Consider the following 144,179-nt stretch of genomic DNA (forward strand, 5'->3'; position numbering starts at 1 on the left):
ACAAGAAATAAGATCAGATAGGCTTGTTTAGGTAGCAAAGTTAGATTGTTAGCAGAGTAGTAGTAATAGTAGCCTACTCTGTGTCATTTTTCAAGTGTTCACACAAAATGATGAATACTATGTATGTGTATGGACAATGAAAAGGTGAAAATGTTGTGTAACATTTTCTATAGACCATAACGTAATTATGTGTCGTGATTTCACTGGGAGACAACTCGCATCATGCAGTTGACTGGCAACAGCTAGAAATTGCTACAAACAATTGAGATACAAACAGGCAGGGAAGCTACACCAAGCGCGTGACTGAAGCGTTCCGTTCACAACGCGTAAAATCAATTTTAGATGAATGGTCTATTTTTTTTCTGCAGCAGACGCAACGCAAACGAACGTGCCTGGTGCAGCTTCCGAGCTAATTTCGGTGTCATTGACATTGGTACTGTTCAGAGAAATATATTAAAAACACAAACCTCCGTTGCTTCTCTCCTTTGTCTTTGAAGTTCTTCCAGTCTCTCCTCGTCATCTTTTGGAGTCTTACTTTTTCTTTGCATAGGAGGTCTCATCGATCCTCTGCCACCGGCTCTTGGCTTTTCTTTACCTTTCCCTCTTCCTTTACCTTTCCCTTGCACCTCCGTTGCATCGACTGATCTCTGACTCTGCTCACTGAGAAAAATAGTAGGCTACGCTGTAAACATTGCCTTTACACTATTAATCTCGCACATACAGAATAACGATAGCACTGAATCTACTGTACTATAACATTAGCATGCATTCGTTTGGGAACCTGATAGCTGATGCTAGCAATGAAATAGTAGCCTACCAAAATAATGAAAACGTAAAACTAGGCTATTCACTTTACATAGAGGTCATACCCAACATGTTTACTGGCTATATAACTAAATGCAATGTGTAATTGTTTTCTAAAGTAACCTTATAACTGGAAGGAACACCGGACGAAGTCGTAGTACTGGAAGCAATGTTAACTTTGGCATGAAACGGCCACCGTAGGAGTTAAAATGCGCTCGGAATGGGAGGGGCTAGAAAGTAATATTCAGTTGGTTGTCATATAGAATTTCACCGCTAGATGGGAGAAGTTCTTACACAAGGTAGCTTTAAATAATAAAAATACAAATAGTGTATTATAAAAATTCTTATATTTTGATGTATCTCACCATTGCAAGCTGGCACATGTGTGCATAGGGCAGACTGTTCTGAATCTGGCAATATCATTGCCATGGTGGAGGGATTCTCTGGGGCTGAGCAAATGTGAAAAATATGTGGTGTGTGCCTTTAAATAAATGCCTTTAAATAAATGCCTTTAAATAAATGCCTTTTTTTATTTTATTTAGCCCTATGGCTACTCTATTTTTGGCCATTCTCACTACCTTTAGTTATAAGCAGTTATCCTGGTCATTGTAAGTGCCATTGACTAATGAAAAATGCCCTTTCTGCGCTCCATATCTGATCTGACCTGACTGAACCCGAGTTTGCATGTTCTTTGTGTACACTCATGATGATTCTAAAACAACTTTTTACTGCATTGTCATGAACAAAGTGAAGGCAAAAAGGTGTTTCTTTGTCGAATAAATTGGGATGCAATGTAAGTCTCGAATTGGATGCCATGCAGGAATTTGCTAGGATCTCAAAACCGGATTATGAACATGCTTTGCCATAGAGAAACACATGATAGCGTTGGATTATGAACATGCTTTGCCACCACAACACACAAAAACGTGGGGTAAGTCGAGCTATATGAAGTTATTATTTTGATGTCATTTCGTCTGTTTTATAACCCAGACGGATGCACTTGGTATCAAATGATAGCTCTGTGTCTCCTCTTTCACCTAACATGCGTGCCATATCTATGCGATCACGGGTTCGCGAGTAATTCAAACGAGAGTAGCCTATAATGGGTGCGCAGGTGAACTGTAAATATGAATCAATTTTATTTAATTACATGATATTTATTTTCCGGAGTTCCGGAGCAATGTAACAAAGAATTCAGGCAAAGCAGCCTGCCTGTGCCTGACCAGCTATGGCAAGAACCACACGCAGTCAGCAAATTATGTATTTATAAAGTAGCCTAGGCTAGGCCCTATTAGCCTACCTGGAGCCATCTGGAGATATGTTCCTAATATGCTTGCATTTAACCCGAATTTTATCGAAATATTCTTGTAACAGCGTTCCCGCAGGCATCCGATTATTTTTGATCAGCCCCACACATCAATGTCAGAGCCTAGGCTACCTAACAAGGACAGCCTAACGCAGCTCACTTGGCTATGATTCGTGACACATTCTAACATCTTATTAGCATTAATGTTCCAACTCATCAACTTACCTGTTACTGAGGTAGTAGGTTAGCCTAGTCTACTGTCACCTGTTACTGAGGTTAAGTAGTAGGCTAGCCTAGTCTACTGTCACCTGTTACTGAGGTTAAGTAGTAGTCTAGGCTAGTCTACTGTCACCTGTTACTGAGGTTAAGTAGTAGTCTAGCCTAGTCTACTGTCACCTGTTACTGAGGTTAAGTAGTAGGCTAGCCTAGTCTACTGTCACCTGGTACTGAGGTTAAGTAGTAGGCTAGCCTAGTCTACTGTCACCTGTTACTGAGGTTAAGTAGTAGGCTAGGCTAGTCTACTGTCACCTGTTACTGAGGTTAAGTAGTAGGCTAGTCTAGTCTACTGTCACCTGTTACTGAGGTTAAGTAGTAGGCTAGCCTAGTCTACTGTCACCTGTTACTGAGGTTAAGTAGTAGGCTAGCCTAGTCTACTGTCACCTGGTACTGAGGTTAAGTAGTAGTCTAGCCTAGTCTACTGTCACCTGTTACTGAGGTTAAGTAGTAGGCTAGCCTAGTCTACTGTCACCTGGTACTGAGGTTAAGTAGTAGGCTAGCCTAGTCTACTGTCACCTGTTACTGAGGTTAAGTAGTAGGCTAGGCTAGTCTACTGTCACCTGTTACTGAGGTTAAGTAGTAGTCTAGGCTAGTCTACTGTCACCTGTTACTGAGGTTAAGTAGTAGGCTAGCCTAGTCTACTGTCACCTGTTACTGAGGTTAAGTAGTAGTCTAGGCTAGTCTACTGTCACCTGTTACTGAGGTTAAGTAGTAGGCTAGCCTAGTCTACTGTCACCTGGTACTGAGGTTAAGTAGTAGGCTAGCCTAGTCTACTGTCAGTGTTGTTATCAGATGACTTGAATTGTCCCGCTGCTGCTGCTGCTGCACTAGCCTACTCACGATGTGATCACAACCGTGGGCTACACTTCCTGACTGGCCAATGGTCGTAGATAGAGTGCAGTAATTGGTTCAGTCCCTGCTTTGCAAAGTGTTGTCGAAAACGGCAGCAATTCTTTTTTTTTTACTTTTCACTGAACGGAGCTGGGGGGGGTAGCAGGGTGGCCAAGCTTTGACCAGTGGTGGCTGTGGCCCCCCCTGGCCACCACGTAGCTCCGCCCCTGTGTGTGTGTGTGTGTGTGTGTGTTTGTGTGTGCATGTGTGTGTGTGTGTGCGTGTGATGAAGTGTAACAATGTTTGTAATGTTTGTACATGTTTATATCATTTTGTATTTGTATTTTCTTTAATTATTATTATTCCTGTGAACGCTTTGGCAATGCATCATATGGTTTGTCGTGCAAATAAAGCATATTTGAATTTGAATTTGAATTTGAGAGAGAGAGCAATACAGAACAGGTTGTCAGTCTGAACTGAAGTTAGTGCTGCATGTAAACACACACTTGTCACGCTACATTTATATGTGTATGTATGTAATGTGTGTGTGTGCATATATATATATATATATATATATATATATTATATATATATACATATACATACATATATACAGAGAGAGAGAGAGAGAGAGAGTATTTTCTGTTTTTGTTTTTTGTCCTATGGTCTTATGTTCTTGTTTGTTATGTTGTATGTAACAACAGCTTTGGCAACACTGTTCCCATGCAGTCATGCTAATAAAGCAACTTTGAATTGAATTTGAATTTGAGAGAGAGAGAGAGAGAGAGAGAGAGCAACTGTCGGTCTGAACTGAAGTTAGTGCTGCATGTAAACACACACTTGTCACGCTACATTTATATGTGTATGTATGTAATGTGTGTGTGTGTGTGTGTGTGCATATATATATATATATATATATATATAGAGAGAGAGAGAGAGAGCAATACAGAACAGGTCGTCGGTTTTACTGAACTGAAGTTATTGCTTGTAAACAGTTAGTGCTGCATGTAAACACACTTGTCACGCTACATTTATATGTGTATGTATGTAATGTGTGTGTGTGTGCATATATATATATATATATATATCTATATATATATATATATATATACAGAGAGAGAGAGAGAGAGAGAGAGTAATACAGAACAGGTCATCAGTTTTACTGAACTGAAGTTATTGCTTGTAAACAGTTAGTGCTGCATGTAAACACACTTGTCACGCTACATTTATATGTGTATGTATGTAATGTGTGTGTGTGTGTGTATGTATATATATGTACATATATATATAGGTAACACTTTATTTTAATGTGTCACAGTGTACCTACCTAATTAGGTACGGTGGTATAACCTGTGTAACAACATATACTATCAGGTACTATCATTGTACTTGCATTATGTATTTGTGGGTACCTACATATAAGCTTAGTTGTTACATTGTAATACTCAGTGCTTTTACAAAACTTTGCCAATTGGCCTACATTTTCATCAGAGGCAAAGAGGTGACCTGAGACCTGCTGGATGGGGTAAATCTGGTCATGATAGATTTGATATACAAGCCATTCTTAGCTCCAGTCAAGGCCTCATTGTCTTCAGTGTACATGTTTTTTTGCTCTTGGGTGCTCCTTGTTGGTGCCCCCCCCCCCCAATCCCAATCCTCCCCCACCTTTCTTATGCAGCCCTTGCCACTTAATCTACTAACCCCTCTTCTACTGCACTCCCCCCCCCCCCCTTCCAGTAACTATATGCATGTGACAATAAACTTGTATCCTTGTATCCTTGTAACAGCTGTGCTGCTACAACCTTGTTACTCTTTGATACAGTGGAATAAACCTATTAAGTGTACCAGTTAATTACTTACATGTACATATGACATGTATGTTGTGTCTTCGATGTCTTGGAACAGGTCTACTAATTCACTACATCAACTGTGTTGGTACACACTTATTGCTCTTTGATACAGTGGCATAAGTACTAAGTACTTGGGCAATTCCATGGAAAATTACGTTTCTTCTAACATCCATAACGCCAATAAAATGTGATGGTATGGTATGATGTGAATGATTACATGAAATTTGAGCATTTGCTATTTCTGGCTGAAGAATGTACATGAGAAAAATGCACAAAAAATGAATAGTAACATTCACATCATACAAATGCCAAGGCATTTCACTGGCCTTATGGATGTGACAAAAAGTCCATTTTCCGTGGAATTGCCCACTTACAATTACATATTACATTACATGTTGTGTCATTGGTGTCTTGGAACATGTCTGCCATTACCCTACATACTGTAGTACATGTATCAACTGTGTTATTTATTACTCTTTTGATACAGTGGAATGAACCCATTCAAATAAAGTGTACCAGTTAAGTACTTGTACATATACATGTACATATTATATACATCCTGTCAATGATGTCATGCATCCTGTAATTGATGTGTTGAAACGTGTCTGCTGTTACACCACACAGTACATGTGAATTAGTAGACCTGTTCCAAGACATCAAAGACACAACATACATGTCATATGTGCATGTAAGTAATTAACTGGTACACTTAATAGGTTTATTCCACTGTATCAAAGAGTAACAAGGTTGTAGCAGCACAGCTGTTACATGTACACTGAAGACAATGAGGCCTTGACTGGAGCTAAGAATGGTTTGTATATCAAATCTATCATGACCAGATTTACCCCATCCAGCAGGTCTCAGGTCAGCTCTTTGCCTCTGATGAAAATGTAGGCAAATTGGCAAAGTTTGGTAAAAGCACTCAGTATTACAATGTAACAACTATAGCCTATGTAGGTACCCACAAATACATAATGCAAGTACAATGATAGTACAGTACCTGATAGTACATGTTATTACACAGGTTGTACCACTGTACCCAATTAGGTACATGTAGGTACACTGTAACAGCGACACATTAAAATAAAGTGTTGCCGAAGAATTTCCCCAGTAGTGGACAATAAAGACTTCTATTCTAGCCTACACGTCACATGTAGCCTACTAGAAGTGATGTTTCAGCTAGAAGTGATGGTTCATAAATTAACCCTCCAACTTTGCTGATGCACAAAACAGGAGTGCTGAGCTTTGGCTCTTCAAAGTGTTGTAAGTAAGGTGGTGTAAGTAGCCTACAGTATAGGCAGGTGGTGAGACAGGTCAAGAAATATGGTGCAGTGAAACAGTACTATACAGTTGATTTTCAGAAGGTGGAGTATAAATGAAATATAAATATGTGCACTGTATTACCTTATAAGAGCAGAATAAATATGGCTATGAATAACAATGACAGTTGATATTATTTTAAATGTTGGTGACACTACATTAATAAGGAGAATAGCAATAATAAACAATAATGTGAATGCAATATCAATGGGCAATAAATGGAAATCAACAAATACTATAACATACAAACAATGACTCAGAACAGCCTAAGTGCATGGTGAACAAATATGTCTTTACACCCCTGTAGACAGGTGCATGCAAAAACACAGAAAGCAGACAAGGATTTTGTTTTTATAACACATGTAATAAGCAATTATTGTAATAAACATTTGAAGATGTATTGTTTTGTTCTTCTAACATCAATAGTAGTTGTGCAGAGGTTGTAACATAATGATAAATGCATGCTGCCTGTCACATTATGAATATATACCCTGAAGAAGCAGCAGCACTATGCTATTACATCGTTCACCGTAGGGACTAATATGAGGGAGACTGAGCTGCCAATCTCTCTTAACAGGTCCTGCATCATATCTAAAAATATCTGTTCTGCTCTGCACAAACATAAGCAGGGTCTAATTTAGCGTGGCAGAGTGCTGATTGACAATAACATGGTTCCCTGCAGTGTTTGGTTGATTCCCATTGATGTTTGTGGGTTCTGTTTGACTGTACATTTTATGTGTGGCATCTCATTCCTCAGTTGTCTAACATGTTTTCTGACGGCCACTGATTGCATTAGCAGCTGAAAGACCAACTTGTAACAAGGTCCCAATTGTGGATACACCCATTAACAGTCCTTGCGACCAATGACATCCGGATCAACTACAAACTTTTTATTAATTTTCAACAATGAACAGTTAGTTCAGTGTAATATGTCCATTTTTACATTATAGCCTACATATGTTATAGCCTAACCCTAATCTATAGGTGACTGATGAGATTCATGTTAGCATATATTTATTGGCGAGTGGCGACACAATTAATATTGGAGCTATTTCACTGTCGCAGACACAGACGTGCTTGGTAGCCTAGGCTACGTAGTCATAGGCCAACATGAGACTTAAGCCCTCGTGTCGTCATGACTTAGGTTAGCCTGTGTTTTTACTGTTGTTATTATCTGTAGGACACAATTGTAGGCTAGGCCTATATTTGATTTTCAGTAAGCTTATACATCAATGATAAAGCTTCTTTACTTTTTTGGTGTAATTATTTAGTTTTTTTTTATCTATGTAGGCTATTTCTTTAATGTTACATTATTATTTTGTTAATACATGGAATAAATCACCACAAACACACGCGACTGTAGCCTATGGGCTTCTCCTGTAGCCTACCAGGCTTGCGCAGCGTGGCTAACAACGCCCCTAAAACAAGTGTAACCGTCGGCTTCTCGTGGCTTATTACTTAAACGAAGTTACAGCAGCTATTAGGCCCGAGGTGCAGTGAAATGGCGTCATCTGGTGGTCATACAATTCACCCGCTATTAGACCCGAAGTGCAGGAGAAGTGGATATTCAACCACGCCATCCTTCAGGTCGCAGCGACACGTAGGTGTACTTTATGTGCTGTGTCATGCTGCCATCTAGTGGTTGTGGAATATTTAACACCCATTATAGTTCTGGGAATAGATGTGCCCTCGAATAAATGTACTTTGTTACAAATTATTTGGGTAATCCATCTGATAAATTGTGTTTTTCTTTTTCTACTTCGTACCTTTATAAATGAAAGTGTATCATTAAGGTACCTTTTTCAATGTCATTACTCTGACATTCGACATTAGTCGACCATACATTTGGGCAATGGGCACATTGTTAGGGGTTGACACTTTGCATAAGATTTCTCCACATTACTTGATCCATGATTTTTGTTGTATAAATGTTGGATAATTATGTAGTTTCGTATCAAAGTGGAATGGTGGTTTTCATAAGTCAGCGGCGTTAGTTTGAGCACATAATTGACGTCTTGTTTACATGTGTTCAATGTAAGTCAATGGGAGCCGGAAATCCATAAATAGCGGTGTCCAAAGAATCTTTTGCCGGATAGCATGACGGCGGTGTCTATGAATGGTTGAATCGGAATGAGGGTTCATAAAAGCCACATTTGATCTCTTTTGAATAGCCCTAGCCTACCTACTCTTGCGAATGTGTTACTGTGAATATTTATTGTAATTATTTCATTGAAAATATGTCACATTCTCACATTTTAAATCACATATCAAGTTTGGTGCGTACGGAGAAGTTTACAGAACTTTAAGCGCCCTTAGGCTCGGTTTGATCTTGACCTAAGATTTGAAGCTTGATTTGACCACCAATCACAAGATAAAAGGTGTGTGGTCATTAATGGACAAAGATGAAGACGAAGAATATGAAGTATAGGCTATGACCATGAGAGAGGTAGTCTAAAAATATGGCAGTTTCCTCGTTTGCCAAAAATTCGTTCTTCTTCTTCTTTTTTCCTTTGGCGGTTGGCAAACAGCTTGTAGGTGCATTACCGCCACCTTCTGAATAGGAGTGTGAGTCTGAATACTACATCCCTCTAAATTCTATGGAATAAACCTGTTGTTTTCAAATATTGAAAAACACATCTAAAGCATTGTTCCCCAGAATTTCTTTGCAGTATATCTGTTATGTCCAGACTTATTTTTTCTTGTGCTAGCTGCTCTATAAGTGTCTGTCGTTCCTGTTGGAATTTAGGACACTGTACTATGACATGTTCTACGGTTTCTTGAATGCCACACTCACAGTAACCATCAGCATGCTTTCTCATTAGAACTAGTGTGCTGTTCAACCCTGTATGCCCATACCTCATTCTTGACACAATATCCTCCTCCTGTTTGTTTCTGCTGGTACTCCTACTCCATCCTACATTCTTTTGAATTGAATACAGATGCCTGCCTGTAACTTCATTATCCCATAAATATTGCCATATTTCCTTATTCTTAGCTTTAATCATGTTTTTAATTTCAGCTTTGCTATATAGTACCTGAACACCTATACTGTCTTGTTTTGTTGCCTGTTTAGCATACTTGTCTGCCACTTCATTCCCCACTACTCCTACATGGGCTGGAACCCACCCCAGAAGGACGTTGACTCCTGAATTGGTTAACCTATTTACCAAATGCACTATCTCATATATAATATCCTGCCTGGATTCAGAATGTACATTCCTTATACTTAATAACGCTGAACTTGAGTCAGACCATATTGCTACACTTTTAGATCTATACTCCTCCACCCATAATAACGCCAACCATATTGCAATTAATTCAGCTGTATATACAGCAAGATCATCACTAACTCTCTTAGCCTTTACCAACTGTAATTCAGGAATTGCATATGCAACTCCTACTCTCTTGTTTATTTTTGATGCATCTGTGTACACATGAATATTATTTCCATACTTTCCTCTGACATACATTTCAAATGCACAATTATCAATAGTAACTCCACTCTCCCTTTCTTCCAATAATGCTAAATCTATTGCTACTTCTTTAAACATCCATGGAGGAACATTTGAATATGCTACTGTTGGACTTACACTTAGCGTTGTAATTTCCATTTCTCTTGCAACATTTCCTATTATCCAACCAAAACATGAGCTTTGTTTTTTTTCCTTCTCTTGGCAGGGCATTAGAACCCTCTGACAAGGATGGTCATCTTTGTGGCCCTTAAGGTTTGCCCAGTAAACAAGGGCCAACTGCTCTCTTCTTAGCTTAAGAGGCATCTCTCCCATCTCTACCTGGATAGCAGCCACAGGAGTAGTTTTATATGCCCCACTACATAATCTCAGAGCCTGATATTGTATTGCATCCAGCTTACTTAACTGAGTTGCAGAAGCAGACCCATATCTAAAACATCCATAATCCAACACTGACCTTATTAATCCTATATAAATAGTTTTCATAGCTGGTCTGCTTGCACCCCACTCTACTCCCCTCAAACAACGCATAACATTTAAGACCTTCTTACACTTTTCCACTACTTTTTGGACAAGCGTCTTGTCATACCATAGACCTAAATACCTAAAGAAGTCTACTCTTTCTAATTCTGATCCATATATCCTAAGTTTTAAATCTGGACTTATTTTCTTTCTTGTAAAAAACATGGTCTTTGTTTTATCCACTGAGAATCTAAATCCCCATTCAAATGCCCATCTTTCAATATGACTAATTGCTTGTTGCATTTTATTAACAACATATTCAACATTTCTACTCTTCTTCCACATTGCACCATCATCTGCAAACAGAGCTACATCGACTGAGCCTCCTACATCTTTAAACACATCATTAATCATTATAGAAAAAAACAAAGGACTAATGATGCTCCCTTGAGGAGTGCCATTCTCTACTTCATAATAACTACTTAATACTTCATTAATTTTAACTGCTATTTTCCTTTCTGTTAAGAAATCCTTACACCAGCTAAAAACTCTTCCTTTTATTCCCATTAGTTTTAACTTGATAAGCAGTCCCTTCTTCCACAGCATATCATAAGCCTTTTCAATATCAAAGAACACCACTAATACTGTCTCTTTATTTGTCTGAGCTCTCCTTACGTCATACTCCAAACACACCATAGGATCCATTGTTCCTCTTCCTCTTCTAAACCCACTCTGATAATTTTTGATCAGACCTCTAGTCTCCAGGTAGTATACCATTCTATCATTGACCATCCTTTCCATAGTTTTCCCCATTTGAGAGGTCAAAGCAATCGGTCTATAACTTTCTGGAACTGTTGGATCTTTCCCTGGCTTCCTTATAGGTATAATTATAGACTCCTTCCAACTTCTTGGAATAGTGCCTTCCATCCATACCTTATTGTACAAATTTAGCAACATCTCTTTCCCTTTATCACTTAACTGTTCTAGCATGACATAACAGATACTGTCCCTTCCTGGAGTTGACTTACCCAGCTTCCTTAAGGCATTATTAAGTTCAGCTATTGTAAATACCCTATTTAACGCACTACCATCTTCACCATCACCTTCCTGACTGATACTCCCATATCTTGCAATAGTATCCTCCCTTCCTCTTCTTTCCTCTTGACTTAAATTTTCAGAACTATGTACTTTTACTAGTGTCTTTGCTATTAGCTCCGCTTTAGCTTCACTACTAGTAACACTATTTTGGCCATCCTTCATTACTGGGTAACCAAACTCTTTCCCACAGCCTCTCATTCTCTTTATAGTTCCCCATACTTTCTCCACTGGTGTTGACCTTCCAATTGAGTCACAAAACCTTTTCCAATACTCTTTTTTATATCTCCTAATTGTTTGCCTCACTATTGCCTGTAGTCTCTTATATTCAACTAGATTTTGAAAATTATGTGTCTTCTTCAACTCTTTAAAAGCTCTATTTCTTTTCCGTATTACCTCACCACATTCATTTGACCACCATGGCACAATTTTACACAACTTTGTGGGTTTAGACTTTGGAATAGCCTCTATTGCTACCTGAATTATAGTGTTACTTATCTCTGTATTTAACTCCTCAACTTTTTGATCATCTCTGACCCACATCAAAGAACACACTGATTTCTCTAAACTTCTCCCAGTCAGCCTCTTCCAACCTCCATCTCCCCTCCCTCACTACCTTTTCCACAGTCAATTCCATTTCTGTTTGAATTCGTATAGGATAATGATCACTTCCCATTGTACTTTCTCTCATTACCTCCCACCTACACTTAGCTATTGTTACTGTAGCTAGTGTAATGTCTACTGTAGACTCTGTCCCCCTTGCTACATCTATCCTTGTCCCAGTTCCATCATTTAAACACACTAGCTCTTTCTCTTCCATAAATTCCTCAACAATGCTCCCATTACTGTCATCCTTTACTCCCCATAATATGCTATGTGCATTAAAATATCCACACCAAATGTCTTGCAAGTGGCCAATTTCCAGTTGCTTACATGGATTATAAAAGTTAATTATTTTAACACTTCCCTCACTTGTCCATACCTCCACTGCAATAAACTCCCACTCATTTCCCTTCCTTAACTCTCTATATTGTAAACCTTGTCTTAGAAAAATAGCACACCCTCCACCATTTCCCTCTAATCTATCCCTTCTTAAACTTATATACCCCTTTATCACAAAGTCTAAAATAGACTTAAGCCAAGTCTCCTGGATGCATACAATATCTGGCTTATCATTTAAGTCTTTAATAAAACCTTTAAGTTCTTGGCCATTTGCAATAAGACTCCTAGCATTCCATTGCAAAATTAACATGGTGGATCTAGAGCTCCATGCAATGTTCCCTCACTTACCTCACTTTGAACAAGACCTGCTTGAATTTTTTCAAAAGACAAATCTTTCATATTCAAAAATTTACATGCTGCTTTCATTATTATCTTTATTTTTTCAGTTTTTGTTTTTGCTTGTTCAGAACAATTGATCACATATGCTACAAACAGAACCAACTTTTCTGTATTGATTTCTACCACATCCTTATCCCTTTCCTGCATGTAACTCACTACAGGGCTTTCTTTCTTCTGCTCGTTGACCACTTTGGTTGCCTCTGCATACGTCAGATTTCGATCTGCACGTATCTGCTGCACCTCTACTGCCTTTTTCCTTACTGGGCACCCCCCATAAGCTGCTGTGTGATCCCCACCACAATTGCAACACTTCCTCTCAGCACTATCTCCACACTTTCCATACTCATGATCTCCACCACACTTTCCACATCTTTGCTTTCCTTTACACACTCTTGCAATATGTCCATATCTCTGACACTTGTAGCATCTTACGGGTGGAGGAATATACTCCCTCACACTAAAACTCATAAACCCTATCATCACTTTAGATGGCAGCACCCCTTCCTGAAATTCCAGGAGTACTGAGGTACTGTCAACTTTCTCACCATTCTTCGTCATTTTAAGACGATTAATCTCAACTACAGTTCCTCCCTTAATAATCATTTTAAGTTCCTCTAACTTCTCACCTAAAGGGATTCCTGATATTACCCCCCTCGCTCTCCGGTGTTCGCCAAACATTCTCACTTCACTTACTTCCTTTTTACAGATTGTTTGTACTCGCATAGCCTTATCTCGTTGTCCTATGTCCTTACACTTAATCAACAACCTGCCATCGCGTAGCACTTTTGCCAATTCTACTTCACCCACTGATTTTTTTTACTCCACTCGTTAAGGCAGAGAGACTTACGTCCTGTATATCACTACCCTCTTTAAATTTAATCACAACCTTATACCCGTCCTCTTCTGTCACTTTCCTTCTTACAACTCTTGTATCGTTTTCCTCCACTTCAAGTGCCCTCTTAGTTGTTCTCCCTTTGCCTCCTCCACCATGTCCCTGACTCTGAGTATATACCAGTGTTGTAGTCAAGTCACTATGCCTCGAGTCCGAGTCCAGGTTCGAGTCTCCAGTGTTCAAGTCCGAGTCAAGTCCAAGTCATTAAAAAAAAAATCCGAGTCGAGTCCGAGTCGAGTCCACTACTTATCCGAGTCAAGTCCGAGTCGAGTCCACTACTTATCCGAGTCAAGTCCGAGTCGAGTCACTATTGATCCAAGTCGAGTCCTTATTGATCAAATCGAGTCCGAGTTCCGCACTAAAGTAAGCATAGCCTACATGTTTTTAGCTGTGGTGTCGCAGCTCATAGGTACATCCTAATGGCGCCCGCTATGGACTTTTATATATAATTTACCTTCTGAACTCACTCTAGCGGTGCTCATCATGACTACACTCCTGTCCTCTTAACTCACAGAAATGCAAAACGTTAATGTGCTTTATTTGAACTGCACATAGCCTACACCATCTGTCATAAATAGCCTATGTACAAAAAGACTGGCAGCACCAATGTTAAGCATATATGTCGTTCAACAATGTTAAACACTCACAGAAATGCAAAACTATAGGGCCTACACTGCAAATTATGGTCGACTGTTGTTTATATTATAATAATAATAAATAATAATAATAATAATAATATAAACCTTGGTGCTGGGCCAAGGAACAGGCCTAACAATATATGTCAAAGAAGTCTGCCACACCAGTATTTGCTTCCAATTATCTTTTACTTATTTTGTTAACTTCAAAAAACATAACATACAAAAATATTCTCTATAACTCTATAACTCTCTAACTCACAAGCATAATCATGTTACACAGACATGTTGCATTTCAAGTACATTAGGTCCGACACCATGCTACTACCCAACCTTGCCCGATGAGGCCTCATTAAAATGCCGCCTTGACTGAATACTCTTTCAATGGGTGCACTGGAGGCAGGGATGGAGAACACCTTTGTTGCAATCTGAAAGAGGGCAGGGAATTTGGATTTGTTTTGTTGCCAAAACTTGAGGCATGAGATTGAGGTAATGTTCTCCTCTGCAATCAATTGGAGGTATGCAGTCAGTTGAGCCTGCACAGAAGGCTTCTCGGCAGAAGGGAGAGTCTTCCTGTAGTGGGAGAACAGTCTTGGCTGCTTTTCAGGAGGAGACTCTGTCACTGTTGCATCACTTTCCTCTGGTCCAGTGTCTGCATCTGTTGGTGGCACTTGGTCGTCCCCCTCTGCCTTTATGTGTTCTGAAATGAAAAGGGCAGAACACTTTTTACAAGTATGTTACTGAATAGACCTAAAAAAAATGTATAATAAGAAATCATTACACATGGCTGTTGTGAACTGCTAAAAAAAAAAAATCTCACCTTTGATCTCATTCTTCAAACGTTCTTTGCTGAGACAGTCCAGTTGCACATCATGTTCCAGCCACTGGAAACCAAAAGCAGGGTCTAGCACAGATGCTACAAAGAAAGCATTTGTGAAAGGAAACTTTGTAGGGCATCTTCCCTCGGAGGGCTCACATCCTGGCATCTCAACTGCTTGGAATATCTCGACAAATCTAGTTTTCAAGGACTTCTCTAGAGCTCTCACTAGGAAATCTAGCTTTCAAGGACTTCTCTAGAGCTCTCACTAGGAAATCTAGCTTTCAAGGACTTCTCTAGAGCTCTCACTAGGAAATCTAGCTTTCAAGGACTTCTCTAGAGCTCTCACTAGGAAATCTAGTTTTCAAGGACTTCTCTAGAGCTCTCACTAGGAAATCTAGTTTTCAAGGACTTCTCTAGAGCTCTCACTAGGAAATCTAGTTTTCAAGGACTTCTCTAGAGCTCTCACTAGGAAATCTAGTTTTCAAGGACTTCTCTAGAGCTCTCACTAGGAAATCTAGTTTTCAAGGACTTCTCTAGAGCTCTCACTAGGAAATCTAGTTTTCAAGGACTTCTCTAGAGCTCTCACTAGGAAATCTAGTTTTCAAGGACTTCTCTAGAGCTCTCACTAGGAAATCTAGTTTTCAAGGACTTCTCTAGAGCTCTCACTAGGAAATCTAGTTTTCAAGGACTTCTCTAGAGCTCTCACTAGGAAATCTAGTTTTCAAGGACTTCTCTAGAGCTCTCACTAGGGGTCCACAGAACTTGACGTTTCCTTTTTTCTCTTGCAGGTGAGTGCAGACTGAGAACACAGGGCACAATTACACTGACAGTCACCATTTTCTCACCCTGAGTGAGGTTGGTGGCCTCTAAAAATGGATCAAGAATTTCTGTCAGCTCTTTAAGCTGACCATACTCCCGTGGCGACAAGAGGAGGTTTTGGCGGCCCTCTGAATGCAACACATTAGACAGCATTTGGCTATCTAATTGCACATAACCCTTGACCTGTTTCAGAGTAGAGTTCCAACGTGTTGCATTTGCTGAGGGGATGGTGATGACATCTCCAAACCACGCTTCGAAGCAGTCTTTGAACGTGGTGCTTGTGTGGAGGAGGGTGGCTGTGCGGGACACCTTTCCCAGGGTGCTTGAGAGCCCACACGCCTCTTTCAGGCCGTCCTTTATCACAAGCTGCAGTGAATGAGTGAAGCAAGACAGTCTTTGCATCTTACAGTTGTCATCTAATGTATCATTCACTAGCTGCTGATCTTCTGGGGTCAGGTCTTCCCAGATGTCATCCTCCTCCTCACATGTGATGGGATCTTCAACTTCAGCATCACAGGGATCCTCTCGGGGAAAGCTGGTCTGGAAGGCTTTCCTCATGTTTGATGCATTATCTGTTATTACAAACATTATCTTGCCTTTAATCGGGTACTCCTCAACACAGGATTCAAACAGCATGGCAATGTTTTCGCCTGAGTGTTTCCCATGCACTCGCTCACAGGCGAGAAGATAGGATTGAAGGCAAATTTCATGTGTTGTTTCATCTGTTGTCACTGTGTGAGCGGTCACCCCAAGAAATGACCTCATCTTCCTGTCACTCCATATGTCTGTAGTTACAGAGACACTGGAAACTTCTGCCAGCCGGCTCTTAATTAGCGCCTTTTTGGCTTTCACCATGCCTGGAATGGTCACAGAGGTAATAGTGGACCTTGCTACTGGCACATACAGAGGGTCAATGACATGAAGAAAGTGCCTGAAGTCCTGATTGTCAACGATGGAGAGGGGCAAGCCACAGTTAATTATTAGGTCTTTGACAAGGGCATCACTTATAGCCTTTTGACGTGGATGTTTCAGGTCGTAGGTCTTCTGCTGTCCAAAGAATGATTTAATGGTGGTTGAGGTAGCAGGTTGTGACACAGTGGGGGAAGTCTGGTATTCTTGGAACCTATATGGGGAGATAGGATAAACATTTAGCTCCTGATGCCAAACAGCTTTAAACTTTCATATCAACAAGAATATGATAGGCCTATTATTAATGTATTTATTTGCCCACATTAGTAATATGTAGCTCAGCTGGACAATGGGGAAAATGTGACAAGACAGCCCAATTTAGGATTTAGGCTTTGACCAACAGGCACAACCATAGCCAGAGTTGGTTCATTTAATCTCAAAATTCAAACCTAAAGTTCAGTTCATACAGATTAAATTGAATAAATTCACAATCATAGTTCCTAATGTCGAATTTAAACTAGTTAATGTACAGTTCATTTAATATTTCAACAACAACAATAACATCTTCAAGTAACTGTTAGCCACGAATTAAAATTATGTCCCCAGTAAAATGATGTGGCGCAGTTTTTCCTACCGCGCTGGCAGATATGGGTAAAGGAACACTTGTAGCGATTAGATCTACTGTGAAAGGTAGCGAATGTTATTTCCTTCTAAGCAGGCATCAATGTAATGTAGCTTCTACATCGCCTCAACAAACCGCTCTGGCCTCAACCCTTGTCTTTTGAATTAGAACTACGTCTCTGCTGGCCGTCTGCTTCCTTTTCCCACTAACTTGTAGCAGCTATGACGGTAAAAGCATAGAGCGCTACGCTCCAAGATCTTTGGTAACGTTAGAAGATCTGCTAATGTTAACTTAACGTAACGTGCCACTTTTAATGAAGTTAGAATACAGTCACAATAAGCATTTTCTCGTTTTTTTCTGTTCATTTAATGTATTTGTAAGTGTTATATCTACAAAATACAGAAACATAAAGAAAAAATAAAATAGAAACCATCTAATGAAGGACTGTTAGCATTACATTAACCTACTGGACTCCTTGCTAAGCACACTGTTGAAAAAAAACAGACGCTAACGTTAACGTTATCCCACCTTAACGTGAACTTCTATGCTCCTTGAATGCACCCTCAAAATAGCCAATACAAATAACGGAATAATATGCTATAAGGCTATAACACTGTAATATTATGAATCTACCATACTATGCACACACTGTAGACATCAGCAGGCACTAGTAAAATCCTATTGATGGGCAAACTCTCTAGGTGGCGGCATTAGAACTAGCTAGCCAACCATCATTGCAGTTAACGTTAACTTAACGTAGCATGTCACTTACTTTTCTGGATGCAGTCTTGACAGATGTCGATTGAAATTTGAGGTAGTCCCCAATGTCTCCTCAATTGTTCTGTTACATATGGAGCATTTTGCACTCCATTTTCTGCCAATGCAGGTGAAATCCTTAAACGCGAAACGGACAATCTTCGGGGCACTCATCTCTTCTTCAGGCATTTTTAACGTTCGTTGTAGGAACATGCCGTAACGTGTGATGTAGCCTATGACATGAAGCAGTAACATTCCATTGCACTAATAGGCCTATTATAAAAATAATTTAGATATTAAAATCATACACCAAATAATATTCTAATGACATTAAAATTATAGCCTAATTACATTAAAAACAAAGTCGAGTCTTTTTCTCAATTTCCGAGTCAGAATGATCTGAATGTAGGAGTCCGAGTCCAAGTTCGAGTCATCAGTGCTCAAGTCCAAGTCAAGTCACGAGTCTCTAAATTTAGCTAATGACTCGGACTCGAGTTCGAGTCTCGGACTCGAGTACTACAACACTGGTATATACACTCCATGACTCGCTCCCACTCATCCCTTCATCCTCTCCACCACCCTCCTACCAATTTAATTAAATATCGCATTAAACAAACCGCCTTGTCTTCTTCGGAGCAAAACTCGAAACACGGAAGTCCAAACGCATGCGCCTTCACCGGAAGCAAGTCCTCTTTTTTTTCAAGAACCCAAAAATTCGTTCGTTTCCTTATCCTAGCTAAATGTGTGTATTCTTTGACAAACATACGGGCATTTGTGGGCAGCAACAGGTTGGCTACGCCATGGTGTTGGAGCAGGTGCAAACAAAAGGTGCATCGCCTTTGAGATCACATTGATTGTGTTGCCAACCGCCACAACCCTAAAGATCACATAAATAATCTGGCTCAAGAGTTATAAAAGTATTTTGGTCGTGCGTATTTGTATAATGAAAGGACAGTTTTATAACTCGATGTGTTCACTTCTGGCACCTTGATGGCACTATAGCCTATTTGACTTTAGAACACAGGCTATCGGATCGGAGGTGCGTAATGAGACTCCTCTGACATAATTACCATTGTCTATCCAAAATAGCCTAAGATGGCTGTTTCGAAGTTGCAGCCTACTGGTCAAGTCAAATCAACCACAACTCGTCAGTCAATCTAATAACTTATTTCAGTCCACAAAGCTTCAACTTACGTTTATAGCCCGCTATAGAACGTGGCTGGAGGGCAGAATGTAATCGGATGACCTTAAACCTAGCGATAAAGCAGTGCATATCAACTATCCATGGTGAATTTTATGCGTGTATTTCTACAAGTGTAACCTACTGAAGTGAAGTGAGTTGCATCAGTGAACCAGAGACTACTGAAGTGAGTTGCATCAGTGAACCTACCTCATCACTAGACTTGCCGCCCGGTCGTTAGGTGGCAGTAGTCGCCTTTAGCAATACATCGGCAAAGTACAAACCACAGAAGAGAAGGTCAAAGATGTCCTCGCAGCTGTAGTTTACAGACAGAAAACTCGCTGTTATCTAAGGCGTTGTGTAATTTGGAATTTTCACTGTTATTAAACTGACTTTAAGGGACTGTATAAGGCAAGCTACAGTCCACTCAAAGCTAAGGTGTAGCCTGCGTGTGCGTGTCGACATGATTTGAATTTCCTTGACGTTTGAAAGGGGAGACCACAGTTTGCATATCCATACAAACAAACATGTTCGCAAAAGCTGTAATACTGCCCGTCAGAAGTTATCTCAGGACAGCAAATATCGCCTCCGTGAGGCATTTGTATTGCACTCACCTGAAATCCTCAAGCGTAAGGGTAAGCAAGCAACTCTCATATTTTCTATTGCACCTCTAAATGCGTCATTGTTTTTATTTTTAATTGTTCAATCATTGGATAGTTTCAATTAGAGGCTTTCAGGCTAAATTATGTGAACTATCCTAGGTATTGTATGATGGGGAGTGCCCGGTATGCGTGAAAGAGATAAATTTTCTGCAGTTCCTGCAGAAGAATCGACCAAACAAAGTCGACTTTGTGGATATATCTCTTCAAGATTACGATGGAGCCCACTATGGTGGGATCAGCTACGACAAGGCAATGGAGGAAATGCATGTGATCGATGAAAATGATCAGGTATGAGGCGTCTGCTACCTAACCTGTCTGTCTAAACTAGGCTACTACACACATACTGACTGCACTAACACGTTAGCTACAATCACGTGCCAACTTAGGAAGTTTAGTTTAGAATTGCGCCAAACTGTATATTGGTGGTAATTGTGAAGAGAGGGATTTGTGAGGAACATATTGTAACAAACTGCAAAGTTGTCTCAGAATGGTTTTTATTGAACCAACACACTTAATCACAGGAACACCATTACACAGGTAACACAAGGGAGGTCAAACAAGTCAAGTCAAGTTTATTTATATAGCGCATTTCATACAGGTCATTCAATGTGCTTTACATAAACAAAACCAAACAATAATAACAAATAAAAGCATAGAAGGGCAATATAGTCAAAGAATAGTTAAAAGGTAAAGTTCATAAAAAAAAGAAAACATAAAACACAAGGTAAAATCATTTAAAAATAAAGAATAATTAGTAAGCAAAAACAAAGGCAAAAGTAGTAAAAAAAGTAATAAAAGACAAGGTAGAATAATTATCAAGGCAGATTCAGAATTTGTAACACGGCACAGTTAGCAGAAAGCATCTGAGAACAGTTTGGTCTTAAGTCTAGATTTAAAACTGGCTACAGTTGGGGCCTTTTTGATGTCATCCGAAAGTTGGTTCCACAGCTAAAAGCTGCTTCACCATGTTTAGTTCTAACTGTAGGTTTTACTAGCAGGTTTTTCACCTGGGACCTGGGAGGACGAGAAGGTGTGTACTGCTGAAGCATGTCTGACAAGTATTTAGGTCCTGCTCCATTTACTGATTTATAAACAAGCAATAGTGCTTTAAAGTCAATTCTGTGACTTACTGGAAGCCAGTGCAAGGACTTAAGAATTGGAGTAATGTGGTCAGTTCTTTTAGTTTTTGTTAGAATCCTAGCTGCTGCATTTTGTATCACCTGAAGCTGTTTAATAGTCTTTTTAGGAAGGCCTGTGAACAGTCCATTGCAGTAATCAACCCTGCTGGAGATAAATGCATGAATGAGTGAAGTCATGCTTTGACATCAGCCCTCTGAGTTTGGCAATATTTTTGAGGTGGTAAAAAGCTGATTTAGTTATCTCTTTCATGTGGCTGTTGAAATTTAGATCACTGTCAATTAATACACCAATATTTTTAACAGTATCCTTTGCCTTCAACCCTTTTGTGTCAAGGAGAGTGGCAACCCTAAGTCTTTCCTCCTTTTTATTAAATATAATTACTTCAGTTTTCAGCTGAGTTCTTTGTTCAGCTGAAGAAGACAGCAGTGATACATTTACAATTTGAAGGACATCCGCCGCTATGAGGTGAAAAACAGTTTTGAAGAAATTGGTAGGCAGAGTGTCTAAGACACATGTGGAAGAGCTGAGATTCTGTACCGTTTTTTCAAGTGTTTCGTAGTCTTATCAAGCTGAACTCTGACATCAAGTTTAGTTTCCCTCTGTTTGTTGCTGGAAGTTCAGGTTGTTGAATTTGTAATTGAGCAGATATGTTGAGTCTGATTTTGTCAATTTTACCTTTAAAAAAAAGATGAAAACTCATTGCATTTATTAGTTGAGAGAAGTTCAGGCGCTAATTGTGAGGGGGGATTTGTTAACTTGTCAACAGTTGAAAATAGAATACGAGTGTTATTTGAACTTCTATTGATAATGTTAGAAAAGAAAGACTGTCTTGCTTTGCATATTTCAGAGTTATATTTGCGGAGCATCTCTTTATGGATTTCATAGTGGATCTGAAGTTTGTAGCACGATACACAAACAGGGTAGTCACATACAATACACAGGGTAAACACATGAGGTACAACATAAAGAAAGACTACACAAGCTAACACATACATGACAAGGTAAACGCAATTACTCGCACTAAAACCAACATCAACATTACACACAAATACACTGCACAGCACTATGGGAGCTCACATTCATAACCAGATTGGCTCAGTTCACTACAATATTTAGTCATTTTCTTTTTGAAGAAATGATTCCCCTGGACTGTACGCTAGAATATTGTGATGCGCCGGCACGCCCCTGTTGTGTTTTGAAGATTTACGTGTCCATCCAAGCGTGCAGTTGTGACATCACTTGGTTGTGAAACATGGCATCTGTTAACGTGACTTCTTCTGTTCAGATACTGTATGTTCACAGAAATATTCTCTTTATATATTGTAGCCTACAGTTGTAAGCTATAGTAGGGTAGCCTACTAATAGTATGTCATAAAATACTATGATTCCTATAATGTCTGTTGAATTCCTATAAAAAACAGGACTACTTTAATATTTTCTTCCAAAATACAATACGATTCCTTTAGTTCTTTTGTTGTTGTTTTGGTCTGGCCTGATGTCTGTGTTGGCACACTGCACCACACGAGTGTCCGTGGCAAACAAACCACCTTGCCATCTCTGGGCTTAGAAGGGGAGGGCATCTCCCTGGTGGGTTGGGTTTGTGGAGTGTCCATTAAGACATTGAAAACAAATGCAACTGAGTGGACGTGAAGGAGGAAACTTATCAAACATGTTTGCCTTTCACATTCACCGTTCTAAAATGCCGCTTTTGAAATTGTATACAAAAATACGGTAATATTTCTGGTGAAGTCTCATATTAGATAGATAGATACTTTATTGATCCCCAAGGGGAAATTCAAGATTAAATTGAATAAAGATTCAATATTAAATTGAACTTATGCACGGAAGGCTCTAAGCCAGCTCATTAATATCCGCTATTGTTAATGTAATTAGTGTCTACTCTACACGGACCTGGTTGGGTGTTGCACCTAGTGAATCAGCACGTTACAATGTAGAAGGATTTATGTGTTAAAATTAAGGCTGTCAAAATAACTGATTCATTTCGATTAATTAATTTGAGAAAAAATAACTGATTAAAAAAATAGTGCAGATTAATCGATTCCGTATGACCTTTGACCCCGAGCTGTTCTAGTCAGTAACCATTAGACTGTAAAAGGAAGGAGAGAGAACAAAATGTGCTGCCTAGATCATTGATTGGAACATTTACTTTTAAAAAACAGCCTGATGGTGTTGATAAAAATAAAGTGTTGATTAAAATAAAGTTCTCTGCAATATCTGCAGCCAGGAATTTGCATATCACCGGAGTTTGTCAACTCTAAAGTCGCACATCAATGCAAAGAAATAGTGTTGACATTGAGGGGAGTGTTCATTTATTTTCATTGTGTCCCCTTAGGTTATATGGCCTGAAATAACTTGTATGTGAAAAAAAAAACTTCTTTCCAAAGCACTTTTGAATTTATTTCCTCAGCATATTAGGTCATATCATAGATTATTATGGCCATTATTTGAACAGTGAAAATAATAATAAAATAGTTTTTGAACTTTGTCACTAATGCTGATTATTCAATGATTCATTTGAATTTAAATATTTAAAATATTTTCACAGCAAAAATTATATATGCGATTAATCTAGATTAATTAATCACAGAGTATGTAATTAATTTGATTACATTTTTTAATCGATTGACCGCCCTAGTTAAAATCTTTATTATTGGGCAAACAAGATATTCAGTGTCGGAGTGAAGATGTACAGTATGGAGCAGATTAGAGATAGATAGATTCAGAAGATTTATAGAAGAAGATTATAACAGAAGATGCCGTTGTGGTTGGTTATATAGCATTCCGTGCACAATAATAATCAGTAATCTCACTGCTGGCCTGAGTGTGTGTGTGGTTGGTTATATAGCATTCCGTGCACAATAACAATCAGTAATCTCACTGCTGGCCTGAGTGTGTGTGTGGTTGGTTATATAGCATTCCGTGCACAATAATAATCAGTAATCTCACTGCTGGCCTGAGTGTGTGTGTGGTTGGTTATATAGCATTCCGTGCACAATAACAATCAGTAATCTCACTGCTGGCCTGAGTGTGTGTGTGGTTGGTTATATAGCATTCCGTGCACAATAACAATCAGTAATCTCACTGCTGGCCTGAGTGTGTGTGTGGTTGGTTATATAGCATTCCGTGCACAATAACAATCAGTAATCTCACTGCTGGCCTGAGTGTGTGTGTGGTTGGTTATATAGCATTCCGTGCACAATAACAATCAGTAATCTCACTGCTGGCCTGAGTGTGTGTGTGGTTGGTTATATAGCATTCCGTGCACAATAACAATCAGTAATCTCACTGCTGGCCTGAGTGTGTGTGTGGTTGGTTATATAGCATTCCGTGCACAATAGTTGGTTGGTTATTTGTGTAGCCTACGTGAAATTTCCCCTAATGCTCATCCCAGTAAAGTGCCATTGCCTCTGCTATCTGAAAATATCTACTCTAAAATGTTATCTTTTGTATGTCTTTGTCCAACGCCACTTGACATCAATAAACATTACATTGACATTAAATTCAACATTCTATAGTAAAGTCATATGGCTGTAATAAAAACAAGTAGAATTAACAGAATAACAATAATAACCATAAGCATATAAACCCTGACTCTGTAAACATATAAACCACGACTCTGTAAACATATAAACCACAACTCTTTAAAGTAAAAGAATTAGTTAGAAACATAAACATATAAAACACGACTCTGTAAAGTAAAATAATTATTTAGAAGCATAAACATATAAACCACTACTCTGTAAAGTAAAATAATTAGTTAGAAGCATAAACATATAAACCACAACTCTGTAAAGTAAAATAATTAGTTAGAAGCATAAACATATAAACAATATAAACCACGACTCTGTATTGACTCTGTATTGACTATACTGCAGACTAGTCTACTATTGACTATGCTATAGACTAGTCTACTATTGCAATGCATGGTCTCAGACTAGTCTACTATTGACTATGCTATAGACTAGTCTACTATTGCAATGCATGGTCTCAGACTAGCCTACTATTGACTATGCTATAGACTAGTCTACTATTTCAATGCATGGTCTCAGACTAGTCTACTATTGCAATGCATAGTCTCAGACTAGTCTACTATTGACTATGCTATAGACTAGTCTACTATTGCAATGCATGGTCTCAGACTAGTCTACTATTGACTATACTATAGACTAGTCTACTATTGAAATGCATGTTCTCATGTTCTCAGACTAGTCTACTACTGAAAAGCATGTTCTCAGACTAGTCTACTACTGCAATGTATGTTCTCAGACTAGTCTACTATTGACTATACTATAGACTAGTCTACTATTGCAATGCATGTTCTCAGACTAGTCTACTATTGACTATACTATAGACTAGTCTACTATTGCAATGCATGTTCTCAGACTAGTCTACTATTGACTATACTATAGACTAGTCTACTATTGCAATGCATGTTCTCAGACTAGTCTACTGTTGAAAAGCATGGTCTCACGTGATGAGGTGTCCAGTTGGGTCCTGAATGATGCTCTGTGTGTCCAGGTCCACGTGGGCGTGCCGGCCTTTAGTGTGATGTACACCGCTGTGGGGCTGGGCTGGGTGGGGCGCCTCATATCGTGGCCTTACATCCGGCCCCTGATGGACAAAGCCTACGCCGTCTTCGCCAAAAACCGCCTCCGCTGGACCGGCCGGGAGGAGTGCACTACGGGACGCTGCGTGAAGAAGAACGATTGAGGGAGAAAAAGAATGCGATGCAGAGGAAGAGGAAGTCAAATCGGTTATTTTGGGGTGTGAAGCGAGGCTTCCGTCTGAACTGGGCTTTGCCACATGTGCCAGAGCCTAAACAGCTCAAGACCAATTTGTTTTGCGGCTTGAGTTCTGGACCATTTTGCACTACATTTACTAAGCTGAACAGTGAAAACAGAGGCTGCCATCGTCATGTTTGGATCATGAGAGTGGATACCGTGTGCCCATTGGTTGTTGAGGGCACACCTAGAGATACCTAGAAAAGCAAAGGACAAAAATAATCTTTCAGTGACATCCAGAGAGGAAGCAGCATGTGATAAGAATGTGCACATGGGGTACCCAGCAGCCTAGCATACTCATACTCATAGCAATGGCCCTGGTGTTTACTAAACAGCAGCCAGCAGTGCCCAGTAAATCTCCCGCTCACTGGCATGAACCGCTCAACCTCATGCTGCTGCTGGAGTGGCTGCCAAGTTATTTATTTTATTCAGTACATAAGTATAAGTATATATAAGTATACTTACAAGAGTATAAGTATAATATAAGTAAGTATACCTATACTATACTTATATATGCTTATTTATTTTATTCAGTACATCACTGTCAGGTTTCCTCCGTGACTCTCAGAAGCAAAATGTGTACATATTTCTGTAGCACTGGTTATTTATTTGATCCAGTCTCTGGTAAATAAACTTGACGTCAGTACTGTCCTGCTCAACGTGTGAGAATTCAGAGTGGTGTTTCTCCTATTTTAGAACACATGACCTTCCATGTTGGCCAGAGAAAGTGACCTACAGGAAGGAATGTGGGGGTGGAGCGCCTGATTGGGTCATTAGAGTGGGTGGGACTGTGGGTGGGACTGCTCTGGGGCTAGCCAATCAGACGGCTGTGTTGGAAGAGGGAGGAGGGAGATTAAGTATCACAACACAAGCTTGTGTGTGTCCATACAGCAGAAAACTCTCACGGCAATAACACAGACATGTTCTGTTAGCATCTGAGCCACAAACGTGTCTCTGTCTGCAGAAAGAAGGAGATAGAAGAGTGAGCTTCAGGTAAATGCCTGCATGATCCATCTGTTTGGTTATTACTGTTTTAAAGGCTGTGGCCTTCTCAAGGTGAAGCTGGGTTTTGCCAGGCTTTGACCTTCCCTTCCTTCATAATGTAGCAAGTAAGAAAAGCAATGGGACTGATCATTCTTTATCTGCTAGAGGGTTAAGTGTAAAGAGTCCATTTATAGAAGCACCTGATTATCTATTAAGCTTTTTAACATGGCAGGGAGACCAGTGGAAAGGTTAGGCATGGTATGGAATGCCATTGTTATGGGGCATACATCGGAGCAGCACGGCTATATTTGACAGTTATTTCAATGGTGATATAATTTGTATATAAAGCCGAAAGTATAAGTATGTTTTATATATAAAGTAATATAAATTAATAATTATCATAATAGATTGTTGTGTGCAATGTGAACAGTATAGCATTACCATTTATTATTGCTTGTATTACAGCATATAGCGGTTTATTAAGATTAAGTGTAGTGTTGTCCAGTACCTGATCTGAACAAAGGTAGGGCAAGAGAAAAGGTCTTCAGCCTGCCTCTCAAACAATAACAAAACACTGTGTTGAGGTCTTCAGCCTGCCTCTCAAAGGTGAACTGCACTGACAGGTGAAACTCAGGCAGGAGTTATCTATGGAGGCACCGACAGGTGAAACTCAGGCAGGAGTTATCTATGGAGGCTCTGACAGGTGAACGGGCGTCATGCCTTTGCCTGCCATGTGTTGTGTGTTTATAAATACATTGTGTAGATAGTAAAACTCAATTGAGACTGACTGAGCCTGCTGTGCCTGTAAGTGTTAAACAAAACAGTACTATACTGTAGCCACTAGGGGTGTTAAACAAAACACTACTATACTGTAACCACTAGGGGTGTTGAACAAAACACTACTATACTGTAGCCACTGACGTGTAGATCTATGGTGTAGGGGTGACAAAGGATACACCTTCACAAAATAAAATTTTATGTTGCAGCTGGTGACAAGTTAGATTTTTTTAAACTGCTCCTAAAAGTTTGCAAACTTTCTAGATAACCAAGTACACTTATGTTTTTATGAAGAATATTTACACTCCAATGCTTTATACTCCAATAGACACTGTGTTTATTGATGACTGGAAGGCGTAGCCCTCTATGGTGTTTATTGATGACTGGAAGGCATAGCCCTCTATGGTGTGTTTCATGAATCTGCCATCAGAGGGTAAAATGCTGTATTATTGTTGTGCAGCCCATCTGCTTAAACCATTTACAAAACGTCTTAAGTTGATATCGTACTCTGAGCAAATGATCAGACAAATGCACACAAAATTATTTATGAGACAAATATTTCAACATTCCAAAATGTTACCATATTTGTGTTTTGAAGGGAACCGGTGATACTGACACCTAAGCCAATCCAGACACAGATCAGAGGTCCGGTGAGGTCGTGGCCGGCCGCTTCCGTTCCCCAATGGGTCGCTACCTCAGTGCAAACTTTGTGACTTATCTAGGAGAGAAGAGGCTAAGATGTTACACTAAGATAAGGTACTGTTCGCCTAGAACATTTCCTGATCCAAGTTTGATGTGAGGTTAAATTGTCCATCATTTTGAATCAAACATTTATAAAATACTGAAACTGTGGCCTCTAAAAGAGCCTCACTGGGCCACGTTAATAACTGTGACCTCTTAAAGAGCCTCACTGGGCCACGTTAATAACTGTGGCCTCTTAAAGAGCCTCACTGGGCCACGTTAATAACTGTGGCCTCTTAAAGAGCCTCACTGGGCCACGTTAATAACTGTGACCTCTTAAAGAGCCTCACTGGGCCATGTTAATATTCCACTTCCCACCTTTCAGCACTCTGAGAAGAACCTGTCTGAGAAGTGTGAGAGCTAAACAGAGGCACTTGAACTCAGGATCCAGTGGTCAGTTTGCAGATATAGGAAGGAAGGTGACCCATGAGACCACCTTGTGCTCACAGGCTGTGCGACTGTACTCCACCTCCAACAGGAATGTGTTCAAATCAGAGCCCCCCATTGGCATCCACCAGGAAGAGAAGCCCTCCTCTCTCCAGCTAAGTGTGCTGGGTTTGCGTCTCGGAGAGTCCTTTCAGCGTCTGTCCAAACATATCAATTTATATTTCAAGAGCAAAGACCTGTCCGTAGCATCAAGTCTTGGGAATAGTGGTTTGGTTTACACCTTCCACAAACCTCAGCGAAGACAACAGAGGCATTCCCATAGTCCGAGGGCAGGCAAGGACAGAAGACCACTGGAGGGAACGACAAGTAGTCTGAGACCAGTGGCAGCTCTACACAGCACAGCTGAGCGTCATGACGACCAGACACCCTCCAGACTGGCCACAGCAGAGCGTCATGACGACCAGACACCCTCCAGACTGCCCACTGGGCTGCAGCTATTTCATATCAGTTCGCTCGCTACCAGGTTTGGGGAGAGTTACAACTACGTTGCGAATCACATTAACTCTGTTTTCTCTGCAAGTCCAGCACGAGATCTTCATGCCAAGACAGCGGTGGATGGATCGCAGTATAGCACAGTGAGACATGGTAGACGGAGAAAAACCCTTAAAGTCACCACCGATGTCAGCCAGCCATCAGTGAATGACGTTGTTTCAATCAGTGCCCATAAGGACAATGCCAAGACTACTGAAGTGCCCAGCTCTAGTGCCCATAAGGATGATGCCAAGACTAATGAAGTGCCCGGCTCTTGGGAGGAGGGGTACCTCCACTTTGCTCACCACATTAACCGTTACTTTGGAGCCAAAGTTACAGACTCTGGATCCGTTAGCACGACACAGCAGAACAGCAGGTACGACACGGAACCCAAGCAGAACAGCAGGTCTTACACGGAACCCAAGCAGACTGGTCCGTCAGCCCAGCCCACATCGCCTGGCCTCTTCCACCTCAGCAACATAACAACAAGCTTTGGTGCAAACCATGCACACATGGCCAGTCACATAAACCACTATTTCAAAGGCCAGCCGGGCTTCGAAGATGACCTAGACGGAGATTACGTGGACCAAACAGTGTTGACCGTAAGCAGTGGTCAACATGAGAAGCCATCTTCCTTCATGCACTACCTGCTGCACTCCACTGCAGCTATCCCAGATCTGATAGGCAGCTATTTGGGAGGGGGCTCCAAGAACCAGGGCGCTCAGGCACCCTCCAGAGACGTGCCGACAGCAACCAGGTCGGAAAGACTGGTGAGTCGTCATCAACCACAGCAGAGGGCGGCAGTGACTAAATCACAAATCAATCTAACAACGCCTTTTGCTCAATATCTTTGATTCTAATGACTTATTTCCCAATGCATGCTGGGTCTGGTGATGGTCATAGTGAATGACTGGAGATGTAAGGAAGAGTGAAAAGAAAACATTAAAGTAGTTGGAGTAGGACTCCGATGAGAGATTTTAAGTTTTGAAGAACACAGTCTGCTAAAGTAAAAGTTATTTCTATTTTGCATGTTTGATACAGGGACAGATCAGGACAGATCTTCCAGCAAAAGGGCAGAATAAACCCATTAAGACCTGCAGAGACAAAGTCCACCCTTTTCCTGTCAAAGAAAGGCAGATGTGGTATTATGGAATAAAAGTGTAAGGAATGCTTTTATTTTGTAGTAACTGGAGGTGATGTCAGTTCCGGGGTTAGCGGGAGTTCTGTTCATGCACCCTGGCCAGCTGATGCTGTACCGAGTTGATCAATAAAGACAGACTCCGAATACAGTAGGATACGTCGTTTTACGAACCTCTTTATAAGAATAATGACAAGATTAAGGTGGGCTATAGCCTAAGCCAGCTGTTAAAAACTCTGTTAAAAATAAATAAAATGTAACCGCCACAGACAGGTAATCGTTATAAGGCCAACCACAAACTGTCAAATGAATATATAAGATCATGAATCGCTTGCTGGATCATGTGATCAGTGAGCGTGTGAAAATGTTACACTCAACGAGGGGAAGTTATTAACATGCACGCTTGCCTATCGGCAATGTATATGAAAACAACTTGCAACTTATAGGACCCAACAGCAGTCACTTTGTGGGAGAAAGAGAATGATCGCTGAAATATAGCCTACGCCAGTAATTTTCCGTCACAATCAAAGATAGCAACATTATGGACAACATAACGACTCCGTGGCATCTGTCTTAACAGCATGGGCAGCGATGCGAGCTTGTGTAGCAGTAGCCTGGTGTGATGGATGCAGCGTTGACTTGTCCGTTTGTAACATTTCACTCATAACTCTGATATTGGTCATGTAGGTTTTAGGCCAGGATCAAGCAGAGGAGATGACAAAGGTCCTCTTAGCGAACCTGAGGAGCGCCACTGCATCAGCTTCCGTCATTGCTTGCGCAGAGGAGCTGAACAGACATCTTATAGCACACCCAGCATGCAAGGCAATGGTGTGGCAGGTAATTCATCTGAATGCACCGTTTTAGTCATGTGACCTACACATGCTGCAATATCTTCTGTGTTTGTGTGCTGATAAAGCTTAATGGGTTTTGAAGGAAAAGCTGCCGTTGCAGCTGTTGAAATATCGACGGAACTACACTGGAGATGTAAAGCTTCAGAGAGCCCTTAGGGAAACCATGGCTCTGATTGGTTACCTGGACCCAGTCAGAGGGCGGGGCGTGAGGATGCTCTCCATTGATGGAGGCGGCACCAGGTACAGCTGACTTTATTTCATGCATGTAAAGGTTAACAAACAAAAAGTGAGAGCATGATTCACAAACTAGTTATGATACATTTGAGTTACTTGTATCAGTCAATCTTATACACTTCAGCCTAGAGCAGGGGTGTCAAACATACGGCCCGCGGGCCGGATGCGGCCCGCTAGATGGTTTAATACGGCCCAGACTTGTAGAGAAATTTCTGACTATGTCAAAAATAAAAAAAAATCTCTAGCCCATTCCTGTGAGGAGTTATGAATTTTCAAAGAAATAACCGAAATGCTCAATTCAGCCGCTAGGCGCAGCCAAAAAACAAAAAAAAAGTTCGGAGTTGACTGGTCCTGTGCTGTCAGTTTGGCTACATTGTCGGGAGAAAAGCAGGCGTTGCGACAAAATTCAGAGACAAAGTGCAGCCTGCAAACGGAGGACAAGATGTTTGGGCATTTTATTGTATTTTGCACCAGGAAGTGTTGTGTTGTAAAACACAAAACTTGGATCATGTTAAAGTGTGGTTGTGCAAACTGTAAATTTAATCAGGTCGCGAGGTCTGACTCACCGTCAGTTTGACTGTTTTCTTAGTGATAATGGCATTCGGTCTGGCTTACCATACCACGCTGTAGTACGGTGGTTAAGCCGAGGTGCCGTACTCAAGCGTTTCTTTGAACTACGAGAGGAAATTGGACAGTTGAGAAAAAAGGCAGACCAGTAGCAATTTAAATGCCCGGAATGGGTGCAGGATCTGGCCTTTATGGTGGATAGCCTATTTCACAGCACCGCCACCTAGCCTACAAAATTATTTGATCTGATGTAACCTAATCGTATCAGTTGATCGTATTGCTCATGCACTGCTAACTTATGTTTGTTTAATTCATTTTATTTTTCATACATTTGCACATTTACATTTTTAAGGCAGGATGTTAACTTTCTTCATAGCTCCCACTTGAGTTTAGTGTGGTGAGTTGGTTCAGGTGGTCAGATGTAAAAATGTAGGCCTATCCACTCAACTATAAAAATAAACCAGTTGTTTATGAGAGTGAAATGCATTTTATTTCAATTTCATTGGCCTCTCTGAATAAATGTGTAATAATCTAATATATCCCTTGTGATTATGTAGGCTACAAATGTAGGCTGAAGGGTAAAGCATAGCCTACTGAAAAAAACTAAGCTGGAGATTTGGAGTTGTCAAAGGATGTTTTGCAATTATTTCACTGGTCCGGCCCACTTGATCAGATGGGCTGTATGTGGCCCCTGAACCAAAATGAGTTTGACACCCCTGGCCTAGAGAGTTCTGACTGTTAGACTCTTCTGTGGGTAAACGTCTTCATTGTCATTTCTAGGGGAGTTGTTCCGCTCGAAGTGCTGAAGATGATAGAGTCCCAGACAGGCAGGCGAATACACGAGCTCTTTGACTACATCTGTGGAGTAAGCACAGGTAGGTGATACAGTCTGTTATCTAAGACATTAAGGAATATTAAAGAATAAAGAGAATGATAATTAAAGTTGTGATATTGTAGCCTAGAGTTGCAAAGTTATGTATGAGCTCTAGTTTAGCTAGTGTCCCATGATGGCCACCGTCTGTGTTAATTATGAGCTCTAGTTTAGCTAGTGTCCCATGATGGCCACCGTCTGTGTTAATTATGGGTTTTAGTTTAGCTAGTGTCCCATGATGGCCACCGTCTGTGTTAATTATGAGCTCTAGTTTAGCTAGTGTCCCATGCTGGCCACCGTCTGTGTTAATTATGGGTTCTAGTTTAGCTAGTGTCCCATGATGGCCACCTGTCCTCCTGCCAGGCGCTGTGCTGGCCTTTATGATCGGTCTGGGGCGCTTCTCTCTGGACGACTGTGAGGAGATGTACAGGCGCTTTGGATCGGACGTTTTCAAACAGAACCCCCTGGTTGGAACAGTGAAGATGGGCTGGAGTCACTCGTACTACAGCACTGAGACCTGGGAGACTTTACTAAAGTGAGTCAAAGCACAACAGACATGTAGCCTACGAGTCCTGGGAGTCATTACTGAAGTGAGTCATTACTGAAGTGAGACAAAACACACAACAGACATGCAGTCTAATGGGCTGTACTTTACGTGCTGTGATGTTATTTCACCAGGAGGTTAGTCTGACCGTGCTGTTGTTCCACAGGGAGAAGATGGGTGAGAGGGTTCTGATTAAAACTGCTAGGAGTGAGATCTGTCCCAAAGTAAGTATTTTGTATCTGTGCCACTTGAGTAGACTAACATGATATCTACTGCATGGTCAATTCTCCTGATTAAATAAAGCAACCCCTTTTTTAGTCCCACTTTCCCCTTACTTCACAGTTCAAACCTTTTGAACTGGCCACTGAATTGATCCCTGAATTAGATTTATACATAGAATACTTCACAGTGTACTCTCAATTATCTCCTTACTTCAAAGTAGTGCCAAAAGGATGCACTAGAGGGCGCTCTACCTCCGTGAATTGTTATTGTTTTTCTTGCTCTTTCTTCCATCAGTGAAGTCTATCAGAGAGCATGCTGGGAGCTGGTATCTTGTGTGTCATTTTTCTGCTCTTGGGTCAACAGGTGTCTGCCGTGAGTGCAGTGGTGAACTGGGGGACCAGCCCCAAGGCCTTCATCTTCAGGAATTATAACCACGCTCCAGGGCGCCTCAGCCGATATCCAGGGGGCTCGGCGTACAAGCTGTGGGAGGCTGTGCGGGCCTCTTCTGCGGCCCCCGGCTACTTCCGGGAGTTCCCCCTACACAGCGATATCCATCAGGTGAGGACCGATACAACTGGCCTACTTCAGTGTAACAGCATTACAGTACAATGTGGTTGGAGGTTATTATTTGTGCTGTTTGAGGTGTAGTTTCTTAGGGGAAAAGACCCTTTTCAATTTGTTGCACATCTAAGGAGAATACTATTGTCGGAACTTTATCTATCTATCTATCTACCTCTCTCTCTATCTCTCTCTCTCTCTTGAATTTCGAACAGGATGGAGGTCTGATCCAGAACAACCCGTGTGCGCTGGCAGTGCATGAGTGCAGACTGCTCTGGCCTACTCAGCCCTTCCAGTGCGTGCTGTCGCTGGGGACCGGACGCTACGACAACACCCAGAGAGGGCCAGCAACGTCCACCAGCCTCCGCGCCAAGCTCAGCCACCTGATCTACAGCGCCACAGACACAGAGGGTGAGTCCACCAGAAGCACATGCTACGCTAGGCTAGTACGGGAGCGCACGCTACGCTAGGCTAGTATGGGAGCGCACGCTACGCTAGGTGGAGGTATGGGAGCGCACGATACGCTAGGCTAGTACGGGAGCGCACGCTATGCTAGGTGGAGGTATGGGAGCGGAGCACATGCTACGCTAGGCTAGTACGGGAGCGGAGCACATGCTACGCTAGGCTAGTACGGGAGCGCACGCTACGCTAGGCTAGTAGGGGAGTGCACGCTACGCTAGGCTAGTATGGGAGCGCACGCTACGCTAGGCTAGTATGGGAGCGCACGCTACGCTAGGTGGAGGTATGGGAGCGCACACTACGCTAGGCAAGTACGGGAGCGCACGCTATGCTAGGTGGAGGTATGGGAGCGGAGCACATGCTACGCTAGGCTAGTACGGGAGCGCACGCTACGCTAGGCTAGTATGGGAGCGCACGCTACGCTAGGTAGAGGTATGGGAGCGCACGCTACGCTAGGCTAGTACGGGAGCGCACGCTATGCTAGGTGGAGGTATGGGAGCGGAGCACATGCTACGCTAGGCTAGTATGGGAGCGCACGCTACGCTAGGTAGAGGTATGGGAGCGCACGCTACGCTAGGCTAGTATGGGAGCGCACGCTACGCTAGGTAGAGGTATGGGAGCGCACGCTACGCTAGGCTAGTACGGGAGCGCACGCTATGCTAGGTGGAGGTATGGGAGCGGAGCACATGCTACGCTAGGCTAGTATGGGAGAGCACGCTACGCTAGGTAGAGGTATGGGAGCGCACGCTACGCTAGGCTAGTACGGGAGCGCACGCTATGCTAGGTGGAGGTATGGGAGCGGAGCACATGCTACGCTAGGCTAGTATGGGAGCGCACGCTACGCTAGGTGGAGTTATTGGAGCTCACGCTACGCTAGGCTAGTACAGGAGTGCCCGCTACGCTAGGTGGAGGTATGGGAGCGCACGCTACGCTAGGCTAGTACGGGAGCGCACGCTATGCTAGGTGGAGGTATGGGAGCGGAGCACATGCTACGCTAGGCTAGTACGGGAGCGCACGCTATGCTAGGTGGAGGTATTGGAGCGCATGCTATGCTAGGTGGAGGTATGGGAGGTGCATTCATTTATTGATTTACTCTCTACCTCAAGCTGGTGCGTGGTGAGCATTCTGGTGCATAATGGCTGCCATGCTACACATTGGTTGTGGTTAGTGAGGTTCCCCCTTCACTACAAAGCACTTGAATAGCGCTTTATAAATGCAATGTGTTGTTGCTCTTCAGTCTATTTAATGTTTTATGAAACTGTAGTAATTCACATCCTGTTTGTCTGGATGTAAACAGTTTATGTTTTGGATGCAGTAAAATTTGTCAAATAACAAATAAACAATGATAAACAAACAAATTCCTGTTTTGTGTCAGGTGTTCATACTCTTCTGGATGACCTGCTGGAGGAGAATGTTTACTTCCGGTTCAACCCCATGCTGAGCGCAGAGGTGTCCCTGGACGAGAGCCGTGTGGAGGTGCTGGACCAGCTGAAGTCGGACACGCTGCTGTATCTGGAGCGGAACAAGCTGAAGCTGGAGCTGCTGTGCCTGGTGCTGCGGGCAGAGCGCAGTGTGCTGTCCAGGAGCAAAGACTGGCTCAGTGAGAGGGCGTGGGAGCTGCGCCACCGCTGGGTCTGAACTGACCCCCCCCACCACACACACACACACACACACACACACACACACACACACACACACACACACACACACACACACATCCCCACCCCCACCACACACACACACACACACACACACATCCCGACCCCCCCCACACACAGACATCCCGACCCCCCCCCACCACACACACATCCCGACCCCCCCCCCCCCACACACACACACACACACATCCCGACCCCCCCCACACACACACACACACACACATCCCGACCCCCCCCCCCACACACACACACACACACACACATCCCGACGCCCCCCACCACACACACACACACACACCCCAACGCCCCCCCGCCCCCCGCTCTGGAATGAAAGGTCAAATGATCTAGTTCTGGAAGACACAAGATTTCATGACTGAAATGGTGTGATGGCCACGGAGTTGGCTAACAGAGGTGATTATTAAAGAATGGAGGACTTTGTCCTTGATGTATTTTACATTCAAGCAATGAATGAAAGCAATGCAAATGAGTCTTCATTCGAGTTGGAATGACAGTCTTGAAGGGTAAGATGCATAGCAGTAAAGAATCATTTGAAGCACTTTAACAGACTTGGAGACCAGGCACAAAGCTGTGGGCACAAACAAAATATATCAGTTTTATAATATTTGCACTGAAAGATACATAGATAGACAGATAGAAAAATAGAAACTTTTGTCTCATTAGAGTAATCCCTGTTTGTGTGTAGCCCTTGTTTATTGGCTTCTTTCTATCATTTTAAAGGAAACTGGCAGCAGACACACACACACACACACACTAAAGGGCTTACATAAGAGATTTTATGAAACAGGTGCTGTATTCTGGTAAAGTCCAAAACAATGCTAGTGTAATATATTGTGGAAAAAATGCACAACGCCAAAGCTATCTACCCACTGTCACTTATCAGGGGTGTAATCTGAGTACTTGAAGCAATACAATGCAGTCATAATGTTGTGCCAACTACTTGCATATATATGTATTATATTTACAGGTATATTTATGTATTTAACACTTATGTATAAAACACTTATTTATACCTTACATTTTCTTATATGCAATAAAGATATTTTCTCAGGACACTACATTGTCAGTCAATGTTTTGACATGGTATGATTATTATGGTATGGACCTCAATACAAAAGCAGAAGTGATTTGTGCTGACTGAGGCTGCTGCTCAGTTGCTGGTGAATAATATCTCACCATTATTATGCAGGGCACCGCCGTTGGACAGATGTAAAGTAACAATAATGAACGCATGGCAAAGTAGCTTAAGGTTTCTGGACGTCCCATCATTGGATTCTGCCCTCGGGCCCCCCACCTCTGCGTCCATTCAGAGTGGCCGTGCTAAGAAAGGATGACTTGTGTGGGACAGAGAGGGCCTTTGGAACACTGAGCGTGATCGTGCCAGCCGCAGAGCCAGCAGCAGCATGGCCGCTCTCTAGTCCTCCTGTCTCAACTACTACAGTAGGACTCTCACAAGATGGAGGAAGGTAGAATCTAATACTTCAGTCTTTCAGCCATGTATTCAACAGGACACTTTTAAGAGTTTGTTGTGAAGTGTTTGTTAGAACGTGTTATGTATTTGAGGGTTAACGGATAAGGGAAGTGCTCAATGCAGCTTAGGTGATGACATCATTTGTAAATTGTGTGTTGAACAAAGACCATATTATCAAGGCTCTCCTCAGTCATGTGACCATTGGCCATTCAGATGAGGAACTCAGATGAACAACATACAGGTCTTCCTCAGAGCTTAGCCCATTAGTGCTCTCAAATAAACAGCATAGGAATAAGGCAATGATGACCAACGAGCTGGTGTGATTGGGGGATTCCTATTGACTTCATGGATGATTAAATCATGGATTATGTCAAGAAAATGATGAACTAAACAGCAGTTTAATATAACTAACACTGGTGAGGAGACCATCACAGAACCTTCCATCTTCTTATGAATGGAAATCATAAGACTATAACTTCAGGTAAAGCATCTTATGATCTTTTCCCATAGCATAGCATCTTATGATCTTTTCCCATAGCATAGCATCTTATGATCTTGTCTTATAGCATAGTGTTTTTATTATGTAATTGCAATCAGCAGTATGTATGTATGTATGTATGTTGGAATGAAACCTACATTGAAAATAGTAAATAAGTAAACTTGATGAGGATATTTATTTTTCTCTTTGTCTCTGAAAGACTGGACACTGGTCATGATTTATAAACATATTGTCTATCAGTAAGTTGTGCTGTTTTTGTTAGTAGGGCCTTTATTTGTTGATTTGAGGCTGTGCTGTGCGGGGTAGTGGCCACTGTTTAGTCCATGTGAGCTCTGTCTCATGTTTAGCAGTGATGTCATATTGGGTTCTGGCAGGAGAAGATGGTCAAACGTCCTGACTCAGCACTTCCATGTAGAGAGAGCTTTGCGTCTGTAAAAGTAAAAGTAGGTTACGAGTAAGGTGAAAGTAGGTTACGAGTAAGGTTTCCTTTTAGGGGAATGGACCAGAAGAGTTCTGCATCATGTATTAATTAATACAAATGTAATTATGTAAAACAGGCCCAATATAAAAGTGGAAAAGGTTATGAGAAATACATTACAATAAAGAACAGAATAGATACAGTACTCTCCAGAATGATTGGCACCTCTGCTAGTTGACTAAAAACCGGTATAAAAAATAATCTGTTGGTGATTTATTGTAATCTCACAATGAAGAAATAGGGGAAATCCAACCTTTAAGGGAAGCAAACGTTGCTCACCATTATTGGCACCCCTGCTTGTAATACCTTCTTAAACCTTCCTTTGCCAATAAAACAGCTTGTAATATTCACCTATGACACCCTATAAAGTTGGAGAATACAAAGCAAGGGATTTAAGTCCGTTCGCAAAATCTCCCCAGGTCGTCCAGATTCCTAGGTCCACACTTCTCCTCTTTGACTCAACCCACTGTTTTTCTATGGAGTTTAGATCTTGAATTTCCCCTTGGAGATCAATAAAGTATCTATCTATCTATCTAGATCAGGGGACTGAGATTGCAATGGCTGAAGCTTGATTTTGTGTTCAGCAAACCATATTTGTTTAGATCTGGACGTTTGTTTTGGTTCATTGACCTGATGAATGATCCAATCATGACCAACTTTTAGTGTCTTGGCAGAGATTGACAGATTTCCTTTGAAAATGTTCAGGTTTTTCTTGGTGTTCATGATACCATACACCTTAATTAGGTTCTCAAGGCCTTTGGGAATAAAAACAGCCCCATAGCACAGCCCCTCCACCATAATTCTCATTAGGCATGGGGTTCTTTTCTTTATATGCCGAACACACCTAAAGTGTTTCTATATCCAAATTTTCATTTCATCTGACAATAGACCACACTTCCAGACAAAGTCACTGTACCATTCAGTATCTTCCTTTACATTGATAATTAAATGACTGCACAGGCTTTTACCTGGCATGCCCTCTAAATAATCTATTAGCAGTGAGGTCACTTTTGAAGATTTTTGGGGGGGGACTTGGTGACCCAAGATGATACCTTTGTCTGTAACTCTCTAACAGTGGTTCTTATGGATTTTTTTCCCTATCTTACCATCCTCCATGCTGTACGTGGGGGCGAGATAACCATGGGTCTTTGTCCAAGCATGTGTCACATTTCCATATTCTCTTCTCTTTCTGATGTTGAAAAATGAAGGATTTAGCCTCTGTGCGACTTTTTTCATACCATAGTGAAAAAGAAAGTCATGAAATACTTCTGAAAGTTCACAGACACTCTGATTAACTTAAATAAATTGAAATTAGATATAAAAATGCTAGGTTTAGATATAAAAATTTTAGGTTTTGTATATAACCTTTTTCAGGGGTGCCAATAATTGTGAGCAACGTGTTTTCGTTAAAAATATTTATTTTCTCATTTTTTTCATCGTGAGATTACAATAAATCACAAACAGATTATTTTTTATACCGGTTTTTAGTCATCTTTAGCAGAGGTGCCAATAATTCTGGAGGGTGCTGTATTATGGATCCTACAGCATTTATGAACGAATAATATCAACATCCTTCCTTAAAAGCAAACTTCAGATACTGCATCACACATACACAAGATGTTGAATAATGAAAGTGAGTGAGCGGGGACAGTACACCTGGGTTGGACCAGGCCATTGAGCGGTGACACCTGGGCTCTGTGCTGGAGATCTGGGCTCTGTGCTGGAGATCTGGGACACCTGGGCTCTGTGCTGGAGATCTGGGCTCTGTGCTGGAGATCTGGGACACCTGGGCTCTGTGCTGGAGATCTGGGCTCTGTGCTGGAGATCTGGGACTGGACTGGACACCTGGGCTCTGTGCTGGAGAGCGGGGACACCTGGGCTGGACCGGGCCATTGAGCGGGGACACCTGGGCTCTGTGCTGGACACCTGGGCTCTGTGCTGGAGATCTTGGACTGGACTGGACTGGACTGGACTGGACTGGACTGGACTCAGCATGGTGTCCGTCTCTCGACTGGGCATGACCGCTGCTGTGTCTCTGGTCCTGTGGGCATGGGGGGGGGGTCAGCATGGGGGGGGGGGGGGTCAGCATGGGGGGGGTCAGCATGGGGGGGGGGGTCAGCATGGGGGGGGGGGGTCAGCATGGGGGGGGGGGGTCAGCATGGGGGGGGTCAGCATGGGGGGGGTCAGCATGGGCCGCTGCTGTGTCTCTGGTCCTGTGGGGTTTGAATGACCCGTCTGCAGCGCTCCTCTCAGAGTGGGCCAAGACAGCCTCACATCCCCACATCCCCATCCGCTCTTAACCCCATCACAGGACACATGTACCAAGGGACACTTAGCGAAATAGAGACGCCATTGTTGTCCTCTTTGGGGGAGCTGAGAGGCCGTGTGTGTGTGTGTGTGTGTGTGTGTGTGCGCGTGTGTATGTGTGTATGTGTGTGTCCAGAGAGGGGGGACTGTTTGCATTCTTCACTCTTGCTGTGGTGCAATCTGAACCATGGTACCATTTTACCCATTGGGCTGATGTCATGGACAGTAAACGCAGGACATGGGAGCCAGCAGAAGAGTCTGTGCATATGTCTTCTCGTCTAGAGCTCCAACAGACTCAAGATCTTTGTCATGAGCTCGTCTAGAGCTGACGTGATGCCAGGCTGAATACAGTGGTGAATCAGCCGTTCTATCAGAGGTTCCAGTGTAATAGGAAAATAATGCCTGAGAGAGCACGGAGCTGTCCAACCTTCAAAAGAACATATAGATGCTGTATGTTTACAGTGTTACTTGGTAACCTGTCAGAGTCAGAAAAAGATAGACAAAATATAATTATTCTACTTGGAAAAATATTTATTTTTAGATCAACATCTAAAAATATTATTAATATTAATAGATTTAAAAATTATATTAAACTGTATTGTAAAACTGAATGTCAAATGGCATATGAATCAAAAAAGTTTTTTTTTAAAAAAAAAGACAAACAATCTGAATGTGAATCAGCGCAGCGAGCCCATGAGCTGTGCATTCCTTATTGCCCCCTCAGGTCAGTAGTGTACGGCTAGCTGTGATGGCCATTGTCTCCCACGACAACATCCTCTCCTGAGTCCTCTCAAGGCCTGAGAACGCGTCCGTCTGAAAAAAAGAGCCAGTGTAGTGTCCTTATAGACCTCCTGCCAGTGTAGTGTCCTTATAGACCTCCTGACAGTGTAGTGTCCTTATAGACCTGCCAGTGTAGTGTCCTTATAGACCTCCTGCCAGTGTAGTGTCCTTATAGACCTCCTGACAGTGTAGTGTCACTATAGACCAGTGTCCTTATAGACCTCCTGCCAGTGTAGTGTCCTTATAGACCTGCCAGTGTAGTGTCCTTATAGACCTCCTGACAGTGTAGTGTCCTTATAGACCTGCCAGTGTAGTGTCCTTATAGACCTCCTGCCAGTGTAGTGTCCTTATAGACCTCCTGCCAGTGTAGTGTCCTTATAGACCTCCTGCCAGTGTAGTGTCCTTATAGACCTCCTGACAGTGTAGTGTCCTTATAGACCTCCTGCCAGTGTAGTGTCCTTATAGACCTCCTGCCAGTGTAGTGTCCTTATAGACCTCCTGCCAGTGTAGTGTCCTTATAGACCTGCCAGTGTAGTGTCCTTATAGACCTCCTGCCAGTGTAGTGTCCTTATAGACCTCCTGCCAGTGTAGTGTCCTTATAGACCTCCTGCCAGTGTAGTGTCCTTATAGACCTCCTGCCAGTGTAGTGTCCTTATAGACCTCCTGCCAGTGTAGTGTCCTTATAGACCTCCTGCCAGTGTAGTGTCCTTATAGACCTCCTGCCAGTGTAGTGTCCTTATAGACCTGCCAGTGTAGTGTCCTTATAGACCTCCTGCCAGTGTAGTGTCCTTATAGACCTCCTGACAGTGTAGTGTCCTTATAGACCTCCTGACAGAGCGCATTACTTTTTTGACACTTTAGTGTGTGTGTGTTAGTGAGTGAGTGAGTGAGTGAGTGAGTGAGTGTGTGAGTGTGTGTGTGTGAGTGATTGAGTGAGTGTGTGTGTGTGTGTGTGTGTTTGTGTCTTCCAGAATAGAGAAAAATAAACATATCATCGAATGTGTTTCATTTCTGAACTTGTGCTTTTGACATCATCTCAATGCAAGCCTATGTGAGAGATTAACCCAGATCTTTATCAGACTGAATTCTGTAGCTGTAGCTCATGTGCATGCACACACACAGTTGATTTAATGTCTAGTCATGGGGTTTAATGGCCTCTGTGATCATCCACAGAAACACTTCTCTCTTTCATCCCTGGAGGGCTATTTTTTCAAATCTACCCAATGCAGCCCACACATTGATGTCACAATCAAAAAGAATGCAGAATATGTTGCCAAGTATGTGTGGGCCCGTTTGCCTGCGGCAGTTTTACTGAATGAACACAGTGGACAACATTCAAATACTGAAGAAGAAAGAAACAAGTTTTCACTCTTTTGATCTTTTGATGAGTTTTGGCAGAAGAATAAATCCACATTAAGGTGTAGTTTGCTTACATTCATAAAGTGGTAGTGTTGTGTTGGGGGGGCGGGCATGTTATTCACAATTCACCGGTTGAGTGGAAGGCTGGCAGTCGACAGGCACATACAGGAAGTTTCTAGTGTTGAGGGAGACTAGTGAATTACACTCCTGGATAGCCTGCTAGTGTTCAGGGGGACTAGTGAATTACACTCCTGGATAGCCTGCTAGTGTTCAGGGGGACTAGTGAATTACACTCCTGGATACTGGATAGCATGCTAGTGTTCAGGGGGACTAGTGAATTACACTCCTGGATAGCATGCTAGTGTTCAGGGGGACTAGTGAATTACACTCCTGGATACTGGGTTGCCTGTTCTGGAAGATCTGCTCCCCACTTCTTCATTTTTTAATTTCTCATTGGGGACGACAAATCTTTTCAAAGATACTGTCATACAAGAATATTAAAACTGGTTTATTGGATTTCCTTGATGGCCAATTAAAGATCAATCATGTACCAGGGCCATCCTTCAAGGTACTGTAAACTCACTTAATGTCAACAAGGTACTGTAAACTTACTTAATGTCAACAAGGTACTGTAAACTCACTTAATGTCAACAAGGTACTGTAAACTTACTTAATGTCAACAAGGTACTGTAAACTCACTTAATGTCAACAAGGTACTGTAAACTCACTTAATGTCAATAGCCACAAATATTTGTGCTTCATTTCTGCATTCTCAGGTAGCTGTAGTGGAAATGTGACCTAATTGTGGTTCAGGATATTTGAAAGTGTTTCCATTGTTAAAACCTTATTGATCCTGACTTTCTTCTACAATATTGTTATATAGGAGATGTTAGTCCATAAAAAGAGATTTTGTTGATCTCAGCAATAACCAGTTTATATTCTTTGTTTCAAGTTGGGATTGGATGTAGTCTTTTGATCTTAACGTCGACCATGTCCCAATGCTGGATGCGTCAGTGAATACAGGTAGGCTTTGTCATTCTACATTTCATCAAAGATTATTCTGCTCTAAAATCCTTGAGAACAGCAAAGAAAGGTCATTTTATGATCCACTACATGGAGTTTTTTTGCTCAAAATATTAAAGCATTCTCTGCAGCAGTGACAAAAAAGAGCATTAGTGCTAGCAGGAGTAGTGTTAGCAGGAGCCCCAGACAAGAGCTCTTCAGTTCTGGGGCTCAGTGGAGCAAGTCCAGCTGGCTGAGTCTGTCCCTGGATGGTGCAGGCGTGAGCAGAGGTGAGCGTCCAGCTTGCGGCTGCTGGCCTCATTGTGTGGGCGCCGTGCAGCATTGCCATAACAAAGGAGCTAAGAAAGAGGCTGCCCCATTATAGCTCCGGGCTGATGCTAGCTGTGAATCACTATTCACAAAGCACTTCTACTTGTTGGCTTGTCCATGGCTTAGAGAGTGACTGGGTCTCTGCTCTGCTCCCTCATGTCTGTGTTTCTCCACTAACTCTGCTGGTAGAGCTGTTGATCAGTTCAGGATCGCTGGAAGTCAATCTGAGCAGAGATGGGGAATCAGGACTGGGATGTGGCTTTAGTCATCAGATTTGCCATCTTACTGCTCACCAGGCCAGGCCTCTTTGCCATGGAAATACCACAGGATGGTGAGTTATGTTAACTATTGCTTGAACAGACAGTGAGAATGGACAATCCAGGCAACTATAGTTTTCTCCAAATGTCTTCTTATCAACCTAAGTATGACATAACCTCTTTTTCCAGTCAAGCAGCCTCCTACCATCATCAAACAGTCAGTGAAGGATCACATTGTGGAGCCCAGAGATCCCATCGTCATTGAGTGTGAAGCAACAGGAAACCCTCAGCCTGTGTAAGACTTCCCTTCCACTGTTTGCTTCTCTCTTGTATGTATGTATGCATTCATTTTACTGTCATTGTAATTGAGGAAGTTTTGGTCTAAAACTAGCAAGCTAACTAACAAGCCAGCAGACGTGCCCTGCAAAAGTCATACCAACAATAACAAGCCTATAGCTAACCAATAGCAAGCCTACAGTTAACCAATTACAAGCCTATATAGCTAACCAAAAACAAGCCTAAACCAACCAATAACAAGCCTAAAGCTAACCAATAACAAGCCTACAGCCAACCAATAACAAGCCTAAAGCTAACCAATAACAAGCCTAAAGCTAACCAATAACAACGGGAGTGTACCGTTCCCCGGGTCCTATAGACCTCTCCAGAATAAGTCCCGCCTCCTAACTTCCGTATCCAGCCAACCTTCGGTCGTCAAATGTCTATGGGAAATAACATGGCGTTTTGAAAGATCGTACCTGTCAAACTCTGTAGGTGACAAAGTAGAAAAAGCTGCTGGGCAGATTGGCCTACACACTTCTGCCATCTAGTTTCCACTGGATTTTTTGATTTTCGTTGCCGTTTAAGTAGTATAGTCTATAGTATACTACTTAAACGGCACCGACAATCAAAAAATCCAGTGGAAACTATATGGCAGAAGTGTGTAGGCCAATCTGCCCACCAGCTTTTTCTACTTCGCTACCTACAGATGTTTTACCGGTATGATATTTCGAAACGCCATGTTATTTCCCATAAGTTAGTGGATACGGTTGGATGGATACGGAAGTTACGGAGGCGGGACTTATTCTGGAGAGGTCTATGTTCCCCGCTTTGTAAGGGACCGGGGAACATAGGACTCGGGGAACATGACTAACCAATAACCAGCCTATATAGCTAACCAATAACAAGCCTGCAGCTAACCAATAACAAGTCTACAGCTAACCTATACCTGGTCTAACCTGCTTCCAATTAATTACACTAGGCTATGCTAATGGTGTCAGACTGGGTTATTAAAGGGTAGCTAGGCTAATGGTGTCAGGCTGGGTTATTAAAGGGTATGATATGCATCCTCCTAACTAACTCTGGGGTAGCTAGGCTAATGGTGTCAGGCTGGGTTATTAAAGGGTAGGGTATGCATCTTCTTAACTAAATCTGGGGTGGATGGCGGTTCCCAAAAAGCTGCCTTGTGCCTTTAGATGTTCTCAATTGTTTTTGTTCCAAGGACCCTTTTTTGGGGTTTTCTGAGGAGCCCCACATAACCGTAACAATTAAGCGATTTCTTTAAGGATTCTTTGTTTCTTGTAGTAGGATTCTTTGATTTGTTGTATTGCGTTTAGGGAAAACCATTCTTGCCATTCTAGATCAGCTTCCAGCCCCCTCCCTCGGCCATAAGGGGCCACAATCCTAGTGCTTTTAGCAGACCTGAACCTGTGTTTAAAATGCAATAGTCAATTAAAAAACTATCACTCAATACATTGCACTAGAAAAGCTTGAATTTGGGCAAAACGCTTGAAGATGATACCAAACATACAATAACATGCTTATCTCACCTAACCCTAACCCTTATCTCAATATGTGGTAAAGAAAACACCTTAAGAACCACCAGTGTGAACATGACAAACAGGACTGTGGGATGCCCAGTTCATGTGGTGCCCGCTGCTCTGCCCGCATGTAGTGCCCCCAAACAAGAGTGCCCGCTAGATCACGTCTCTGGCATGTAGTGCCCCCAAACAAGAGTGCCCACTAGATCAGTGTTTCCCAAACTTTTTTTCTGGGGACCCACTTTTTAAAAATGACAGACCATCGCGACCCATTTCACTTCAAATCTACCCTGCAACCACCAATATTGTTTTAGGCCACAGGTTCTCCAACTTTTTCTATGCCTTCCCCAACCATACATTGCTATAGGATCTAGATAGATAGACATAGCATTTTGAGCACCATCAGCATGAAAAGTTGGAAATGACTACTGAAAAGATATGTTTTACATGTAATGTGCATCCGAGAGTTTGGGGAAATTCTCGCATGTTACGCAGTCTTCATTCGTCAGCATAGTAAGCCCGTCCTGTATTTCTAAAAAAAAATGTTGTAGGCTACGTTGTGTTGCAGACAAATGGGTCCATAACACTGTGGACGTCAATTCCGATGTAAACAGCAAATAACTCAAGTCGTTGTATTGTATTGTTGTATTATATTATATATATATATTTGCGCAATAGCCGGAAGAATGCGCCTTTACTTTGGAGTTAGCGAGGTAGAAAATGAGAGGAATAGTGTTTAAAATGTCCATTTAAATTGTAGACTAATATAATGCACTGTTGTGCATTTTAAATCAGAAATAAGAATGTGAGGAGGTTGCTATTAACTTTAAAGATTGCATCTAGAATCGAAATAATCTACATGCAAATTGAACGGCCTTATGTCCGGTCTATGGATGTCTGTTTTTGTTGACAGCACGGTCACTAGATTTTAATCGGTAAAGTTGAGGAGCTGGTATCTGTTAATGTTCGTGCAAATAGGCGGATTCGTCCCTTGTAGTTTGCAACTGCGAGGTACATGGCAGGCGCCCCACAGAACGGTTTCATTTTGAGAGGTAGATATCCATGCTGGCACCCCCTCTGCGATGCGTTCGTCCCCCAGTTTCATGAGCTTTTATGACAAAACCGTGACATCCTAATCGAAAACTGTTAACTTTGGTATTAAATGACAAATGGTATCAGTTAGGCCTATAACACAACATAAATTGTGCCAACCCACAACCGTGCTGGCGACCCAAATAAAATCTCCTGCGACCCACCCGTGGGTCGCGACCCAGACTTTGGGAAACACTGCACTAGATCACGTCTCTGGCATGTAGTGCCCCCAAACAAGAGTGCCCGCTAGATCACGTCTCTGGCATGTAGTGCCCCCAAACAAGAGTGCCCGCTAGATCATGTCTCTGACATATGGTGCCCCCAAACAAGAGTGGCCGCTAGATCACGTCTCTGGCATGTGGTGCCCCCAAACAAAAGTGGCCGCTAGATCACGTCTCTGGCATGTGGTGCCCCCAAACAAGAGTGCCGGCTAGATCACGTCTCTGGCATGTGGTGCCCCCAAACAAGAGTGGCTGCTAGATCACGTCTCTGTCTGCTCCCCCGGGCAGGTTCACCTGGACGCGGAATGGGAAATACCTGAACGTCGCTAGAGACTCCCAAGTGTCCATGCGGAGGTGGTCAGGAACATTGGAGATCTTCTTCTATGGCCGACCCAACGACTACGAAGGAGAATATCAGTGCACCGCCACCAATGAGTTTGGATCGGCAATCTCCAACAAGATCAACTTAAGGGTCTCCAGTAAGCAACACTGCTTTTACCTATCAACTTTTTCAATGTGGCCAGCTTTAGAAACTCTAGTTAATGAAGGCATTTTCAATGTGGCCAGCTTTAGAAACTCTATGAAGGCATTTTCAATGTGGCCAGCTTTAGAAACTCTAGTTAATGAAGGCATTTTCAATGTGGCCAGCTTTAGAAACTCTAGGCATGAAGGCATTTTCTATTTTTCTGATGCCCCTGTTGCATTTTTTTTTTTTTTGCGGCAGTATTAATGTACTTGCGCAGACGTACATTCTAACCATGATATGAGTAATGTAACATATAACGGTGTTAATGTACCTGCGCAGACGTACATTCTAACCATAATATGAGTGATGTAACATATAACGGTGTTAATGTACCTGCGCAGACGTACATTCTAACCATGATATGAGTGATGTAACATATAACGGTGTTAATGTACCTGCGCAGACGTACATTCTAACCATGATATGAGTGATGTAACATATAACGGACAAAATGGAGATCATAACTACACGCTTCCCTCTGCCTGCCCTGTAAGTCACAGCTGATCTCTGTTTCCATGGCAGAGGCTCGCTCGTGGCCGAAGGAACACCTGGAGCCCATGACGGTGTTTGTGGGCGAGTCGCTCGTGCTGCCGTGCAACCCTCCTCCAGGCCCCCCGGAGCCGGCCACGTACTGGGTCAACAGCTGTAAGAGCCCTCCCTGCCACCACCACGTGGCCACACCAGAACACCACCATGTCACCTAGCCCTCCCTGCCACCACCCGACCCTCCCTGCCACTACATTATTTGTTGCTGTGGCACAGACCCAACACATCTTTATTTGTTGCTGTGGCACGTACCTAACACATCTTTATTTGTTGCTGTGGCACGTACCCAACACATCTTTATTTGTTGCTGTGGCACAGACCCAACACATCTTTATTTGTTGCTGTGGCAGACCCAACACATATTTATTTGTTGCTGTGGCACGTACCTAACACATCTTTATTTGTTGCTGTGGCACGTACCCAACACATCTTTATTTGTTGCTGTGGCACAGACCCAACACATCTTTATTTGTTGCTGTGGCACGTACCTAACACATCTTTATTTGTTGCTGTGGCACGTACCCAACACATCTTTATTTGTTGCTGTGGCACAGACCCAACACATATTTATTTGTTGCTGTGGCACGTACCTAACACATCTTTATTTGTTGCTGTGGCACGTACCTAACACATCTTTATTTGTTGCTGTGGCACGTACCCAACACATCTTTATTTGTTGCTGTGGCACAGACCCAACACATCTTTATTTGTTGCTGTGGCATAGACCCAACACATCTTTATTTGTTGCTGTGGCACGTACCCAACACATCTTTATTTGTTGCTGTGGCAGACCCAACACATCTTTATTTGTTGCTGTGGCACGTACCCAACACATCTTTATTTGTTGCTGTGGCACGTACCCAACACATCTTTATTTGTTGCGGCACTTCTTTTGTGTCTCCCATCCCAGCAATGGTGCCGATCCGTCAGAGCCGCAGGGTTTCCAAGGCTGAGAACGGGGACCTCTACTTTGCGTATATTTTACCTGAGGACGCGTCCACAGATTACTGCTGCACGGCACGGTTCCCCCACACATACACCATCCACCAGAAGAGCGCTGTCATTCTCCAGGTTCTAACAGGTACGCTCCGTCGTTCTCCAGGTTCTAATAGGTGAGCTCTGGTTGTTATTCTCCAGGTTCTAATAGGTGAGCTCTGGTTGTGTCTGAGAGGACGTAGACCTACATCGTCCTGTTTGCCATATTCACTCTTGCTGGAGAGGAAGTGTTTGGAGTACAGACCCTTTTTTACTCTTACTGGACAGGAGGTATTTGGGGTACAGAATGGACGCTATAGTATTGAGGTGCAATACATTAGCAAATGGTAACAGTGTAATTAAACAGAGGGAAATTGAGAGAGTCTTTTGTAGACTACTCGTACCCTACATTTAAAGTGATTTGATGAATCATGTGTAATTCAAAGCTTTGCTTACCATTAAAACTTTTTTCTTTTTCCTAAGTCTACTTGACTGAAATGTGTCTACCAAATAGTTTAATCGCTGATTTAGTTGGCAGGTATTATACTTGGTCAGTGTTGACACTGGAGTATATCTCATTTTGGTTACTTTTGCTCACTACCCTTGTAATCCTAAAGTGGACTAACATATTTTCATCTGAATATGTCATTAGCAATACTAGTTATTACCAAACTAATTATTAAACAAAGTTGGCATCCCTCTGTTTGGTTTAACTAATTTATGTTATTGTTTTGATTGGCAACTTGTTGTTTTGTTTCAGAATATAAACTCCTAAAATGACCCACTAAGGTTCCACTTAAACCATACTGATAGAGTGGTGAGTCTCAACCACAGTTTCCTCACCACCACCTTTAACAACCTCACACTGTTTCCTCACCACCACCATTAACAACCTCACACTGTTTCCTCACCACCATTAACAACCTCACACTGTTTCCTCACCACCACCATTAACAACCTTACACAGTTTCCTCACCACCATTAACAACCTCACACAGTTTCCTCACCACCACCATTAACAACCTCACACCGTTTCCTCACCACCACCATTAATAACCTCACACCGTTTCCTCACCACCACCAGTTCTTTCTCTTCTTTTAACAACTTCACACAGTTTCCTCACCACCACCATTAACAACCTCACACTGTTTCCTCACCACCACCATTAACAACCTCACACTGTTTCCTCACCACCACCTTGTGTCTTTCTCTTCGTTTAACAACATCACACTGTTTCCTCTGTTTCTTTCTCTTCTTTTAACAACATCACAGGATTTCCTCACCAAGTTTGTTTCTTTCTCTTGTTTTAACAATATTTCACGTTCATATGACACATCTGTTCTTATCCTTACTTTCCCTAACCTGTTGTTCACTATAAGGCTAGTTCTTATCCTTACATTCCTTAACCCACCGGTCACTAAGGCTAGTTCTTATCCTTACTTTCCTTAACCCACCGGTCACTAAGGCTAGTTCTTATCCTTACATTCCTTAACCCACCGGTCACTAAGGCTAGTTCTTATCCTTACTTTCCTTAACCCACCGGTCACTAAGGCTAGTTCTTTCCCTGACCTGTTGTTCACTACGGCTAGTTCTTTGTAAGTTCTGCTCTGAGGCGCTTGATAAATTGATTGGAGACAGTGTCCAAGAGCGGGATGCTGTTTTTGGGCTGTAATCACCTGTACCCTGATTTCTCTGTAGTGCGCAGGCCAGCTGAAAGAGCTCCCGCATTTATGTATCCCCCGAAGAAGGCAACGTCTAGAACCGCGCTAGTGGGGGACGAGCTGGTACTAGAGTGCTTTGCGACAGGAGTGTAAGTCACCAATTAAAATTAAATAACATTTCCATCACCTGTCCAAAAGTGGGAGAAAACATTTTTCCTACTTATAAACAACAGGACAAATGAATAAAAAAAACAATACAGCTATTCAGTAAAATTATTTTTGTCTGCATATTTTCTCAACATGTGAGGGGTGTTTAACGAACCCAAACCTTTTAGTCCTCCACCGGTCATTAAGTGGACCAAAGACTGGGACCAGATGCCCCTGGAGGGTAAGAGGCTGGAGAGCTTCAACAAGAGACTTCGCATCCTGTCAGTGTCCATGGACGATGGGGGAGAGTACACCTGCACAGCCTCCAACAAGATGGGATACGTGGAGCGCACCATCTCCGTCAGTGTCAAAGGTCAGACTCAGGAGGAGCCTTCAGAAGTTGACCATCAATGAAAGCTGACTCAAGCTGGTTGCCAGGACGTAGTCGAGTAACTTCTCACATGTGAAACTCCCGCAGCGGCTCCATACTGGGTGGAGAAGCCCAAGAACCTTATTCTGTCCCGTGACGTCAGTGGCAAGATGGTGTGCCAGGCAGACGGGGTGCCAAGGCCCACTATTCAGTGGCTGGTCAACGGAGTGCCAATCGAAGGTAAACTACTATGAAATGAGGTGGTTTTTAGGCATCAAGCCAACATTCATTGAGTGAGGCATTGCTTGCAGCCATACTACAACCATAGACTGTATATATATAGTGCTATACGTATATATATATATATATATATAGAACAGTCTATGACTACAGGAACACGCATGTATCTCTAGTTGTGGGGTTGTGAAGATGAGCCTCACAGCAGTTGGTCTATTGTAGACCCCACACTATACACTTAAATTTTTCAGCTTTTCAGTATCACAGCTTAACATGCGTCTGTCCGCCAAATGAATACATGTAACGTGTCACTTATTTGTCTGTGGGGTTTATGACTAACTGGCCTCTGCGTTGCGCTTTAGAGGTCGATAGGATCCCAAGCAGACAAGTGTCTGGAGAAACTCTGAACTTCCGCAGTGTGACCGAAGAGACCACAGCTGTGTATCAGTGCAACATGTCCAACCCGTATGGGTATCTGCTGGCCAACGCCTTCGTCAGCGTCATGGGTAAGACTAGTCTGGGTCAACCCAGACCAACTCTGCAGCGTCATGGTTAAGACTAGCCTGGGTCAACCCAGACCAACCTGTTTAGACATTTTAATTGGTCTCTGTTTTCCTCGCCCCTGTTACCCATGGGCCTTCTCTTCTTTTCTTTTCTCTGATTGCCTACATTCTGTAAAGCGCCATGAGACATGTGTAATGGTTTGGCGCTCTATAAGGGAAATTAAATTGAAATTGAAATTGAAATTTGCTCTACTGGTCAGGTCTACGGATCTCCTTTTATGGGCAAAGATGGCAGCTCAAGCAGTCACAACTGCTTATGTGGCATGGAGTGGGCATGGGGTGGGCCTAATATGACAACTGCTTATGTGGCATGGGCATAATATGACAACTGCTTATGTGGGGTGGGCCTAATATGACAACTGCTTATGTGGCGTGGTATGATGACTGAAAGAGGAGTACAGTTAGCCGCACTGTTCAACACAACCATTGGCTGATGGCTTCAGTGTTAGATGACATGCATTTGTTTTTTCTTTGGAATTGAGTAAACAAAAAAACCTTCATTTACAAGAAGGATGTTTTTGATGTACTTCTGTAAAAGTGTGGTAAGAGTTTAATGTGCCAATTTAAGTTTAATTTCACTGCTGGTTATACCCCCTTGGAAACCGATAGTGAATGACAGGTCCCCAAACCCATTCTCAAATCTCTGGTGTTAGCCAGGCTAGGACAAGACAGAGGAAGACGCACACACACACACACACACACACACACACACACACACACACACACACAGACAGACACACACAGACACAGTGTTAGCCAGGCTAGGACAAGACAGAGGAAGACGCACACACACACACACACACACACACACACAGTGTTAGCCAGGCTAGGACAAGACAGAGGAAGACACGCACACACACACACACACACACACACACACACACACACACACACACACACACACAGAGACACAGTGTTAGCCAGGCTAGGACAAGACAGAGGAAGACGCGCACACACACACACACACACACACACACACACACACACACAGTGTTAGCCAGGCTAGGACAAGACAGAGGAAGACGCGCACACACACACACACACACACACACACACACAGTGTTAGCCAGGCTAGGACAAGACAGAGGAAGACACGCACACACACACACACACACACACACACACACACACACAGAGACACAGTGTTAGCCAGGCTAGGACAAGACAGAGGAAGACGCGCACACACACACACACACACACACACACACACACACACACACACAGACAGTGTTAGCCAGGCTAGGGCAACACAGAGGGAGACTGGTGTGGTTCATCGCCATGGTGACCTGGTAGTGAGTGTCAACAGTGCGGTGAGCCTAGCCAGCCATTTGCATGAACAGTCAGTGTGGTCCGCAGGTGCCAAGCAGGCTGCTCTGAATACAAACACAAGTTTCGCATAAAGGCACTCATCTAGCATAGCAGCAGAGCAGGAGAGATTAATTCATGAAACACACACGCATGCACACACCCATATATACACAGACACACACACACACATACACATACACACATATACACAGACGTGCGCACTCACACAAATTTATATTTAAATAAGTAAAACGTTGAAATATAAGATCCAAGCACATGCTCATGTCTGTTTCCTCTCCAGACCAGCGGGCTCGTATCCTGGGTCCACGAGATCAGCTGGTGAAGGTCATCGAGGGCAGGAAGACGCTTCTGGACTGCCCTTACTTTGGGGCACCAGCACCTGAGCTGCGCTGGTAACCCTGCCTTTGGCTTTGCCACGCCCCTCGCCCACTTGACCACGCCCCTCATCCACACCCCTCATCCACTCGCCCACACTCCTCATCCACTCGACCACACCTCTCATCCACTCTACCACACCCCTCATCCACTCTACCACACCCCTCATCCACTCGACCACACCCCTCATCCACTCGACCACACCCCTTGCCTATTCAGTTTCAACACTCTTTGGTTTGAAGTTCTTGGAGTGGGCCCTCCGCATGTTCCCTCTCTCTCTCTCTCTATCGCTCTCTCGCTTGCTCTTGCTCTCTCTCTCTCTCTCTCTTCACCTGTTACTGTGTTTTTACCAAAAGGTCAAAGGGCACGGTTGGCACGTTGGAAGGTGGCCGCTACAAGGTGTACAGAAACGGAACCCTGGAGATCCGTAAGACGAGAATGGATGACCAGGGCATGTACATGTGCACCGTCAGCAACGCCATAGGCAGAGATGAGAATCAGATTCAACTGGAGGTCAAAGGTCGGTCAGCTCAACGCTTCACCAGAGAATGTCTAATAATAGTCTGTGAGCCAGAGGGGTTGGTCGTTACCGAAAAAGTGGCAAAGGCTACCACACCTTTTCTGAACGCCTGGAATCTCAGCTTTTCAATGATGTATGATGGCCATCTGACAAGAGTAGCTGTTTTGAGTTATCACACATAGGGCTGTATTTTGGGCCACCAGCGCATGGCGTAATACTCGTTATTCACCCGCGGAAAGTTGAATTCGGTATTTTGCACGTTTATTTTTTAAGCATTGCGCCCAGGGGTGTGGCAATTAACAACCTAGGGAGGGACCTAGCGCGTTGTCTAAAAATCGCTATCATACACCACCTAAACCTGGTCAGAAGTCAATGGCGAGTTGTTCATATGCTATTTTAAGAGCGCATGTCAACAGTCATATTGGCAGGTGCACGCACCATCCTTCTATCATTCATGAACGCACACCAGCACGTCCATGCAAAGCATTACAAATTGCACGATTACAATGGGAAACATAATTAGAATAAAGATATTACGAAATACTGTACATCTCATAATGAGTAGTTATTCACCATCATTTGCAAATTGGTAATGACGGTTAAAAGTGATTAGGGGAGAGGCGAGAGACACGTATGGAGCACAGCTGAAGACGCACTGTCACGAGATATAAGCAACTCCTCTGCAGGATAAATGTTGTTTTATTCAGTCATTTGAGCAATATTAGGGTAAGTGTTGCTTTTTCCAGCCTATGTTTTCGGTGGTAACCCATTGTCAGTCAATAGTGAAAGTAACTGCATATAACTGTCTTGTCGTTGACTGACTCCTTGGTGAAGTTAGTTTCACTTTGCCAATGAGTTCAAATAGACGAGTGCAAATGCGTGAAGGCTATGCTAGGTTTTAGTAAAGCATGGTTTAAGAATGACTATTCCATACGGTCTTGCAAGCAGCCTCTTTCAAATGCGCCATTGAATGCCAAAATACAGATGCATTTAGTTGACATATCGCGCGTTGCGCCGTTAAAGGGAATGACAGATGTCATTGTCATTGGTTTAAAATGATGTTACGCCCCAAACACACCCATATGACTGAACACCTTGTTGCGCCATGCGCTCCACGTTTGATAACGAAACCCCTCCCAATGTGAACTGGACATCCTACTAAATTTTAATAGACTTTTGACGAGTGACGATGCACTTTAGAATGTCATGATAGGGCCCATAATGTAAACTAAGGTTGAGAAAATAATGCGCATAAATCAAGCAGAACACTGACATAGCTGAAAATCTATATTGGACATATTGGAATATTTTATTTTGTTATGTTTGGTATCATTTTAAAGGGGAGACTCTGAGCTTTCATTTAAATCCTTTTTGTATAAGTACAGCCAACCCTGGAGCTCTTCAAACTTTTAATCACACACATTTTCCTGCCATTTCCGCCTAAGTCATCTTTTGTCTTTTAATCCTGTGGCACCAGGGAGCAGAAACTAAATCCAAACACTGAAATACTGGCATGACCCTAATGATTCAGAAAATGTATCATTCACCCATATTATCTGATTTGGAGGGGGTGATTTTCAGTCTTCTATCAGACATGGCGTTTGAGAAAATAATGCGTATAAATTAAGCAGAACACTGACATAGCTGAAAATCTAAAAACGGTATAACAAATAACAAATGAGACATGGATTCCTATGTTTTAAGGTGTGGTAAGCCCAATTATGACATTGCCATCACCACAGGTTTTAAGGCCAAAGGTGAGGCAGCTTTGTAGAAATCTGCTTTCACTTGGACATTAAAGAGGGTTTTTTTGTAAATTATAGTAAAAAAGGCTAAATTAAATTAATCAATATTCTATTTATAAAAGCAGTAAAAGTGGAAATATCCAATGCCAGGGGGTGAATACTTTTTATAGGCACTGTATATGTCACCTGTCAGATAGGAAGGTCAGGATGTTTAGAAAGATGTCCAGTACAGTGGTGCAGTCAGGTACTCAGTAATGGATTGAAGTGTGTGTGTGTGTGTGGCTGTAGACAGGTTATGTATGACTGCTGCAGTAATTACTTATTTATTTGTCTATTTATTATTCTTAACATTGCATACATTTTATACACCGTATGCTAATGCACTTTTTAACTTTTAACCCCTTCATGGATGGGTTGGCTGTAAACCGAATTGCCCCTCGAGGACTAATAAAGTTATCCGGTGGAGGGCCAGAGTGAATCATGACCGAGATTAATTAATTTCAGAGCCCAGCCAAGTCATCCGCAAGCCACACAACGTGGTCATCCTGCGTGGAGAAGACGCCAAGTTTGAGTGTGCAGTCCGCCATGACGAGACCATGCTACCCTCCGTCAACTGGGAGAAGGACAACAAGACCCTCTTCATCGGACGGAGGTGGGTGCTGGAGTTAGTATATAGTGCCAGAGGTGTGAAAGTCCCGCCTCATATGTACTCCAACCATTCCCTAAGCCAGCTGATTCTAATTGGCTCCTCAGCCAGGATGAGCTAATTAGTGACACCCACTCAGCCAGGATGAGCAGCTAATTAGTGACACCCACTCAGCAGGTAGATGAGCAGCTAATTAGTGACACCCACTCAGCAGGTAGATGAGCAGCTAATTAGTGACACCCACTCAGCAGGTAGATGAGCAGCTAATTAGTAACACCCACTCAGCAGGTAGATGAGCAGCTAATTAGTGACACCCACTCAGCAGGTAGATGAGCAGCTAATTAGTGAAGACACCCACTCAGCAGGTAGATGAGCAGCTAATTAGTGACACCCACTCAGCAGGTAGAGCAGCTAGGTAGAGCAGTTAATTAGTGACACCCACTCAGCAGGTAGAGCAGCTAATTAGTGACACCCACTCAGCAGGTAGATGAGCAGCTAATTAGTGACACCCATGCTAAGTGCACAGATAGAACCAATACATGGTAGGACTTTTACTTTGTGGAGCCGGATTTTGACACCTTTGGTTGATGCTCAGGTCTCTGCTGCAGTACATATGATGCTCAGGTCTCTGCTGCAGTACGTTCTGATGCTCAGGTCTCTGCTGCAGTACGTTCTGATGCTCAGGTCTCTGCTGCAGTACGTTCTGATTCTTTGCTCTTTGCATTCTGCGGTTCTGTAGAATGCTGAAGGAGGAGGATGCCCTGACCATCGTCAGCGTTACCAAGGGAGATGAGGGAGTGTACAGCTGCGTGGTCAAAACTGAACTGGATGAGGTCATAGTCTCTGCTCGACTCAAAGTAATGGGTAAGTACATACTTCACACACACACACACACACACACATTTACGTTCATGTAAGGACATAATGACCTGAGATTCATCTTACCAGACCGTCCAGAGCCACCGACAAACCTGGTGTTATCAGACCCCTCAGAGCGCAGTGTGCGACTCACCTGGACACCTGGAGACAGCAACCACAGCCCCATTAAAGGTAACCACGGTAACCACAGCCCCATCAAAGGTAACCACAGACCCAACAAAGGTACCTACAGACCCATCAAAGGTACCTACAGACCCATCAAAGGTACCTATAGCCCCATCAAAGGTACCTACAGACCCATCAAAGGTACCTACAGACCCATCAAAGGTACCTATAGCCCCATCAAAGGTACCTACAGACCCATCAAAGGTAACCACAGACCCATCAAAAATCCATGTCAGCAAGGTCCCACAGAGCACAATAATTCAATAAAAACCCAATAATTCTTAAAAATACAAATTCCAATTCCCATTGCACACGTATGCAAAGCCAAACAGACAAGCAGAAGTGCAGACACATGCAAACATGTGACCAAACAGGACTGAATGTACACAGTGTCCTGCCCCAAAGCCAGGGTCAAGTTGCTATGCTGCTCTGTGCTCTAGACTCAGACTGACATGCGCATGATGTTGATTTTATTCTACTTTCGAAGCCCCAAAAATATACTTAGTTTCAAACTATACTGTACATATTTGAAAAGTGAACAGTTTCTGGGGGTGTTATTTTTGATGTTTCTAGGACAAAAACATGCAGAGCTTTAAATGTGTCTTGACAAGATTTCTGTAATATTCCACAATCCCATGTTGACGCCCCACTGTTTCCTGCCATAGAGTACCTGGTGCAGGCCAGAGAAGAGTGGTGGTTCCACTCATCATGGAAGAACCTGACCACCTACCCGGGGAACCTCAACTCTGTGGTGCTGCAGCTCTCCCCATACCTGAGCTACCGGTTCCGCATCATCGCTGTGAACGCGCTCGGCCTGAGTGACCCCAGCCGTGCTACGGAGTACTACCAAACCGGTGGAGCCGGTACGCTGGACCGTCTCAAACTACATCTTACATCTACATTCACTCATCTAGCACACGCAACTCACATCTAGCACACGCAACTCACATCTAGCACACGCAACTCACATCTACATTCACTCATCACACGCAACTCACATCTACATTCACTCATCTAGCACACGCAACTCACATCTACATTCACTCATCTAGCAACTCACATCTACATTCACTCATCACATGCAACTCACATCTACATTCACTCATCTAGCAACTCACATCTACATTCACGCATCTAGCAACTCACATCTACATTCACTCATCTAGCACACGCAACTCACATCTACATTCACTCATCTAGCAACTCACATCTACATTCACTCATCACACGCAACTCACATCTACATTCACTCATCTAGCAACTCACATCTACATTCACTCATCACACGCAACTCACATCTACATTCACTCATCTAGCAACTCACATCTACATTCACTCATCACACGCAACTCACATCTACATTCACTCATCACACGCAACTCACATCTACATTCACTCATCTAGCAACTCACATCTACATTCACTCATCACACGCAACTCACATCTACATTCACTCATCTAGCAACTCACATCTACATTCACTCATCACACGCAACTCACATCTACATTCACTCATCACACGCAACTCACATCTACATTCACTCATCTAGCAACTCACATCTACATTCACTCATCACACGCAACTCACATCTACATTCACTCATCTAGCAACTCACATCTACATTCACTCATCTAGCACACGCAACTCACAGAAATGAGGAAAAAACACTCAAGCTACAATGCAGTGGAGACAATAGGTGCCAATTAACTCTACATCAATCAATACTATTAGCAGTGGAGATATTAGGTGCCAATTAACTCATCAGCAACATATCAATCAATACTATTAGCAGAGGATGAGAGTGTAGACGTTACACCAATCAACACTATTAGCAGTGGAGTGCAGACACTTAAGCACTAATCAACACTATTAGCAGTGGAGTGCAGACACTTAAGCACTAATCAACACTATTAGCAGTGGAGTGCAGACACTTAAGCACTAATCAACACTATTAGCAGTGGAGTGCAGACAGACAGCACTAATCAACACTATTAGCTAACATATAACTAATCAAAGTGTAGTGGAAGGTCAGTAGTGGTCAAAGTGTAGTGGAAGGTCAGTAGTGGTCAAAGTGTAGTGGAAGGTCAGTAGTGGTCAAAGTGTAGTGGAAGAAGAAAGTGGTCAAAGTGTAGTGGAAGGTCAGTAGTGGTCAAAGTGTAGTGGAAGGTCAGTAGTGGTCAAAGTGTAGTGGAAGGTCAGTAGTGGTCAAAGTGTAGTGGAAGAAGAAAGTGGTAGGAGAAGGACGTAGAAGAGAGAAGAGGGTATTGCATGTTGGGTGTGTTGGGTTGTTGGTAGACATGTTGGGTGTGTTGGGTTGTTGGTAGACATGTTGGGTGTGTTGGGTTGTTGGTAGACATGTTGGGTGTGTTGGGTTGTTGGTAGACATGTTGGGTGTGTTGGGTTGTTGGCAGACATGTTGGGTGTGTTGGGTTGTTGGCAGACATGTTGGGTGTGTTGGGTTGTTGGCAGACATGTTGGGTGTGTTGGGTTGTTAGACATGTTAGGTGTGTTGGGTTGGTAGACATGTTAGGTGTGTTGGGTTGTTGGGTTGTTAGACATGTTAGGTGTGTTGGGTGTGTTGGGTTGTTAGACATGTTAGGTGTGTTGGGTTGTTAGACATGTTAGGTGTGTTGGGTTGTTAGACATGTTAGGTGTGTTGGGTTAGTAGACATGTTAGGTGTGTTGGGTTGTTAGACATGTTGGGTGTGTTGGGTTGTTAGACATGTTAAGTGTGTTGGGTTGTTAGACATGTTAGGTGTGTTGGGTTGTTGTTAGACATGTTGGGTTGTTGGGTTGTTAGACATGTGCTAGCTGCTATGCTATATTGTGCTAGCTGCTATGCTATATTGTGCTAGCTGCTATGCTATATTGTGCTAGACTCCTACCCCAATGTCGAATGTAATGCTGCTATGCTATTGTCCTAGACTGCTACCCCAATGTCTAATTGTATGCTGCTATGCTATATTGTGTTTCAGTGCCAGACTCCTACCCCAAGAACATCAAAGGTGTGGGAAGTGGCCTGTGGAGGAATAACATGGAAATAACCTGGGAGGTAAAATACACAACGAGACTCCCCTGTTTACACAACAAGAGCATTTCATTGTGGCCTGAAAAGTAGTCGGCCAATGTCCACTTTAAACAGTACGGTCAGTATTCCGCAATAGACAGCTTGTGTGATAATGTCCACTTTAAACAGTACGGTCGGTATTGCGCAATAGACAGCTTGTGTGTTTGGTGTCCAGCCGCTGCCCGAGCGGGACTGGAACGGTCCGTACCTGCAGTACATGGTGTGGTGGCGGCGGCAGGACTCCAGGGAGGAGTGGAAGAACGTCACCACACGCTGGTGGTGGCACACCATCTACGACACAGACACCTTCACAGCCTACGAGATCAAGGTGCAGGCCATCAACAAGTTTGGCTACGGCCCCGAGTCCCCCGTCGTCATCGGCTACTCTGGAGAAGATCGTGAGTACAGGGGAATTGAGACACCCAGCCTGTACACCAGGGGGCGATAGAGACACACAGCCTGTACACCAGGGGGCGATAGAGACACACAGCCTGTACACCAGGGGGTCTGTACACCAGGGGGCGATAGACACACAGCCTGTACACCAGGGGGCGATAGAGACACACAGCCTGTACACCAGGGGGTCTGTACACCAGGGGGCGATAGAGACACACAGCCTGTACACCAGGGGGTCTGTACACCAGGGGGCGATAGACACACAGCCTGTACACCAGGGGGCGATAGACACACAGCCTGTACACCAGGGGGCGATAGACACACAGCCTGTACACCAGGGGGTCTGTACACCAGGGGGCGATAGAGACACACAGCCTGTACACCAGGGGGTCTGTACACCAGGGGGCGATAGAGACACACAGCCTGTACACCAGGGGGTCTGTACACCAGGGGGCGATAGAGACACACAGCCTGTACACCAGGGGGCGATAGACACACAGCCTGTACACCAGGGGGTCTGTACACCAGGGGGCGATAGACACACAGCCTGTACACCAGGGGGTCTGTACACCAGGGGGCGATAGAGACACACAGCCTGCACACCAGGGGGCGATAGACACACAGCCTGTACACCAGGGGGTCTGTACACCAGGGGGCGATAGAGACACACAGCCTGTACACCAGGGGGTCTGTACACCAGGGGGCGATAGAGACACACAGCCTGTACACCAGGGGGCGATAGACACAGCCTGTACACCAGGGGGTCTGTACACCAGGGGGCGATAGACACACAGCCTGTACACCAGGGGGTCTGTACACCAGGGGGCGATAGAGACACACAGCCTGTACACCAGGGGGCGATAGACACACAGCCTGTACACCAGGGGGCGATAGACACACAGCCTGTACACCAGGGGGTCTGTACACCAGGGGGCGATAGACACACAGCCTGTACACCAGGGGGTCTGTACACCAGGGGGCGATAGAGACACACAGCCTGTACACCAGGGGGTCTGTACACCAGGGGGCGATAGAGACACACAGCCTGTACACCAGGGGGTCTGTACACCAGGGGGCGATAGAGACACACAGCCTGTACACCAGGGGGGGGATACTAGGACTGAAAGACGGGGGCGGGGCTTAGTCCTCTGGGTTGTAGGTCATTTGTGTGCATAGAGCTCCTGCCGTAACATTTTCATCACACCTTAAAGGCATCAATGAATTTATATTAGCAGGGACACCATGTCATTAGTTTTCACTCTCGCAATATTGCTAATTATAACAACAGTCTGCGGGGACTGATATTGTAGGCCCAGCTTGCCAGTGGCGGGGAGGGGGGGGGGGGGGGTGGCTGTCATATCACATCAGTCCTTTGAGGCCCAGGCTATTTTCAGTGTAATTTTAAGGTCTTTGGTCATTGTAAGGGCCATCTATTATGCTAGGCTATATAGTTTTCAAGACAGTATAGGCTACCCATATCTGGGAAAGTATGATGTGATCATGCTTGCATATATATTATGTCAGTCTTTATGTCAAGAAAAATTTATTTGTGTCTCATGATTGTTGCATTCATGTCATTCATTGTTGCATGATGGTAGGATTTAGATCAGTGTTTCTCAAACTTTTTTCAGACCAAGGACCACTTAACCAATAAAAAAAATCATGAGAGATTATAGATATGTAGATACCAGAGAGACTATAGATATGTAGATACCAGAGAGACTATAGATATGTAGATACCAGAGAGACTAGAGCGACTATAGATATGTAGATACCAGAGAGACTATAGATATGTAGATACCAGAGAGACTAGAGAGACTATAGATATGTAGATACCAGAGAGACTATAGATATGTAGGTACAGTACCAGAGAGATTATAGATATATAGATACCAGAGAGACTGTAGATATATAGATACAGTACCAGCGAGATTATAGATATATAGATACCAGAGAGACTGTAGATATGTAGATACTAGAGAGATTATAGATATGTAGATACCAGAGAGATTATAGATATGTAGATACCAGAGAGATTATAGATATATAGATATCAGAGAGATTATAGATATGTAGATGTAGATACCAGAGAGACTATACTGTAGATTGACTGACTGATTGATTGATTAATTAATTGATTCATTGACTGATTGATTCATTGACTGATTTATTGATTAATTGATTGATATATTGATCATGTATGTTTCACTTTTACTAGTGCTATAAGATGATTCTTTTATTATATTTTTATTCTTTATTTTATTGTACTCTATTTATTTAATAATTGTATATGCAATGGACCCTACTGAAATAGACTGATTTGAATTGATGGCTGTGTTGTGCCTGGCTTGTGCAGGGCCTCTAGAAGCTCCGTCGGAGCTGAGCGTGTCTGAAATGGAGAGCACGTCAGTGACGGTCAACTGGCTGCCCGTCCCCCACAGCAGCATCATGGGAGCGCTGAAGGAGTACAAGGTAACAAGGACCAACCTGGACGTGCTGGAACCTGTACTATACGTGCTGGAACCTGTACTATACGTGCTGGTGCATGTTTACTGCTGGACGTGCTGGTGCATGTTTACTGTATGTTTGCGTATGTATGCTTTGCGTCCTGCAGGTTCTGTTTGCTTTGCGTCCTGCAGGTTCTGTTTGCTTTGCGTCCTGCAGCTTCTGTTTGCTTTGCGTCCTGCAGGTTCTGCCTGACGTGTGCTGTGTGTCCTGCAGGTTCTGCCTGACGTGTGCTGTGTCCCCTTGTGTCCTGCAGGTTCTGCCTGAAGTGTGCTGTGTCCCCTTGTGTCCTGCAGGTTCTGCCTGACGTGTGCTGTGTCCCCTTGTGTCCTGCAGGTGTACTACTGGAGAGAGAGCAGCCAGCTGCCGTGGCTAAGTGTCAGCAGGCGGAGCAAGTCCAAAGGTTTCGCAGCATCGGGCCCTCGGCTGTCTGGGGACCTGACGGGATTAACCCCTTACAGCAACTACAGGATGTACATAGTGGTGGCCAACAGCCGCTACGAGGGGCCGCCAAGCAGCACTATTGAGTTCCAGACACTAGAGGGCGGTATGGCATGTTAACCTCATGTGGTTTCAACTGCATTTCTTCATGAAGTTTCTTAGTTCTTAGTGTCCTTATTTTGACAGTGTGCATAAATAAAATAATAATGAATGAATGACTCCTAACCAGAGTGATTATGGATTTTAAATGTTCATTATTTTTTTATTTAGTCTTTCAGTTTGGTTTCTGATTTCAGTTTAAGTTAGTTTTACAAAAGCAAAAGTAGTTTTATTTCTGCAGAATGATCTAGTTTCAGTTTAGTTTTTATTTTTGTTTTAGTTTTAGTTTTTCAGGTTATATGAGGAATGCCTTGATTTAGAAATGCCGAAAAAGGTGCAATGAAAGAGTAAAATCTGATATTTTGGAGGAAAAGGACATTTACAGGCCAGTGTCCCTAAATAATCTGATATTTTAGAGGAAAAGGATATTTAAGATAATTTTTATCAGGTATTATCCTTTTATAAGATCATATACTTTCCATAGGCCAGTGTCTCAATCAGAACTGGAGAAAGATGTACAGCAACACAGTGCGAACTACCTTTAATTCTATTTAGTTAGTTTTGCATTGTTCATTGTCGTTTTTGTTTTTTAGAGAACTTTAGTTTTTATTTTTATTTCAGTTAACTATATACTTTCACAGCTAGTTTTAGTTTTAGTCTTAATTTTCGTTAACTATAATTACCCTGCTCCTAACCGGTCTGACCTCTACAGTGCTGTCCGTTAACTATAATTACCCTGCTCCTAACCGTTCTGACCTCTACAGTGCTGTCCGTTAACTATAATTACCCTGCTCCTAACCGGTCTGACCTCTACAGTGCTGTCCGTTAACTATAATTACCCTGCTCCTAACCGCTCTGTCACCTCTGACCTCTACAGTGCCCTCTGCTCCACGCTCTTTCAAGATTCAGCACCGACACCTGGACACCATCTACGTGGAGTGGGAACGGCCGGCGGAACCCAACGGCATTCTGACAGGATACGTGCTGAGATACCAGCTGTGTAAGTGGACTAATGTGGACATTCTAACAGGATATGGACTAATGTGGACATTCTAACAGGATTTGTGCTGAGATACCAGCTGTGTAAGTGGACTAATGTGGACATTCTAACAGGATACCAGCTGTGTAAGTGGTCAACTCCTCTAAACAATTCACTGACTAAACATTTCATCGTCAAGATCATATCCAATATCTTTCTATTTTATGCTATCTATTACCATGTCATTCTAAGAAAAGTGTGTATTTGCCAGAGAGAGAGCAGAGTACTGTTGATTTGTGTTCAAATCATGCCTTTAGACTGATTTGTGTTCAAATATCACATCATGCCTTTAGAGTTTAGACTGATTTGTGTTCAAATATCACGTCATGCCTTTAGACTGATTTGTGTTCAAATATCACATCATGCCTTTAGAGTTTAGACTGATTTGTGTTCAAATATCACGTCATGCCTTTAGACTGATTTGTGTTCAAATATCACATCATGCCTTTAGAGTTTAGACTGATTTGTGTTCAAATATCACGTCATGCCTTTAGACTGATTCTGAGTGTTTGTCGTAACTGAACTGTGCATTCTGAGTGTTTGTCGTAACTGAACTGTGCATTGTGCTCCAAGTGAACGCAAGCAGAGGGGAGAAGATCCGTGAGGAGCAGTTACCTCCAAACAGGACGTACTTCTCCGTCCAGCGGTTTGACCGCTACACACGCTACAAGTTCTCTGTAGCCGCCCAAACGCAGGTCGGCATCGGAGAGTTCTACACCGAGGAGTCACCACACTTCACTGAGGGTCAGACATCATCCTGAGGAAGATATCACACGTTCTGGGATAGGGGGAGAGCAGTGACTATGAGTATCATGTGCTAATCTATCTTGCGTGCGTGTGTGTGTGTGTGTGTGTGTGTCTGTCTGTGTGTCTGTGTGTGTGTGTGTGTGTGCGTGCGTGCGTGTCTCTGTGTGTGTGTGTGTGTCTGTGTGTGTCTGTGCGCGTGTGTGTGTGTGTGTGTTCTACAGCTTACTCCACAGATCAGGTGGACTTGGCCACACAGGGCTGGTTCATTGGTTTGATGTGCGCTATTGCCCTCCTGGTGATCATCATGCTCGTTGTGTTCTTCATTAAGAGAAGCCGAGGGGGCAAATATCCAGGTGAGGGGGCAAATATCCAGGTGATCTACCATCAGTTGCACTAAAGACCTAATGAACAGGCCCTATTTTATAAAGACCTAATGAACACTAAAGACCTAATGAACAGGCCCTATTTTATAAAGACCTAATGAACACTAAAGACCTAATGAACACTAAAGACCTAATGAACAGGCCCTATTTCATAAAGACCTAATGAACACTAAAGACCTAATGAACACTAAAGACCTAATGAACAGGCCCTATTTTATAAAGACCTAATGAACACTAAAGACCTAATGAACACTAAAGACCTAATGAACAGGCCCTATTTTATAAAGACCTAATGAACACTAAAGACCTAATGAACACTAAAGACCTAATGAACAGGCCCTATTTTATATACACTTTTTTTAGCAATGTACTGTTGTCCATAAAACCCATTTATTATATATAATGAATGCACTGATGATATGATGTTCATAATAATATGCTAATTATGTCAAATAATATGATAATTATTTATTTAATAATATGATAAGTATTTATTGAAAAAGTGGTTTCTGTCTTTGTATCTTGCAAGTGAGGGATAAAAAGGACTTTTGCTTGGAACCACTGGATGACAAAGACCAGGAGGGAACGTTTGACTATCGGTGAGTTAATATCTCATTGGACAGTGCCCTAGAACTGCAGATCTGTTCTAAAATGCCCTAGAACTGCAGATCTGTTCTAGATTGCCCTAGAATTGCAGATATGTTCTAGAGTGCCCTAGAACTGCTGATATGTTCTACAGTGCCCTAGAACTGCTGATCTGCTCTAAAGTGCCCTAGAACTGCTGATCTGTTCTAAAGTGCCCTAGAACTGCTGATATGTTGTAGAGTGCGCTAGAACTGCTGATATGTTCTAGAGTGCCCTAAACTGCTGATATGTTCTAAAGTGCCCTAGAACTGCTGATCTGTTCTAAAGAGCCATAGAACTGCTGATATGTTCTGAAAGGGCTTAGATTGTGGGATATGGTGAAAGACCAAAGAGTACATTTTATCATATTAGCATTTTTTGCTTGTCTGCAAATCAAGTTTGTTTCCTCTTGTAACTGATTATCTAGCTATTTTAACTGCAGTTTAAAGTTCTTCAATATTTAACTAGATTCCTTCAGTGGGAAGTACTCATTGCGACACATAAAAGGAAGGGTATTTTGAGGTGCTGACATGATTTTATTTTGTTAAACAAAGATGAGATGATCCCCTTGGACAAGTCATCACCTACATCACACCCCAGATTATTTTTATAAACTCTGGTTAACTTTCTATTTTCTACTTTTCTGAATTTGTAAACGTTGTTTTGCATTTTTTCTTTTCTCGTCGTGCCACTGCAGGTCTCTCGAAAGGTATGAGAAGCTGTGTGTGCACTGACTGTCATTACCATGGCAACGTGTGGCCAGATTAACTCACAACACCATGTTCTAACACTCAGTTTGCTTTGGTTTGTGTCTTTGTGTGTGTTAGTGGTTATACAATACTGATTCTTGAGATTATTTCTGCATTGTGGTAGTGGTTATACAATACTGATTCTTGAGATTTTTGCATTGTTTCAAGGCTGCTGTGTGACTGTTTATTCATGAACATTCTGCTACAGTTCCATAACTGTGTTTGATAAACACTAAAGCTGTTTTCACTTTTCACATGTTCCAGGATAACTCGTGTTCCTACGCTTCCCTACACCAGACGGTACGTAGGCTACTGTCATACCATAATAAAACTCCCATCACTATTTCTGTGGTTAGACAGTTTTCTTCTCATGTTTAGAGAAAGGTTTGCTAAATACATCATCAACAGGGGAAATTGACGGCATTAAGCTCTTTTGCAGTAAAGGCCTGAGTTTACAGAGTCAAACCACAAAAAGGTGCTGGACGGAGTGGGTTGTATCTTAAAGGTTGTATCAGCGATTGCAGGCCCAAACATAAATGATCACATTCATCTAATCTTTCCTAACGATCCGCCCCATAAGCAGGCTTTTTTTTTAAAAAACATGTCTCTGTAGGCAGCCTAGGCTCTGGGATCTGCACACAAAAACAATTGCTACCAACAAGTGTTGCCAACCACTTAAAGGCAAAATAAAGAGTTCCAACCAATAACCAATGAGATGCGCGTTCAGGAGAGTTTCAATTGCACGGGAGGGAGGGGGAGGGAGTAGCGAGCTAGCTCTCTGTTTTGTTGGAACGTCAACAGAAGTGATGTTACCCCGCCATCGCTGATACAACCTTTAGGATGTTGTACCACTTCAACAGAGACCACTGGTTAAACAACAGAGTCCATGTGAGCACATACAGTAGACAGCTATGAGCATGTGAGCACATACAGTAGACAGCTATGAGCATGTGAGCACATACAGTAGACAACAGCTATGAGCATGTGAGCACATACAGTAGACAGCTATGAGCATGTGAGCACATACAGTAGGCAACAGCTATGAGCATGTGAGCACATACAGTAGACAGCTATGAGCATGTGAGCACATACAGTAGACAACAGCTATGAGCATGTGAGCACATACAGTAGACAACAGCTATGAGCATGTGAGCACATACAGTAGACAGCTATGAGCATGTGAGCACATACAGTAGGCAACAGCTATGAGCATGTGAGCACATACAGTAGACAGCTATGAGCATGTGAGCACATACAGTAGACAACAGCTATGAGCATGTGAGCACATACAGTAGACAGCTATGAGCATGTGAGCACATACAGTAGGCAACAGCTATGAGCATGTGAGCACATACAGTAGACAGCTATGAGCATGTGAGCACATACAGTAGACAACAGCTATGAGCATGTGAGCACATACAGTAGGCAACAGCTATGAGCATGTGAGCACATACAGTAGACAGCTATGAGCATGTGAGCACATACAGTAGGCAACAGCTATGAGCATGTGAGCACATACAGTAGACAGCTATGAGCATGTGAGCACATACAGTAGACAGCTATGAGCATGTGAGCACATATAGTAGACAACAGCTATGAGCATGTGAGCACATACAGTAGGCAACAGCTATGAGCATGTGAGCACATACAGTAGACAGCTATGAGCATGTGAGCACATACAGTAGACAACAGCTATGAGCATGTGAGCACATACAGTAGACAGCTATGAGCATGTGAGCACATACAGTAGGCAACAGCTATGAGCATGTGAGCACATACAGTAGACAGCTATGAGCATGTGAGCACATACAGTAGACAGCTATGAGCATGTGAGCACATACAGTAGACAGCTATGAGCATGTGAGCACATACAGTAGACAACAGCTATGAGCATGTGAGCACATACAGTAGGCAACAGCTATGAGCATGTGAGCACATACAGTAGACAGCTATGAGCATGTGAGCACATACAGTAGACAGCTATGAGCATGTGAGCACATACAGCACATACAGTAGACAGCTATGAGCATGTGAGCACATACAGTAGACAGCTATGAGCATGTGAGCACATACAGTAGGCAACAGCTATGAGCATGTGAGCACATACAGTAGACAGCTATGAGCATGTGAGCACATACAGTAGACAGCTATGAGCATGTGAGCACATACAGTAGACAGCTATGAGCATGTGAGCACATACAGTAGACAGCTATGAGCATGTGAGCACATACAGTAGGCAACAGCTATGAGCATGTGAGCACATACAGTAGACAGCTATGAGCATGTGAGCACATACAGTAGACAGCTATGAGCATGTGAGCACATACAGTAGACAACAGCTATGAGCATGTGAGCACATACAGTAGACAGCTATGAGCATGTGAGCACATACAATAGACAACAGCTATGAGCATGTGAGCACATACAGTAGACAGCTATGAGCATGTGAGCACATACAGTAGACAACAGCTATGAGCATGTGAGCACATACAGTAGACAGCTATGAGCATGTGAGCACATACAGTAGACAGCTATGAGCATGTGAGCACATACAGTAGACAACAGCTATGAGCATGTGAGCACATACAGTAGACAGCTATGAGCATGTGAGCACATACAGTAGGCAACAGCTATGAGTATGTGAGCACATACAGTAGACAACAGCTATGAGCATGTGAGCACATACAGTAGACAGCTATGAGCATGTGAGCACATACAGTAGGCAACAGCTATGAGCATGTGAGCACATACAGTAGACAGCTATGAGCATGTGAGCACATACAGTAGACAACAGCTATGAGCATGTGAGCACATACAGTAGACAACAGCTATGAGCATGTGAGCACATACAGTAGACAGCTATGAGCATGTGAGCACATACAGTAGGCAACAGCTATGAGCATGTGAGCACATACAGTAGACAGCTATGAGCATGTGAGCACATACAGTAGGCAACAGCTATGAGCATGTGAGCACATACAGTAGACAGCTATGAGCATATGAGCATGTGAACACATACAGTAGACAGCTATGAGCATGTGAGCACATACAGTAGACAGCTATGAGCATGTGAGCACATACAGTAGGCAACAGCTATGAGCATGTGAGCACATACAGTAGACAGCTATGAGCATGTGAGCACATACAGTAGACAACAGCTATGAGCATGTGAGCACATACAGTAGACAGCTATGAGCATGTGAGCACATACAGTAGGCAACAGCTATGAGCATGTGAGCACATACAGTAGACAGCTATGAGCATGTGAGCACATACAGTAGACAGCTATGAGCATGTGAGCACATACAGTAGACAACAGCTATGCGCATGTGAGCACATACAGTAGGCAACAGCTATGAGCATGTGAGCACATACAGTAGACAGCTATGAGCATGTGAGCACATACAGTAGACAGCTATGAGCATGTGAGCACATACAGTAGGCAACAGCTATGAGCATGTGAGCACATACAGTAGACAGCTATGAGCATGTGAGCACATACAGTAGGCAACAGCTATGAGCATGTGAGCACATACAGTAGACAGCTATGAGCATGTGAGCACATACAGTAGACAGCTATGAGAATGTGAGCACATACAGTAGACAACAGCTATGAGCATGTGAGCACATACAGTAGACAGCTATGAGCATGTGAGCACATACAGTAGACAACAGCTATGAGCATGTGAGCACGTGAGCACATACAGTAGACAACAGCTATGAGCATGTGAGCACATACAGTAGACAGCTATGAGCATGTGAGCACATACAGTAGGCAACAGCTATGAGCATGTGAGCACATACAGTAGACAACAGCTATGAGCATGTGAGCACATACAGTAGACAGCTATGAGCATGTGAGCACATACAGTAGGCAACAGCTATGAGCATGTGAGCACATACAGTAGACAGCTATGAGCATGTGAGCACATACAGTAGACAGCTATGAGCATGTGAGCACATACAGTAGGCAACAGCTATGAGCATGTGAGCACATACAGTAGACAGCTATGAGCATGTGAGCACATACAGTAGACAGCTATGAGCATGTGAGCACATACAGTAGGCAACAGCTATGAGCATGTGAGCACATACAGTAGACAGCTATGAGCATGTGAGCACATACAGTAGACAGCTATGAGCATGTGAGCACATACAGTAGGCAACAGCTATGAGCATGTGAGCACATACAGTAGACAGCTATGAGCATGTGAGCACATACAGTAGACAGCTATGAGCATGTGAGCACATACAGTAGACAACAGCTATGAGCATGTGAGCACATACAGTAGACAGCTATGAGCATGTGAGCACATACCATAGACAACAGCTATGAGCATGTGAGCACATACAGTAGACAGCTATGAGCATGTGAGCACATACAGTAGACAACAGCTATGAGCATGTGAGCACATACAGTAGACAGCTATGAGCATGTGAGCACATACAGTAGGCAACAGCTATGAGTATGTGAGCACATACAGTAGACAACAGCTATGAGCATGTGAGCACATACAGTAGACAGCTATGAGCATGTGAGCACATACAGTAGGCAACAGCTATGAGCATGTGAGCACATACAATAGACAGCTATGAGCATGTGAGCACATACAGTAGACAACAGCTATGAGCATGTGAGCACATACAGTAGACAACAGCTATGAGCATGTGAGCACATACAGTAGACAGCTATGAGCATGTGAGCACATACAGTAGGCAACAGCTATGAGCATGTGAGCACATACAGTAGACAGCTATGAGCATGTGAGCACATACAGTAGGCAACAGCTATGAGCATGTGAGCACATACAGTAGACAGCTATGAGCATATGAGCATGTGAACACATACAGTAGACAGCTATGAGCATGTGAGCACATACAGTAGACAGCTATGAGCATGTGAGCACATACAGTAGGCAACAGCTATGAGCATGTGAGCACATACAGTAGACAGCTATGAGCATGTGAGCACATACAGTAGACAACAGCTATGAGCATGTGAGCACATACAGTAGACAACAGCTATGAGCATGTGAGCACATACAGTAGACAGCTATGAGCATGTGAGCACATACAGTAGGCAACAGCTATGAGCATGTGAGCACATACAGTAGACAGCTATGAGCATGTGAGCACATACAGTAGACAGCTATGAGCATGTGAGCACATACAGTAGACAACAGCTATGCGCATGTGAGCACATACAGTAGGCAACAGCTATGAGCATGTGAGCACATACAGTAGACAGCTATGAGCATGTGAGCACATACAGTAGACAGCTATGAGCATGTGAGCACATACAGTAGGCAGCTATGAGCATGTGAGCACATACAGTAGACAGCTATGAGAATGTGAGCACATACAGTAGACAACAGCTATGAGCATGTGAGCACATACAGTAGACAGCTATGAGCATGTGAGCACATACAGTAGACAACAGCTATGAGCATGTGAGCACGTGAGCACATACAGTAGACAACAGCTATGAGCATGTGAGCACATACAGTAGACAGCTATGAGCATGTGAGCACATACAGTAGGCAACAGCTATGAGCATGTGAGCACATACAGTAGACAGCTATGAGCATGTGAGCACATACAGTAGACAACAGCTATGAGCATGTGAGCACATACAGTAGACAACAGCTATGAGCATGTGAGCACATACAGTAGACAGCTATGAGCATGTGAGCACATACAGTAGGCAACAGCTATGAGCATGTGAGCACATACAGTAGACAGCTATGAGCATGTGAGCACATACAGTAGACAGCTATGAGCATGTGAGCACATACAGTAGACAACAGCTATGAGCATGTGAGCACATACAGTAGGCAACAGCTATGAGCATGTGAGCACTTACAGTAGACAGCTATGAGCATGTGAGCACATACAGTAGACAACAGCTATGAGCATGTGAGCACATACAGTAGGCAACAGCTATGAGCATGTGAGCACATACAGTAGACAGCTATGAGCATGTGAGCACATACAGTAGACAGCTATGAGCATGTGAGCACATACAGTAGACAACAGCTATGAGCATGTGAGCACATACAGTAGGCAACAGCTATGAGCATGTGAGCACATACAGTAGATAGCTATGAGCATGTGAGCACATACAGTAGACAGCTATGAGCATGTGAGCACATACAGTAGACAGCTATGAGCATGTGAGCACATACAGTAGACAGCTATGAGCATGTGAGCACATACAGTAGACAACAGCTATGAGCATGTGAGCACATACAGTAGGCAACAGCTATGAGCATGTGAGCACATACAGCAGACAGCTATGAGCATGTGAGCACATACAGTAGACAGCTATGAGCATGTGAGCACATACAGTAGACAACAGCTATGAGCATGTGAGCACATACAGTAGGCAACAGCTATGAGCATGTGAGCACATACAGTAGACAACAGCTATGAGCATGTGAGCGTGCGTGTGGTGTAATGCATGTGAGCGTGCGTGTGGTGAGCGTGCGCGTGGTGACCGGCGCTCTGTCCCCAGGGAGGAGGACATCAGGCAGAGGAGAGCGGACTCGGTGGACGGCATCATGGGCAGGACGGAGAGCGACGACAGCCTGGTGGACTACGGCGACGGAGGGGAGATCGAGTTCAACGAGGACGGCTCGTTCATCGGCCAGTACACAGGCGTCAGCAAGCGCGAGCGGTCAGATAGAGACCACGACAGCTCAGAGGCCACCTCGCCGGCCAACACCATATACACACTGGCCTAGTTCAGCGCCCCCTGTGGGCAGCAGAGCGCCACTGCGGACCTCACAACAGCTGCCCACACACTGCTGCGTTCACCTGAGAGGGTTTCTCACCTCGGGTCAGTCACACAGAGGACATAGATTCCGCTGCACACGAGGGGATCTTAGGGGGGAGAACACTGGACTTAACGTGGTGCTTTTGTCAAGGTCGTAGCTCAGTTTGGGAAATAACACAAGGTCGTTTTACAGGAGAAGGCTGCTCCCTTTATGCAGATAATTTACCAACATGATCCTGTCCTGTTTTTAATCTTTTCAAACGAAAGGGCATAAAGAGGTAACAGCCGTGTGGGGGAGGAGTGTTTTATCATGTTGATAAAGACTAAGAGACTGAGGAGAATGATGGCGTTGCTATGGTGGCGGTTGCTATGGTGGCGGTATTTGATGTGCTGTGTTGCGGCTCAGCAAAAGCTATTTATTCTGGGTTTTTTTTGTTCTTTTTTAGCCCATGACCTCTGACCTCTTGACCATCTCTGGGTGTTTTTCTCTGCCCATTAACGACTGGTCTGCCTTTTGATCAAACTGCCCTCATTCTTCAAATATATGAACAGTAGTGTTTTAAAGCTTACAAAACTATAGTACACACAATCTCTGCACATTCTTCAGTTTTTAACGGGCTATACCAATATCAGTGATGTTTAAAGTTCAAACTCATGAGGCCCAAATGCAAGATGGTGGAGCCCCTAGTGTGTTGAAGATGTTTTCTTATATTACAAGCATGAGGAGGATGAAATTAGAACCCAGAGTGTGTTTAAGATGTTATTACAAGTATGAGGGTGAAATTAGAGCCCCTAGTGTGTTTACGAGGTGGTCCTTAATTCACCCATTACATTCCAAACCAATCCCAGAGCATTCTGGGTAGGTTCTCTCCGTGTTCTAATGCACGTTTGTTTATCTACTAGTGTAGTTGTGCTCAGACAGGAAGAACGTCCCGTCATCTCAGATGTGGAAGAGAAAGAGGATGCAGCCTAGTGTGACTCCTATTCTGCACATTGACCTCTAAAGCAATACCCACCCGACACCTCCTCCTGGTCATGAACAAAAGATCTCCTCATACCATATCAACGCTCCCTGTTTCATTTCTCATTGTTTTGTTCTCCTTGTGGTTATAACAACTTCATGAGACATTAGAATCTCTGATGCTCTGTGTAGGAGTTCCTGTATTGTTGATTGCACTGATAGCCGGTGATTTCTCTTGTGCGGTAACAAAAGGAGGCACTAATAGAGGAAGTAAGCGTTTAATAAAGCAATAACACTGAAGCACTTCATGTTAATGAGGTTTTTGCAGGTGTGTGGGTCAGATGCTTTTAACCCTCTCTTGACTGGTGGATATTTCCTCATGCAGTTTAGCAAGCTTTTGTATGTTAGACTTGGATATATTACATTGGTTTTGTACAGTATGTGCACTTTAGAACAATTTTACTCTGATCATTTGTAAACTAATTTGCTAAATAATAAATGTGGCAATAAACCTGTTAATCCTCAATTGATATCAGTTTTTCAAGTACTGTAGGTAGTTACCTAATGCTATAGGAAATGGGTGATGGCAATAATTTGCTTGAATTTCCCCAATAAATAAATAAAGTATCTATCTATCTGTCTATAATGCACATGAAAGATGGCCATACCTACAATTCACCATGAGCTGTGGATCATGGGTGGCGTCATTACAAGGTAATATTACAGACCTGGTATGTTTCGTCGTCAGAAACTCTGTAGCTATTTACCAAATGTGGTCTGGAAGTATGTCAACGGTGTCACGTTGCGTGCGGAGGTGTTTTAGCCCTCAGGCAGAAATGTGACCCCCATGTGCACACCGCACCCTGCATGTGCTCTGCCAGGCCACAAGTGTGACAGCAAACGGAACTGACCACACGTGTTACACACACGTGAACTGACCAAGGTTCACTCATCTTATATGGAGATCAAAACATCTATTTGATATTGTTTTTAGTATGAAGAGACTTACCGAGTGCTCTCTCAAAAGATCATTGTGATTTCATTTAAAGCAACACCAAAGAACTTTTCCTCTGTCGCACGCACTATTTGTTTATTCAGCACCAGCTTTGGAAATAACGATGTCCACAGACAAGGTAGAATATGTTGCATGATTTTATGAAAGTACGATGTATTGCGACATTAGATGCAAGTCAAATTTGTAGTTTCTTATGTCTCATTACATCGAACTACAGATCTGCTACCCGATCTGACAAACTTATTATAGCCGATAGAGGGCCGCGAAGCGAATGCAGAAGTGCTGTTTACCCTGTTACGAGTTGATGAACCACTGAAACGATTTTGGAAACATTATTTTAAGGTACAAAAACTCTTTGGTGTTGCTTTAAGAAGACTTAGGGCTCTATCTTGCACTTTAGCGCAATTGACCTTGCGCAAATCGCTTTGTGGGCGGATCTTGGGCGCTATTTCTATTTTACCGGCGGGATAATGACTGTTGTGCCCGACGCAAATCTAAAATGGGGTGGTCTGTAGTAGCTACATTATTCATGGGTGTGGTTTGGGCGTAACGTGCAATAAACCAATCAGAGCGTCATCTCACATTCCCTTTAACAACAGGCACGCTTGTTCCATAGCGGATTGCTATTATGATGGCGGATTTGCCAGGCACAGCCAGGAACGGTTCACAGCGCTATGGTCAGTTGGAAACAGTTTGCTATTGATTTTTCCTCTTAACAAAATGTAATACAGAAATGTCACTTTCCGATGTTTTCTGCCCTCTCTGCCCTTCTCACTGAATCACGAGGTTATGAATGCATAGTGATATTTTTGCAATGTAATCTAACATTACCTCACTATAGACAATGCAGATCTGTCAGATAAGCTCTCCTCTCCCGTGCTGCTGCTGGGGCATTTGGGTTAAGTGGCATCGGCATGCAGTTCAACGTCTCATTAAGTCCTCTAATATTTCCTAATTTATGTCATCAACACATCCGTGATTCGTGGAAATGTGTTCGCTAGATTTATACCTGTTTTTTCACATCGGACACCACACTGATTTCCCTCGTGTAACAATATTTGTCCTTGTAATTATGTATGGTTTGGAGAAATGGGAACTGTGTCTTATAGATGAGAGGAGCAAAGTGTATTGCGCAACACAGGCGCCCAAGCAAGCGCTCCTGCAGGTGTAAGCTACGGCTGTACCTTACCAACAGGCAACTCAACAACGAGAAACAGTTTCCAAGTTGACCTAACTTTCCAACTCTGCACAGTATCCCATTAACTGCATGACAGTAGTAGCCTAGAAATCTAGATGGCAAATTAATTTGCTCAGCCTGTACGTCTAGTAGCAAACCATAGGGATTTCTATTGGCTGACGCCGTGGACGTCATCCAATCACATCGCTCTATTTTGTTAGAGAGTCTTAAGGCAGGCTTAACAGGATGACGACAGTCCTGCGATGGTGAACAACAGGGAAGGTGGCTATGGCGAATGAAGAGCGGTTGTTTGAATCGGCGTTGGCGTCAACTTTGTAGGAGTTGGACTTGTGATTTTCTTTGAAAGTTGAGCAACACAATGCACTTAAGTCATTCCTTTCGAAGAAGGATGTATTTGCCGTTTTGCCGACCGGATACGGTAAAAGTTTACTTCCCCGTTCACTGTTTTCATCGCTCTGGCCATGTCATCCTGCTCTTTGTTCTGATTGGTCGTAGCGCTGGCCTATTGCATACCTAGGCAGTTTGAAAGACAATTCTCTGCCAGCCCCTTGGATTAAGCGAGGTGAATGGGTCGATTCCAGACTATACATTTCAATGATATAGGATGGCCCGCCAGGCTATGACAGTAAGCTATTTACAATATTTTATGTAAAGTAGAGTTTTTAAACACGTTATCATCAACTTAATGCACGCACAACTTTTGTTTGAGCAGGAGAGAGAATAACAATGAATGGACGCAGCAACTACAGAAATTGTAGCCAAGGCTACTTGCTGCTTTCTTTTACTGTCTATGGTTGCTGGTTAACAGCACATAATAAGCTTATTTAAGCGAATTCACAAACTCAAGACTTCAAGGCCATCATGTATATAAAACGTTTTTTGAAAACAACGAAAGGATGGAGGGAACATAGCAAAGTTTTGAGTTATTTCAGATGGGCTACAACAAGGTAGGCAAAATTTTGGTGCTTGTCAAAACCTTAGCGCAGCTGGAATAATGCTTATAGGATGATGTTAAAGCGCACACAATGTTTAAAGCCATACACAACGGTAAATTGGAACAAAACTAAAGGTAACTTTAGCCTTTATAAGGCTGTATAAAGTTGTCCAAATCAATAGGTCGTAATTAGGCGTTGTTATTGTAAAGATATTGCACGTAGATGTACTATATAGGCTACTACATTTTTAGTTGACCAATGCACGAACAAAACCGGGAAACGGCCAAATATTATCAAGGCTTTGAATGTTTCCGTCTGTGCTTTCTGCAGGCCTGTGGCCATGCATGCGCCCTTAAAATAGATAGAGTTTTTGTAGTGTGTAATGGCTAGATGTGGCCTTAGAGTGGCTGAGCCTCTGCCCTGTTTCCCTGGGGCAGTGGGGCATCTGTCTTTCTCTCTGCCCTGTTTCCCTGGGGCAGTGGGGCATCTGTCTTTCTCTCTGCCCTGTTACCCTGGGGCAGTGGGGCATCTGTCTTTCTCTCTGCCCTGTTACCCTGGGGCAGGGGGCATCTCACTGCCCTGTTACCCTGGGGCACTGGGGCATCTCACAGAGGGCAGGGGCAGAGAGTCACAAACTCTATCTCTCAGGCTGCTCAGATCACGCAATGTTGGCCAGAATTGAGACAGACAGCTGACGGGCCCGGCCTCTTCCTGTGCTTGCTTGTGCTTGGTCTGTGACGCAATACGCAGCTCACAACAGTCATCTCTGCCCACAGACATTTCAGCTGTTTACTTTGAATGCAACTAATGAACCAATGTCCCCTACGGATTACTGTTTTATTATTATTTTATTCTTAGTTCAATATGCTTTCCATCGGACACGTGTCATGTTTTTGGCCTCCTAAAAAATCAGGCTTGCTCTTCACAACAGCTGGTTGAGACAGACAGACTTGTTTTGTGTGTGTGTGTGTGTGTGTGTGTTTGTGGACCATAAGACCATGAGTTTGTGAAAGTTGTTCCGTCTGCGTTGAAGTCTGATAATGTTGCAAGATCCCACATGTCAAAAACAACACTTGCTTTCATCATTTGTCTTGTGAACAGCTGAACCTGTGAATACTGTTGCAACATCCACCCACCAAGGTGCTGTGTACACTGAAACACAAATACTGTTGCAACATCCACCCACCAAGGTGCAATGCAATTGACTCCTGTGTATTCACTAAAACTATTTATTGCATGTAAAGCAACTTTCTGTAGAAAACCTTTGAAATATATACCTAATATGTGTACCTACATAGACAAATGCATTACCCTCAAATAATGAAGTAAATTACATTTAGCTATAAATTATGTATTCTTAATCATCTTTTATAATAAAATTACCTTTGATAATACTGAAAAAGACTTACAGTACATGTTTAATCTTATCATACAGCCAATATACACTTAGTTTATCATATCTGATGTTACGCAACAGCCAGGCTTTTATTATTCAACTCTTTCCCAGTGCTTACTGTGGCTTGGTGGAGTCCTTCTCAAGTGCTCACTATGGAGCAACTAATAGTCATTATTTGTATTTAAAATTATATTAATTTAAAACATAGATATGTTTTGATAGAGATGATGCTATAGAGCAGGGGTTCCCGAACTTTTCCACGACAAGGCCCCCCAAATACTTCTAGGTTCTGGCCAAAGACCCCCTTGATGTGTTATTAAACCCATCGACAATACTACGGCAAATGTAAAATACATTAAGCTAATCCTAATAATTATTTTAGCCACAAGCACTTTGCGATGGAGCATACAGTGTGCAAAAATTGTATTTGGGGCTTTCTGCTATATGAGAGCTATCACTCTACTATTATTTCCAGTCATTATCATGGGAAATATAATGTTTAGATATGCATCACATTATTATAATGCCATTGTATAACAATCCTCATAGTAATAGGTATATTTTAAACTTTTCAAATGTATTTGTTTGTTGCTTTTATTTTTCCCTCCAACGTGCTGAGGCCCCCCTGGCACCCCCTCACGGCCCCGGCCCCCACTTTGAAAACCACTGCTATAGAGGACAATGGGTGTCACAGAAATAGTAATAAAATAAATGAATAATTCATTATATATAATTATAATAATAAATAATATTCATTATATATCATCCTCCATGAGGGGCCAAAATGGTCACACTTGGATTTTAATCTAGACTCTGAAAACACGTATGGACCTTCATTTTGAATCAATACCCTAAAACACTTCTGGACCTTCATTTTGAATCAATACCCTAAAACACGTATGGACCTTCATTTTGAATCAATACCCTAAAACACGTATGGACCTTCATTTTGAATCAATACCCTAAAACACGTATGGACCTTCATTTTGAATCAATACCCTAAAACACGTCTGGACCTTCATTTTGAATCAATACCCTAAAACACGTATGGAGCTTAATGAAGAAGAATGGTTCTAAAGGAACAGGGTTGCATCTAGAGTTTTCAAGTGGGCATTAATGGGCATTCATTCATTTTTCACATTTTTCAAGGTGTTCATTCATTTTTTACATTTGTCAAGGTGTTGTAAGGTGTTCCTCAAAGCAGAAGCTTAAGATGATATAAAACAGAACATAGTGATCAGCTGGATGTCCTACTGATTATAGAGTATAGACCTTTGAGTCACGCCGTACAGATAAACATCCACACTCCTCACTTTGGGGTGAAACACAGGACACCTGCAGACACACACTGCTCTCTGCACTGCTCACCTTGAGTGGGACACCTGCACACACCCACTGCTCCTGCACGCTGTGCTGTATCTGAGTTATCAGGTCCAATGCAGTGATTTCTGTTGCATCATGTCGCATCCCCCCTTTGGTTGGCCCCTCCCCATCCTATCAGACATGTATAAGTGATGTCATGTCCACCACTGCTCTAGTGCCTATAGGCAAGAGAAAGGACAAGACGCTCGGCAAGGAGAAGCAGCTCCCAAAACATTATGGCCAGGCTGACACTCATCGCGGGTAAGTCCTGATACTAAATCAAAACAACCTTTAGAATGAATCTTTGCTTTTTTCTAAAAATACAACAACATTCTCATTACCATATTTGGATCCTATGGCAATAAGCAATATGAGCTTTCTCCCCGTCAGGTTTGACCCTTTTGGCGTGCCTTAATGTGGGTAAGTGGCCTTTGAGGGACAAACTGTATTATTCCTTTCTAACACCAACTATCAATACAAATCAGTGGTCTGGACACAGACTCAAGTTTCCTTTATGTTTTATCGGTGAAAACTCAGAGACGTGTCACTGGAGACACCGGTCTAATTGTCTGATCTTAGTCTGACTGAAGTACTAGCCTGGTCTGGTGAAGTACTAGCCTGGTCTGGTGAAGCACTAGCCTGGTCTGGTGAAGTACTAGCCTGGTCTGGTGAAGCACTGTGGCCTACTGGTTGAGGGGCAGCCATGGCCTACTGGTTAGCGCTTCGGACTTGTAACGGGAGGGTTGCCAGTTCAAACCCCGACCAGTAGGAACGGTTGAAGTGCCCTTGAACAAGGCACCTAACCCCTCACTGCTCCCCGAGCGCCGCCTACACCAAAAGAGTGGCAAAGAAGCCCAATCTATTGCAGCTGACCCCAGCCATCCCTTGTCCTGCCAGTTTAAGCTACTCCCCTCAGGCCGTAGGTACTCCAGGCCCAGATGCAGGTCCAATAGACTCAGAAACTCTTTTATCCCGACTTTTCCATTTCCATTTTAAACAGTCTGGCAGAACTGTTTTAACTATATTTATTTTGATTCATTACTGTGTTAGAGCCTGTAGGGTATTTATGTTTTTATGTATTGTTGTGTGTCTTGTCCTTATGTCTGTCTGCTGACTGTGAAATTAATAGCCCCTCGGGGACAATAAAGTTATCTTGACCTTGACCTTGAGCTCACTGCGTTTTAATGTTTTAATGCTTCACCTCACTGTGTGCTGAGTGTGTTTCACTAATTCATGGATTGGGATAAATGCAGAGACAACATTTCCTTCACAGGATCAAAAGAGTATATATGTATACTTATACTTATACACTAGCCTGGTCTGGTGAAGTACTAGCCTGGTCTGGCACCATGCCAATACTAACTGCCAATACCTAACTGTGCACATGTGCTCCACAGTGTCATCAACCAAACTGGTCTGCTACTTCACCAACTGGTCCCAATATAGACCTGGATCGGGCAGGTTCCTGCCAGCAAATGTGGACCCAAACCTTTGCACCCATCTAATCTACGCCTTCTCCATCATAAACCACTCCAACCAACTGGCCACCTATGAGTGGAATGATGAGACCCTGTACAGCTCGTTCAATGGCCTGAAGAGCAGGTATGTGTGCAGCCAAATACAATAATACAGTGGGTGCTCCTAGTGTAAGAGCAGGTATGTGTGCAGTAGCTGCTCCTAGTGTAAGAGCAGGTATGTGTGCAGTAGCTGCTCCTAGTGTAAGTTAGGAGTAAGTAGGGAAATGGTTGGTATTCATGAGAGGGCCTATTGAGCCATGTACTGTCTTCAACATCACGTTCTGCCTTTGTGACGTTTCTCTTAGTAGAGATACAGTACATGCATGTTCTTATAGTTGAGATATGATGCATGGTCTTATAGTTGAGATATGATGCATGTTCTTATAGTTGAGATATGATGCATGGTCTTATAGTTGAGATATGATGCATGGTCTTATAGTTGAGATATGATGCATGGTCTTTATTTGTCTATGACAGGAATCCGTCTTTAAAGACTCTGCTTGCTGTTGGAGGTTGGAACTTTGGAACATCCCAGTGAGTGTGTTTAAGTGTTTGTACTTCTACATGATCTCCACCGGCGTCTAGACGCCTGTCTGAGACCTGTTCATCACATGCACAGCACACGCATATTTATCTATGGATCTGACTCCTCAGCCTGTGCTCGTAACCCCAATCTGTGCTCGTAACCCAATCTCAATCTGTGCTCGTAACCCAATCTCAATCTGTGCTCGTAACCCAATCTCAATCTGTGCTCGTAACCCCAATCCCACAGGTTCTCCATCATGGTATCCACTGCAGCTAACCGACAGAAGTTCATCCAGTCGTCCATCAGCTTCTTGCGGACCAATGGGTTTGATGGTCTGGACCTGGACTGGGAGTACCCTGGTGCTCGAGGGAGCCCCCTGCAGGACAAGCAGAGATTCACAATGCTCTGCCAGGTGAGTTAACCCAACCACATCCTACGCATCCCTGATGATTCACAATGCTCTCCCAGGTGAGTTAACCCAACCACATCCTACGCATCCCTGATGATTCACAATGCTCTGCCAGGTGAGTTAACCCAACCACATCCTACGCATCCCTGATGATTCACAATGCTCTGCCAGGTGAGTTAACCCAACCACATCCTACGCATCCCTGATGAAAAAGTTACCGTATATCTTGTATGAGCTGTGAAAGATGAAAAGGTTACTGTATATCTCATATGGGCTATGAAAGATGTTGAAAAAGTTACCGTCTATCTCGTATGAGCTGTGAAAGATGAAAAGTTACCGTATATCTCGTATGAGCTGTGAAAGATGAAGCTGCTTTGTTTGTTTCTTGATGTATAATAAACACACTTTGGGTTCAAGGAACTGCTTGAGGCATTTGAGCAGGAAGCCATGGACACCAAGCGTCCCAGACTGCTGCTCACCGCAGCCGTGACCGGAGGCAAGGGAAACATTGACAACGGTTATGAAATTGCCAAAGTATCAATGTAAGAGAGCGGCCGTAAAAAGATAACATTGTGCGTTATGATGGTGTGATGGCGTACTGGGACATGACCCAGACTCGGTTTACATCGATCCCTCAGGTACCTGGACTTCATCAATGTCATGACCTACGACTACCATGGGGCATGGGACCCGTTCACTGGCCACAACAGTCCACTCTACAGCAGTGCCACTGATATGGGAGACAATGTCTACTACAACGTGGTATGTTCGATTAGAATATTATTATTAGAATATTATTAGCCTAATAGTCTTGTACACTCACAAATGAATAGTGTACAGGGAAGGATTGTATGCCAAATAAATCCCAAATCTATTGCCAGTAGAATGTATGGTTAAATCCCTAAACAACTTAAGGTTTGAAACGCAACAAACACTATTATACATTGTAGAGCTAGCTATAACAAAAATCTACTTATAAGTTATAAGTACAGAGAAAGGGTTTATTTGTAACAACTACAAATGTTGAGTGGCTACAACCATAAACAAATGTTCATGTTTATCAATATATTTTGATATTGATACCACACACTCTATAGACACCACACCCTCTATAGACACCACACACTCTGCACTATAGACACCACACACTCTATAGACACCACACACTCTGCTCTATAGACACCACACACTCTATAGACACCACACACTCTGCTCTATAGACACCACACACTCTATAGACACCACTCGCTCTGCTCTATAGACACCACACACTCTATAGACACCACTCGCTCTGCTCTATAGACACCACACACTCTATAGACACCACACACTCTATAGACAACACACGCTCTGCTCTATAGACACCACACACTCTATAGACAACACACACTCTATAGACACCACACGCTCTATAGACACCACTCACTCTGCACTATAGACACCACACACTCTATAGACACCACACACTCTGCTCTATAGACACCACACACTCGTTAGACACCACACACTCTGCTCTATAAACACCACACACTCTATAGACACCACACACTCTGCTCTATAGACACCACACACTCTATAGACACCACACACTCTATAGACACCACACGCTCTGCTCTATAGACACCACACACTATAGACAACACACACTCTATAGACACCACACACTCTGCTCTATAGACACCACACACTCTATAGACAACACACACTCTATAGACACCACACACTCTGCTCTATAGACACCACACACTCTATAGACACCACACACTCTATAGACACCACACACTCTGCTCTATAGACACCACACACTCTATAGACACCACACACTCTTTAGACACCACACACTCTATAGACACCACACACTCTGCTCTATAGACACCACACACTCTATAGACACCACACACTCTGCTCTATAGACACCACACACTCTATAGACACCACACGCTCTGCTCTATAGACACCACACACTCTGCTCTATAGACACCACACACTCTATAGACACCACACACTCTATAGACACCACACGCTCTGCTCTATAGACACCACACACTCTATAGACACCACACACTCTATAGACACCACACACTCCGCTCTATAGACACCACACACTCTGAGACACCACACACTCTATAGACACCACACACTCCGCTCTATAGACAGCACACACTCTATAGACAGCACACACTCTGCTCTATAGACACCACACACTCTATAGACACCACACACTCCGCTCTATAGACACCACATGCACTATAGACACCACACACTCTATAGACACCACACACTCTATAGACACCACACACTCCGCTCTATAGACACCACATACACTATAGACACCACACACTCTATAGACACCACACACTCTATAGACACCACACACTCTATAGACACCACACACTCCGCTCTATAGACACCACATGCACTATAGACACCACACACTCTGCTCTATAGACACCACACACTCTATAGACACCACACACTCTGCTCTATAGACACCACACACTCTATAGACACCACACACTCTACTCTATAGACACCACACACTCTGCTCTATAGACACCACACACTCTATAGACACCACACACTCCGCTCTATAGACACCACATACTCTATAGACACCACACACTCTATAGACACCACAAACTCTGCTCTATAGACACCACACACTCTATAGACACCACACACTCTGCTCTATAGACACCACATGCACTATAGACACCACACACTCTGTAGACAACACACACTCTATAGACACCACACACTCTGCTCTATAGACACCACACACTCTATAGACACCACACACTCTATAGACACCCGACACTCTATAGTATAGACACCACACACTCTATAGACACCACACACTCTGCTCTATAGACACCACACACTCTATAGACACCACTCGCTCTGCTCTATAGACACCACACACTCTATAGACACCACACACTCTATAGACACCACTCGCTCTGCTCTATAGACACCACACACTCTATAGACACCACACACTTTATAGACACCACACGCTCTGCTCTATAGACACCACACACTCTGCTCTATAGACACCACACACTCTATAGACACCACACACTCTATAGACACCACACGCTCTGCTCTATAGACACCACACACTCTATAGACACCACACACTCTATAGACACCACACACTCCGCTCTATAGACACCACATGCACTATAGACACCACACACTCTGCTCTATAGACACCACACACTCTATAGACACCACACACTCTGCTCTATAGACACCACACACTCTATAGACACCACAAACTCTACTCTATAGACACCACACACTCTGCTCTATAGACACCACACACTCTATAGACACCACACACTCCGCTCTATAGACACCACACACTCTATAGACACCACACACACTATAGACACCACAAACTCTGCTCTATAGACACCACACACTCTATAGACACCACACACTCTGCTCTATAGACACCACACACTCTATAGACAACACACACTCTATAGACACCACACACTCTGCTCTATAGACACCACACACTCTATAGACACCACACACTCTATAGACACCACACACTCTGCTCTATAGACACCACACACTCTATAGACAACACACACTCTATAGACACCACACACTCTGCTCTATAGACACCACACACTCTATAGACACCACACACTCTATAGTATAGACACCACACACTCTATAGACACCACACACTCTGCTCTATAGACACCACACTCTATAGACACCACACACTCTATAGACACCACACACTCTATAGACACCACACACTCTATAGACACCACACACTCTATAGACACCACACGCTCTGCTCTATAGACACCACACACTCTATAGACAACACACACTCTATAGACACCACACACTCTATAGACACCACACACTCTATAGACACCACACGCTCTATAGACACCACTCACTCTGCACTATAGACACCACACACTCTATAGACACCACAAGCTCTGCTCTATAGACACCACACACTCTGCTCTATAGACACCACACACTCTATAGACACCAAACACTCTGCTCTATAGACACCACACACTCTATAGACACCACACACTCTGCTCTATAGACACCACACACTCTATAGACACCACACACTCTATAGACACCACACACTCTGCTCTATAGACACCACACACTCTATAGACACCACACACTCCGCTCTATAGACACCACATGCACTATAGACACCACACACTCTATAGACACCACACACTCTATAGACACCACACACTCCGCTCTATAGACACCACATGCACTATAGACACCACACACTCTATAGACACCACACACTCCGCTCTATAGACACCACATGCACTGTAGACACCACACACTCTATAGACACCACACACTCTATAGACACCACACGCTCTATAGACACCACACACTCTATAGACACCACACACTCTGCTCTATAGACACCACACGCTCTATAGACACCACACACTCTATAGACACCACACACTCTATAGACACCACACACTCTATAGACACCACACACTCTGCTCTATAGACACCACACGCTCTGATCTATAGACACCACACACTCTGCTCTATAGACACCACACACTCTATAGACACCACACACTCTGCTCTATAGACACCAAAACACTCTGCTCTATAGACACCACACACTCTATAGACACCACACACTCTGCTCTATAGACACCACACACTCTATAGACACCACACACTCTGCTCTATAGACACCACACACTCTATAGACACCACACACTCTGCTCTATAGACACCACACACTCTATAGACACCACACACTCTGCTCTATAGACACCACACACTCTATAGACACCACACACTCTGCTCTATAGACACCACACACTCTATAGACACCACACGCTCTGCTCTATAGACACCACACACTCTATACACACCACACACTCTGCTCTATAGACACCACACGCTCTATAGACACCACACACTCTATAGTCACCACACGCTCTATAGACACCACACACTCTATAGACACCACACACTCTATAGACACCACACACTCTGCTCTATAGACACCACACGCTGTATAGACACCACACACTCTATAGACACCACATAGACACCACACACTCTATAGACACCACACACTCTATAGACACCACACACTCTGCTCTTTAGACACCACACGCTCTGATCTATAGACACCACACACTCTGCTCTATAGACACCACACACTCTATAGACACCACACACTCTATAGACACCACACGCTCTGCTATATAGACACCACACACTCTATAGACACCACACACTCTGCTCTATAGACACCAAACACTCTATAGACACCACACACTCTATAGACACCACACGCTCTGCTCTATAGACACCACACACTCTATAGACACCACACACTCTATAGACACCACACACTCTGCTCTATAGACACCACAACCTCTATAGACACCACACACTCTTTAGACACCACACACTCTATAGACACCACACACTCTGCTCTATAGACACCACACACTCTATAGACACCACACACTCTGCTCTATAGACACCACACACTCTATAGACACCACACGCTCTGCTCTATAGACACCACACACTCTGCTCTATAGACACCACACACTCTATAGACACCACACACCGCTCTATAGACACCACACACTCTATAGACACCACACACTCTGAGACACCACACACTCCGCTCTATAGACACCACACACTCTGAGACACCACACACTCTATAGACACCACACACTCTATAGACACCACACACTCCGCTCTATAGACAGCACACACTCTATAGACACCACACACTCTGCTCTATAGACACCACACACTCTATAGACACCACACACTCTATAGACACCACACACTCCACTCTATAGACACCACATGCTCTATAGACACCACACACTCTATAGACACCACACACTCTATAGACACCACACACTCCGCTCTATAGACACCACATGCACTATAGACACCACACACTCTATAGACACCACACACTCCGCTCTATAGACACAACACACTCTACAGACACCACACACTCTATAGACACCACACACTCCGCTCTATAGACACCACATGCACTATAGACACCACACACTCTATAGACACCACACACTCTGCTCTATAGACACCACACACTCTATAGACACCACACACTCTATAGACACCACACACTCCGCTCTATAGACACCACATGCACTATAGACACCACACACTCTGCTCTATAGACACCACACACTCTATAGACACCACACACTCTGCTCTATAGACACCACACACTCTATAGACACCACAAACTCTACTCTATAGACACCACACACTCTGCTCTATAGACACCACACACTCTATAGACACCACACACTCCGCTCTATAGACACCACACACTCTATAGACACCACACACTCTATAGACACCACACACTCCGCTCTATAGACACCACACACTCTATAGACACCACACACACTATAGACACCACAAACTCTGCTCTATAGACACCACACACTCTATAGACACCACACACTCTGCTCTATAGACACCACACACTCTATAGACAACACACACTCTATAGACACCACACACTCTGCTCTATAGACACCACACACTCTATAGACACCACACACTCTATAGACACCACACACTCTGCTCTATAGACACCACACACTCTATAGACAACACACACTCTATAGACACCACACACTCTGCTCTATAGACACCACACACTCTATAGACACCACACACTCTATAGTATAGACACCACACACTCTATAGACACCACACACTCTGCTCTATAGACACCACACTCTATAGACACCACACACTCTATAGACACCACACACTCTATAGACACCACACACTCTATAGACACCACACGCTCTGCTCTATAGACACCACACACTCTATAGACAACACACACTCTATAGACACCACACACTCTATAGACACCACACGCTCTATAGACACCACTCACTCTGCACTATAGACACCACACACTCTATAGACACCACACACTCTGCTCTATAGACACCACACACTCTGCTCTATAGACACCACACACTCTATAGACACCACACACTCTATAGACACCACACACTCTGCTCTATAGACACCACACACTCTATAGACAACACACACTCTATAGACACCACACACTCTGCTCTATAGACACCACACACTCTATAGACACCACACACTCTATAGTATAGACACCACACACTCTATAGACACCACACACTCTGCTCTATAGACACCACACTCTATAGACACCACACACTCTATAGACACCACACACTCTATAGACACCACACACTCTATAGACACCACACGCTCTGCTCTATAGACACCACACACTCTATAGACAACACACACTCTATAGACACCACACACTCTATAGACACCACACGCTCTATAGACACCACTCACTCTGCACTATAGACACCACACACTCTATAGACACCACACGCTCTGCTCTATAGACACCACACACTCTGCTCTATAGACACCACACACTCTATAGACACCAAACACTCCGCTCTATAGACACCACACACTATATAGACACCACACACTCTATAGACACCACACACTCCGCTCTAGAGACACCACACACTCTGAGACACCACACACTCCGCTCTATAGACACCACACACTCTATAGACACCTCACACTCTGAGACACCACACACTCTATAGACACCACACACTCTATAGACACCACACACTCCGCTCTATAGACAGCACACACTCTATAAACACCACACACTCTATAGACACCACACACTCTGCTCTATAGACACCACACACTCTATAGACACCACACACTCTATAGACACCACACACTCTATAGACACCACACACTCCGCTCTATAGACACCACATGCACTATAGACACCACACACTCTATAGACACCACACACTCTATAGACACCACACACTCTATAGACACCACACACTCCGCTCTATAGACACCACATGCACTATAGACACCACACACTCTATAGACACCACACACTCTATAGACACCACACACTCCGCTCTATAGACACCACATGCACTATAGACACCACACACTCTATAGACACCACACACTCTTTAGACACCACACACTCTATAGACACCACACACTCTATAGACACCACACACTCTATAGACACCACACACTCCGCTCTATAGACACCACACACTCTATAGACACCACACACTCTTTAGACACCACACACTCTATAGACACCACACGCTCTGCTCTATAGACACCACACACTCTGCTCTATAGACACCACACACTCTATAGACACCACACACTCTGCTCTATAGACACCACACACTCTGCTCTATAGACACCACACACTCTATAGACAACACACACTCTATAGACACCACATAGACACCACACACTCTATAGACACCACACACTCTATAGACACCACACACTCTGCTCTTTAGACACCACACGCTCTGCTCTATAGACACCACACACTCTATAGACACCACACACTCTTTAGACACCACACACTCTATAGACACCACACACTCTGCTCTATAGACACCACACACTCTATAGACACCACACACTCTGCTCTATAGACACCACACACTCTATAGACACCACACGCTCTGCTCTATAGACACCACACACTCTGCTCTATAGACACCACACACTCTATAGACACCACACACCGCTCTATAGACACCACACACTCTATAGACACCACACACTCTGAGACACCACACACTCCGCTCTATAGACACCACACACTCTGAGACACCACACACTCTATAGACACCACACACTCTATAGACACCACACACTCCGCTCTATAGACAGCACACACTCTATAGACACCACACACTCTGCTCTATAGACACCACACACTCTATAGACACCACACACTCCGCTCTATAGACACCACATGCACTATAGACACCACACACTCTATAGACACCACACACTCTATAGACACCACACACTCCGCTCTATAGACACCACATGCACTATAGACACCACACACTCCGCTCTATAGACACCACACATTCTATAGACACCACACACTCTATAGACACCACACACTCCGCTCTATAGACACCACACACTCTATAGACACCACACACTCCGCTCTATAGACACCACATGCACTATAGACACCACACACTCTGCTCTATAGACACCACACACTCTATAGACACCACACACTCTGCTCTATAGACACCACACACTCTATAGACACCACAAACTCTACTCTATAGACACCACACACTCTGCTCTATAGACACCACACACTCTATAGACACCACACACTCCGCTCTATAGACACCACACACTCTATAGACACCACACACACTATAGACACCACAAACTCTGCTCTATAGACACCACACACTCTATAGACACCACACACTCTGCTCTATAGACACCACATGCACTATAGACACCACACACTCTGCTCTATAGACACCACACACTCTATAGACAACACACACTCTATAGACACCACACACTCTGCTCTATAGACACCACACACTCTATAGACACCACACACTCTATAGTATAGACACCACACACTCTATAGACACCACACACTCTGCTCTATAGACACCACACTCTATAGACACCACACACTCTATAGACACCACACACTCTATAGACACCACTCGCTCTGCTCTATAGACACCACACACTCTATAGACACCACACACTCTATAGACACCACACGCTCTGCTCTATAGACACCACACACTCTGCTCTATAGACACCACACACTCTATAGACACCAAACACTCCGCTCTATAGACACCACACACTCTATAGACACCACACACTCTATAGACACCACACACTCCGCTCTATAGACACCACACACTCTGAGACACCACACACTCCGCTCTATAGACACCACACACTCTATAGACACCACACACTCTGAGACACCACACACTCTATAGACACCACACACTCCGCTCTATAGACAGCGCACACTCTATAAACACCACACACTCTATAGACACCACACACTCTGCTCTATAGACACCACACACTCTATAGACACCACACACTCTGCTCTATAGACACCACACACTCTATAGACACCACACACTCTTTAGACACCACACACTCTATAGACACCACACACTCTGCTCTATAGACACCACACACTCTATAGACACCACACACTCTGCTCTATAGACACCACACACTCTATAGACACCACACGCTCTGCTCTATAGACACCACACACTCTGCTCTATAGACACCACACACTCTATAGACACCACACACCGCTCTATAGACACCACACACTCTATAGACACCACACACTCTGAGACACCACACACTCCGCTCTATAGACACCACACACTCTGAGACACCACACACTCTATAGACACCACACACTCTATAGACACCACACACTCCGCTCTATAGACAGCACACACTCTATAGACACCACACACTCTGCTCTATAGACACCACACACTCTATAGACACCACACACTCCGCTCTATAGACACCACATGCACTATAGACACCACACACTCTATAGACACCACACACTCTATAGACACCACACACTCCGCTCTATAGACACCACATGCACTATAGACACCACACACTCCGCTCTATAGACACCACACATTCTATAGACACCACACACTCTATAGACACCACACACTCCGCTCTATAGACACCACACACTCTATAGACACCACACACTCCGCTCTATAGACACCACATGCACTATAGACACCACACACTCTGCTCTATAGACACCACACACTCTATAGACACCACACACTCTGCTCTATAGACACCACACACTCTATAGACACCACAAACTCTACTCTATAGACACCACACACTCTGCTCTATAGACACCACACACTCTATAGACACCACACACTCCGCTCTATAGACACCACACACTCTATAGACACCACACACACTATAGACACCACAAACTCTGCTCTATAGACACCACACACTCTATAGACACCACACACTCTGCTCTATAGACACCACATGCACTATAGACACCACACACTCTGCTCTATAGACACCACACACTCTATAGACAACACACACTCTATAGACACCACACACTCTGCTCTATAGACACCACACACTCTATAGACACCACACACTCTATAGTATAGACACCACACACTCTATAGACACCACACACTCTGCTCTATAGACACCACACTCTATAGACACCACACACTCTATAGACACCACACACTCTATAGACACCACTCGCTCTGCTCTATAGACACCACACACTCTATAGACACCACACACTCTATAGACACCACACGCTCTGCTCTATAGACACCACACACTCTGCTCTATAGACACCACACACTCTATAGACACCAAACACTCCGCTCTATAGACACCACACACTCTATAGACACCACACACTCTATAGACACCACACACTCCGCTCTATAGACACCACACACTCTGAGACACCACACACTCCGCTCTATAGACACCACACACTCTATAGACACCACACACTCTGAGACACCACACACTCTATAGACACCACACACTCCGCTCTATAGACAGCGCACACTCTATAAACACCACACACTCTATAGACACCACACACTCTGCTCTATAGACACCACACACTCTATAGACACCACACACTCTATAGACACCACACACTCCGCTCTATAGACACCACATGCACTATAGACACCACACACTCTATAGACACCACATACTCTATAGACACCACACACTCCGCTCTATAGACACCACATGCACTATAGACACCACACACTCTATAGACACCACACACTCTGCTCTATAGACACCAAAACACTCTGCTCTATAGACACCACACACTCTATAGACACCACACACTCTGCTCTATAGACACCACACACTCTATAGACACCACACACTCTATAGACACCACACACTCTATAGTATAGACACCACACACTCTATAGACACCACACACTCTGCTCTATAGACACCACACACTCACACGCTCTGCTCTATAGACACCACACACTCTATAGACACCACACACTCTGCTCTATAGACACCACACACTCTATAGACACCACACACTCTATAGACACCACACACTCTATAGACACCACACGCTCTGCTCTATAGACAACACACTCTATAAAAACCACACACTCTATAGACACCACACACTCTGCCCTATAGACAACACACACTCTATAGACACCACACACTCTGCTCTATAGACACCACACACTCTATAGACACCACACACTCTATAGACACCACACACTCTGAGACACCACACACTCTATAGACACCACACACTCTGCTCTATAGACACCACACACTCTATAGACACCACACGCTCTGCTATATAGACACCACACTCTATAAACACCACACACTATATAGACACCACACACTCTGCTCTATAGACACCACAAACTCTATAGACACCACACGCTCTGCTCTATAGACACCACAAACTCTATAGACACCACACACTCTGCTCTATAGACAACAACACTCTATAGACACCACACACTCTGCTCTATAGACACCACACACTCTGCTCTATAGACACCACACACTCTATAGACACCACACACTCTGCTCTATAGACAACACACACTCTATAGACACCACACACTCTATAGACACCACACACTCTATAGACACCACACGCTCTGCTCTATAGACACCACACACTCTATAGACACCACACAATCTATAGACAACACACACTCTGCTCTATAGACACCACACACTCTATAGACACCACACACTCTATAGACACCACACACTCCGCTCTATAGACACCACACACTCTGAGACACCACACATTCCGCTCTATAGACACCACACACTCTATAGACACCACACACTCCGCACTATACACACCACACACTCTGCTCTATAGACACCACACACTCTATAGACACCACACACTCTGAGACACCACACACTCTATAGACACCACACACTCTATAGACACCACACACACTATAGACACCACACACTCTGCTCTATAGACACCACACACTCTATAGACACCACACACTCTGCTCTATAGACACCACATGCACTATAGACACCACACACTCTGCTCTATAGACACCACACACTCTATAGACAACACACACTCTATAGACACCACACACTCTGCTCTACAGACACCACACACTCTATAGACACCACACACTCTGCTCTATAGACACCACACACTCTATAGACACCACACACTCCGCTCTATAGACACCACATGCACTATAGACACCACACACTCTATAGACACCACACACTCTATAGACACCACACACTCCGCTCTATAGACACCACATGCACTATAGACACCACACACTCTATAGACACCACACACTCTTTAGACACCACACACTCTATAGACACCACACACTCTATAGACACCACACACTCTATAGACACCACACACTCCGCTCTATAGACACCACACACTCTATAGACACCACACACTCTGCTCTATAGACACCACACACTCTTTAGACACCACACACTCTATAGACACCACACGCTCTGCTCTATAGACACCACACACTCTGCTCTATAGACACCACACACTCTATAGACACCACACACTCTGCTCTATAGACACCACACACTCTGCTCTATAGACACCACACACTCTATAGACAACACACACTCTATAGACACCACATAGACACCACACACTCTATAGACACCACACACTCTGCTCTATAGACACCACACACTCTATAGACACCACACACTCTATAGACACCACACACTCTGCTCTATAGACACCACACACTCTATAGACACCACACACTCTATAGTATAGACACCACACACTCTATAGACACCACACACTCTGCTCTATAGACACCACACACTCTATAGACACCACTCGCTCTGCTCTATAGACACCACACACTCTATAGACACCACACACTCTATAGACACCACTCGCTCTGCTCTATAGACACCACACACTCTATAGACAACACACACTCTGCTCTATAGACACCACACACTCTATAGACACCACACACTCTGCTCTATAGACACCACACACTCTATAGACAACACACACTCTATAGACACCACACACTCTGCTCTACAGACACCACACACTCTATAGACACCACACACTCTATAGTATAGACACCACACACTCTATAGACACGACACACTCTGCTCTATAGACACCACACACTCTATAGACACCACACACTCTATAGACACCACTCACTCTGCTCTATAGACACCACACACTCTATAGACACCACACACTCTATAGACACCACACACTCTGCTCTATAGACAACACACACTCTATAGACAACACCCGCTCTGCTCTACAGACACCACACACTCTATAGACACCACACACTCTGCTCTATAGACACCACACACTCTATAGACACCACACACTCTGCTCTATAGACACCACACACTCTATAGAAACCACACACTCTGCTCTATAGACACCACACACTCTATAGACACCACACACTCTATAGACACCACACACTCTGCTCTATAGACACCACACACTCTATAGACACCACACACTCTGCTCTATAGACACCACACACTCTATAGACACCACACACTCTATAGACACCACACACTCTGCTCTATAGACACCACACACTCTATAGACACCACACACTCTGCTCTATAGACACCACACACTCTATAGACACCACACACTCTATAGACACCACACACCCTATAGACACCACACACTCTGCTCTATAGACACCACACACTCTATAGACACCACACACTCTATAGACACCACTTGCTCTGCTCTATAGACAACACACACTCTGCTCTATAGACACCACACACTCTATAGACACCACACACTCTATAGACACCACACACTCTATAGTATAGACACCACACACTCTATAGACACCACACACTCTGCTCTATAGACACCACACACTCTATAGACACCACTCGCTCTGCTCTATAGACACCACACACTCTATAGACACCACTCGCTCTGCTCTATAGACACCACACACTCTATAGACACCACTCGCTCTGCTCTATAGACACCACACACTCTATAGACACCACACACTCTATAGACAACACACACTCTGCTCTATAGACACCACACACTCTATAGACACCACACACTCTGCTCTATAGACAACACACACTCTATAGACAACACCCGCTCTGCTCTATAGACACCACACACTCTATAGACACCACACACTCTGCTCTATAGACACCACACACTCTATAGTATAGATACCACACACTCTATAGACACCACACACTCTGCTCTATAGACACCACACACTCTATAGACACCACTCGCTCTGCTCTATAGACACCACACACTCTATAGACACCACTCGCTCTGCTCTATAGACACCACACACTCTATAGACAACACACACTCTGCTCTATAGACATCACACACTCTATAGACACCACACACTCTGCTCTATAGACAACACACACTCTATAGACAACACCCGCTCTGCTCTATAGACACCACACACTCTATAGACACCACACTCTGCTCTATAGACACCACACACTCTATAGACACCACACACTCTATAGACACCACACACTCTATAGACACCACACACTCCGCTCTATAGACACCACATGCACTATAGACACCACACACTCTGCTCTATAGACACCACACACTCTGAGACACCACACACTCTATAGACACCACACACTCTATAGACACCACACACTCTATAGACACCACACACTCTATAGACACCACACACTCTGCTCTATAGACACCACACACTCTATAGACACCACACACTCTGCTCTATAGACACCACATGTACTATAGACACCACACACTCTGCTCTATAGACACCACACACTCTATAGACAACACACACTCTATAGACACCACACACTCTGCTCTACAGACACCACACACTCTATAGACACCACACACTCTATAGTATAGACACCACACACTCTATAGACACGACACACTCTGCTCTATAGACACCACACACTCTATAGACACCACTCACTCTGCTCTATAGACACCACACACTCTATAGACACCACACACTCTGCTCTACAGACACCACACACTCTATAGACACCACACACTCTATAGTATAGACACCACACACTCTATAGACACGACACACTCTGCTCTATAGACACCACACACTCTATAGACACCACACACTCTATAGACACCACTCACTCTGCTCTATAGACACCACACACTCTATAGACACCACACACTCTATAGACACCACACACTCTGCTCTATAGACAACACACACTCTATAGACAACACCCGCTCTGCTCTACAGACACCACACACTCTATAGACACCACACACTCTGCTCTATAGACACCACACACTCTATAGACACCACACACTCTGCTCTATAGACACCACACACTCTATAGACACCACACACTCTGCTCTATAGACACCACACACTCTATAGACACCACTCGCTCTGCTCTATAGACACCACACACTCTATAGACACCACTCGCTCTGCTCTATAGACACCACACACTCTATAGACACCACTCGCTCTGCTCTATAGACACCACACACTCTATAGACACCACACACTCTATAGACAACACACACTCTGCTCTATAGACACCACACACTCTATAGACACCACACACTCTGCTCTATAGACAACACACACTCTATAGACAACACCCGCTCTGCTCTATAAACACCACACACTCTATAGACACCACACACTCTGCTCTATAGACACCACACACTCTATAGTATAGATACCACACACTCTATAGACACCACACACTCTGCTCTATAGACACCACACACTCTATAGACACCACTCGCTCTGCTCTATAGACACCACACACTCTATAGACACCACTCGCTCTGCTCTATAGACACCACACACTCTATAGACAACACACACTCTGCTCTATAGACATCACACACTCTATAGACACCACGCACTCTGCTCTATAGACAACACACACTCTATAGACAACACCCGCTCTGCTCTATAGACACCACACACTCTATAGACACCACACTCTGCTCTATAGACACCACACACTCTATAGACACCACACACTCTATAGACACCACACACTCTATAGACACCACACACTCCGCTCTATAGACACCACATGCACTATAGACACCACACACTCTGCTCTATAGACACCACACACTCTGAGACACCACACACTCTATAGACACCACACACTCTATAGACACCACACACTCTATAGACACCACACACTCTATAGACACCACACACTCTGCTCTATAGACACCACACACTCTATAGACACCACACACTCTGCTCTATAGACACCACATGTACTATAGACACCACACACTCTGCTCTATAGACACCACACACTCTATAGACAACACACACTCTATAGACACCACACACTCTGCTCTACAGACACCACACACTCTATAGACACCACACACTCTATAGTATAGACACCACACACTCTATAGACACGACACACTCTGCTCTATAGACACCACACACTCTATAGACACCACTCACTCTGCTCTATAGACACCACACACTCTATAGACACCACACACTCTGCTCTACAGACACCACACACTCTATAGACACCACACACTCTATAGTATAGACACCACACACTCTATAGACACGACACACTCTGCTCTATAGACACCACACACTCTATAGACACCACACACTCTATAGACACCACTCACTCTGCTCTATAGACACCACACACTCTATAGACACCACACACTCTATAGACACCACACACTCTGCTCTATAGACAACACACACTCTATAGACAACACCCGCTCTGCTCTACAGACACCACACACTCTATAGACACCACACACTCTGCTCTATAGACACCACACACTCTATAGACACCACACACTCTGCTCTATAGACACCACACACTCTATAGAAACCACACACTCTGCTCTATAGACACCACACACTCTATAGACACCACACACTCTATAGACACCACACACTCTGCTCTATAGACACCACACACTCTATAGACACCACACACTCTGCTCTATAGACACCACACACTCTATAGACACCACACACTCTATAGACACCACACACTCTGCTCTATAGACACCACACACTCTATAGACACCACACACTCTGCTCTATAGACACCACACACTCTATAGACACCACACACTCTATAGACACCACACACCCTATAGACACCACACACTCTGCTCTATAGACACCACACACTCTATAGACACCACACACTCTATAGACACCACTTGCTCTGCTCTATAGACAACACACACTCTGCTCTATAGACACCACACACTCTATAGACACCACACACTCTATAGACACCACACACTCTATAGTATAGACACCACACACTCTATAGACACCACACACTCTATAGACACCACTCGCTCTGCTCTATAGACACCACACACTCTATAGACACCACTCGCTCTGCTCTATAGACACCACACACTCTATAGACACCACTCGCTCTGCTCTATAGACACCACACACTCTATAGACACCACACACTCTATAGACAACACACACTCTGCTCTATAGACACCACACACTCTATAGACACCACACACTCTGCTCTATAGACAACACACACTCTATAGACAACACCCGCTCTGCTCTATAGACACCACACACTCTATAGACACCACACACTCTGCTCTATAGACACCACACACTCTATAGTATAGATACCACACACTCTATAGACACCACACACTCTGCTCTATAGACACCACACACTCTATAGACACCACTCGCTCTGCTCTATAGACACCACACACTCTATAGACACCACTCGCTCTGCTCTATAGACACCACACACTCTATAGACAACACACACTCTGCTCTATAGACATCACACACTCTATAGACACCACACACTCTGCTCTATAGACAACACACACTCTATAGACAACACCCGCTCTGCTCTATAGACACCACACACTCTATAGACACCACACTCTGCTCTATAGACACCACACACTCTATAGACACCACACACTCTATAGACACCACACACTCTATAGACACCACACACTCCGCTCTATAGACACCACATGCACTATAGACACCACACACTCTGCTCTATAGACACCACACACTCTGAGACACCACACACTCTATAGACACCACACACTCTATAGACACCACACACTCTATAGACACCACACACTCTATAGACACCACACACTCTGCTCTATAGACACCACACACTCTATAGACACCACACACTCTGCTCTATAGACACCACATGTACTATAGACACCACACACTCTGCTCTATAGACACCACACACTCTATAGACAACACACACTCTATAGACACCACACACTCTGCTCTACAGACACCACACACTCCATAGACACCACACACTCTATAGTATAGACACCACACACTCTATAGACACGACACACTCTGCTCTATAGACACCACACACTCTATAGACACCACTCACTCTGCTCTATAGACACCACACACTCTATAGACACCACACACTCTGCTCTATAGACAACACACACTCTATAGACAACACCCGCTCTGCTCTATAGACACCACACACTCTATAGACACCACACACTCTGCTCTATAGACACCACACACTCTATAGACACCACACACTCTGCTCTAGACACCACACACTCTATAGACACCACACACTCTGCTCTATAGACACCACACACTCTATAGACACCACACACTCTATAGACACCACACACTCTGCTCTATAGACACCACACACTCTGCTCTATAGACACCACACACTCTATAGACACCACACACTCTATAGACAACACACACTCTATAGACACCACACACTCTGCTCTACAGACACCACACACTCTATAGACACCACACACTCTATAGACACCACACACTCTATAGTATAGACACCACACACTCTATAGACACGACACACTCTGCTCTATAGACACCACACACTCTATAGACACCACTCACTCTGCTCTATAGACACCACACACTCTATAGACACCACACACTCTATAGACACCACACACTCTGCTCTATAGACAACACACACTCTATAGACAACACCCGCTCTGCTCTATAGACACCACACATTCTATAGACACCACACACTCTGCTCTATAGACAACACACACTCTATAGACACCACACACTCTGCTCTATAGACAACACACACTCTATAGACACCACACACTCTATAGACACCACACACTCTGCTCTATAGACACCACACACTCTATAGACACCACACACTCTATAGACACCACACACTCTGCTCTATAGACACCACACACTCTGCTCTATAGACACCACACACTCTATAGACACCACACACTCTGCTCTATAGACACCACACACTCTATAGACAACACACACTCTATAGACACCACACACCCTATAGACACCACACACTCTGCTCTATAGACACCACACACTCTATAGACACCACACACTCTGCTCTATAGACACCACACACTCTGCTCTATAGACACCACACACTCTATAGACACCACACACTCTATAGACAACACACACTCTATAGACACCACACACTCTGCTCTACAGACACCACACACTCTATAGACACCACACACTCTATAGACACCACACACTCTATAGTATAGACACCACACACTCTATAGACACGACACACTCTGCTCTATAGACACCACACACTCTATAGACACCACTCACTCTGCTCTATAGACACCACACACTCTATAGACACCACACACTCTATAGACACCACACACTCTGCTCTATAGACAACACACACTCTATAGACAACACCCGCTCTGCTCTATAGACACCACACATTCTATAGACACCACACACTCTGCTCTATAGACACCACACACTCTATAGACACCACACACTCTGCTCTATAGACACCACACACTCTATAGACACCACACACTCTATAGACACCACACACTCTGCTCTATAGACACCACACACTCTATAGACACCACACACTCTATAGACACCACACACTCTGCTCTATAGACACCACACACTCTGCTCTATAGACACCACACACTCTATAGACACCACACACTCTGCTCTATAGACACCACACACTCTATAGACACCACACACTCTATAGACACCACACACCCTATAGACACCACACACTCTGCTCTATAGACACCACACACTCTATAGACACCACACACTCTATAGACACCACTCGCTCTGCTCTATAGACAACACACACTCTGCTCTATAGACACCACACACTCTATAGACACCACACACTCTATAGTATAGACACCACACACTCTATAGACACCACACACTCTGCTCTATAGACACCACACACTCTATAGACACCACTCGCTCTGCTCTATAGACACCACACACTCTATAGACACCACACACTCTATAGACACCACTCGCTCTGCTCTATAGACACCACACACTCTATAGACAACACACACTCTGCTCTATAGACATCACACACTCTATAGACACCACACACTCTGCTCTATAGACAACACACACTCTATAGACAACACCCGCTCTGCTCTATAGACACCACACACTCTATAGACACCACACACTCTGCTCTATAGACACCACACACTCTATAGACACCACACACTCTGCTCTATAGACACCACACACTCTGCTCTATAGACACCACACACTCTATAGACACCACACACTCTATAGACAACACACACTCTATAGACACCACACACTCTGCTCTACAGACACCACACACTCTATAGACACCACACACTCTATAGACACCACACACTCTATAGACACCACACACTCTATAGTATAGACACCACACACTCTATAGACACGACACACTCTGCTCTATAGACACCACACACTCTATAGACACCACTCACTCTGCTCTATAGACACCACACACTCTATAGACACCACACACTCTATAGACACCACACACTCTGCTCTATAGACAACACACACTCTATAGACAACACCCGCTCTGCTCTATAGACACCACACACTCTGCTCTATAGACACCACACACTCTATAGACACCACACACTCTGCTCTATAGACACCACACACTCTATAGACACCACACACTCTATAGGCACCACACACTCTGCTCTATAGACACCACACACTCTGCTCTATAGACACCACACACTCTATAGACACCACACACTCTGCTCTATAGACACCACACACTCTATAGACACCACACACTCTATAGACACCACACACCCTATAGACACCACACACTCTGCTCTATAGACACCACACACTCTATAGACACCACACACTCTATAGACACCACTCGCTCTGCTCTATAGACAACACACACTCTGCTCTATAGACACCACACACTCTATAGTATAGACACCACACACTCTATAGACACCACACACTCTGCTCTATAGACACCACACACTCTATAGACACCACTCGCTCTGCTCTATAGACACCACACACTCTATAGACACCACACACTCTATAGACACCACTCGCTCTGCTCTATAGACACCACACACTCTATAGACAACACACACTCTGCTCTATAGACATCACACACTCTATAGACACCACACACTCTGCTCTATAGACAACACACACTCTATAGACAACACCCGCTCTGTTCTATAGACACCACACACTCTATAGACACCACACACTCTGCTCTATAGACACCACACACTCTATAGACACCACACACTCTGCTCTATAGACACCACATGTACTATAGACACCACACACTCTGCTCTATAGACACCACACACTCTATAGACAACACACACTCTATAGACACCACACACTCTGCTCTACAGACACCACACACTCTATAGACACCACACACTCTATAGTATAGACACCACACACTCTATAGACACGACACACTCTGCTCTATAGACACCACACACTCTATAGACACCACACACTCTATAGACACCACTCACTCTGCTCTATAGACACCACACACTCTATAGACACCACACACTCTGCTCTATAGACAACACACACTCTATAGACAACACCCGCTCTGCTCTATAGACACCACACACTCTATAGACACCACACACTCTGCTCTATAGACACCACACACTCTATAGACACCACACACTCTGCTCTAGACACCACACACTCTATAGACACCACACACTCTGCTCTATAGACACCACACACTCTATAGACACCACACACTCTATAGACACCACACACTCTGCTCTATAGACACCACACACTCTGCTCTATAGACACCACACACTCTATAGACACCACACACTCTATAGACAACACACACTCTATAGACACCACACACTCTGCTCTACAGACACCACACACTCTATAGACACCACACACTCTATAGACACCACACACTCTATAGTATAGACACCACACACTCTATAGACACGACACACTCTGCTCTATAGACACCACACACTCTATAGACACCACTCACTCTGCTCTATAGACACCACACACTCTATAGACACCACACACTCTATAGACACCACACACTCTGCTCTATAGACAACACACACTCTATAGACAACACCCGCTCTGCTCTATAGACACCACACATTCTATAGACACCACACACTCTGCTCTATAGACACCACACACTCTATAGACACCACACACTCTGCTCTATAGACACCACACACTCTATAGACACCACACACTCTATAGACACCACACACTCTGCTCTATAGACACCACACACTCTATAGACACCACACACTCTATAGACACCACACACTCTGCTCTATAGACACCACACACTCTATAGACACCACTCGCTCTGCTCTATAGACACCACACACTCTATAGACACCACACACTCTATAGACACCACTCGCTCTGCTCTATAGACACCACACACTCTATAGACAACACACACTCTGCTCTATAGACATCACACACTCTATAGACACCACACACTCTGCTCTATAGACAACACACACTCTATAGACAACACCCGCTCTGCTCTATAGACACCACACACTCTATAGACACCACACACTCTTCTCTATAGACACCACACACTCTATAGACACCACACACTCTGCTCTATAGACACCACACACTCTGCTCTATAGACACCACACACTCTATAGACACCACACACTCTATAGACAACACACACTCTATAGACACCACACACTCTGCTCTACAGACACCACACACTCTATAGACACCACACACTCTATAGACACCACACACTCTATAGACACCACACACTCTATAGTATAGACACCACACACTCTATAGACACGACACACTCTGCTCTATAGACACCACACACTCTATAGACACCACTCACTCTGCTCTATAGACACCACACACTCTATAGACACCACACACTCTATAGACACCACACACTCTGCTCTATAGACAACACACACTCTATAGACAACACCCGCTCTGCTCTATAGACACCACACACTCTGCTCTATAGACACCACACACTCTATAGACACCACACACTCTGCTCTATAGACACCACACACTCTATAGACACCACACACTCTATAGGCACCACACACTCTGCTCTATAGACACCACACACTCTGCTCTATAGACACCACACACTCTATAGACACCACACACTCTGCTCTATAGACACCACACACTCTATAGACACCACACACTCTATAGACACCACACACCCTATAGACACCACACACTCTGCTCTATAGACACCACACACTCTATAGACACCACACACTCTATAGACACCACTCGCTCTGCTCTATAGACAACACACACTCTGCTCTATAGACACCACACACTCTATAGTATAGACACCACACACTCTATAGACACCACACACTCTGCTCTATAGACACCACACACTCTATAGACACCACTCGCTCTGCTCTATAGACACCACACACTCTATAGACACCACACACTCTATAGACACCACTCGCTCTGCTCTATAGACACCACACACTCTATAGACAACACACACTCTGCTCTATAGACATCACACACTCTATAGACACCACACACTCTGCTCTATAGACAACACACACTCTATAGACAACACCCGCTCTGTTCTATAGACACCACACACTCTATAGACACCACACACTCTGCTCTATAGACACCACACACTCTATAGACACCACACACTCTGCTCTATAGACACCACACACTCTATAGACACCACACACTCTATAGACACCACACACCCTATAGACACCACACACTCTGCTCTATAGACACCACACACTCTATAGACACCACTCGCTCTGCTCTATAGACAACACACACTCTGCTCTATAGACACCACACACTCTATAGACACCACACACTCTATAGACACCACACACTCTATAGTATAGACACCACACACTCTATAGACACCACACACTCTGCTCTATAGACACCACACACTCTATAGACACCACACACTCTATAGACACCACTCGCTCTGCTCTATAGACACCACACACTCTATAGACACCACACACTCTATAGACACCACTCGCTCTGCTCTATAGACACCACACACACTATAGACAACACACACTCTGCTCTATAGACATCACACACTCTATAGACACCACACACTCTGCTCTATAGACAACACACACTCTATAGACAACACCCGCTCTGCTCTATAGACACCACACACTCTATAGACACCACACACTCTGATCTATAGACACCACACACTCTATAGACACCACACACTCCGCTCTATAGACACCACATGCACTATAGACACCACACATTCTGCTCTATAGACACCACACACTCTATAGACACCACACACTCCGCTCTATAGACACCACACACTCTGAGACACCACACACTCTATAGACACCACACACTCTATAGACACCACACACTCTGCTCTATAGACACCACACACTCTATAGATACCACACACTCTGCTCTATAGACACCACATGCACTATAGACACCACACACTCTGCTCTATAGACACCACACACTCTATAGACAACACACACTCTATAGACACCACACACTCTGCTCTACAGACACCACACACTCTATAGACACCACACACTCTATAGTATAGACACGACACACTCTGCTCTATAGACACCACACACTCTATAGACACCACACACTCTGCTCTATAGACACCACACACTCTGCTCTATAGACACCACACACTCTATAGACACCACACACTCTGCTCTATAGACACCATACACTCTATAGACACCACACACTCTGCTCTATAGACACCACACACTCTATAGACACCACACACTCTGCTCTATAGACACCACACACTCTATAGACACCACACACTCTGCTCTATAGACACCACACACTCTATAGACACCACACACTCTGCTCTATAGACACCACACACTCTGAGACACCACACACTCTATAGACACCACACACTCTGCTCTATAGACACCATACACTCTATAGACACCACACACTCTGCTCTATAGACACCACACACTCTATAGACACCACACACTCTGCTCTATAGACACCACACACTCTGCTCTATAGACACCACACACCCTATAGACACCACACACTCTGCTCTATAGACACCACACACTCTATAGACACCACACACTCTATAGACACCACTCGCTCTGCTCTATAGACAACACACACTCTGCTCTATAGACACCACACACTCTATAGACACCACACACTCTATAGACACCACACACTCTGCTCTATAGACACCACACACTCTATAGACACCACACACGCTGCTCTATAGACAACACACACTCTATAGACACCACACACTCTGCTCTATAGACACCACACACTCTATAGACACCACTCACTCTATAGACACCACACACTCTATAGACACCACACACTCTATAGACACCACACTGTCTATAGACAACACCTGCTCTGCTCTATAGACACCACCCGCTCTGTGCTCTGCAGGACTTTGCCTTGAGGTACTGGAGGGACGCCGGAGCTCCAGCGGAGAAGCTGCTGTTGGGAATAGCCACTTATGGCCGCACATTCCACATCGTATCCGCAAGCAATGGAGTCGGAGCGCCAGCCAATGGCCCGGCCTCTGCAGGCCCCTACACCCGAGAGGGAGGCTTCTGGGCATACTACGAGGTCTGCCTCCGCTGCACCGCCACAAATGCTCCACAGAAAGACTCTCTCCTGGACTTTCAGGCTTACTTTCTATTTATTCCCGCTTTCAGATCTGCACCTTCCTCAAGGGGACTAGCACCCAGTGGATTGATGATCAGAAGGTGCCCTACGCTGTCAAAGGAAACGAGTGGGTGGGCTTTGACAACCAGGAGAGCATCACAACTAAGGTACTCCCGATTGGCTGGCTTTCCCAGAGGGAAGCAGAGGGTACACTCTTAAAACGAGTGGTGGCCCTATCTGGACACAGAGATGTGTTAAAAAACAATGCAAGTTGTGTTACTTTCAACACGTTCGTTTTAAGAGTGTACAGTGTGTGTGTGTCCCAGAGGGGAGCAGAGGGTACTGTGATCATTGTGTGTGATCTATGTGTGTGTGATCTATATGTGTGTGTGTGTGTTTGTGAATGTGTGTGTGTATGATCTATGTGTGTGTTTGTGTCCACTCACATAGCTGAAAATGTGTCGGTTTGATTCACTTCAATATTTCTATATATTTCAGGATTACACAACAAGCCTATCTTGCTTTTTGCATCTGCAGGTTGAATACCTCAAGGCCAACGGATATGGAGGAGCGTTCGCCTGGGCGCTGGACCTCGATGACTTTGCGGGGCAGTTCTGCAGACAGGGCGACTACCCTCTCATTAACCACCTGCACTCACAGCTCCTCTCAGCTGACCACAAGCTGCAATAACAACAAACGTCTTCATCAAGGATCCATTTGGTCTTTATTAAAGATCCATTTTGTTGATTGATCATAAATGTCCTTATTAGTTGATCACAAATGTAGTTCTGTCACATTTGAGATGATTGAAGGAAAAAACCTGACATACTGAAATATCAAGTTGCAGTGGCACTCCTTACTTCCTGAGACTAAACAAATATGAAATCTTTTTGTTCCCCTCAGACTTGCCTCCTCTCCCTCCAACCACCTTCCCTGAGGAGCCTACAAAACCCACAGCCAGGCCTGCTGCTACAACCACCCGGCCCACCACCACCACCCATGCCCCAGGAAGTGGCTTCTGCTCTGGGAAGGCGGATGGCTTGTACCCCAACAGTGGAAATCCCAATCTGTTCTACCAGTGCTCCATGGGTCATTCATTTGTCCTGGGATGTCCGGCGGGTCTTGTTTACAATGACAGATGCACATGCTGTGACTGGGCATGAGGCATGAATCTGCCATCATTAGATTAGATTAGATTAGATTCAACTTTGTCATTGTGCAGAGTACAAGTACAACGGCAACAAAATCATCCTCTGCCCATTACCATTACCATTGCCCTCAATGATCCATTACCATTAACATTGCCCTCTATGAGCCCATTACCATTGCCCTCAATGATCCCATTAACATTGCCCTCTATGAGCCCATTACTATTACCTTTGCCCTCTATGAGCCCATTACCATTGCCCTCAATGATCCCATTAACATTGCCCTCTATGAGCCCATTACCATTGCCCTCAATTATCCATTACAATTAACATTGCCCTCAATGATCCATTACCATTACCATTGCCCTCAGTGATCCCATTAACATTGCCCTCTATGAGCCCATTACTATTACCTTTGCCCTCAATAATCGATTACCCTCTATGAGCCCATTACCATTGCCCTCTCTGAGCCCATTAACATTGCCATTGCCCTCTATGACCCCATTAACATTAACATTGCCCTCTATGAGCCCATTAACATTGCCCTCTATGAGACCATTTCTCACGTTTGCTTTCTATTTCATGTTTACCTATAAAGAGTTGAAATAAGAATGCACTGTGTACTGGATATAAAGATAGTCTTCTGAAATACATAATGCAAGATTTTATGGTAACACCACACCCATCTCCCCACAGCGATTACTACACCGCACCTTAACCAAAGCCAACCTTAACCATAACCTGGAGTTAACCCTAACCCAACCTTAACCATAACCTGGAGTTAACCCTAACCCCAAGCCTAACCCAACCTTAACCATAACCTGGAGTTACCAGAGTGCAGGTGACCTCGCCATGGTCCAGTCTTGTGTATATACGTATGGTTTAGTTAGGCTAGTTTATTGTGAAGAACCGTAAATGTCAAACTAGTGGGTCTAACCCGGTATAAATATCCAGCTGATTATTTAATTATTTATCTCGGTGGAGGATGCAGCTATTGTGAATGGATGTTTGCAAATTCAGATAGCATGAGGTAAGCATAAACGGTCACACACAAATAGTAGCATAAACAATGATAATGAATGACTAATAATTAGATTTGATATGTGCATGGTTGCCCTCCCACCGTAGGCTGATAAGTTATATCTCCAAAATCAAAGCGTTCTCTGCTGGCTATGTCAGCTTATGTTGGTCATTCTAGCAAACCAGCATGACCATCTTACACCAACAATGTCAAGCTTGACAGGCTGGTCACCAGCATGACCAGCTTCCTCAGATGGTCACACCAGCATATCCAGCTGGTGGCCCAACCAGCTACACCAGCAAAGACCAGCAAGAGCTGTTAAGAAAAGCAGCAAAGACCAGCTAAAAACAGCTACCAGCATAAGCCAGTTTCTAGCAGGTTTTTTTTCAGCAGGGTAGTTCTGGTCCCTGTTTATTGTTTTCACCCGTTTCCTGTTTCCTAGTTCGGCCCACTGTATTGAAACCCTCATTTTGACTCTGTGCTTTGGTGTATGTATTCTTGTTCTTTTGTATCTCCTAGTTTGTCATTAAAGATGCTCTTGTTTTCAAGTCTACTTTTCCATTTTGTATTTTGGTCTTGGGAAGGAGGTCTGGGGCCTGTACTACGAAGGGAGCTTAACCTACCCAGATGTAACCCAGGGTTACTTTGTTAAACCGGGGTTGACAAAACCTGGTTATCTTTAGTGGTGTTAATCGGTACTACGACGTTGATTATGAAGTTGATTTGTTGAGCCGGGGTTAACCTCATTGGAGTTTGTGCGCGTTCACATAAAAGGGGCGGGTTGCAGCGCAAATCACCACTTTCAGTGATGACGCGTTCACCTTATTTTACGGATGAGGAATGCAAAATTATTATGACAAGTTATGAGGAATTAAAACCCACTCTACGACAAAAATCAAATACGTCGGCAGTGAACAAAGCAAGCTGGCAAGGCTGTTGGCAACGTATTGCAGATCCTAAATGCCTAAAAGTAAAGTTTTATTTCCACATGTTCTTCAAATACGGAGGATTAATAGCTTGCGGAATGTATTTAATGAGTTGAAATAATTAAATTACTTATTTTGAGTTCATAGAAATGCCTACAGATGCAACACAATTTAGAAGTGGGCATATAGATTACAGTAATAAGGATAATTGAATGTTTAAGTAGCCCCATTGACTGATTTAGTGTATGCCTAATCCTGTGAACATTTCAGATGCAACACCATTGCCAAACGCACATGGCAGCAGGTGAAAATGAAACACAAACACATTATTCAGAATAGTGGTTTATATAGTCATAGCTTGCATTAATATTTCTTAATTATGAAAACATGTAGGCCTATGCTTATAGCCTTCACTTGGCCTCTGTTTTACAGCTAACAAGAAAAAGGTGTCTTTGAACACTACTGTAAGGCACCAGAGTGTTTTACAGTAGCAGAGGAGTTGGCCATCGCAAATAATAGTGGAAGGCCGATTATGGAGGGGGTTGAGGGAGGCATTCGGTCGGATTCTGGTGCTGTGGAAATGTGTAGCCTTTATGTGCAGGGTACAGTATGACATTCAATTCAACAAGTTTGTTAAAATGGTGATTTTTATTTATTAGGCCTACTGTAGGCTATGTCCGATTTATTTTAGGCTATTCTTGCTCAGATGTTCAGCATATAGGCCTATGTCCGATTTATTTTAGGACATACAGTGTTCTTGCATCACCGATTGAATACATGAATGTCCACGTACGGGCATTGCTATGAGACGTCTTCCTAGATCATCTGACAAAGATAACGAATTCCCTCGGCTGACAATCTATATCTTCATAGAGAATATCGTCCGGGTAGGCTATATATATTTTCTGGCGGTCTCTAAAACCCCTTGCCCTGCGAAGAGAGTCCCTCACGATTTGCGCTCCAATGTCGTATGGATCATCCAGGTACGCCGACATGTCTCGGGAGAAATTGTTAGTGGAGGGGTGGTACTTATAAAGGGTGTGGTTAACGGAAACCTCGGGTTAACCAAGAACATAACCTGGTCGGAGCAGGTTTGAGATGCAGCGTAAATTGCCATGGCAGCATACCTCGGTTAAAACCTATCCACCTTTCGTAGTACGGGTTAATCGGGAAGTTACGCCACACGTGATCAAGTTACTCTCGAAGTTACCCAGATAAGCCAGAAACCCCGCTTCGTAGTACAGGCCCCAGGTGAGACGTCAACATAAACTAAATGTGTCAGTAAATATAAAAGATTTCAGTTTCCAATGTCTGCTAACAAGTGTGTGTGAACGTGTGCTAGCAACAAAGAAGACGGGGTGAGAGGCATGCGTAGCTCTCCATATACTGTGCAATTATCACAGTATCTCTACAAGAGGGATGGCTGGGGAAATGAAACTAAATGGAAAATACAAATCTGATTCACTGCAGGCACAACAGGAACTACAACAGGCTATAAACATTACAGTTTTTCTCAGTCGCTTTGGTGCTTTTTTCAGATCAAAATGAAAATTCTCATAACTATTAGTACAACCTCCACAACATTTAGTAATTTGTGCACATCATAGTAGCAATTTCTCCTTCCTCTGAACAAATTGCAAATGCTTTTGGACATGTATCAGTTGCTTTCATACAATTCTCTGCTGTTTTTTAATATTATCATTTGCTCATGTCAGTCAAAATTAACTATACTTACGGATGCTGAATAGTCGTTCCCAATAAAACTAATAGTCTTCATTTCATTGCTTGAGTCCTTACATACAAAATTGTTGAACTAGTTATCAAATTCTGTCACAATGCTGTAGAATTGCAAAGAGCATACAGTAAAAACTTACGTATTCAGTGTCTTGTACTCACTTACTCCCCTAATGTGTAACTTTACTGTAGTTTTCAAATGGCTGTACAAGTACTATATAGTGCTGTCTTGAGCATGTTCAGATAGTGTCACCGAGTTCTGACCTTTTTTTGCATTGAAAAACACCGAGAGAACTGTCATTATGAAAACATGACAAAGCCATTTGACTATCTTGTTCATAAACGATGGTGTCAAGACTTCTCATTTTGATGACACTGACAGTTTCATTGACATAAATACTTGCTTTTGAGGAATGGACTATCCATTTTGAGCAAGTGACGTGCTTTTGCAGGCTATCCACTAGGTTTTGCAGTTTGCACTAATTGTTTTGAGAAATGCACTAACTGCTGTGCAAATGTTAATAGTGATGTGAGAAAAGCACCAAAGCGACTGAGAAAAACTGTAAAAAGCCTGCAATTTTCACTACTTCAGAGTGATTCAATGGAGGATGCATCATGTTTAGTTGGAGCCAGGAGTGTTAGGAGAGGTCAAAACACCTCCCTTTGTGTAAGGGCAGGCCCCTTCGTGAGGACCTAAAACTTATCTGAGTCCAGTCATACCGCATAGTCATACCATTCTTGTCCTCTGCATCCTGGGTCCTTGGTAGATAAGCACAATAGAGATTAATAGAGATTGGAGGGAGAGAACACATCAGGTAACTCTGTGTCACAGATGCTACATCAAGTCATTATCAGAAACCAAATAAGAGCCCATCTCTACAAGAGCTTTATATGCCCATACAGGGCCGACCTCCTGCCAGGCTGTTTGATAGATAGATAGATAGATAGATAGAGAGAAAGATCGAGAGATAGATCGATAGATAGATAAATAGATAGATAGATAGATAGATAGATAGATAGAGATAGATAGAGAGATAGATAGATACAGTGATCTTCAACGGGGGCTCTGTGGGCGTACTGCAGGGGGCATTTTCTTTCCTCTTCCAAAATTAAAAACATCCAACAGACGTACATAAACAGAACGTAGAAAAGATGCTTTCTATTAATTTCTAAAATAACACATAGGCTACCCATGAGTGTTCATGCAATCATGTGATCACCGTGGGAACATGTGCACCATTTAGCTATCCTGCATCAAAGCTGCTGTGACGCTGCTAGAAAAAGCTCACCAGGGCCCTCTCACTAGGTAAGCTATGAGATATTGAGAAAAAGCTCACAAGGGGCAATCTCAATAGCTAACACTGTTTACTGGGGTAAAAAATCTTCTTAACAATCTTAGCGTATACAAATACGTTTTTTAAGAATTTGAGGTAAAATGCCGAGTTTGGTTTCAACATAAACACTTATCGGAGTAAAACGATTAAGCAATATAGCACGAGTGAGAGTGGGATTGGTCATGGATATACCCACGGGTGTTGTTCGGCCGTAGCCACGAGGCCGGAGGCCGAGGGAACATCCATTACCAATCCCACGATCACGAATGCTATATTACAACAATTCTACCACAAACTTTATCATCTGAAGACACCCCATTATTGTTTAAAAATATAGTTCCCTCTCAGTGGCCAGAAGTGCAAGGTTGAAGTACACCCCAGTCATCAAATGTGTAAAACCGCAAATGGCTATATATGTGTAATTACAGTATGTACATTTGTAATTAAATAGATAGAACACTATGGATGGGATAGTGCAAATGTCCGGGGGGGGTGTCCACCTCCTTGTTGCCCCTGTCAAGGTTGCCAAGTCGTGGACACCTCAACAGGCACAGGGAAGGAGGCATGGGGCAGGGTTCGAGTGGTTGGTTGTCACCGGGGTGCAGAGCTAGAGTTCAGTAGGGTGACAATCACAGGAAAGCTTCCTCTGAACCTGTAACGCCTTCCGGAGGGGAGTGGGGTGAACAATCTGTGGTTGGGGTGATAAGTCTTTAATGATGCTGCACGCCTTACGCACCTGGATGGCTTCTTTACCTGGATGATGCTGCGCGCCTTACACACCTGGATGGCTTCTTTACCTGGATGATTCTGCGCGCCTTACACAACTGGATGGCTTCGATAGAGGGGAGTGAGGAACCGATGATGCGTTGGGCAGTTTTCACCACCCTCTGCAGTGCTTTCCGGTCGTGGGCAGAGCAGTTGCCATAACAAACTATAACACAGTTGGTGAGGATACTCTCGATGGTGCAGCGGTAGAAGTTCACCAGGATCTGAGGAGACAGGTGGACATTCTTTAGTCATCTCACAAAGAAGAGACGCTGGTGAGCCTTCTTGATCAAGGTAGAGGTGTTGATGGTCCAAGAGAGGTCCTCAGAGATGTGACACACTCCACTTCTCAGTCCCGTTGATGAGAATGGGTGTGTGTGTGCTAGCTTTAGACTTCCTGAAGTCCACAGCTCTTTGACATGAGAAAAGCAATGAGCATGAGATTTTTGGTCTTCTTGGTGTTGAGAGCCAGGTTGTTGTCAGTGCACCACGATGTTAGGTGCAGCACTACCTCATAGGAAGTCTCATCGTTGTTGGTGATAAGACCAATCACCATAGTGTCGTCTGCAAACTGTACAATGGTGTTGGAGCCATGTACAGTAGTGCAGTTGTGGGTGAAGAGGGAGTAAAGGAGAGGCTTCAGCACACATCCCTGTGGTATGCCGGTGTTCAGGATGATGGTTGAGGTGTGATTATCTAACCTAAACGACACACACATTTTATTGTCATTGTGCAGATTAATTAGCAATTTGCATCTAACCAGAAGTGCAAAAATGCAGCAATGTGCAATGTGATATACGCAAGTGGTGCATAAACAGTATATAGATATAAAGATATACTGATAGTTTAACATTTTCCTGGATGTTGATACACATACATAGCCTGGCTAACGTCAGACCTCATCTCATTGAGATGGGGTCTGGGAACTAGACATTCATTTTCTCGTATTTAAAACGTGGTTTACGAATGCCCAGAGCCGTTTATTGGGCGCTACGAATGTCTATCAAATGCGTCTGTACGTAGCTCATAACGGCTTCGGTGTGTCATCATCGTCTTGCTGTCCTCCCTTCGTTCTGTGATTGGTTCCTTCGTTGAGGTGAAAACGTCCATAGAATCCAGGCTGCCTAGCAGCGTGAATAAAATCGCACGCGTAAGGCAGCATGGGAAAACCCAGGCTAACATATACAGTAGTTTAATGAACATTGATAGTTCTTAAAATGGCGTAAATACAAACTTCAGATCCACTATGAAATCCATAAAGAGATGCTCCGCACATATAACTCTGAAATATGCAAAGCAAGACAGTCTTTCTTTTCTAACATTATCAATAGAAGTTCAAATAACACTCGTATTCTATTTTCAACTGTTGATAAGTTAACAAATCCCCCCTCACAATTAGCGCCTGAACTTCTCTCAACTAATAAATGCAATGAGTTTTCATCTTTTTTTAAAGGTAAAATTGACAAAATCAGACTCAACATATCTGCTCAATTACAAATTCAACAACCTGAACTTCCAGCAACAAACAGAGGGAAACTAAACTTGATGTCAGAGTTCAGCTTGATAGACTACGAAACACTTGAAAAAACGGTACAGAATCTCAGCTCTTCCACATGTGTCTTAGACACTCTGCCTACCAATTTCTTCAAAACTGTTTTTCACCTCATAGCGGCGGATGTCCTTCAAATTGTAAATGTATCACTGCTGTCTGGCACTTTTCCTAAGTCACTGAAAACAGCTGTTGTAAAGCCACTTCTCAAGAAGAATAACCTGGATGCCTCCATGCTAAACAATTACAGGCCCATATCCAATCTACCTTTTATTGGCAAAATTATTGAAAAAGTAGTCTTTAATCAATTAACCACCTTCCTAACATCAAATGGGTATTTTGATTACTTTCAGTCTGGTTTTCGGGCAAATCACAGCACTGAAACAGCTCTCATTAAAGTTTCCAATGACATACGCCTAAACACAGATTCAGGTAAAACATCAGTCCTAGTGCTACTGGACCTTAGTGCAGCTTTTGACACTGTTGATCACAATATTTTACTACACAGACTAGAACACTGGGTTGGATTTACAGGCATAGTTATCAGCTGGCTAAAATCATATCTACAAGAAAGGAGCTTCTTTGTTGCCATCGGAAACTGTACCTCAACACCAACGTCCTTGACCTGTGGTGTTCCCCAGGGGTCAATCTTGGGGCCACTATTATTCAACCTCTATATGCTCCCACTTGGACAAATCATTCAAAATAATTTGATTTCATATCATAGCTATGCAGATGACACACAAATTTACTTAGCTCTATCACCAAACGACTATGGTCCTCTTGAATCTATGTGTCAGTGTATAGAACAAATCAACACCTGGATGTCTCAAAATTTTCTTCAGCTGAACAAAGAAAAAACTGAAGTAATTATATTTGGTAAAAATGAGGAAAGACTTAGGGTTGCCACTCTCCTTGGCACAAAAGGGTTGAAGGCAAAGGATACTGTTAAAAATCTAAATTTCAACAGCCACATGAAAGCGATAACTAAATCAGCTTTTTACCACCTCAAAAATATTGCCAAACTCAGAGGGCTGATGTCAAAATATGACTTAGAAAAACTCATTCATGCATTTATCTCCAGCAGGGTTGATTACTGCAATGGACTGTTCACAGGCCTTCCTAAAAAGACTATTAAACAGCTTCAGGTGATACAAAATGCAGCAGCTAGGATTCTAACAAAAACTAAAAGAACTGACCACATTACTCCAATTCTTAAGTCCTTGCACTGGCTTCCAGTAAGTCACAGAATTGACTTTAAAGCACTATTGCTTGTTTATAAATCAGTAAATGGAGCAGGACCTAAATACTTGTCAGACATGCTTCAGCAGTACACACCTTCTCGTCCTCTCAGGTCCCAGGTGAAAAACCTGCTAGTAAAACCTATAGTTAGAACTAAACATGGTGAAGCAGCTTTTAGCTGCTATGCGGCTCAGCTGTGGAACCAACTTTCGGATGACATCAAAAAGGCCCCAACTGTAGCCAGTTTTAAATCTAGACTTAAGACCAAACTGTTCTCAGATGCTTTCTGCTAACTGTGCCGAGTTACAAATTCTGAATCTGCCTTGATAATTATTCTACTTTGTCTTTTATTACTTTTTTTTTTACTACTTTTACCTTTGTTTTGCTTACTAATTATTCTTTATTTTTAAATGATTTTACCTTGTTTTATGTTTTCTTTTTATTATGATCTTTACCTTTTAACTATTCTTTGACTATATTGCCCTTCTATGCTTTTATTTGTTATTATTGTTTGGTTTTGTTTATGTAAAGCACATTGAATGACCTCTGTGTATGAAATGCGCTATATAAATAAACTTGACTTGACTTGACTTGACTTTAAGGCCCACATATGGTTGGTCTCGTCTGGTCGCTGCCCATCTACACACTGGGGAAGGAAAGGTGGTGCGTCTGGTAATCCCAGGCTGAGAACAGACACCTCCCAGCCATCGTGTTCAGACCCCTCAGCCATCGTGTTCAGACCCCTCAGCCATCGTGTTTAGAGACCATTGTTGTGTTGCCATTGTGTTAAGTGTTGCCGTGGTGTTGAGTGTTGCCATTGTGTTAAGTGTTGCCATGGTGTTGATTGTTGCAAGACCATGTTAGACATTACAGACAGTGTTTGCTCATCCAGCAGCAGTTGGGAGGAACCCACAAACGTGTGTGTGTGTGTGTGTGTGTGTGTAGTAATTGGCTTCAACTTTAGTCATGCAACACAGACACACAGCACAAGACAGGCAGGGTGTACCCTACAACACAGAGAGCCCTCGGTGCATGCGGCGATGAAACATATACAATTAACTACCAGCATACTGACTCAGCACTTCCTCCACCACTCCACTCTCAACCCAACTTTTCATCCAAGTCACTGATTGCTAAACTTGAGGCTGTGCCAGTAGCTTCCTTGTATTTTCATTTGTGATGAAATATTTCACAAACCCACAGCTTTTCTCAACAATTTTCAAACATCATCAGAGACACCGCAACAACACCAGTTTCCCACATTGTCCATCGTTTATGTGTTTATCTGATCATGGAAACAAGGAGAGACTAGCTGTCCAACAACAACAACAACAGGCCCATGCAGGGCAGCTCCTGGTGTGTGCCTGGTGCTGGGTCTCCATGTTCTATCTTAGAACACTTTAGTACGATATGTGCTGGGGCTCCATGTTCTAGCTTAGAACACTGTAGTAGGATATGTGCTGGGGCTCCATGTTCTAGTTTAGAACACTGTAGTAGGAAAAAGTCCTTTGCAAAACTCACAAGTGTAAGGGAAAAGCTAGTAAATTCAACACTCCATAGACATTTAAGACATATAAGACTGATTTCGTACTCTACAGTAAGGGTTCTGGTTATCTCACAAACTTCCCCCTGCCTCTGTACTGTCACATTCTTTGTGTCAAAACTGTCCACCCACACATGCATTGCATTTTCTAAAGACCTATTGTCATTCAAATATGGACTATGGGCCAATCCCAAAGCCCGGACTCACAGACTTTGTGTGCATTCTCGCGAAATTCCTAAGGGCTTAGGGCTGTCCCAATGTCGCATATCAAAGTGTGTGAGGGTTTGAGTACACACTTACCGAGCCCTCTCTGCAGTCTGCATCAGTGCAGACTTCACCAAAGGGAATTACCCACAGCTCAAAGCGTTGTGACGTTTTCCGCGGAGACCATAGGGAAATCAGGAAATATTACAAAGGTAAACAACAGCACTAGACTCGTGCATGGTGCACGTGTCAACAACGTCTTTGTTATCAAACATCGTGTAGTGCTGTCCCAATCCCATGTGGTCTCAGACACTCAATCACTCAGCACCTGAGATCAGTCTGTGAGTCTTTAGTCCTTAGTCCTCAGGGCTCACTTTGGGACTGGCCCACTGTGTCATCCTGACAGGCCTCATTTAAAGGTTGTATCAGCGATTTATCGACTGCAGGCATATTCTCATCTGTTCTCACTGCCTTCAGTAGTTTACCTACTAGAACTAAACACGGGATTAGGACTATTAAATTGCCTTCAGTAACTAAACACGGGATTATGACTCTATTAAGTTGCCTAGGTTACCTACTTCTAGAACTGAACACGGGATTAGGACTATTAAATTGCCTTCAGTAACTAAACACGGGATTATGACTCTATTAAGTTGCCTAGGTTACCTACTTCTAGAACTGAACACGGGATTAGGACTATTAAATTGCCTTCAGTAACTAAACACGGGATTATGACTCTATTAAATTGCCTAGGTTACCTACTTCTAGAACTAAACACGAGATTAGGACTATTAAATTGCCTAGGTTACCTACTAGAACTAGACACGGGATTAGGACTCTATTAAATTGTAATCTCCTTTTGAAGGCAATAGTGAGCCAGCACATTATTGCAGTTTGGCTACAACTATACTGAACACTGAACAACCATACTGAACAACCATACTGAACAACATACTGAACAACCATACTGAACAACATACTGAACACTGAACAACTATACTGAACAACATGCTGAACAACCATACTGAACAACATACAGTGGGTCCCAGTTAAGTTTGGACGGGTTCCTTCATGAATCACGCACCCATTTTCTCAGCAGAAATGGCACAAACTGAGTAAAGTACGTGCTGTTGAGACTGGAGAGTCATATTCAAAATAATGCAAAAAATAAATCCGCAGATAAAACCAATTATCCTCATTCATTGCAACCTCAGCATGCCTGCTTGCCGATGTTCAAACGAAAAAGATATCAAAGCACCTTTTGCGTTTGAATGTAGCACGAAAATGTTTTAAACAGCTGGACAAATGATTTAGCTAATTGATTATAGCCTGTACACCAGCAATTGTTGAACATTTACCTGTACAAGTACAGTAGCCCAGCCTGACAGCATGTTGTAGGCTATACTGTAGAAATTTCACTTAAATTGCAACCGCAACATGCCTGCTTGCCGACGTTCAAACGACAACGAAAAAGATATCAAAGCAACAATGCACGTAAGTGAAAAGGGCCTTGCATCTGTCACAGGGCATCGCACCCCCTTGCGACGGCCCTGAAGCTCCTACCTAAGACAGCGAGGGAAAAAGTTAAAATACGCGATAAACCCGGGAAAAGTTGACAGGTTTGTTTCGGTCCCGGTGATTATTTGTGAAATTGTGCAAACGACAGCCTTTTCAAGGCATTTCAATGAAGGAGTCGTAGCATGCAAGCTCCCAAATTGACCCAGTAGCCTAAGGCATCAATAAATTGTTGGGAATGGGGAGGGTCATGCGTTTTTCTCAATCACTTAAGAGGGTCATAGAAAAAATGTTTGCTGGCGAGGGAGGGTCACGTGTTTTTTGACTAACACTCCCAAAACTCCTCCGGTAGCCCCTTAAATAAATAACGAACAGTCCCTAATTGATTAATAGCCTGGCCTACACCAGCAATTGTTGAACATTGACCTGTACAGGACATTGACAGTAGCCCAGCCTAACAAGCAAATGATGCAAAAGACATCAAAAGACGCAATTAATCAGAAATAAATAATGCAATCTGCATCGCTTTATTTAACAAACCGAAAGCAACAAGAGGATTGAGTTCGCTGTGAGGCCAAACCCAAGAGCAGAGCCTATCAGTCGATAGGATATGGTAACGAACTGTGTGCGCCTGGAAAGACGATAGAAGATGCTTTCTGAATAGCATAGCGAAGACGGCTCTGGTCATCCCATACCCACCCCCACTTCCTGTAGCCTAGCATTATGAAGGCCTGCGGGGAGTAGCCTAAAACGACTCGTTGCCGTTTTGGGACATTAAGCTTTTTCACGTTAAGCCCCCCTCCCCCATCCCCTTCTTTCACAAGCAGTGGGGGAGCGCGGGGCACAAAGTAACACTTTTTGGCTTTGGCTAAATATTTCTAAAATCATTTGAGTTTCACTAGTCACATGTTAACAAGCAACACTTGTTATTGAACTAGATAACAGACGTGTGTCGAAAATTGACTTTATTTTCCATACGGAGAAATAACAGAGTCTAACCAAGGTCAATCTTGGCAAAAAAAGCCCTCAAACCTGAAAACACATGAGGCAAAAGTGCAAAACATCACAAAACTAACTAAACTAACACGCGCATATTTTTGTATCGCAATCATTGCAGCCTACAGTTGTAACAGCGCGTTACAACTAACCCCGCTGGGTCACGTTTCTTTTAAGATAAGATAGCTCCTATGTGTTGACATGTTTCAAAACGGTGTTCATTTTTAGCCTACAAGACGATTATTAGTCAGTGAGCTGCACCCACAACTCAGTAATCGAAGGACAAGTTGCCTACCACCTATTTACTTTGATTCCTTCAAAAGACGTTTTGCTGTAGATCTACGTGAAAACACGTCCATACGGACTGAAAATTTGTGGAACACCGTCTCATAGTAATGTGGTTAACTGACCAATATGTCCCGATCAACCATCTGCAACTAGGAAAAAAGTGGTCCATGTTACATTTAACCCCGCGTTAAGTGCGACGCACCCGACCTGTAGTGCGACAATGTGACGTCACAGAAGCGCCGTAACCATTTATAGAGAGTGCAAGTGACGCCACTTCCACTTGCCTCCATGGGACCTATCTTTCAAAAAATTTTGAACGCCAGTCTGGCGAAAAAGAAATTATTTTCTGGTCCCGGTTGACTTGTGCCTTGAATTACCCATATGATGTTTGTCAATTTTAAAGACAATTTTTCATGTAAAGACATTTGCAGTTTGTTTCGTAACTATTGAATTACAACATTGTGAAAGATCGTAATTCCAACGACTACAAACCCATCAGTCGCGCTAGTGACGTTAGCTCATTCACAGCCACACTAGATGTACAAGCATACCAGCAACAGGTCTTAATTAGGCTTTCCTTGCCGATGAAAATACCATGAGTCAGAGGATTAAACACATCAGGTAAGTTGTATTCGTCCATAGACTGTACATTACATACTGTTAAGTGACAGCAGGCAGCAAGATGCAACCGTTAACTAGCATAACAGCTATCAGCTAGCTTCTAATCTTATCGTTTCATACGTTGGTGACGTACATCGTTCGAGACGAGAGATGTAGTCCACTGAGCGGATTCGTACAAAACCAACATAACTTTTGAAGTCTATCGAACAACAGTACTTTCTTGACGTGAAAAATGATATTTTAAATTCACACACATCATATGTGAAATTCGTGGCACAATTCAAACTGGACCAAATAAAAATTGTTATCTCTCCATTAACTCCCGTTCATATTTTTTTTAAAGACAGGTCCCTTGTAGCGGAAGTAAAACGGAAGTCACTGGCACACTCTATACTCGCGCTGGTGGTTGCAACACTAGTTGCAATATTCTCCTGAACAGAGGTGTCGCTGTTGTGAAAAGATTAACGCTAACTACGTTAAACAGCAGAAGAAGCTGCAGTAAGAAACACTAGTAGCAGAGAATGTCTAATAAGGAGAGAACCTTCACTCTCGGAACTCTTCCGGTGTGGTACTGCATCTAGGGGCGCTCACGGGCGAGTCCAGAATGAATGGAGGTCTATGGAGCTGTACCCCTCAAAATCCACTTTTCTCGGGATATAATTTTTTTTCAAGTAATTTGAATATTGTATTCGAAAGGGGAGGCCAAGACAATACACTTGGTTGAGTATTATATTTTTTAAAGTCACTTAATTGTTCTAAAAAGCCTTTCAAACGTGCCAATAACATCATTCATTAGCATGATCATAGCATAGCATAGCATCAATGCTAGCATGTTATGGGCAACAACGACCCAACCTGTAAGAAAACGAAAGGACATGACTCCCGGATTATTTCACTTTTGATTGAAAATCCATATCCATTTTGCGAAAAATAAAATAAAATCTGAGGGTTTCAGTTCTTAAATAGGTGAAAACAACAAATGTAGCCATGTAGCTCCATAGGACCCCATGTATTTTGGACTCGCCCGCGATCGCCATCTAGGTGAACTCTGGTGAACTGCAGCCAAATTCGGTTTGTATGGGATTAATAGAGAGTGGGGAGGCTCTCCTTAAAAGGGCTCTGCTAGTAGCTACTAGCTTCTGTGACGATGGTGCTTCAGACTTTTGGTTTGGTTGCTTTGGTTGCTACTATTCACAACTACCACCATCATTATCATCTAGTTTCCAAGGTGTGCGCACAGGTAGATAGATAGATAGATAGATGGATATATATAGTTATTCCACTGCTTGGTTGAATTTCCCATTGTCCTACGTAATTTAGAACGACCATTAACCGTATGTTATCTGCACACCTATGAAGTAGATCCATTTTTTTGGCCGTATCACACTCATATTAATTCGCCGAACTCGTTGTGAAGTTTAAATGAACTGTCACGTTGCATCCGAGCTGTAAAATGCAGACGTTCGGAACATTGCAACATTGTAGCATATGACGGAGGTGGCTTTTAGCTAGATGGATGACAGCAGGCTAAGTAAAATAGCGATGTTTCAAAGCTAAAGTTCATTAGAGGTGGATTTTGTCGTTCGTTCTCATGACACAGTTCGCGTCGTTCAGTTCGCCAAGATGATTCGTTCTGAATCGTTCGTTCTTTCGTTCATTCGCATTTCCGGTAGCCTACAACGCAGTTCAGCAGTGAATCGTGGAATGCAGGTTCTCAGCTCCTCGTTTGTGAAAACGGTCAACACAACACTGTAATTGTAGCGGCAAATATAGCTGCAACTTCATGATTATGTGTACTTTTAGACAAAACAGCAGTAGCTAATGTGTTCATTCACCTTGACATTACATTGACATATTGAAGGTAAATAGAGTAGACTACGGCTATCAGCTAATTTCTTTTTTTTTAAATGTGTTCATTCATAAAGGAACAAAGACCCTGTAGGCTATGCCGACAAACAGGTTTAAAGTCTTGGCAGAAAGATTATATTGATGAAAAGGTTCCAAGTCCCCATTTTGCCTAGGCTACAGAGCCATAATCACTCTGCTTCTTCTGGTTCACTCTGCCAAGAACGAGTGACTGACTTAACGAGAACGACAGACCGAAGTGAAACAGGTGGGGGATCTTGGCGTGAGAACGAACGAACGAACGAGACAGATTGAAGAGACATTTATTAACCTGGCATGACACAGAAAATACAAAGACAGCATGCATTTACCATTAGACAGATATTTAAAGGTAAATGCCAATATTGAAATGCAAAATGGAGTTGTTAATGTAAACCATTATAGTTATTTTTTTTATCGTATGCTCTCCCACTAGTCTCACTAGCCCATTTGTTTTTTTTCATGGAAACGGTTGCTATGCTTTCATGCCCCTCATTGGCTAATTCGATGAGAACGTTTTAGAAACAATACAGACAACAGCATTTGGCTCTCGCTTCAGGAAGCTGGGCCATAGGCATTCACAGCAGCACTAGGTCAGTGTGATTCAGCGACGAACGAAAGAACGAACAAGAACTGGAAAGGCGAACCAGTTCAGGTCGTTCATTTTAAAGACCCGTTCAAAGGAACTAGTTCGTTCGCGACCGACCCACCTCTTAAGTTCATCAGAATCTTGGGATACGCCCGCTTGACAACGGGAGAGATAGAACTAACGACTGGCCTTTGGCCGTAGCAACCATCCATTTAGAACTAGTAACGGCAGTTTGTCCTGTGAGTTGAGAAATTAGTTGATATGTGTCGGAAGAAATTAGTTCTACAAACAAGACAGTTTTAGCGATTAAAAAGTTTAAATTGTAACAGGAAATGAACGAGGTTCTACGAGGTTTAAACGGCCCTCCGCTTCGCGTCGGGGCCGTTTTACAACCTCGACCGTGCATTAACTTCTGTGAACAGACCACCGTGTCGTCCATTATCCCTTACATAGGGAGGGAAAGTAATCTCATCGCCATCTAGTGGTTGCGTTCCTAGAGTTTAGCGGAGGGGATGGGATTTTTTTTTAGAAAAAATATATCTCGGTGCACATTGGGATCTTAATTGAATGCCTTCCATATGTTAGGCACTGGGGTCACCTCTATTGCTTCAAGTGGTCATACCTTATTTTTAGGATCAGTTGAATTGTTTTGAGTTTTTGTCGTAACATGGTGATAACAAACTACAGTTGCATGTGACGTCACAGGTTTGGGCGCTTAATCTCTAACTGATCAATACGGCAATTTGCTTAACTGGCTTACATATTTTTGTAATAACGGAAGGTGATGTAAACCGCGTGGTGATAACCTTTATGTCTTGATAACTGGTGTTGTGCTTCTACTCACATGAAGAGCTGGCAGTAAGTGTTAAGTGGCAATGCTAACCAGGCTAATAAACAAACCATGCTACCGTGAGTAACGTCGAAGGGTAAAGTCACGTGGCTTTTTTGTAGTTCGTTTATGAAACAAAAGGAGCAATTTCGATTTTTTTTAAATAAGGCAAAATAGGGTCTGACATTTTCACAGTTAGAAGATTATTACTGTATAAACACTGAAAAATATTTTTGGTGGATAAGATCGTTGATTTGGCTTCACAGTATTTTTTTTAAAATAGGTCTATGGGACTTAACATTGGAGCTGCTCTTCGATAGGAACGCAACCACTTGGGGCGCTGGTTTTCACTTTCCCTCCCTATAGATACTTTAATCATCCCGAGGGAAATTTTTATAATTTAAACAGTTTAGTTAGCTGGCTAGCTAGCTAGCAGCCGGCTGAGTTTGTGTAATTTCCTGAAGTGGAAAGAGATTTTGTTCAGGCCTTAATAGATATTGTAATGTCTGTAGCTATCCCTAACAGTCATATATAGATTAGGCTTACACACGTGAGTTCCTTAGTGTTCGGTTTATTCAACTTCCCTTAACACACACATTCACTGACTACGTATATCGCTTCTTCTACGATAGGCAGAACAATGCCCCAGGCTATGACAATGACACCTTCAGGTCATTCCTGTCATTACATCTCCCCCCTCAAAGATGATGCCCTTTTCAGTTAACCTGAACTCTTAGTGTAAACATTTCTGTACACTCACAACACTTACAAAACTTCTGTATGCTAACGATGTTCCTTGTTGAAACGCAACTGTATGCAAACATCTAATGAAAATAACCATTCTTTCTGTTCGTACTTTTACAAAACATACATTCTTTCTGTCTTGTCAGAACAAAGTGCATTTCCTTCAAATACAACACTGAAATAAATCAAACATTCCCCCCCCCCTTTTCTTTTTTTTTTTAAACCCCCACACAGTCCATTATCACCAGTTCAGTTTGACTGGAGGCTTGCTCACTCTGCCAGAGCGAGTGACAGTCACAGTCCCTTTTGTGGGTGTGGGAGTGTTTTGTGTCTCGGCACCCTCTGTGTCCTCGCCATTAGTGACCTCGGGAGTCAACTGGTCAGGACTTCCACCGACAGGTGTGGATTGCAGGTGACGCCTGTTCCTCCTATAGCGCTCACCCTGGGCTGTCTCCACGATGTAGGACCTTGGAGTGGAGCTGGAGCTGTGGACAACAGCAGGCATCGTCCACTGTTTCTGTCCATCCAACTTTGTTAGCACGGGGTCCCCCGGGCTCAGTGAGGGTAGGATCTTCACTCCATTCCTGCGGTTGTAGAAATAGGCTTGCCGCTGCTTGGCTGCAGCGTCAGCCTGTCTGATCACCTCCTCGTCGGGCCAGTCAGGTCTCAGATTGTCCTGCAGGATAGGCAAGGTGGTCCTAATTTTCCTACCAATCAGGAGTTCTGCTGGACTGACCCCTGTCGAAGATGTGGGTGTGGCTCTGTATGTCATCAGGGCCAGGAGGGGGTCCTCTTGACTGACCCCTGTCGAAGATGTGGGTGTGGCTCTGTATGTCATCAGGGCCAGGAGGGGGTCCTCCTGTCTCAGTTTGGATTTCGCTATCTGAACTGCCCTCTCTGCCTGTCCATTGCTTTGGGGGTAGTGAGGGCTGGATGTGACATGGACGAAATCATATTCCTAACTAAACTCCCTCATCTCTGCTGAAGCTAGCTGGGGCCCATTATCACTCACTATCACTTCGGGGATACCAAAACGTGCAAAAGTGGCTTTCAGCTTAGCTACAACCTGGTGAGTAGTAGTTGTAGGCAGATTCAAAATGTCCAGATATCTGGAATAATAATCAGATACTACTAAGTAGTCTTAAACTCACATAGATCTATACCAATTTTCTGACATGGCCTGGATGGGAGCTCACTGGGCATTAACGGCTCCTTTCTCTGAGTGTTTTTGTTTTCTCTGCAAAAAGCACACTGCTGTACTGTTCTCACTATCTCGTCACCTATTCCAGGCCACCATACTGATTGGTAAGCTCTCTCTCTGCACTTTACTAGGCCTTGATGCCCGTCATGGATTCTCCTTAGTATGACCTCCCTCATTTCTGTGGGAATAACAATGCTCTGGCCTCTTATGACTAAACCCTCTATCTCGGATAGTTCTCCCCTCACTTGATAGAAATCTTTGACTGCCTCCGGCACCTTACTTACAAAATCAGGCCACCCACTCCTAATGAACCCTATGACTGTCTGGAGCTGCCTGTCATTTGTTGTGTGCCGTTTTAGCTCTAACATCCGGTGTGGTGTGGCTGGAACCTGGCCCATGACTGCCTCAATGTGTGCTGCCACCTCCTCATGACAAACCCCATCCCCCTGACATTGCTCTGGGCCCCTAGATAGCGCATCTGCTACTGCTAATGTCTTACCAGGTGCATGCTCTGCTATGGCATTGAACCGCATTAATCTCATCAGCAGTCTCTGGCACCTGATCGGGACACAGTCTAGGTCCTTGCTGTTCATAAGAGGTACCAATGGTTTGTGATCCGTCACAAGCCTAAAGCTGTCCATTCCGTATAGGTACTTGTCAAAACGTTCGCAGGCCCAAACACTGGCAAGGCACTCCTTCTCGATTTGCGCGTACCTTTTCTCCGCGTCGCTCAATCGTCTGGAGCAGTAGGCCACAGGTTTCCAGTGATCTCCATGCTGCTGGAATAGAACACCCCCCAGCCCATAGCTGCTGGCGTCCGCTGACACGATGGTGGGCTTGTTGGCGTTGTAGAAGGTAAGTACCGGGGCTGTTGCTAATGCAGTCTTTAAACTTCTAAATGCTTCACACTGTGCAGGTCCCCACGTCCACTCTGTGTCTCCCTTCAGTAGCTCGTACAGTGGGTGGGCCACTGTCGACAGTTCTGGGATGAACTTAGCTAAGTAGTTGACCATCCCTAAGAATCTTTTAAGTTCGGTCACATTTTGTGGTTGTGGAAAGTTCTCTATTCCTGTCACCTTGCTTGGATCAGCCCTGACCCCTGTCTCATCAATCACATGACCTAGGACAGGGGTTCCCAAACTTTTCAACCCGCGACCCCCAAAATAACCGTGCCAGAGACTGGCGACCCCCACTATCCCTGGATGTGACTCAAAAAATAAAATAAAATGTGCGCACCGGCCATACCCACTGGCTTATCCAAACACGGGCTTAACGACAACACAAAAGAACAGAGCAGCCTGTTATGATTTTACTACAGATGTCCGATAATATCGGCCAACCGATATTATCGGCCCGATATTAGCATAAAAATGTAATATCTGTTAATATCGTTATCGGATTTTTTTTGCCTTAAAACCGATAACATAATGCTTGCGTTACACACAAATAGTGCCTATGCGCTCCTGAAGCGTTTACCGGCGCACAGATGATGACCTCATCAATCTGCGTCTTGAAGCATACAAACAAGCGTGGATGGCTGCAGTAACAAACTTGCTCGTGGCCGTAGTAGCCCCTTGCGTTGGCCGTGACGCCCCTTTGAAAATCAGAGGTTTACAGGCCACGGTGGCCTTGGTGCCCCCTTCTTTAAATATTCTGCTTTGCGTCCTACTAATAGCGATATATATTTAGCCTATGGCCTATGGCCAAATTACGCAGTGGAGAAAGTGACAGCGCAAGAAAGAAAGTGCGTCCAAATTAACCCATCCTACTCATCACACAGACATCACAAGTATCACACGAAAGAGCTTTTTCTCAGCTTTTAATCGATGTTAGCCGCTAATTGCTGTGGTGAACGGTTCGCGAGAAAAGTAAATAATATCATTCAATTTAATCATAAATTCTACCGAAGGTTTTGAGTCCATCTCCCTACCCATTCATCTCGGTGGAATACTTCAGAACCCTTTGTTTAACACATGACAAACCATATATCAGAATAAACAGCAGACCTTACCGAACAGAAAGGTGTAAAGCAGTCCCCTGTACAGTTAGCCGTTCCAGACTAATCCCGTTTTGAATTTGCAGTAAATTTCAACATACATGGATGTCTCCAAATTTGGGATTTAAGTTTTACACTGTGTTTAAATTGTTCCACATTATTTCATAACCGGCCAAATACAAAACAAATATTACAAATGTCGCCTAGATATCGGTAAATCAGAGGACAGCTGACTATAAGAGTTTGTGAAGTAGCCTTCATGATCACAAAATGCTAAGCATGCATCTAGGCTATTTGAGTTTCTTAAAGCTGAGCTGTGCTTAAATTGTTCAATACATGATTTCATAACAGGCCAAATATAAAATAAATGTTAAATATAGCCTAGATATCTGTATATGAGGAAGGACGGGTTTAGAGTGAGGGTCTGTCTTGTCTGTAAAAACAGACACCCGTGACTCATATTTGTGCATTCATTCAATTAAGGTGATTGAGTTTTAGTTAAAGAAACAGTTCATGAAGCATCCTACAAATGCAGGCTCATTTAACACAGAAAAAGGGTAGCCTGTCATACACTATGCCTGTTATTTTAGTTGGCTTTACATTCTGCTATGTTGCACATAGTTGTTCAGGTACAATGTTTTATCATTTGTGAAGAAGTCAAATTTGCCCTATTTGTTGTGGGCATTGTCAAGATTATCTCAGGGAGAGTGTAATCCAAACTGTTGTTTGAGACAATTAAAAAAAAAAAAATAAACATGGCACTTTTTCCCTAAATTAAGTTGAAGTATTTTTCTTATTTTGCACAGACAATGTTAACATTTGGAAAGCCTTGTTGCATTCAAGAATGCATCCAGTGGGGCATCACAATAACATTAAGCATGTTGTGTTAATTCCATAACAGGAGATATGTGATGTTACCTAAATTAGTTTTGAGGAAAAATAACCCACATATCGACATCGGTATCGGCTGATATCGGAATCGAAAGTTGAGAGTTGGACAATATCGGCATATCAGATATCGGCAAAAAAGCCAATATCGGACATCCCTAGATTTTACATATAGAACTTTACTATATGATAAAAGCAGAATACCTTAGTCAAAAAATAATATCCATGAGTGCACATTATTGCTGTCATGTGCAAACGTAACTTTAAAACATTACTTTAATTTCCATTTTAAAGCAACACCAAAGCACTTTTCCTGTCGCACGCACGCTTGTTTATCCAGCACTGGCTTTGGAAATAACGATGTCTACAGACAAGGTAGAGTACGTTGCATGATTTTATGAAAGTATAATGTATTGCGACATCAGAAGCAAGTCAAATTTGTAGTTTCTTATGTCTCATTCCATCGAACTACAGATCCGCTACCCGATCTGGCAAACTTGCGGTTATAGCCGATAGAGGGTCGTGAAGAGAATGCAGAAGTGCTGTTCACCCTGTTACGAGTTGATGGTTTTGGAAACAATATTTTAATGTACAAAAAATTCTTTGGTGTTGCTTTAACAGAAGAATATCTCAGTCAGGGTAATATCCACAAACTGTTGTAAACATATGTACATTGTTGCTGCGCAAATTTACATTTTGGCAACTACATTTCAGCGTTAATCTCATCTAATGAGATGGATGCGCGCTATGCGCGGAACACAGCAAGTCCATTCTTGGTTTAATTGTGGAGACGGCCACACGGAGATCATCCTCCACATTTAGACGCGATCTGTATTTGTTTTTAATATATTTCAGTGCAAAGAACGGCGTCAGTACGTCCATCGCGGCCTTGGATAGCTGTGGATATTCCCTCTCGACTGAAATCCAGAACTCAGCAACCGTCTTGGAATTAAACTCTGTCTTTAAAGTGCGGTCACATGACAGCTCAACCAGTGCGTCCTCCATGCCGGCTGACAGATGACTTGCGGTGGTTACAGTGAATGGTGATCTTATCCAGTCATCATTTTTCAGAATTTTATTTTTTCCAAATTTATTTGATTTATGGAAATCATTTCGTGACCCACCCCTCGCCGGGGGGTCGCGACCCACACTTTGGGAACCCCTGACCTAGGAAACGAATCTGTCTCTGTTTAAACTTGCATTTGGCTTTGTTCAGCTTAAGCCCAGCCGCCGCGATAACTTTCAACACCTCTGCTAGGCGCTGGTCGTGTTGCTCCTCAGTCTCAGCATGAACTAAAATGTCGTCCATAAAAATCTCAGTTCCTTCCAGGCCGGCCAGGGTCTCCGCCATTTTCCTCTGGAAAATTTCGGGCGCTGATGTTATTCCGAAAGGGAGGCGGCGGAAGGCATATCTCCCGAACGGAGTTATGAACGTAGTGAGCATCCTGCTCTCTTCGTGCAAAGGAATTTGGTAAAATCCACTTGCTGCATCCAAAGACGTGAACACTTTTGAACCAGCTAGCCTTGGCATTATTTCCTCCACTGTGGGTAGGACATACTTCTCCCGTCTCACCGCTTTATTCAGTTTCCTGAGGTCTGCACAGAGGCGGACCTCCCTCTTGTTTGGTTTAAGCACCGGCACCATAGCAGCGCACCATTCAGTCGGCTGTGTTACTTTTTCAATTATATCCTCTTCCTCCAGGCGTTGCAGTTCCCTCTTCACCAGCGGTACCAACGGCAGGGGTATCCGCCTGGCTGTCGGCACTGCATACGGCTGGGCATCTTCGCGCAGGGCTATTCTGACTGGCTCAGTTTTCAGTAGCCCGCTTGAACCAAACACACCACTGACCTCGTCCATCCTCTTCACTAGGCCCATCTTCACCGCTTCTTCACGGCCTAATAAGCAGCTTGTTCCCTCTATCACATACACCTTAAAATAAAAGTTTTTCTCCTTGTAGCTTGTGGTGCCTTGGAACATGCCTGTACATTTGAGGTCACCTCCTGGGCTTACAAAGCATGTGTCTGGAGGTCCTAACTGTATTTTCGGTCTCATCTTTTTGAATGTCTCTTGGTCGATAATAGTAGCATCAGCTCCGGTGTCAATTTTAAAGGTTACTACCACATTGTTTATGGTTAAGCCTACAGTCCATGTATTTTCTTTATCCTCCCTGTCAACTGCACCGAGGAAGTATGTCTGTTCAGGCTGTTCACTTGTGACTTCCCTGACTGCTTTAGACTGGCATTTACGTTCCCAATGTCCATTCTTATGACACTTATTGCACTTACTTTTCAATGCGGGGCAACGCTTTTCATCAGAGTGCTGTGGCTTACCACATCTCCCACACTCCTCCTTTGTGTAGGCTCCTTGGCTGCTGTTCCCGCGTCTCATGTATTCATGCCTCTCTCTGCTATACTGTCCGTCTTTCCCCTTCACAGCATTAATGTTGGCCAGCTGAGTGTCCGGTCTGTTGGTTTGAAGACTTACGTGTCTCGTTACCACCTCCGCATGGCGCACACGTTCGATCACCTGCGCAAGCGTCAAGTCTGCTTTGAGCTGGAACTGGCGGGAGAGCTCTTTGTCTGATATTCCTACCACCAGGCGGTCCCTTATATGTTCGTCCCTCGTGGCTCCAAACTGACAGTGTTCCGCCAACTCATACAATGTCCTAATGTACATCTCTGCCGTTTCTCCGGAATGCTGGCACCGTTGGTAGAAACATGCACGCTCATGTATGACGTTACGCCGTGGAATAAAGTACTCATCAAACTTTTTCATCACCTCCTCAAAGTCTTCCTTATCATCTTCCTCTTCGAACTCAAATGAACTGAATATCTTTTCAGCTTCACTGCCCATAGCGTAGATATGTATGACGTTACGCCGTGGAATAAAGTACTCATCAAACTTTTTCATCACCTCCTCAAAGTCTTCCTTATCATCTTCCTCTTCGAACTCAAATGAACTGAATATCTTTTCACTCACTTGGATCTCTCCGTCCTCTTGGCTAAGTTTCGTGGCTAGCCGGTAGCGGCAAAATCTCCGTTTCCACTCCGGCCATTCTGTTGGACTCTCAAACTTAAACTCAATTGGCGCTCTAAACTTCGCCATGACTTCCGTACCGACACACTGCCTATTCTGACACCATGTAATGTCTGTAGCTGTTCGGTGTTCGGTTTATTCAACTTCCCTTAACACACACATTCACTGACTACGTATATCGCTTCTTCTACGATAGGCAGAACAATGCCCCAGGCTATGACAATGACACCTTCAGGTCATTACCTGTCATTACAGATATCCTTTGTTTGAAAATAAATCGTTTCTATTCTTTCCTCTTAATTCCATGTGTTGCAACTCTCGCTGGTAACTTTGTTAACTTATCCAGCAAACTATTAAAAATTCACGACTGTAACAAAACACTGCAACTCTCGCTTGCCCTCGAACTAGTCCATCTTCCTGTTTCCGCCTTGTCGCGCTCGTCTGAAAAAAAATGAGTGGTGCGCTACCGTGTTCTACACGGCCAAAACCCTGGCGCGCCAGAGAGATCTACGTCATTTTGACGTCACATTGTCGCGCTACCGGTCGGGTGCGTCAGGTATGTAGAAGCCTTTACTTTGTGCCCCGCGCTCCCCTGCAGCTTTCTGAAGCGGTGTTTCTGAAGCTTGTAGGCCTAACAACACATACCACCTTGACGTGAAAAAGCTTAACGTAGCTTATGTCCCGAAACGGCAACAAGTCGTTTTACTCCCCGTATGCGCTCATTATAAAGAACGTTTAACATGTCACAAAAACAGCTATCAATTAATCACCAAACTTCTTATAAACAAGTCTTGCCAGGAGCAACACCTTGCAAAAAATGATAATAATAGGCCTAGGCCTTTATACGGCTCTGCTCCTGCCTAGATTCGAACTCAGAACTGCCTGAAAGTTGCAGACCTGTTCTGGAAATACGTGCATTAACCCACTCGACCGTCAGACAACGCTATCTGCTTCGAGTAGGCCTATTGGGTAGGACTGTAGCCTACACTGCTTGCTGTGGCACAGTCTTGAGTGACCGAATTTGTTTTCCTTTGTCATATGAATGCTGCAATTTTGTTAACATTACTGTTAAGGAGATGCTGTAGGCAAAGACTATATTTCAACCTTGTTAGTGTAAAAAAAAACAGAACTATTCACAAGGTTTCTGGGCAGCATATTTATGTTCTGTTAGCAAGCGAACTTCTCTTGACTGCCGACAAAAGCGAAGAAAAAGACGAAGCTCTCATTTTAAAACATTACTGAGAGACAGGCACTGTACAATCAAGAAATCTTGCCACTGAATCCAAAGCTATGTTTACCATTATGTACAAAGCTTATAGGCTACAGTGGACTAGCATGTTGCAAGGGCTGCTAAGGGACTGTACGATATTTAGCGGGGGGGGGCGGTCGCCAGACGATCGGGTTAAAAATGTTCTGCCTGGCCCTCCCCACTGGTCAATTTTTTTTTCCAGGGGCCTACCCCCGGCTCAAAAAAATTCTCCTAGGCCCTTCCCCCTACGTGAATCAAATAAAACTGGTCGAGTTTACAAGGTTAAAAATGCAATGTCATAAGCACACATACACACAAGGGGCTACACACCAGTGTTGCGCGGGTTTGGTCACAAGCGGCCCGCGGTCGCCCGATATTTTAATCAATAGTAGCCTATGGGGAATTGTGTTATTTTAGGAACGATTCATATAGATTTTTGCAATTGGTGTTTTTTTACTTGCTAGGACCCCATTGAATACAAAACAACCTGTTTCCAATTTTTTTCTTCATTTTCAGTGCCAAAATTCAAGATGCCGGACAATATATGCAGAAAAATAATATAAAGGCTTAAAGTGGTCAACTTTTGATAAATATACACCTAATAAGGTAGACAAGTGAGATACAGACTATTTTCAAAAGATGTATTGCATCATTTGCCAAAAAATGTGGAGAAAAAATGGAAAAAATGAAAAAAAGAGAAAAAAATCTGCATCTTGTTTCATTATTGAAGAGTTCAACAAAACATTGTCATTATCCTAGTATTTATCCTCACCACTGTCACTGTCTTTTTTAAAGGAATTATCCGGAGTAAAATGCACTTTAGATCGATTTACGGATGATTGGGGGTACATACGTTGAGTTGACATCAAAATCATGTCATTCGGATGTGTTTTGAGAAAGTTCGATTGTATATCTCTTCTACAGTTCCAAACAACATAACACTTACGTGGTAGTGAGTAGAGGGTCCCTAAAGCCAAACCGAAGTATCCCGAGGTCTTTATGTGGTCGAATAGAGAGTCCAGAATGAATTTCATCAAGCCAGTACCTTTCCGGAAATGTTGCCATCTGTGCTGTAGGAGTCTTATTGCTGGGTGTGTTGTAACACGCTCTGGAAATTCACAATTTCGTCGTCGTTTAAAAAAAAAAAAACATAAGTGGACATGGATCACAAGTTCATGGATCAAACCAAGCACCTCATAACATCTATATTCTGCTTTTATCTGATATATGCAAGTGTTTTGATATGAAATAAACATGATTTGCATGACATCACCCTGCTGGTCAGTTTTGACCTACGCGACAGCCCTGCAAAGTACCATACAGCCATTCGGCTGCATTTTCTGACAGTTTTGGATGGACACAAGTTCATGGATCAAACCAAGTTGGGTTGATCATGCCATCCCAAACCCTCAAAAGCTTCCTCTATGCCTTTAAGTCCATGTCAAATGTTTTTTGCCAAAGTTGAAACTATTGCTTTACGTTCTCATCATGTCATGCTCATCCAAATGTAGGCTACGCATGGTCATATTTTGCCCAGTTGAGTAAAAATGAAAATATTCAGAGGGTGAAATAAAATAGCATATGTTGTTCATCCGGATGCAAGGAAGCATCTCCAAGAATTTTTAATGCCCCAGGTACCCCGGTTACCTCAGTAGCGCCCCTCAAAGGTGTAAAAATGTAATATTTTGAGTTTCCTAAATTGTGGAACCACTGGTCAGATTTGTCTGAAATTTGGTATGCTTATTACTTAAGATATGTGTTATAAATAATGTTTCTGTCATTTGTGTACCTCATGTGCAAAAATGGGAAAATTACATTTATTTTAAAATATTACAAATGTTGCAAGCTTTTGACTTTATAGTAAAGCAGGTGATACATCTTAATAATTCAAGCATGTTTCTCATGTTATGTATAAAAATATTTTTGTAATTTTGAAATTATAGCTATTTCTGTAATTAGACTACATGCCCCATGACGTGTAGCGTTCATTTCAACGCTGCTTTATAACAATGGCGCCGAATTTGTAGTTCACTAAAACGGTTTTGTATTAAAACATAAACAAAATTGTTAGGATGCAAAACACTGGCACAGACGACTTTTGCTGTCTATAATATGTATAGAAATAGTTAAAGCAAGTTGGTACATGACTCACAACATTGGCATTCAATGAAAATAAGTATAATTCCACAAAATATCGAAAAACGTGTACTTCTGACCCTTGTTGCTAGGCAACGCCCCGTAGGCCTACCTGCTTGGCTGAAGAATAGGCTCTCCTAATCTTTGCTGTTCAAAGCAACATAAATAGATAACAATATAACACTTAAATTGAACAGGTAACAAATGAAGATGTTGGTCAGACTGTAATAAGGACAATAGCAATAGGCTAATAAACAAATGCCCATTCAATCAATCAATGATATAATAAGTTATAGCTTTACTGCTTAATGGACTAAGTGCACTTAAATTGAACAGGTAACAAATGAAGATGTTGGTCAGACTGTAATAAGGACAATAGCAATAGGCTAATAAACAAATGCCCATTCAATCAATGATATAATAACAAGTTATAGTGCTCTACTGCATAATGGACTAAGTGCATGTTGAACAAATGTGCCTTTAGACGCCTTTTAAAAACACTGTAAACTATCACAGGAACAGAGTTCTGTGCAACTTATTGCACCCACATGGAACCACTGAGGAAGAGTCTTGAATTTAGCGTTCATGAGTAGGCCTAGTCGACAGAACAAATGGTAATCAGAAGACAGCAGTGGGCGGTTGGGGAAGTACATCTTGATCATTAAATTGAAATAACAAGGAGCAGATTCAGTCAGTGTCCCATATAGGCCAAAGTGAGAGATTTAAATGTAATGCTGGCTACTAGGCTACAGGGGGAGTGTAGGAGAATAGGCCTAGGAGTGGATATGCATGCCCAATATCCATACCCCATCTTCCGCCTTGCTGGAACAGTTGGCTATATAATGTATTTTCACTGTAGGCCTATTAAGACACATTCTATGTATCTATCTAATTTTAATTATGGTATTCATAGTACATGTGAGATTACAACAATAATAATGAATGTAGTAATACAAACTAAAATGACTAATGAGTAAATGAATGAATGCCTTTATTGTTATTGCATTGGGAAAGAAGTACGCTAGTGCTAATCTGCTAGTGCTAATCTGCTTGTTTTTAGACTCTGTAACATAGGTGGCTAACTATTTCTAATTTGTGCTGCTGTTGGTGCTGCTCCTGCCACTGACACAGCTGCAGCTGGTACTGCTACTGTTGCTGGTGGTGCCTCAACAAACTGCTGCACATTCTCTGACTAAGGGAAAAGCGCATCGTTGTTAGATATGTATGTACAAATGTCTTTAAACACAATGGTTGCACTTGAAATCATTCATCCTTCTCTTTTAAAGTATTTTCTGTGTTTTTAAGGAATGAAGCAAAACTACAGCAATCTAGACAGCTTGATACAATTGTACATATATACCTGGAGATTGAAATCTGCATTAAAGGCTGGCAGTGGTGATGCTGCTGCTGGTAGTGATGCTGCTGCTGGTGCCCAGCGTCCTTGCCTCATGGGGGTGGGTTGTGGGGGGGGGGCTGTGCCCGGGCGTCCTTGCCTCATGGGGGAGAGGGGTGGCTGGTGGGGGGGTGAGAGGCGCTGTGCCCCAGCGTCCTTACCTCATGGGGTGGGGGTTGGAGGGGTGAGGGGGGTGAGAGGCACAGCAGGTGTTTCTGCTGCTGCTGGTGTTGCTGGTGATGGGGGTGATGGTGGTGCTTCAACAGACTGCTGCAGCTCAACAGATTAAAGTAAAAGCGCATTATTGTTAGATATGTATGTACAAATCTGTTTTAGTCTGTAAAACACACTGGTATGCAAAAGGTTTTAGACAGGTTCATACAATTGTACTGTATATATACCTGGAGATTGTAATACGCATTGTATGAGCGTACCACCTGCCTCAGCTTTTCAGCAGTGAAAGCTTTACGCCCTTCACCTTTTCCTTTAAAAAATGGCAAACAATGCATCAAAGTGTATCAAAATGACCATAGTGAGGAACAAAGTTAAAGTCAAATCATGTTGCAACAGCTGTGTGCATGCAGTTGAAACAGTAACAGCTGGTTATTCAATATTAACGTACCGTCACTGACTGAGGCAAAGGGCAACTCCTCAGGCCACCAAGGCGGCCTGTGTTGTGACAGATATTCAGGCCGAGACAAACCCTGACTCAGTGCTGAGATAGAAGGGTGTTAAAGTGTACTGTAATCAGATTCAGTAGTCTGCATCATTTTGATCTTTAAATAAGGAAATTGAAAACATAGAATGCCAGTCATACCATGTTCTTTTATTAGACGGCCAATTGCCATCCGGCAATGTGTGCCACTGATATCAGGGTCAACGTATGGCCTCTCACCCCCCAAAGCATCTGTAAGACAGTACGCTCAGTGTCAAAAAAAACAAATGTTAAGGTTCCTTTTCTGAACTTCAAGAAAGGATTGACACAAAAACAAACCTTAACACCACTTTCATTTATACATACCACTTGACACACCCCTATTAGTGAACATGTTCAGCAGCTCAGCCTTCCTGTCATTGGTCCAAAAGGCCTCAAGATACTTTGGCCCTAAATGAACCGTAACCGAAAACCCCCCCCTTGAAATCCATTATCAATTAGGTTTGTGTTGCCATGTCAATATAATTTTTATCAAAACTCAGGGCCAGATTGTGACCATACTAAAAGAATTGTTCTTCCATTGAATGTCATCTTCGATAGATCTAATCTAGAGGCGATT

The 144,179-nt window shown here is 43.4% G+C and overlaps 3 protein-coding genes and 1 long non-coding RNA gene across 9 annotated transcripts; 3 read left to right on the plus strand and 1 right to left on the minus strand.

The window, feature by feature from the left end:
- The first annotated feature begins 19,886 nt into the window (after window positions 1-19,886).
- LOC143114480 (calcium-independent phospholipase A2-gamma-like) lies at window positions 19,887-36,612 on the plus strand. Of its 4 annotated transcripts, XM_076276103.1 has the most exons (12): window positions 19,887-20,023; window positions 20,150-20,338; window positions 28,352-28,509; window positions 28,820-30,182; window positions 31,238-31,387; window positions 31,484-31,641; window positions 32,983-33,077; window positions 33,437-33,608; window positions 33,784-33,841; window positions 34,203-34,397; window positions 34,613-34,808; window positions 36,232-36,612. In XM_076276103.1, the coding sequence occupies exons 3-12, from the start codon at window positions 28,436-28,438 to the stop codon at window positions 36,492-36,494; spliced, it is 2,724 nt and encodes a 907-aa protein (XP_076132218.1). In that variant the 5' UTR covers window positions 19,887-20,023; window positions 20,150-20,338; window positions 28,352-28,435; the 3' UTR covers window positions 36,495-36,612. The 4 variants fall into 4 exon arrangements, with proteins under 4 accessions (XP_076132218.1, XP_076132220.1, XP_076132221.1 ...); XM_076276104.1 differs by lacking the exons at window positions 19,887-20,023; window positions 20,150-20,338 and adding an exon at window positions 26,758-26,985; XM_076276105.1 differs by lacking the exons at window positions 28,352-28,509; window positions 28,820-30,182 and having other exon boundaries at window positions 19,893-20,023.
- A 7,104-nt stretch (window positions 36,613-43,716) lies between these two features.
- Window positions 43,717-77,143, plus strand: nfascb (neurofascin homolog (chicken) b). Of its 2 annotated transcripts, XM_076275879.1 has the most exons (27): window positions 43,717-43,994; window positions 44,379-44,449; window positions 44,948-45,089; window positions 45,205-45,310; window positions 48,434-48,624; window positions 49,194-49,316; window positions 50,128-50,298; window positions 51,892-52,003; window positions 52,190-52,374; window positions 52,480-52,611; window positions 52,971-53,114; window positions 54,781-54,892; window positions 55,232-55,395; window positions 57,645-57,792; window positions 58,526-58,650; window positions 58,735-58,836; window positions 59,496-59,693; window positions 61,807-61,883; window positions 62,074-62,296; window positions 64,651-64,766; window positions 65,136-65,346; window positions 66,217-66,339; window positions 66,952-67,122; window positions 67,347-67,478; window positions 68,038-68,107; window positions 69,146-69,181; window positions 75,396-77,143. In XM_076275879.1, the coding sequence occupies exons 3-27, from the start codon at window positions 44,993-44,995 to the stop codon at window positions 75,622-75,624; spliced, it is 3,498 nt and encodes a 1,165-aa protein (XP_076131994.1). In that variant the 5' UTR covers window positions 43,717-43,994; window positions 44,379-44,449; window positions 44,948-44,992; the 3' UTR covers window positions 75,625-77,143. The 2 variants fall into 2 exon arrangements, with proteins under 2 accessions (XP_076131994.1, XP_076131993.1); XM_076275878.1 differs by lacking the exons at window positions 43,717-43,994; window positions 44,379-44,449; window positions 44,948-45,089; ... (2 more) ...; window positions 49,194-49,316; window positions 50,128-50,298 and adding an exon at window positions 50,612-51,009.
- A 5,554-nt stretch (window positions 77,144-82,697) lies between these two features.
- Window positions 82,698-113,055, plus strand: LOC143114067 (acidic mammalian chitinase-like). Its single transcript, XM_076275498.1, has 11 exons — window positions 82,698-82,784; window positions 82,914-82,943; window positions 83,921-84,125; window positions 84,518-84,574; window positions 84,813-84,978; window positions 85,393-85,517; window positions 85,614-85,737; window positions 111,852-112,034; window positions 112,124-112,240; window positions 112,611-112,793; window positions 112,977-113,055. Exons 1-10 carry the CDS (start codon window positions 82,760-82,762, stop codon window positions 112,761-112,763), a joined length of 1,185 nt encoding a protein of 394 aa, XP_076131613.1. The 5' UTR covers window positions 82,698-82,759; the 3' UTR covers window positions 112,764-112,793; window positions 112,977-113,055.
- A 29,555-nt stretch (window positions 113,056-142,610) lies between these two features.
- On the minus strand, window positions 142,611-144,153 carry LOC143115038 (uncharacterized). Of its 2 annotated transcripts, none has more exons than XR_012985032.1 (5): window positions 143,723-144,153; window positions 143,528-143,620; window positions 143,307-143,389; window positions 142,873-143,181; window positions 142,611-142,704 (listed from the first exon to the last, which is right to left on the minus strand). It is a non-coding gene; the product is annotated as an uncharacterized LOC143115038 (long non-coding RNA). The 2 variants fall into 2 exon arrangements; XR_012985031.1 differs by having other exon boundaries at window positions 142,873-143,175; window positions 143,723-144,151.
- Between the last annotated feature and the right edge of the window lie 26 nt (window positions 144,154-144,179).

The sequence above is a fragment of the Alosa pseudoharengus genome, unplaced genomic scaffold (genome assembly GCF_046254945.1).
Source record: "Alosa pseudoharengus isolate Yale_2024_CS ecotype anadromous, Long Island Sound unplaced genomic scaffold, YU_APseudo_1.1 YU_APseudo_1.1_scf_9, whole genome shotgun sequence".
NCBI lineage: Eukaryota > Metazoa > Chordata > Actinopteri > Clupeiformes > Clupeidae > Alosa > Alosa pseudoharengus.

Excerpts from the sequence above, each read along its gene's own strand:
- LOC143114480 (XM_076276103.1), top strand. The coding sequence starts at position 28,436 with ATGGGTCGCTACCTCAGTGCAAACTTTGTGACTTATCTAGGAGAGAAG. Across the intron at positions 31,388-31,483 it reads GCAAGGCAATGGTGTGGCAG|GAAAAGCTGCCGTTGCAGCT; the intron begins GTAATTCATCTG and ends TGGGTTTTGAAG. Across the intron at positions 33,078-33,436 it reads CATCTGTGGAGTAAGCACAG|GCGCTGTGCTGGCCTTTATG; the intron begins GTAGGTGATACA and ends TCCTCCTGCCAG.
- nfascb (XM_076275879.1), top strand. The coding sequence starts at position 44,993 with ATGGGGAATCAGGACTGGGATGTGGCTTTAGTCATCAGATTTGCCATC. Across the intron at positions 52,004-52,189 it reads GAGTGCTTTGCGACAGGAGT|TCCTCCACCGGTCATTAAGT; the intron begins GTAAGTCACCAA and ends CAAACCTTTTAG. Across the intron at positions 65,347-66,216 it reads GTTCCAGACACTAGAGGGCG|TGCCCTCTGCTCCACGCTCT; the intron begins GTATGGCATGTT and ends TGACCTCTACAG.
- LOC143114067 (XM_076275498.1), top strand. The coding sequence starts at position 82,760 with ATGGCCAGGCTGACACTCATCGCGG. Across the intron at positions 112,035-112,123 it reads GCTTCTGGGCATACTACGAG|ATCTGCACCTTCCTCAAGGG; the intron begins GTCTGCCTCCGC and ends TCCCGCTTTCAG. Across the intron at positions 112,241-112,610 it reads AGGAGAGCATCACAACTAAG|GTTGAATACCTCAAGGCCAA; the intron begins GTACTCCCGATT and ends TTGCATCTGCAG.